Source organism: Arvicola amphibius, chromosome 6, assembly GCF_903992535.2.
Source record: "Arvicola amphibius chromosome 6, mArvAmp1.2, whole genome shotgun sequence".
In the NCBI taxonomy this organism is placed as follows: Eukaryota; Metazoa; Chordata; class Mammalia; order Rodentia; family Cricetidae; genus Arvicola; species Arvicola amphibius.
In genome coordinates this window covers 127435037-127579215 of record NC_052052.2, presented here as the reverse complement: position 1 = coordinate 127579215, position 144179 = coordinate 127435037, and the positions used below count along the sequence as shown (strand labels likewise).

Sequence of the window (144179 nt, the reverse complement as noted above, 5' to 3'; positions counted from 1 at the left end):
ATCACTTTTATATTAAAAATTCTCTCTCTCTCTCTCTCTCTCTCTCTCTCTCTCTCTCTTTCTCTCTCTCTCTCTCTCTCACACACACACACACACTCACACACACACACACACTCTTTCTGCTTCTTCTTCTTCTTCTTCTTCTTCTTCTTCTTCTTCTTCTTCTTCTTCTTCTTCTTCTTCTTCTTCTTCTTCTTCTTCTTCTTCTTCTTCTTCTCATCAATACCTGAGCCTTGAGGGGAGGAGTTTGATGCATACGTCACATTTAGAAGTGGGTGCTCCAAATTCTCCCACTCTCTGGACATTGTCTAGTTGTGTATCTCTGTGTTAATTCTCATCTACTGCAAAAAGAAGCTCCTCTGATGAGGGTTGACCAATGCACTTATTATGATCATAGTAAAATGTCACTAGGAATAATTTAATTGCTATGTTTCTTTATCAGAATAACAGTAGTATGTTTTCCTTTGGGCCCATGACTTATGAGTCTCAGGTTCTTTTCCACTTTAGGAATGTCAGACATGGGGTACATCTCATAAAATAGGCTTTCAACCCAGTATTTAAAAAAAAAAGATTGTTGACTCGTACTATATCTGTGACACTATTGCCCAAGTATATCTTGAAGGCAGGTCTCTGATTTAGGTCATATGATTTATAGCTGAGCGTTATTCATGATTGCTAATCTCATCTATTTGTATGAAGAATACCTTCAAATACCATAAATAAGAGTCAGCAGAGTTAACGTTACTAGGTGGGTAACAGCTCATCCACAGTAGATGTTGTTTTCAACAATTAGACTTTACCATCAGGTTATGGGTAAAAACGAATAAATAGCCTTGGCAATAGCTTGTAGTGCTTTGGGGTCAACAGGACCCTTTTGATCAATTGCTCAACAAAATGTAACCTGTTTCTGGCATTGGAAATTTTTTGCTGTCATAAGATGTCTAGTTGGGGCATTGTCTCCCTATTATATGATGATTCCTTTTAAATTCCTTTTATATGTGCATATATTTTAACTGTCTATAGCAGTGGGTTTCCATATACTTTTTTTTCCAGTTTATTTATTTTTTATTGAAAATTGCCATCTCCTCCCCTCCTCCTCCCTCTTCCCTCCCCTCCCCTCCACCCACACCCCCACTCCCTCCCTCTCCAGGCCAAAGAGCCATCAGGGTTCTCTACACTATGTTGAGTCCAAGGTCCTCCCAACTCCCCCCAGGTCCAGGAAGGTGAGCAACCAAACTGACAAGGCTCACACAGAGCCCGTCCATGTCGTAGAGACCAAGCCCATCGCCATTGTCCTTGGCTCCTCGGTCAGACTCCACCATCAGCCACCCTCAGAGAGTCCGTATACTTTTAAAAAATGCTTTAAGAGTCCACGTTAAAGCCATTCCAATTCTCTCCAAATAATTCCTTCTATGAACGATTTCCATAATCCTACTTTAATTACTCCATTTCAATTACTTCAGCACTTGACAAGCCCAATTGACATTCCTGTCACCGTTACTCTAATCCTTCTAGACCTATCTTGTTGGATGTGGTATTTCAGGCAAGAGAAATGACATTCTGACGAGAAATACAGGGGAACCTTCTTGTGCCTTTTATTCTATTACTGTGTTTGTACTAACAGAGTTAGCTTCTCTGCCTGCACTCTACAAGTAAGATATTATGTTTACCTGTGAAATGCAATAGCTTGCCCATCTCTTTTCAATAAAGAAATGAATCTAGAAAAAAAGAACAAGTCTTCCAGGAATATCTACAATTCTAATGAGGAGGCAAACATGACACAGACTCATTTTTCATACCACTAAAAAGTGTAATAGAGATATTCAAAATTTATTTTCATCTTTATCACAAAATAAAATTATAGAAAACATGATCCAATATTCAAGTCTCAGACTGATTTGATGATTTATCTACTCTCATCACTTATTGAAGACTCCTACAAATGACTCTAAATGTTTGTTGTACATGAAATGTGGAGATGAAGGTTAAAACAGAATCTGAACAAATGAATGCAAAATAGTCTATACAGAACAGCAGTAAAGTGAGTTCTCTGACAGGCAGTGTCTGAATGTGCCTGTCACATAACTGAACGACATTCAGCAAATATTGGGCTTTTCTTATATTTGGAACCCAGAATAAAATTTATTTATGTAATAAAGTTTGTAAGAAGCTTTCCAAACTATGTGTATTATAACTAAAATATTATACACAAGAAAGAAAATAAGCAATTAGAATTCTCTTTCCAAACTCAAAAGTTCATTTTCTCTTCTGCTTATTCAATATATATTTAGAGATATTCAATACCAAAGGAAAACTGAACTGTTAAAAAAATACCCTGACACACTAATTTCTTTCCACTACCAGACATCAAACAATTAATCCAATTTGTCTTCCTGACTACAATGATCTCATACTTCCGGGGCATGTAGTCCATAAACATATTGCTTCAGCTTTTCCTTACAACTGGGAATCAAAATGTTGAAGAAACTGGATTTAGTCATTTTAGGCTGTATAAAAATGTAGACACACAGAGAAAATTATCTAATTGACTTTATTTTTCAATATTTTGCCGTCTTATAATCTACCCAGAGGTACTGATATGGGCTATGTTGCTTATAGATGGGCATGGGAGAGAATATCTAGCATGCATTCTTAGGGGGAAAAACGACCAGTTACACATGTTGCCTCCATCCTCTATTACAAATACTTATTCTGAGAGATATCCTTTCCTTATCATTGCAAGACTTGGCAGATGTTGCTCTTGCTCATTCATTTCTTTGACAATTGAAGCTGGAAGATTATTTCACCATTTCCCCCTCAGTTCCTGCATGCCTGAAAAACCCAGTAATTCTTTTAGCATAAAGGGAATTGGCTGATAGGTGAATTAAGGGCTGCATTGTTTCATTATAGAGTATCTCCTCTCCATCCTGGGGTCTACAAAAAGAATCATATTTACAATGGAAAACATTTTTTGCCACATGTGACATGGACTGTCGTGAAACTTTGTTTTGTGAAGTGCTAAAGCAACCAGGAAGGATAAAAGCATCAGAAAGGGCAGACCCTTAAAGAAAAAAAAAAAAAACATCAGGACTTATGTTGACATCAGGTCAAAGTAAAAAAAAAAAAAAAAAATATTAATAGTACTCCTGACGCTGTGCTCCTGGTTTTTTGAGGTGGTTGTAAGGTCTGAATCAGAGATAATTGATTATGCTTCTGTATGAAAATTAAGATACTCTTCTCAGTTTCTTTTGAAAATTATGATGGATTTTTAAAATACTTTTTTGGGTTTATTCATTTACTTCTGAGTGAGAATTCTGACAGCATGTATATATGGGAACAACTAGTGTGTTTAGTGGCTGGACAGCAGAAGGAGGCATTACAATCCCTAGAACTGAAGTTATAGATGATTATGAACCATCATGTGTGTGAGAATTGACTAATAAATGTTCTTAACCACTAATTCATCTGCCTTTTCATTGGAATTTTGATGTAAATCATGGAACCTTGAATTGCTTTTAATAGAATGGCTATACCCACAATATTAATCCTAACTATTCATGACCATGGGATATTTCCATCTGCTGGTATCTCCTTCAAATTCTTAATTCAGTGTCCTAAGTTTTCATTGTGCAAGTGTGTTCCCTTAGTTAGATTTAACCCAAGATGTACTTTAGGTCATTTTGAGTGATTTCATTTGACTTTTTTCCCCTATATGTATTAGTTTTATTTTCTTTGCTATTCTTACTTATATAATTAAGAATTAAAGCAATATATTTAAAAGGAGGGAGAAGGGTAGACATCTTTCTCTTATTACTGATTATAGTGGAAGTGTATTGAGTTTTTTTATTTAGGGTTATGTTGGCTTTGAACTTGCTGTATATTAAGTTAGGAAGTGTCTCTTGTATCCATAGGATTTTCTGGACTTTTATTATGAATGAAGGCTGGATTTTCTCAAAATTCTCCTTCTGCCTCTAATTAGATTATTATGTGGTACCCACCCTTGAATCTCTTTATGTGATAGATTGTGTATATTTACATGTTTTGAACCATCCTTGTATCTACAAAGCAAAGTTGGCTTGGTTATCACTGCAAAATTCTCAATACAATACTTGCAAACTCAATTGAAAAGTACACCAAATGGATCATCTTCTATGACTAAGTCTCACTGTAGAACATTTTTAGGACTATTTGATTTGCTATGTGTTTTCGGATACAGTCTTGATCTTTTATATATTTTTTTTTTCAGTGAGAACAATAAAAGTTCATCAAAGAATTCAGGAGTTTAAAGAAGACAGAAGGAAACAGTGCACTTAAAAAGAATAAACTTAAAAAGAATAAACTCCTAAGTGATGACCAAAAAACATGAATATAAGCATGAATGAAATGGTGAAAAAAATCTAGGATTTGAAAACAGAATTCACTGAGGCAATATAAGTATCAGTGAGCACCAAATTTTAAAATAATACTGAAAAGGAAAACACAAAAACCAAACTAGAAAATGTAGGAACATGATAGAAGATAGAGTGGGAAGTAGCCTTGAACACATTGACACAGGACATTATTTCCTGAATATAACACCAGTAGCACTGACACTGAGATCAACAATTACTAATGGAACCCCCTGAAACTGAAAGGCTCTGTAAGACAAAGGACACTGTCAATAAAACTAAATGACAGCTTAGAGAATGGGAAAAGACCTTCACCAACCCCACATCTGACAGAGGAATGATCTTCAAAATATGTAGAGAACTCAAGAAGCACCACATTAAATTTCAAATAATTCAATTAAAAATGTGGTATAGATCTAAACAGAGAATTCTTAATTGAAGAATATCAAATGGCCAAAATAGACTTAAAAATTATTCAGCATTAGTCATCAGGATAATGCCTATCAAAACAATTCTGAGATACTATCTTATACCTGTCAGAATGGCTAAGATCAAAAACACAAGTTACAACTCACACTGGAAAGGAAGTGGAGCCAAGGGGAGCATGCCTTCACTGCTGGCAGGAGTGAAAACTTTTACAGTCACTTTGGAAATCAATGTGGCAGTTCTCAGACAATTGGGAATCAGTCCACCTCAATATCCAACTGTACCAATATTGGGCATATACCCAAAAGATGTACAATCACACCACAAGGACACTTGCTCAACTAAGTTTATAGCAGCATTATTCATAATAGCCAGAACCTGGAAACAACCTAGATGCTTCTCAACTGAAGAACAGATAAGAAACATGTGGTACATTTACACTGTGGAGTACTACTACTCAGCAGTAAAACAATGACCTCTTGAAATTTTCAGGCAAATTGATGGAACTAGAATAAAAAATCACTCTGAGTAAGGTAACCAAGACCAAGAAAGACAAACTTGGTGTGTACTTACTCGTAAGTGGATGTTAGGAGTAAAGTATAGGATAACCAACCTACAATTCACATCCCTAGAGAGACTGGATAACAAGAAGGACCAAAAAAGAGAGGCAAGGATTTACTTGGGAAGGGGAAATAGAAGAGATCTCCTGGGTAAGCTGTGGATGGTTGTGGAGGGAATGGGCTAAATGGGAACTTGAGGGAGTAGGTAGCGTGGTCTGGGTACAGGAGGTGGGTTGGGGGCAGGATGGATAGGGAGAGTAAGGAAAGAGATGTCTTGATGGGTGATGTATTTTCAGGTTAGGGAAAAAAAACTTGATGACAGGGAAACCCCCAGGAATCTACAAGAACTACCCTAGCTAAATCTTCTAGCAATAGTGAAGACTGTATCTGATATTAATCAGAATCAGCTTGGTGACTACTCAAATTGCCATCAGAAAGTCTAACCAGTAACTGAAGGAAGCAGATGCAGAGATCCATAGTCAAGCACTGACCCAAGCTCAGGGAGTTCTGCTGAAGGGAGGTAGGAAAGATTTATGAGCAGATGGGGGGGGGGTGGAGGGGTCAAAGCCACAAAGGGGCAATTCACAGAGATAGCTGACCTGAGATCTTGTGAGCGCGAGGACTCTGGGCCAAAGAAATAGCATGCCTACATGGGACTGACCTACAATGTCTGCAAGTGTTTGAGAGATATGTAGCTTGGTCTGTTTGTAAGGGTCCTAATAGTGAGATTGGGACATGTCCTTATCACTAACCTGGCTTTTGGGAACCTGTTCCCCATGCTGAATTACCTCACCCAACCTTGATACAGGGGGAGGAGCTCAACCCTGCCTTAACTTGATGTGCCATGCTTCATTCAAGCCCATGGAAGGACTGAGAAACCAAGGAAAATGGCGATGGGCTTAGACTCTACAGCATGGACGGGCTCACTGTGAGCCTTGTCAGTTTGGTTGCTCACCTTCCTGGACATAGGGGGAGCTGGGAGGACCTTGGACTTAACATAGTGAAGGGAACCCTGATGGCTCTTTGGCCTGGAGAGGGAAGGAGTGGGGGTATGGGTGGACGGGAGGGGAGGGAAGGGGGAGGAGGAGGGGAGGAGATGGAAATTTTTAATAAAAAATGAGGAAAAAAAGAAACAAAATCCATCTTTTTGTTGTCTACAACAAATGCATCTTAGTTTTAGAGATAGGCACAACCTTAAAGTGAAAGAATGAAAAAAAAGGTTTTCCAATTATTAGGACCAGAGTGGAAGCAGGTGTTGTTTAATTGATATCAGACAAAATAGGTTAAAAGTAAAATTAATCAGAATAGGTAAAGAAGGCAATTTATTATAATTGTGGGAACAATAAGAAATATGATATTAAAATCCTAACCCTTTATACACCAAAGTATGGCCCTTCCAATTTCATAAAGATGTGTATTAGTAAAATTAAAGACACATATTAATAATAATCCATAAATAGTAAATGATTTTATATGTCAATTTCTCCATAAGACATGTAAAGATTTCTCTGAGGAGAGTAAGAACTACCATTGTCCGCAGTGAACCAGTTGCTGTAATGACGGAGATGTCCTTTCATTTGCAGAATGGTCAGTGTTGCTAGCACATATGGACACAGAACACTACTCACAGGACTTCTCTGTTAAATTTAAATTATGGGTGTGTTGAGTCCCTATTAACACAACGAGTGTTGTTTAATTTTTTCCAAATTGAGCATAAATTCCTAATAGCTGCAGCAATTTTATAGAAGATATTTGCAGCAGTATATAGATGTCACAAGCAACATGAAAGTGAAACAGATTTAGTTTAAGCATAGAGTGAGTCTTTATGTGTACCCAACATATCATACACTATACAATTTAATGAAAGATGTTTAACTAGAGACAGGCATCCTGTTGGCATACCCAGTATGTACCAGTGTTGAAGAGAAACTGAAGATGTGAAATCAAGTTGGCCTTCCATAAAGAAAGGAAATGAGAATCATTGAGTTTGAACATTGTTCTCACACTTCTGGGAACTTCCAACGGATATGAATGGTTGATAAATAGGTTATGGCCACAGGGTCAGCCTTGAGCCTGTCAGATGGAAGAAGGCAGGTGATGTTGTAATGTTCTGCGTAAGAGAATTGGTCCCACCCCTCATTTACCTTGGTTCAGTCAACCAATGGGAGCTTACTACATACACTAGGGTGGCCTTACAGAAGTACCTCAAGATGATGAGAACTAATGTCTAACAGGCAATGACATTAGGACAAATTCCATTGTGCATTATCATGATGAATCTGATAAGGTAACTTTGATGACATAGAGTTTATTGTGCTCATATTGCAAGGGGAATTCTTGAATATGACAGGACAGGTGAGAGAGCTTGTCATACTACTTCCAAGAACAGGAAGCTACAGGGTACAATCCTATTGCTGCAATTTCCTTGTCCTAGTCATTGCATCTGAGACACAGCCCGTGGAGTGCTGCTACCCACATTTAAGATGCTTTTTGTGCTGCTAAAGTAGCCAGATATAGAATCTCTCTGATAACTATGCCCAGAAGTTTTTCTTCTAAGTCTTTTTATATCATATCATATCACAAAGTCATATTAGGCACCACAACTCTAACCCCTGAGATACACTATAAATTGAACTATAAAGCATCATAATCCAAATTTCAAGTAATGTACCTTCACAGGGAGAGGAAGAAGTAGCTACCAACCTGTGTAACAAGAATATTGGACAGTTTCATGAAATGTCCAATATTTGCTAAAATGTAATTATACTATGTATTTCTTCAATTTTTAACTTTTATTTTAATTTGTTATTATGATATAAATCTCTTTAAGACACAGCCAAGGAAATGCCTGACTTAAGTTTCTCTTTTCCTTCAACAAGTGGGCTAGTTTTGAATCCCATTTTTCACTTTAGATGTTGTTGATATTTAGTAAAGGGAAATTTATTGCATTGGCTTGCAAGTATTAAAGAGCATAAAAGACATTGAGGCCAAGGTAGGGAGAGATAATTAGCAAAAAAAAAAAAAAAAAGAGAAACTTCTCAGATTCTCAAATGTTATACATTATTTTTAAGCAGTTCAAAGATATGTCAGTTAATAAAAGGGAGGTATGGTATATACAGGGAAACAGGTTAGGATTTCATGATAAAGACACTTTGAAGACTGTATGTTACATATTTTAATCCAGCCATTCTCAACCAGTGGGTCATGACCCCCTTTCACAGGGGTGGTCCAAGACTGTCAGGAAACACAGATATTCACATTATAATTCATTAACAGTAGCTAAATAAAGTTCTGAAGTAGCATGAAAATAATTTTATGATTAGGACTCACCACAACATGAGAAACTATATTAAAAGAACTCAGTATTCGGAAGGTTGATAACCACTGTAAAACTCACAAATACTTTTAATTTCTGTACTCCTGCGGGGCTTGGGAGAAGCTGGTTCAATGCTTTCAAGTCAACCTTATTTCTATCGCTCATTTTAAATGTTATTGTTTCTATCATTCATATTTCTTTGCTTGTTTAAAATCATCCTAAAAATCTGTTCAACTATTTAGTATTTCTTCAATAATATATTCAAATAATAAGTATTATAAATAGTAAGGATATATACATGCAATCAATAAACAATTAAATACTGATTAACATGTAAATGGAAAGGATTTTTCTTATTTAATTGGATCATCTCAATATTTCTTAATATTTTAAGAATATTATGCACAGGAATTGAAACTTGTTTCATCACTTTCTTAGTTACTTTTCTGTGGCTATGACAAAACACTATGACATGCACACACACACACACACACACACACACACACACACACACACACACCAATTACAATAGAACCATCTAATTTGTCTCAATAATGTTAACTTGTATGTATGTTTTCAAGGCTGACCATTTGGTGTTGGATAACCAATTCATACTCTCCCCTTGGGAAGACTATTTCTCGTGCTCTCAATATCCCTTTGTTGCCTATAGTTCTTTGTGGAGGGCTGAGGACCCATGGTCATTCCCATCCATACTAGTATGTCTATTGCTGTTATCCTTGCTCATCTCATGTTTACCCAGTCATGTTGGTGATACTCTATTCATGTTCTCTTTGACATTCCTAGGAGACAGAATGCCACATCAAAGCCCCTGTTCAACCCACTCTTCAGCAATTATTTCTGAGCCTTAGGGGTGGGAGTTTCCCCGTAGATGTATTCTTGGGACTGAACTTCATAACTGGATTTTGACTGCTTGTGTGTTTGCCGTAATGGTCTTTTTCTGTTGTGAAGGGAAGTCCTAACTACATTGTCAATGTTGTCCTTATTCATACGGTCATTTGTTGTCCCATTCTTCATCAAGAAAATTTACATTCTCTTAAGTTTTTTGTTGTCTTGAAAATTCCATGCAGGTGTGCAATGTATATTGACCATTTCCAGCCCATTTCCCCTTGTTCCATCTACTCCCACATCCTGATAATATATTCTTTCCAAACTCATTATCCTTTATAATCCTTCCATCTTTCCTTTTTTTCCTTCCTCCCTTCCTTTTTTCCTCCCTCCCCTCCTTCATTCTGACTTCTTATAAACCATTAGTCCAACTAGTGTTACACACAGGTGCATAGGTGAAGGATCACTCCCAGAGACACGAGGGACCTATCTGTGCCTACATACTTAAAGAAACTGGACTTTTCCTTCTCCTGCAGACATCATCTCCTCAGCAAGGGCAGGGCGTTCTAGAGCTCTTTATCTTCCATGTTGGAAAATTAAGAGGCTTGACCTTGCATAGATCTTGTGTATATAACCACAGACTCTGTGAATTCATGGGCACAACAGTCTTGTTATGCCCATAGAATAGTGTCTCCTAGTACTCCATTCCATCTTCCATCTCTTATTTTTACCCGCTTCCCTCCTCCAGTGTTTTCCCTGACCAGTACATGGTGGTGGTGGGATCAATATCCTATAGATGACTGAGACTCACAGTTTGTTATTCTCAACACTTTTACAAGTAGTGTGTCTCCACATTACTCACTATACTCTGTAGTAAGATATTCTAGCTGAGGTTGGCACTACAGAAATCTATAGATGTAAGCATGGCAGTTTGAATACATGAATAGTTAGAGAAACAAAATTATTAGTAGTTCCCTGGCAAGTATGAGTTGCCTAGCCATTGACATATTTATTTACAAATCTGTGAATCACAGCTTTACTATAGACACAACAATTAATATATTGGATAAATGCCACAATTTTAATCTTCATTTTTATCGCTTCAGAATCTTGTACACTCATATAATGGATTTTGATCCAATTCACCTTCATTCACTCCCCTGAAAAGTCTTTCTTATTTCCTTCATGACTTTTCCATCCTAACTTTATGTGTTCTCTTTTTATACTCACTGAGTTCATACCCTGCTATACATGCATATCTGAAGAAACGTACTAGAGAATGAGTATCTATATATTAGCCTCATCTTTGAAGAAAACTAGCTTTTTCCTTCTGGTTTCCATCAACTTCCACGGGATACTCAGCTAAGTGGGAACATCTGTGAACTCTTCATTCTACTGTGTTAGGGATTTTTTTTCTGTCTTGATTGTGTGCAAATCTTGTGGTTAAAGTCACAGTTTCTGGAGCTCATGTGTACAATATTCATGTGTGTCTGTCACATAATAGTTCACAGCATACATACACTACCTCTCATTCTTAGATTGTTTCCATCCCCTCTCCCACAAGATCCCCTGAATTTTAGGGAGAAATTATGTGATATATATATATATATATATATATATATATATATGAGAGAGAGAGAGTTTAGAGATGAGCAAGCCACAATCTCATACTCTGCACATTTCTCAGTTATAGTATTTATGTAACAACCATTCCCTACAAAAAGATGTTTCTTTGACTAGTGAATAGAGATACACAAACCTATGGGTATAAAATACGAACTTATGGGACAACTTATACATGTACACTGACTGAAATAATAATATTAGAATCTCCCCGCTGTCCTATAGCATAACCAACCAGGGGTTTTGTACAGTATCAAGCATAAGTTCTGCCTTGTGCAGACGGCTTCCAATCCAAGCCGTGAATCGATTATCCACATATTATCAGTGTTGCTATTGTCTTCCCATGCCAGACATTTTCAGTGTTGCAGGGATTTTGGATCCCTTTCCCCTTTGCTAGGATGCAAAACCGCTTCAAGCATGTGAAAGCTAGACAGTATAAATTAAGCCTTCTGCTAGGAACCAGCTTGTTTCCCCTTTTTACTAAGACTCAAGTATATGGTATCTTCAGAAACTGGGCCTCACAATCTAATTTTGGAAGGTAACCAAGAATAACAATATTATCAATCTCTGGGGAATCTTAGGACCCCTCAGACCAGCAACTCAAAAAAAAAAAAAAACCTTATCTGGCTATGGGATTTTTCTTAGATACAATATAAGATCTAGGAGAAGCATTATCATTGCATAAAAGACTAAGTCCATTTTAATTCCTTTTACACACACACACACACACACACACACATATATATAAATATATATAGATATAGATATAGATATGGTCTTTTGAATGTGAATGGCCCCCTAGACTCATATATTTTAATTTTTGGTTCTCAGTTGGTGGAATATTCAAGAAAGATTAGGAGGTGTGGCTTGTGTCCCTGGGGGTAAGTTGTTTAGATGTTTTAAAGTTTAAGCAGGCACAGTCTCTTACTCTCACAGCCTCCTCTTAGTAGGTGGGATATAAACTTTCAGGTATTGCTCTAGTGCCGCATCTGTCTACCTTCTCCATGCTATTCAATATGATGGTTATGCACTCATCATCTAAAATTTCAAACAAGCCCCTAGTTAAATATTTTCTTTTATGAGTTACTTTGGTCATGATGTCTCTTTACAGCAATAGAATAGTAACTAAGTCAATATATATGCATTCTAAGAACCTAATGCAATAGTATATTTCCATAATAACTTTCCAAGTCTTTAGATAACCCTCTCCATACTCCCTTCTCTGTATTGTCCTTCCATCTCCCAGAGAGCTTATTTCTCCCTGTTTCAGTATTACTTTTGTACCATTCATGCAACTCACATTCTCTCCTTCTTCTCTTGAAATTGCACCAGACTTGTTCCGTGGTTTCTGTATGCACTCCACTTTAAAGCAGACAACTAAATATTCCAAGCTAGTATGCTCATTTGAAGAAGAATATATAGCACTAGTATTTCTGAATTTGACTTATCTCACTCATAATTATTATTTTATCTTAATTCATTTCCTGTGAGTTTCATATTTTACTTTTGCTATTTCTGAAATAAATCCATTTGTGTATTCTTTTTCTTTATTGAATCATTAGTTGGTAGTTGTGTACACAGATTCTGTCACTTGTCTTTTAAGAATGAAGATCATACCAAAGAATTGCAAGACTTATACAGTAAAAATTTTAAGACCCAAGAGAAAGAAAGAAAAAAGAAATCAAAAGACTGAGAGTCCTCCTATGCTCTTGGATTTATAATATAAATATTGTGAAATTAGCCTTTCAAAAATCAGTTTTTTGTACTCAATGAAATCCTCATCAAATTTTTAACTCAATTCTTCACAGTAACTTAAACAATAATCTAAAACTGTATAGGGAAACAAAAAAGACCAGGCATAGTCAATATACGTTGGAGAAACAATAGTATCATCAACAAATAAAAAGTTTGTTAAAAATAAAACTAGACCATTATCTCTTGGCCTGCACAATATTCAACCTCATATAGATCAAAAACCTCAAATAAGGTCTGTTACCAAAATATGTTAGAGGAGAAGGTAGGGAAACATTTTATTCTATAGGCACAGGAAAGGACTTTCAAAATAGGGACCTTGTATACCTGCATGAAGGTCAGCAATTGACAATTATGATTGCGTAAAGTTAAACAGCTTCTCCACATCAAAGGATACCACACTTTCAGGGAGAAGGATGTCTATAGACTAGGAAATTATCTTTACTAACTATACATCTCACAGAGCACTGGTGTCTAGAAAATAAAAAAAAAAAACAACTCAAAATCTTAAATACCAAGAACATAAGCAACCTAATTAAAAATAGGCATGTGAGACTAAAATGAATTCTTAAAAGAAGAAATGTAAATTGCAAAAATATTTTAAAAACTGAAAGACCTCCATAGTCTTCTGGAAAATGAAAATTAAAAATAAATTGAAGTTTCATCTTGGCACAGTCAAGATGGCCAATATGAAAGGAAGAAAAAAGAAAGGAAGGAATGAAAAAATGATGGAACAAAAGAAGGAAATAAAAAAGAAAAAAAGAAAAGATAAAATAAACTGACAAGAAATGCTGGAGTGGATTCAGGAAAAGTGGTACAATTATTTCCAGTGGGTGGAAGTTCAAACTGGCTCAGTCATTATGGATATTGGTGCAGAGAAATAGATCCAACCTGTGCTTCACCTATCCCATTCTGCGGCATATTTACAATGACTTTATATTGATCTACAACGATTCTTGGTCAGTCATAGGTTATAAATAAGTTTATATTTCCAGGAATAGAGTCTGTTTTGTGAAACAGCCCACAAAAGCAATCAAAATAGCACTTCCTCAATATTATAAACAATCTTGTTCCTATTACATTAGTGACTACACATGGCCTGGTAGTTCAAATTGTAGCAAGGTCTGTCTGGGACTGGATAGACCACCAATGTCTTTCCTGCCCTACCTGGTTTGAAAACCCATAGTTTCTCCAGGAGCATCTTCATGTATACCAACATTTTAATTAAGATTTCTTCTGGTCCCTTATCTATTCATTCCCAAGAGCCGGTTATGTGATTGAACCTTTCTACTCAAAGTACTCCAAATCTCTATTTCCGTGTCGCCTATATTTTAGGGTTCACTCCCCTAAATGTATCCCCTTGCTAATGGCCCACTTCCAGTTTCTTAAATTCCATGAGTGAACCATGTTAAACACATAAAACAGATGATTTAGTATTAGGTCCCCCACATGAGAGAAAAAAAAAATGGAGCTCATATCTTTGGTAGGGATGTGACCTGACAGTATAATTTTTTCTAGTTATGTTAATTGGTCTGTAAAAGTCGTTATTTCAGTTTCCTTTAGAACTGAGTAATTTTCCATTTGTTATATGTATGGCATTTTCATTACCTATTCATTAGTTGATAGGTAGCTAGTCTGATTCCATTTCCGGGTTATTGTGAATAGGTCAGTAAAAAGCAAGGACGGGAAAGATATAAAGTCTTTTGAGTATATGTCCAGATGTCATATAGCTTGGCCAGATGGTATCAATTTGTAGTTATGGCAGCTACTTCCATTCATGTGTACACACTATCGACAATATTTCTACATTGTTTCCTTTCTCTAAAACTCTTCTCATAATTCCACTCATTTCCAAGTTCATTTCTACTTTGACTTATTCTTCACTAAGCAGTGTCATTTTAATTTTCTTCAGTTTGTGTAAATTCTAGAGTTTCTTTTACAATTGATTTCAAGCATTTTTTTTTAAAAAATATGGTCAGATAAGATACATGGAGTCATTTCAGATTTTTCTTTTTGTTGAACTATGTTTTATAGTATAATGTTTTTCACACATAGTTTCATGGGTTGTTGACTATTATGTGCATATTTTTAGTGTATGGGTAGAATATCATGCAGCTATCCACTAGGCCCATTTGATTTAGGTGTTTTATTTTATATATTTCTCTGTATATATTTTGTACATATTATGTTTGTTAGAGAAAATGAAGTGCTTAAATCACCTCTTATTACTGAGTTGTCATTAATATGTGTCTTGAATTCCAGTAGTATGCTTTGTATGAAGTTGGGTGCTTTAGAGGTTGATTCATGTATGTTTAGAACTATAAATTCTTTTTGGTATTATTTCCCATTATCACAATAAAATGTCCTTCTTTGTGTTTTTAAAAATCATTTAGATGTTAATCCTATTATTCAGGTATTGGGATAGAGATGCCTGCTTAATTTCTTGTCCTGGTGGCTTAGAATGCTGTTCTGCATTTGGTTTCTATTGCTTTTATTGGTTAATAAATAAAGAACTGATTTGGCCTATAGCATGGGAGGATGAAGGCGAAGTCAGAGAGTCACCATGGAGCTGCTGCCAGAGTCAGATATGCTGAAACTTTGCTAGTAGGCCATGAGTTAGCCAATTATAAGCTAGAGCTAAGGGGCCAAATAGTTGTTTAATTAATACAGTTTCTGTGTGATTATTTCAGTTCTGGGCATCCAGGAGCAACAAGCAGCCCCCTGCAACAGATTGGTGTGCCAACATGGTAGATTAAATCCATGTAAAACCTGAGAGAGCTTGAAAAGAAATTCTGACACAAAAATACACAGCTTCTTGCTGTTTGCTCCTTTAAGAGAGGTCTTACTGATTCAGCAGTAACAGCCATGCAGTTTCAAAATGGCAGCTTCCCACTATGGGTCGTGCTCCAGCACAAACTCTGACTCTTTCAGGTAGAAGGTCTGGCTCCAGAGCATTTTAGTAGGATTGGTGAGCAGACTGCTGCAGCTTGCTTAATGTCAACAAGTACTGGCTGTCTGCTGGAGAGGGGGGCAGTTTGCCTGACTCTCAGACATGCTAGCAGCTCTGCCATGCTGGGTTGGAAGGGGCAAGCAGGCAGTGTCCTATAAACCTTAGTAATGGCACAGCTGAACTTTTAGACTTAGCACAAAGGCAGGAAATACAGTATTTACCATATTAATGGCACAACTTAAGTTTTTAAAAGGTGTTTAGCATTTTAAAAGGCACTCCTGGACAGTAAAGAATTACAGATAAGGAAGCTAGAAAACTACAAATGAGTCATTGGGAGAGGGATGCATTTAGGGAAGAGGATTGTAGAATAACAGTGAAATGAAAAGTAGGGAGTTAGAATACTTTGAGCAAGAAGATTTACCAAGGTAATATAACGTTGAAAGTGGAGAAATAAAGAACCAGGGACAACTTAATTAAAATGAAGCTCACATGAATATGCTTATTGAAAACATGTGATCTTTGTATTCAAATAAAAAGCTATGAAAGGGTAGTATAATATAACATGTGATGTGAGAAAAGAAGGGAGAATATCATGAACTATGGTTTAAATGAGGATGTAAAAAGATCATCTGGGAAAATGAGGAGCAAGGGCAAGTTAATTGGTACTAATGATGAATGAAAAAGTACGAGTGAAAGCCATCTAGTTTGTAAACTGATTAAAACATATTTAAATATGAGTTTGAACAAAAGCATGTCATATTATAGAACAATACTGCTCCCAGAAGGCAAAGATTTTTGATTGAAAATCTCCATACCTGAAACATGATACCTCCCTGTCAGAGAAGCACTAGAGGTTCCACCTCTAAAATAACTAAGTAGCAGGAATCGATTATTAAAACTATACACTTTGATTTCAGGACAGAGACAAATCACTCTTAAACTGACCATAAAACTCTCCCTACTAACTTTCATAGTAGTAGAAGGTCCAATATAGGTTTCTAGAGTGAGGTGAAATCTCAAAGTAGTTTTAATTTGCATTTCCCAGATGATGAATGATATCGAGCAGATTTGAAATACTTCTCAACCATTTGTATTAATTACTATAATTTACCTTTTCTCTTTCCTTTTCTTGAAAGTGAATTATTTTCTTATATAATATATCTGATTATAGTCTCCCCTCCTTCTAATCCTTCCAATTCTTACCTCTCTCCTCTCCTCTTCAGACCCACTCCATTCAGAAATACATACAGATATTTCATTACAAAAGAACAGGCATTGATAATACTAAATATGACCAAATAAAATCTAATAAAATGAGGCAAAAACTATCATATCAGAGTTGGCAGAGCCACCCAACAGGAGGAGAAGAGCCCCAAGAGCTGGCTTAAGACTCAGAATCACACTCATTCTAACATTCAGGAGTCCCATAAATATATTAAGCTAATAGCTGTAATATATATACACAGAGGGCCTGGTATAGATACATCTAGGCCCTGTGCTTGTTGCTTCAGTCTCTGTGAGCTCATATACTCCTTGCTTGGTTAATTCAGAAGACCTTGTTCTCTTGGTGTCCTTCAACCCCTCTGGGTCTTAAACTTTTCTACCCCTTTTTCTCTAGGATTCCGTAGGCGCTGAGGGAAGGGATTTGCTGGAGACCTTGCATTTAAACTCTTTTTCCACGTGATGTCTGGTTGTAGGTCTCTGTATCTGTTCCCATCTGCTGCTTGAGGAAGCCTCTCTGCTGATGAGATAATGTAGTCTCTGGATAAGGGAGTAATCCATGAGTATGACAAAATATTATGAGGATTCATTTTATTGATTCATTTTTTTAAATACAAGTAGTGTTTGGTTTTACTCTAGATCTGTGTACTACTAGTTACTGGTTCTTGGTTACCCATGTAGTGTTAGAAATAGGTTCCTTCTCATGAAGTGGACCTTATGTTAAATGAGACTGGTTGGCTACTGCTACAAGTTCTGTGCCAACACTGCCTTGGTGTATTTTGCAGGTAGAACAAATTGTAGGTAAAAGGTTTTGTGACTGTATGGCTATCCAAGTTTCTTTTTCAGAAATCTGAAGAGCACCTTCCCACACCAAAGGGACTGGAACATAGGAGTGAGGGTGGTGTGGGAGGTCCTTCTGTCTATGTGTTACTTTTATTGTTTAATGAATAAAAAAAACTGGCTTGGCCTATAGCATGGGAGGAGGAATGCGGAGTTAGAGAGAAGCCATGGAGCCACCAGAGACAGATGCTGAAAACTTTCCTGGAAAGCCATAACCATGTGATGATATACAGATTAATAGAAATGGGTTAAATTAATATGTAAGAGTCAGTCAATAAAAAGCTAGAACTAATGGGCCAAGCAGTTATTTAACTAATATGGTTTCTGTGTGATTATTTAGGTTCTGGGCAGCTGGGACAAACAAGCAGTCTGCCTCCAACATGAAGGCTCCGTGTAGACCCTAGTTCTTCTCCTACTTCTCTGTGTTCATTGAGTTGTGTGGGTATTGTGCTTGACAGTGGGGCCGCAATGGAGCATATTTGACTTACCAAGGGCTGAAATGATAGAGAAAGCTGACTCTATTTCTCTTAGCACTTATGTATTGTCAGTAGTCCATGACTAGCGGTGAGAATTTTGCCTTCTCTTCACCATTCTAGGATTTGGTTTTGTTTGAGTTGCATAATTTCACAACTTCTATAAATTCATATGTATCATTCTCTTGCTATGTCCAGAAATAGTCACTTCTGACTCATATTATTTATGGCATCTCTTCTGTAATGATTCCTGAGCCTTGTGAAGAGGGGATTTGATTAATATGTCTAACATAGGGCCAAGCATTCCATGAGCTCTCATTGTATTTACTTTGGCCAGTTGCTGGTCTCTGTATTAATCACCATCAATGGCAAAAGAAACTTTTCTGATGAGAATTGAGGTTTGTATTAGTCTATTGTTATAATAATAAATCATAAGTATTCCATTTAACACATTTACCATTTATCAGAATAAGTATAGACCCTCCCTTAGGATCTTTGACCTGACTTAGCATATGTTCCTGAGTCAAATAATGGTGCCAGATATATATTTCATAAAGTTAAATCCACTCAGAAGGCTACTGGTTACTCTTATGATACTAGGGCCACTATTGCATCACTTGGCATGTCTTAGAGGCTAGTTGTTACTGTAGCTGGCAGGGATCACAGCTAGATAAGATTGGTAATTTTCTCTTCCGACACTATGTGTAACACCTTCCAGTACTTTCATAGCTAGCTAGCAGGGAATAAGCTTCCAGTTCAGTGCCAGCTTGATTTCTCCATGTTCTTGACTCCAGTATGCACTGTCTTCAGCAATAAGGTCTTACAGAACAGTAAGTTCTGGAGGGTCGACAGTAGCATTGGCACAGACTGTAATGTTTAGGAGTGTATGAGATGTTATACTCCAATGTTGCCCTCCCATTTCGACCCCAGTTTAGCACTCCTGTTCCATTATTTCCCTTTAATCATCTATATCACTGTGTTCTAGCCTCCTTCCCTCAAAAGCCACCCTCAACAATGACCACTAGCTAACTTCTAGACATCTATGGGTATTTCAAATGAAACATACAAATCTGAAGATTCAAAGCTAAAATATATGAATGGAATAATACATGGGAAATTTGTCTTTGGGGGTCTGGATTCTCTCACTCAGAATGACATTTTTCTAGTTCCATACATTTTCCTACTAATTTTATTTTTTTAGCAGTTGAGTAATAGTCTGTTGTGTAAATATACCACACTTTCACTCTTTATACTTAGTTTGTGGACATCTAGGAGGTGTCCATTTCATGGCAATTGTGACTACAATAGCAATGAATACAGAAGTGCAGGCATTTCTTGAGCAGGCTGTAGGTTCTTTTATTATATACTCAGGGATACTATAGTTGGACCATATGGAAGATATATTGGTGTACAAAGTTCTTCTGTATATTGTGTTCTTCTGTGTTGATTTTATTGCTTGATAAATGAAGCTGTTTTGACCAATGGATTAACAGAGTAAAGATAGGCAAGAAATCCAAACAGAGATACATAGAGAGAGTAGGTAAAGTCAAAGAGGCACCATGTAGCTGCCAAAAGAGAAAGTCACCAGAAAGATTAATAGAAATGGGTTAATTTAAGATGTAAGAACTAGTTAGAAAGATACCTAAGTTATTGACCAAACAGTGTTGTAATTAATATAGTTTCTGCATAATTATTCGGGACTGGGAAGCCAAGAAACGAATTAGTCTTTGTTTACGATATATTTTCAACTCTTAGATGAACCTCCACCCTCCACATTGATTCTTAATGAGGTAAGTCAAACACAGAAAGAAAACACATGTGTGAACACTAGCTTTGAATTGTTAAGTGTGTGTTTAGAGTATCAATACATGTCAGAAAACTAGCAAGTTACTATGTGAGATAATTTAAGAGAAGTGGTATTTAATGTAAATAGTTTGAAGGTTAAAGGGAAATAATGAGACAGGAATATAGAAATAGATTGGTGAATAAAAGAACAAGGTAGAAGAGGGAGAATGGAAAGAGGTAATTAAAATAAAGACTTTGAACATGTCCTCTGGAAATTATTAACTGTAGAAACTTATTATAATATACACTGAGGATACCTAGGGAGAAGACTGGGTAAATAAAAGACCTAGAAAACTGACATGAATAATATATTATGGACATGGGAGAACTGATGTGTACATGAATTCAGACAGGCTGTCATTATATACACAACTTCTGCCCAAGATAAAAGCACCATATAGGATGGACAGACTTCAAAACGCCAACCTTTGCTGAGGAGTTATTGGGAAGTGATAGCTTTTGGGGAATGAGAGTCCTATTTCTTTAGGTCTGTGGCGATATGTAATTCGTCATACACCAGTGTATGTAATTCTACACTCTTGCCTTTATGGGTAGTACTAATACTGTACTCAGTGGCCAAAAATACACATAAATTATGATAGAAGAGGGGCATGAAGTTGCAACAAATGAGGATGTAATTATGGTGTCGTGAGGATTAGGAATGAATGAGTGTGGACCAGCTACATTACATATATGAATGAAAATATCAAAACACAAGCTAAATTTTTAAAAAGAATGTGAATTGCCATATTATAATCAGGTGATTATAAATGAAGAACCAAAGTGAGCCAAGGGATAGTCACGAAAGAAGTGGATGTGTGAACAAAATCTTTGTTCAGTGTTTCCTGGCTCTACTGCTTTGAATTGCAGATTTCTTTAATTTTAAATGGTTTCTATTTGATTATATAAGGGGATTTAAATGCAAGTGTGTTAATATACTTTGGATACATTTTGCCTCATTTCACAATATAATCTATTTTTTCTTTACTCCCTATCATGTTAGCTCACTTTGTTCCCAAAGAGAATATAATTTTGACTTATGTATCGTCTGATCCTCTAAACATACAGGAGTTTATTTATCTTTGTGAAATTTTAGACTCCCAAATGAAAGAACATATATTTGCCTATTTAGTACTATCTTAATTAATTTAATGTGATTATTTCCAATTGCATACATTTTCTTGCAAATGTTATCTCTACTTTCTTGCTATCAGTTTTAGAAAATTCCACATAGTATATAAACCACAAAATTGTTTATATCTATTTCCTGTGTTCATGGTCATGTATGGGAGGTTTATTCTTCAGTAGGAGACGATAGCCATAGTCAGCAATAAATTTAGTCATGCCATAATTCAGAGGTCATAATTGTTCAGTCTTCTAATCCTTTATGTAATTATCAAAAAAAGTATAGGGATGGAAATACAGAAAAATGAAAGGAAAAACCCCTAAGAATGTATAGCTTTCATTACTTGTTATGTAACTTTAGTCAGTAGAGGATGAAAGGAAAAAAAACTAACTAGTATGAAAAAGATGGTAAATTGGGTATCATCTAGAGAAGCCTTTAGGGATGCAGTATGAACAGAGCATACATAGTTGAGATGATGCTAAGACAACCAGAATTCAGAGGGGCTCTTTGAAGATAGTTGGAGAGAAATCAGGAACCATTTTATACTTTTATCCTAAGATACTTTAGGTTTTTCAAAATAGCCCACAATGCTAGGGAAATGTAGTCCCCTCACAATTGTGCTGTCTGGGAGAACTTTAAATGTTGCAATGCCAGGATTCTTTCCTTAAGAATCCAAAGAATTCCAAGCTTCAGAATAGGCTGAATAAAACTTTGTGAAAAATGTCTCCCCTAGATTTTAATAACTAAGTACACATCGATATTTCCTAATGGTTAACTTAATTGTGAAATATGTTATTTGCATGCCTAACTTCTATTATTTGTAAAATATTTGGTGGGAATATGTTAATGGTATAAATAGATCTTTTTTTAATTAAATGAAGTAGAACAGTTGTGACCAATTGGCTTCTCAGATGGTTGCATGAAAGGAGTCAGTTTTTATTTTAAAAGAAGATAGCCATCATACCCAGCCTGCACTTAAGAGAGGAAAAAAAGGAAGTTTCACAGCGACGTGTCTGCAGCATCATCTCGGAAACAGATGTGATGGAAAGGGCTTAACAGTCTTTTTGCTTTAATATTTTGCACTTCACAATCTTGAGAGATATTTCAACCTTTTGAGCATTTTTGCCTGCGCAGCGGATCAAGTTATAAAATGCAAAATGGCGATCCTCTTCCCTGTCTGACAGCAAGGATACCAGTCCAGACCAGGCGGGGTATTTCTCATTCTCTTCATCTTTATTTTGAACCTGATTATCAAAAGGAGAGTCAGCGATAAATTATATTTTAGTATTTTGGGGTGCATAACTTTTGAACATTTGAGGAGAGTATGGATTTTTAAACTCAGCCAAACCTATGGATTTTCATGAGAAATGAACCAAGGTATCTGAAATATAAAAATCAATGTATGCGATCTCTGCACGATAAAGTCTTGCAGAAGTTAAATGGACTGACAGGAAGTTACTGAATTTTGGACATGGATGTGAGAAAAGTACAGGGAAGATACAATGTTCATTCAATCTCTTAAGTAATGTCACATGTCCTCAACATACTTCCTGACTTGTCCTTTTTTTTTTCTTGATAGGTTATTATAGTGAAACATTGTCCTTTTTTCTTTTCTTTCTTTCTTCTTTTTAAATTTGTTTTTGTTTTTTGAAATAGAGTTTCTTGTAGCTTTGGAGAATGTCGTGAAACTCTGTAGACCAGGCTAGCCTCAAACTCACAGAGATCCATCTGTCTCTGACTCCCTAGTGCTGGGATTACAGGTGTGCCTCACCACCACCTGGCTAATCCTTTCTTATTTTCAACCAAATCGATGCTTCATATAATGTATACACCCATACCTGAGATTCAGTGACCCTTGCATCAAGGGATAACCATGATAAGAAATCTGCTCAAGTGTCTGAGTGACTGCCTTTCTTACTACAAAGGGTCCTGTCCCAATGTAAATGGTGAGCAGATGTTTTCTTTAGAGGTCCTTAGAATATGGAGTTCTGAGTGAAACACCCCTCACATAGTTGGAATTACCAGCTTCCTCATAAAAAGCGTCTCTATAGTTTCAATGCCTAACGTTTTCTTTTGTAAAGAGACATTTTTCAAAACTGAATTCTCCTTGCCCTGGTCACCTCTTTTATTTAGAAGAAATGTAAAGAAGTCTAAAAAGACAGCTCACCTGGCTGAGAATGCTCCTAACCCCCTCCAGGAGTCCAGCGTTCTTTTCCTCAATATCTCTGGCTTTGGAGACGATAGTAGCAGGGACATCTTTCAGAGTAGGCATTTCTTTTGCTAGATGGTACAGAGGGACTCTCCAGGCATCCAGTAAGTTTTCCACTAATTTCAGTAGAATGACTGGCTAAGTAACCATATTTGAACAATCACATTAAAATATGAAAACCAACAGCATTAGACACAAGACAATTTTTTTTTTTTTTGCTCAAAAGGGTGAAATAAGCTTTCCTTGTTATTGAGTGCATATTTAAGGTACTCTTTTGTAAGTTATATAAAGGTATGAAATATTTCCATTGACCTTGTGCTTTAAAACTTGAGTGAATTTAATTCAGAAATGCCAGTAGAGCATTTTAAAGCTGTTAGCAAAGAAAATAGAAAAAAAAAAACCCTTTTATTAAATGCATTCTCCTCTCATCTCCACTTCCCCATTTTCCTTCATTAATTCATCATTATTTTAGTAAGCGTTTTAGAGACACAGACTGTTTTAGCCATTAAGGAATACATGGAACATGCATTCTAAATGTAAGGCTATCCAATTGTGTAAGGATATAAAATAATGTGCAATTTAAATTTCGTTGAGATCGTTTATGGCAGGAAATCAGAAGTGAGAGAGGGTAAAGATTAAGAATTAAAGGAAACATGCATGATATGGAGCCTTGGCAGCAAGCAGTGGGGATGGCTATACAAGGTGAAGCAGCTTCTTATGCTCTCTGTATGCCTTTCTTTAGTTGACTTTCCGGTATGACACAGTACAGGCAGAACAATCCGTTAGGAATCAATACTTAGGACCAGAAACATAAGTAAAACCAGTAGGTGCCGAAAAGAAATCGTGAATGAGTTAGTAACGTAGAGCAGGCAACACAGGTCCATTACCAAGATATCAATACAGCCATATTGGCAATGTATAAGTTCACATTACTGCACTTAACAATGAATGTCAATAATTTAAAATTTCCTAAGAATATGTAGATCTTGAAGATTTGGCATTGAAAAAGGTCCCCTCCATAAAGGGTTTATAGATCTGTTAAATTTTACTTGGCTGATTTTCCTTACAATTTATAATCTATATAATAAAATTTATTTTTGTTTTCATTGCCTGCCCATTTCTTGCGGATATGATTCTCATTCTAAATATATTGACTATAATTGCTTATAGTATGGCAAAGCCAGTGTATGGATTGGTGAAAGAAATGTCAAAGGTAGGGGACTCACATGTGTCTTCAAGGCCTTACTCCTGGGTTTTGGAAGATCAAGCGAAGATGTGTGGCATTTTTTCAGGTTCTTGTTAATAAGCTGGTGGCTCTGGGCATACTGATTATCCTGGAAAAGATAAAATATGTGATTACTTGGTGACTCAAAAATTGTGTAAATGAATCAATGATCAACACACTAATGTACTTGATAGATGTTTCATTATTAAAATAAAATATTAATATAGTAAGGAAATGAGCCATTTAACTACATTTTACATTCAATCTATAGTCTTAATATCTACCCATAAAACTTTCAAATTTCCCAAACTTTTTACTATGTACTATTCTCAGCAGAATATTCCTTTTCAGCAAAATCCAGTAAGGCTACCAAGTACCAATTTTTAAACTATCATTTGTAACAAATGTCATGGTAAACAACTTTTCTTGCAAACACCTTGGCATCTGCACAAGTATCCCTCATTCAGTTCATTAGGAATAACAAAAAGCTTTGTATTGATTATGACAAAATAAGTCTTAAGCCCTATGCAGAATACATTAGGAAATACTATGCTGTGAACCAATTAAAATAGAAAATTAATTGATTTTGGTATGCTAATCAATATTTAATTATTTGTTATATACTTCTAAATCTTTATTGTGTAAAATATCTATTATTCAAAACTACTACTAATGACATACTTGGTAGTGTGAATGGATTTTTAGGATGATTCTGAATGTCCTAGGTGACCTATTAGGAAATGTAAATGGCAGAAACAATAATATGTGAAATAAAGGTTTGGAATATATGGGCTTTGCAAGCACTGAGCCAACTTCTCACAAGCCCATCAATGCACAGAAGACACCATCGTCACATCATTGGCTAGAACAGAACATCTACTATAAAGCCTTAAAGATGCTTTTGTCATGAATGTCTGGCCTATTTCTCTGAATCAGATCCCCTTGCTATTAAATCATTTATCTTGAATGCTTGAAATTGTTAATAACATTTGTTAATATGAAGATTGAATGTTAATTTCTTTTTTTCTTCCTTTCTTCCTTTCTTTCTTTCTTTCTTTCTTTCTTTCTTTCTTTCTTTCTTTCTTTCTTTCTTTCTTTCTTCTTTGCATGACTTGGCCTCAGTGACCTTAACTTTCTTTAACATTAGCAAGTCACCACAACTCATTCTTCTTTATTAGATAATACAGAATCCAAAGGTGAGTAACACAAACACTAGGCCACCAGATATAATGGGAAAGAACCAAATCTTTCCTCGGCCTGTCTTGTGTGTATTTATGTCACAATAATAAATCAAAATAGAAGCTTAAAACTAGAGAAAACTAAGATTATATCTTAGCAAATATTTGACAATCCATGATACTGCCCCATTTTCTGGTTCCACAACCTAGTAGAAAAACCTATTTTTTTTTCTATCTATGAAGCTATACTGTTAGAAGTTTGAACTACATTGCTTTCCACATTAGACTATACTATAAATTAACCATTTCAATTTAGGACAGTTTGGTAAGAAGCTGGAAGTCAGGGGTCGTACTTACGAATTCAGTGAACATTGCAAATGCTTGTTTGTTTATTTTCTCAGACAAGCTCACTGCTCGATCAATCATTTTTTCCAAAGGAGCAAGGCAACGCCCATTTCTCATTAAACACATGGGCACTGAGGCCACTTCTTCCCACAAAAGCAGGTTGGACATCAGTAGTACATGCAGTGCACCTAATAAAGGAGCATAATGACTCTGAGATCTAATCATCTGAGTTTGTCAAGAGTGGCATTATCAAACTGAGCTTTTGCTAATAGTGGCCTTCTTTGTACATATTTTTATGTTTTATTTTGTGAGAATAACAAACATTTTCTAAGGTTGACATTCAATTAATGGATTATACATGTTCATATTCATATTTTGTAATAGAAATGTCTCTTGGTGGTTCTTTATTACTCTTTGCATTGCTTCTGCAGTCTTCAAACTTTTGGAGTTCAATGTAAGTGTGCCAGTGTGTGTTCATGTCATTCTCTTCAGATAGGTCAAGGTCTCCTGGTTCTCTGGTGATTGTCAGTCACATCACTCAAAGAGTTTGTAATTCTTTTAATTGTTAATTTTATTTATTCATAGCAATTTTTATTTTATCTGTATGTGCATGACATGTAGGGCTGGCAACTACAGTGGCCAGAAGAGGGATTAGATTTCCAGGGATTAAAGATATACACAGTTCTGAGCAGCCATGTTGGTAGTAAGAACCAAGACCAGGTCCTATTCAAGAAAAGCAATTGTTCTGATTCACTGAGTTATCATTCTAGGCTCCAAATTTTTTATTTTAGCTCAGTATCCAATATTAGGACTTTGGACATTAGTGTAAGAAGAACAGTTCTGGTTCTGTGTTTATTTTCATGACAAATAAGAATAAACTTATAATTGTTTATTTACAAATAATTATGATAAAGAGAATGGCATTATTAAAATGAAGCCACATTGTGGAACTTCTAGCTCAGTGTTATAATGGCATGAGTTTCTTCTCTTATCAAAATGTTCCTACCTTTCTTCTGAATTTATGTTTTATACCAATCATGATGATAAAAATAGATTGCTTGCAGAAATTCTACTCTTCATCGTCCCTACTCTCAGTAGCTTGGATGAACCAACATACTAACAGTGGAGCTCTTACACAGCCCTTGAGGCTTTGTGGTTGTAGCAGGTTGTCAGCATTCTACACAACTACATATTGTCCTTATGATTTGATAATGCAGGCATTAAGAAGTTGCTTTTATCTTCTTTATGTTCTGTGTATTATAATTATAAAATGCTTTGTGATAAGCAGAATTGGTGTCCTAATCAATTCATTTTTTCATGAAAGGTCAATCAATAAAGGGCCATAACATATTGATAAGCTATAATGTTAATTCTATGAATCAATATCAATCTCTAAAAATGGAATATTTATACACCTTCAGTGATACCAGTCTGAAAAACTCCTGACACTAAGAAGCTTTGGTAAATGCAGTTGGAAAGGTACAACAGAAATTTAGAAACTTAATAATATTTATACATTAATAACATATAAACTGAATACTCAAAATAACTAAAACTATCAAAAACTCTGTGGTATACAAGAACCTTTTAAAATAAAATAAAAATAATTGTTTGGATAGTTTCTACTATGGAACAGAACAGTTCAAAAATCACAAGTTTTTCAAATTTATTTTATGTATGAAAGATATTTCTGTGTAAAATAAATAGAAACACATTTGTATAAGTTTATCATCTGAAAGATTTTCATAATCTAAGAGTAGTCAAATGTGCTAATTATTTTGCCTATACCTTAATAAAATTTAAAAGTTTGCTTTTGAAAAATTTTTGCATGTTAACAATTCGTTTAACTTGAAAATATAACCAATAAGATAAAGGTAAATATTAGCAAAGTGTCTTTTGTAGTAAAGGGTACTTTTCTTGACTGAAATTCAAAGCGTTTAGAGCTACATCTGCTAGTTTTATCTTCTATCTAAACAAAACTGAAAATATGACTAGTTCATTCAAGTAAAGCAAGACCTAGAAGACAGAATATGTTATATTCTTCCCACTGTAGTTGTAACAGATTGTACCCACTCTTGTTCCCTTATTCGGACTGAAAATGTTTGCAAGTTTGTCTTTATAAGGAGGATCAGTCCATGTTCTGGAACTCTCTTCAACATTCTTTGCTAAACAGACTCATGGCTGGTCTCTACCACTAGACACAGGTGCTATTCCTCCTTTTTACTGAGGTCAACCAAGACAATGTAAAATGTCTGTAGCCGTTGTTGAATGTCTCCAGGTGAGAAGATATCCCTTTGTTAAGTATTTTTCTCTTACCGACTAACCTCCCTGCCAACTCAATAATCCAAATCAAACCAGCTCAGACTGAATTATAAGATGCCCAATTTTAATGGATGGCAACACTCCCGAGTGGCTTTCTGGGAAAACACTGAAAGGGGAATAGAGAATTGAAAGACCACAAAAAAGAGGAAGACCACCAGAGAGGGAAAAGGGAGACCATGTGTTCTATCTCTGGAGGGCAGTTTAAATAGCTTCTGGGGGTGGTCTTGATCTTCCCTGGGGAGGGTTCACCAGTAGGTGGGCTTTCTTGGAGGTGGATCCGGACTGTGGCCACTCCCAGGGGAGGGGGCTTGGAATGGGGTTCTCCACCCAACATTTTAAGATGGTTGCCAAGGGGCTGTGATGAGGTCCTCCCAACTAAACACCCTTCAGAATCAATGATACAATGGTGCATTGTGTAGTTATTTCCTAGATAAATAGTTGGAAAAGTTTTCTCAGGCCCCTCTTACTTCCCTGTGTAAAGTATGAACACATTCCCATTCACTGAACATATGAGAAAACAACAACAACATACACACACATACATCCATACACACATAGACACAGACACACAGACACACACACACACACACACACACACACACACACACACACACACAGCAAAAACAAAAGGACCAAGCCCAGCAACAACAGCAAACCAGTTCTTACCAGTTTCATTTGAAGCAGGGAGGGGAGAGGCAGGGAGGGGAGGAGAGAAAAATGTAGAGCTCAATAAAAATCAACAATAAAAAAAGGCAATATTGAAGGTCAACTAGGGGAATTCCCCGAGAAGAGTTATTGACAAAAGCATAGTTGAATTAAGACAGCTATACCTCTAAAGAATCTCATTAAATTTTGGCAACCATAACACCATATACCATATAAGAACAATAACATCAGGAAGAAAGAAAGAAAGAGAGAGAGAGAGAGAGAGAGAGAGAACTACTGCTCAGTCCAGCTTTGTAAAACAAAGTAATTTGCAAGGTTGTCATTTGAAAGAACATTAGTTTAGTGACCCGTTACTTACGGAGGCACGGATGAGTTAAAGACAGCTGCATCTCTGAGGAGTTCTACAGCAGCACAGCAACTGAATCAAGAAATCCTCCCCACAACGAATGAACCTTAAGTTAATTTTTCCTCTTATATACTGTTTCACACCATCCCGAAGGCCATATATTGCCAGGGGGCAGGAGGAAGTAATATGTAAATCCAAGTTGAGGAGACCTTGACAGCCCTCAGGGGTTGTTTACAGCCTAATTGCCTTGATGATTAACCTATGTTTAACTCTTAGTTTACTTTATTCTAAGCATGTGATTAGAGCCCAAATTACATTGTAAGCCACAACAGTAAATTCTGCTTCATGAAGACATGAGTGTTTCTTACTGTACCCAAAGCATTCATTATTTTCTTCATGTTCTGAGATATTTTAGTTACTACTTCTGAAATTTTCATTGACTCTTGATTGTGTCAAAATATTGATTTCATTGTTTTTGGAGCATTGGAAGAAGGTCAAGAAAGAGTTGGAAATTTTGAGCAATTTAACCTTGTGAATCTTTTCCAATATCTATGGAACACTGTATACCATTTGCCTTAATGTAGTAGGAACATAAGATCATCGTGTAGGGCCAGATAAAAATGTTTAGAGGGGTTTTTGGTAGGAAATCACATTCATTATAGGAAAAAAAAAAAACCCAAACACATCCTAGCTGGAGCCTACAATATCCCCATTCACAGACTTTTAACCAAATATACAGGAAACAAACATGGTTTATATCCATGGAACTAGACTTAAATCCAAACACATTTGTCTGTGTTTATAATGGGTGTACCACTATGAGATGGATCTATACATCCTTCTTGGCTTGGAAATTTCATTAACTTTGTTTGAAGAGTTTCCTTAGTCACATTTCCTGGCAGTAAGCATCATACTTATATCTGGTCCTATGAAATCAAATTAGATCTTCTGTCTGTATTTCAGCTTGATTTATGCACTTCAAGCATCAGGACTTGTGACATCTCATTCTATAGTCTCTTATATTTAGTACTGTTTACCTATAATCCTCTGACAATTTATTATAGTCAATAGGGCATCATTGTTGTATAGTTTAAAAGTAGCTTGTAATTGGACCTTGGGATATATCAGTAACCTGTGGTTTTACTTACAGTCTAACCATAGCAAGTTCTGAATTAACTGTGGCTTTGCTTGCAGACAGCCTTTGAAATCTCTTCAGTACTATATTGTATCTTTATGCAGTCAAACCCTTGCTGATGGTTATCAGAGTCATCAAAGGTCTGGTATTCTCTGTCACAGAAAAGTGTAAGTTGAAATGATTTCAGCTTATACAAGGATCATTAAAAATAAAAAGTTATTACATTATAAAAATATAATGAAAGGTCTTATTTGTCTTGATTCCTTCAAAGAGTGAAATGTAGACAGCATGGTATACCCTAGGGAGTGCTTTATATGGCTGTAGATAATATACCATATTCCTTCTTTCTGCAAGGGAATGTTTCATTTTTGATATTGTGCTAATCCACCAATGAGCATCTCACAATCAAGAAATTGCCTTGAGTAGAGATAATGGATGACTGAGCCATATTGAAATGATTCACTATGGGAATTCATGGATGGGCCCAATGAGTCATGTGATATGACGAGGTATTAGCCGTGCGAAAAGGGACAGAAAACTATTGCATGAAATGTTAAAGTTATGTGTCATGTTGACAGGGGTTAGAACTGTGATTGTTAGTATAGATTGGCAGCTTGATAGGGTCTAGAATCCCCTAAGAGACAAATCTCTGGGTGTTTCTATGAGGAAGAGTCTGTATCTTGGTACTTTAGGTGAGAGGACCTATTTATGGATAGTACCACTCCATGGGTTGTGCCTCAGACTGAATGAAGAGGACAATGGCAGTGCAGAACCAGTGCTGTGTCTGCAGCTTCCTGATGGTGGGAGCAATATGTCCCAGCTGTGTCATCTGTCCTGTTATGATGCAATCCTACCGCAATATCAGCCACAATTAACTAGACCACATCAAAATTGCTTTTACCAGATCACCAAAAATAATGGAATTTGTTCAAATATAACCACCCACGAAGCATTAGTCTTCATCATCTTGAGGCTCTTTCCAGAACACCTGGGACTTTGGTATAGGCAGCTTGAATTACTTGTGTGCGCCAGGGGTATTACATGAGTTGGCCTTGAGGAAGTGGGAACCAGGCACATTCTTGTTTGCAGATCCTTGCCATTTCACCTGGCGACTTGTGTCAGACTGGCTTTAGGCTGGCCCTGTGGCCACATCCTGTTTATCAACCACACATGTCTGCTGAAAGGGCCCAGACCTGGGAAAGCTATGTTCACATCCAATAGCTCTTATTTTCCACGACTGCAAAACTCAACCTGATTTCAAGTCCTTAAATGATTCTGTTCAATGCTGGTACACACCATATTGTATCAGGACTCCTTTCCCCACGTCACAAATCTTTCATTATACATGTTACACTGTATGATATGCTTGGTAGAGATAACTATCTACTATTACCTTAAGCTAAATCCATTCCACCTTAATGTTACTATCTCTAGAGCTCTGTCTTGCTGATCACTGTTTGTTGAATCTTACGCTTGTCAATTTGTTAAGGATTTATGCTCAATTAGCTGGACATTCAGCAAAACAGTAGCTTTCATTGTGTTGGTGGGATTTCTATAAGTTAATGGGGGCTAATAGCAGTTAGCAGCACCCTGTCCCCGTATATGCCAGCAGCAATGACCATTCTGCAGATATAACGCTCAAATTGATTTCCGCCAATGGCATCGTCTTCACCACAGCGGCAGGGTCACTGCTGACACCTGTGCCTCCTCCTGTCTTCAGTGAACTGAACCCTCAGCATTCTCCTCCTCAGAAACAGTGTGGCATCTTGCCCTCAGTCATACCGTCCCTAGAAATGACGCTTTAAAGCCACTGCAGTCTCTCAACACGCTCTTCTTCATGCGTACCCTTACCACTCTTTCTCTTGTTCATGGCTCTCCATTCTCTCTAGCCCCTTACCAATGTGGTTTTCACTCTGGGCACCATTATTCCGATCTCCCTAAACCTCACTGTTCTGCTGTGGCCCAGGCCGGAGAGAAACACGGAAGTCCCTCCTTGTTTATATTACCATGTTTGTGCTCACAAATGCACTGTTATCAGACACACCATAGTTGGGAGCTGATGCCTATCTCCCAAACTCTGTTCAATAAGGAGATGGATTGAACAACAAAAGGCATCTGCCAGGAATAGAAATTAGCTAGAATTCTGACTAGAGAAACATAGCTTAGATTCAACCTTCCCTATACCACTACAAATTGCAATGGGGATTTTCAAAGCGTGTTTGAAATCCTTATTACACAATACTATAAAACAGAAAAATATCTACTATTCAAGGCTGAATTTAATAGCTTATCCAGTGTCGTCACTTATTGCATGCTACTGCAAGTGGCTGCATAAGCTTATTGTTCGTAAAATTTGAAGGCAAAAATTAAACCAAAATCCGAACAAGTAAAGCAAGAAATGATCTACACAGAGCAGTAAATAATGTGACTGCTCTGCCAAGCAAAATACAAATGATGCTGTCCCACACAGCTTTCGCAAAAACAGTCGTTACAAATGGGAAAAATAAGCAGAAACTCATCTACTCATCTTAAAAGAGCTCACCAGGGACTCTCCAACTCTTCAAATGAATTGTTTGACTATTATTGACAAGAAAGGAGCTAGATAACTAGAATGTTCTTTCCACACTGGAAAGGTGCTTTCTCTGCATAGTCTTTATGCGGGCTGGCAGGCAACCAACACCCGAGAGTGACTGAACTGGGAATAGCATAACACATGAAGTCCCCACACTCTATGTTCTGGAAACAGGTACTTAGTAAAATCTTCCCTCCCATGTGCGCTAAAGCTAAACTGCTCCTGAGGACGTAGGTCCATAAACCTGTTGCTTCAGTTCCTCATGTCCCCCCAAATTTTGGGAAACAATTTACTAAAAAAAAAATTATATTTGCTCATTTTGGCCTGCACAAACAAGTTGATAGGAAAATTTATCTAATAGAATAAACTCTTTAGTGCATGCTACTGTCTTCTAATTTATCTGGATATCGACTATATCACTTTCAGATATGAATGTGAGAGAATTCCAAGTGTGCATTCTTAGAGTAAAAGTAACCAGTTACCCACATTGCCTCCACACTCTATTAGAAACACAGATTCTACAGGGTATATGATCCGAGCCAACGGTAGCCCTAGCGGATGTTGCTGTTGCTGGGTCCATTCCTTTGATAGTCGGAGACAGAAGACTTTTCTACATTCTTCTTAGTTGCTCTTGATTTCAGAGTTGTGATTTGTACTTCCCTCATAGCTAAGGATGTTGAACATTTCCTTAAGTATCTTTTGGCCATTTGAGAGTCTTCTGTTGAGAGTTCTCTGTTTAGTGCAGAACCCCATTTTTTAATTGGGTTATTTAGAATTTTAATGTCTAATTTCTTGAGTTCATTATATATTTTGGAGATCAGTTCTTTGTCTGATGTGGGATTGGTGAAGATCTTTTCCCATTCAGTAGGCTGCTTTTTTGTCTTATTGACTGTGTCCTTGCTTTACAGAAGCTTCTCAGGATCAGGAGGTCCCATTTATTTATTGTTTCTCTCAGTATCTGTGCTACTGGGGTTATATTTAGGAAGTGGTCTCCTGTGTACATGCATTGAAGACTACTTCCCATATTCTCTTCTATCAGGTTTAGTGTGGTTGGATTTATTATTCTTGACTTCTTTTGAATTCCTTGAGTAAGTTTGCCTAGGAACGATGACTTTTGAGGCAGTCACACAGGTATTTATTAGTGTTATACTACTCCTGCTTCTACACCAATACAGATTTAAAAAACTTAATACTATATTTTTCAATCTGGAGTTATGAATGCTTCACAAGTTTAACTTGCCAATGATTTCTAAGCAACCTAAAATGTAAGGTCATCCACTATTAAGTCTCCATAGAGGAAGGTGAACTTCCAAGCTATCTTTCTAGAAAGCATCTTAAATAAACCAGGATTTTCCGATAACAAAATAAAAAACCCAGTTCTTCCAACATCTTGATAGATATAAAACTATAGAGATGGCACAAAGAAAATAAGGTTATAAGACAAGAAGCAAAGGAGGGAAAGACTGAAGTAAAGCGAACCAATGAAAGAAATTGTTAGATACCATGTTGTTAGGATGCCAAACCATGAAAACTGAAGACTAACACGTTTTAGACCTTGGTAGCAAATTCCATCCCACATTCTGCTTCCTATACCCCATTTCTTGGACTGTTAGAGCTCCATAGAAAAAAGAAAGTTAAACTCCTTTTCACATCAGAATTTAAGAGAAAAATTCTATCACATATAATCAAATTTTTGGTGCTTCTTGGATTGTTTTTCATAGAAACAAATCCTTTTCCTCATATCTGTTTTTATGTTTTTGTTTTTGTTTTGTTTTCCTATTTGTTTTTGGTCTGAATACCATCTCTTCTTCTAACCACAGTGACCTCAGTAGAAAACAGGACACAGTGCTCCAAAATAATACATCAACCCTTCTTTTTCCTTTGGAACGCAGGGAAAATATTAATTTTTTCTGATATGTTTCAACTCTTTTGCTCCAATATGCGGGAGAGTATGGTGAAATCTGTTGATGCTTTATAGCTAAGCCAGAGATTGTCAAGAGCACCATTCTTTCCCTCTAAACAATCTTCCCACCAATTTATACACATTTCAAATGAAGAAGATGGGAACTTATCAGGTTAGGACAATTTGAAAATAAAGACAATTCAACTTTTAAATAATTTCACTGCATGTACAAAACCACTCCTTTTAGACTTTTGGTAAGTCTTCCAGGTGTAATATTAGAAGATCTATGTTCCATGGAGTTGCATAAAAAAGATAATAGTTTTCAGAAAAGATTTATTAGAGCCTTGTGTGCTACATAAATGCAGCATATGGTAGTTAGAAGGATATTTCAGAATCTAAAAACACCATCTTCCTTATGTACATCTGTGTATGCCTTCATATGGATTTTAGTATAAGACAACATTTAAAGGAAACTCTTCCGTAGCTAAAATAACAGTCAGATCAAAACAAAGAAATCACCATATTGAATTGATTATTCAATATGTCTCAGGCTATGGGGCCTACGTAGAACAAAACAGATATTTAAAATCATCAGTCTCCTATGAGCTCTAGCTGACCTTGTAAGAGAAGGTTACATAAATGCAAACTACTATACTAATGTCAATGTTCCTGATACTGCTAAATGTAGAGAGGAATGAGTAAAAAAAATAAGGAAAAAAGGCAATTAAAAGTGAGTCCCAATTTTCCCCCAAAACTTCATAATCTTAATGGTTTAAGATACATATTTAAATTTTGATGAAATATTGATAGAAAAATAAAAAGACAACATATCTTTGGGCTCATGTACAATCTTTGTATGACAAGGTATACCTACATCATCTGTAAAAGAAACTGAGCTTTGCTATAAGACATTAATATGCAGTCAGTGATCTTTTTTTGCACACATTATTCTAGGGTAATGAAATGGAGACCCTGATCATGAGAATAACTCTTGCATGACAAATAATAATTTATGTCTATTTTGAGGACAAGAAGTAGACTATATTTTCTATGTGTGACATGGAAATGCACCTGTGAGAAACTCAACTCTACGGTTGTCTAGGCTTGAACAATGACAAGACCAACAGATCTGTTAATGTGGATAGAAGAACTCTCACGAGTCCCACCACAAGGTGAATTAATGACTGTCGAGAGAAGGAATTCATCTTCACCATAGAGGAGCCCTCTTATTGGCTTTCAGATACCATATGATTGTCCTCAAATACATATACACATAAGCAACACTAAATTTCTTAGGTATGTATGTGTTTGTAGTAATAATGATTTAAGAATAAGAGGTTATGAATTAGATATGGAGAAGTGAAAAGATTCAGCAAGTGTTCTATGGTGAGAAACTATGTAACTACAGTCCTCATATGAAATTCTTCAAAATAAATATAAATTAATAATATACAGGATATACAAAATATATTATACATTTTCTATAAGAATTTGTGAGCGTGCAGTGTTTCTATTCTTATGTAGAAATATTTTATCAAGCATTCGTAACACAATCTCAATGCCAAAGCAACCATAGTAGTTTGAGAAACTTTCTCATCTCATAAGCATTTTCTCCTTGTTGACTTGTGGTCATTTTGTTTTGTGCTTATCATTGCCTCTGAGCCTGGCCTTAGTATAAACACATTAGCAGATGTAGTTCCTTTAAAATCAATACATGGTTCCCACTTTCATACAAAGATGAGTTGATATTAGCATTCAACATCTGACACTTTTTTTAGAATTGACTACTAATAAAAAAGACAAGTTCCATGGTTTGTTTCAATTTTTTTTTTAAAAGATTCATGGTACAGAGTTCAGGGCTCATGTGCAAAAGGTAATAATATAACTTCTAACTTCATCCTAAATGTCTACATCCTTGTACCCACACACAAGTGTAATTCTCTCTCCTTAGGAAACTTGTCTTGGCTTCTGACAGAGATCACTACAGAAAACTACAACTGATCAAAACAATGAGTTGAGGAGCCCAGTCTCAACATCTATCTATAACACAATACTAATGCCTAAGGACCAGGGATCATTTTGGAAGAGAGCACAGAAACATTGTAAAAGTGAAAGGATCAGGACATTTTCTGCGAGTCTTTGTCCCCTAGGAACTTCAGAGAAGCCGCGTCCCTGCAGTCTTTCCAGCATAGCTATCTAAACAAGATCAAGACCTGAACTGTGTGAGACCCAGAGAAATAGTCTTCTCTAGAAAAGAACGCATGGATTTGTTATCCAATACCCAATATTCAGCCCTGAAAACATATGCACATGAGTAACATTATATGAACTGAGGGGTAGTGTGTGTGTGAGTGCATGTTTGCATGTGTGTGTGTGTGTGTGTGTGTGTGTGTGTGTGTGATATCTGTGTAACAAGAATTAAAGAAAACTATGAATTTCAGAAAAATCAAAGGATGGGTAGCAGTTGTATATGGGAGATTTTGGAAGGAGGAAAGAGAAGAAGTAGGAATCGTGTAATTATAGTATAATCTCCAAGAAATGGTTAAAAAAAATAAAGTGAACAGCAGCAAAAGTCCAAAGCAAGGATTTTATAGTTTGCTGAAATTATTTTCTTCAAAGATTTATGTTGATTAGGCAAGTTTCATGAAAATTACTTCCAATTTGTACCTCTTTATACTAAGCCCTCATTCTCAATGAGTTATTTTTATCTGAGGCTGCTTCCAATGGACAAGGAAATGGGTAATTTGATAGCAACTTTTATTTCTCTGTTCAGTCAGTGTTGAAGGGGATCTATCCCATTTTCACCTGGTGTCCCACTTCTTTTTCCAGAATGCTCTCTTGTTCTCATTGCCTCTAGGATGTCTGGCTGCCACTGCTTCTCTCCCAATATCCCTGCCTGTTGAAAGGTCCAAGGGTTGCACAAAAATTTTCCAGACCCAAGGGCTGTCATTTCCTTCCAAACAAATGTGTTCCCCTTATCCTTGTGCTATCAGACAAAACTCTCCAACTCTGGTGTACACCATGAGTCCCAGAAGCAAATCCACTGTTGGCATATATTCTTTCAACAGAGAAAAGTTCACAGTACAAGATGATTACCAAACTGGAGAAATGATAAAAATATTTTCATGGTTCTGTATCTAAATTCATCTAATACCACTCCATACTTCAAATGTATTTGAGGCTTATCATGGGTTGATTCTCATTGGTCTTGAGTTCACCAAAGATTAAGATTTCTACAAATTGGAAGAATATCATCACCTCTACCTTTCTACAATCAATGATTTCTTGTTGGGAACTCAGAGACTCTCCGGACACACTACTAAAATTTTTCAAGAAAATTTGCTTTGAGGTTAGCATAAATCTTGATCTATTTTTTTTGAACAGCTCTTCTTTAATGTTTTTCCCTTTTTCCCCAACTCATCTTGCCTGCTTTAAGACTTCTCAAAACCAGTTTACAGGAGAGTCTTTGTCCCTGAGATCCAGCAAAAAGTCCCAGGCTGTACATATGATCTATGCTGAATCCCTGGCTGGAGAGGAGGTACTCTAAAGAGAAACACTGTAGTCTCACTCTTTGCCCACAGTCCATTAGGTTTACTTACAAAATTAGTAGATTTGTCAGCCATGTGGGAATTTAGGGATCAATCGTAACTTCAAAAAAAAAATGCTGAAATCTTTCATGCCAACTAACAAAAAAAGGAACCAATCACTCTTATTTGCCAGTTCTACAATTTGTGAAGATCTCATATTCCTAAATATTTGTATCTATAACAGGGAAGGCAGACAACATGAGTCACTGCTTCCCTTGCTCCTAAGACTGCACTGGTGAATTTTTGCCACATCTCTGATTATAAATGACATGGTGCTTATCTATAGCTTTGGATAAATCCGAAGAGAGTAACAGGCTTTGTTGAGGGGATTAACTTGTAGAACTTTCTCCCTTCCTCCACATATTTTTGTCCAGGCTAAATCAAGTCAATCAATTTTCTTTGAAATTTTTTCCCCAAATCTTTGAAAGTCAAAAGTAGAGAGCAGGCTTATTACCAAGGTACCAAGAGTAACTCAATATTAATACAACCAGAAGTCTAAGTTGGATTAAGTGTTCACTGTTGTTATAATGCAGGGAACCCAATCTGGTGGGTTGTTTTTTCCCAGTTCAATAGCACTCAAGTCATGAGTTACACAAAGAAAAATTTGTAGAGAAAAGAGATTTTTGGAAGAAAATTCTAATTGTTCATTTTATTACATATTAGCAATAGTCTGGTCATCAAGTTTCATGCATTGGAAAGTTCTTACAGTCCAGATATATTGTTTTGTGTTCTTAGTGCACATTTGTAAAAAAAATAAAAATAAAAAGGACTTTTTGATGAATGTCTTTTCATTGTCTAGCAGGAACGTTCAGTTTGTTTGACAGAGCACTCACCTTATTTCCTATTTCCTATTCCATGTAGCTAAGTTTTGTATTCATTTGGGCAGGTCTTGGTTTGATCTCCTTTTCCACATTTCTATGACAGGCAAACATTGAGAGTCATCTTGGTAAACTATATAATAAATGGGAAAAGAAGGTAAAGCACCTGGTAAGTCTGAGGCCTGAACCATGGATGGAGCACAGTCTTTGATGGATTGCACAATAAAGATTCACATAGACATTTTAGAATTTCTGTAGTAACTTTATAGGGATGAGAAATGATCAATCTGTGGCCTCCTAGAATAAATGCATTCATGGCCAACTTTTTTACTGCCAGTCTATTCTGGGGTTAAGTAAAGATCGGAAGACTGCTCTCTGTTCAATCATCAAACAACATCAGTTCCAAATTTATCTGTCTGATAAAAAATAACCTTAATTTGGGAGCACTGAATCTGTACATACTATGAGTGGTGGAGTAGACAGTGGATGAACCCATGCATTTCTCTTAGAATCGATCTTCTCTTGTATTGGCTACATTATAAATAAGGACAAGATAACCTGAAGGAATCTGTGTAACAGTGACTGGGGTTTAAAATAGACATGCATGTGCCAGGTAGTGGTGGCACACACCTTTAATCCCAGCACTCGGGAGGCAGAGGCAGGCAGATCTCTGAGTTCGAGGCCAACCTGGTCTACAAGAGCTAGTTCCAGGACAGGCTCTAGAAACTACAGGGAAACCCTGTCTCGAAAAAAAAAAAACAAAACAAAACAAAAAAATAGACATGCATATGCCATGGCTTTTTGATATCCATGGGAGCCCTGCCCTTTTCAGAATAGCACCCGAAAAGTGAATTGAGGGGAGGAAGAAGAAAGGTGGGAGTAGGAACTGGGAGGAGAAAAGGGGGGAAACTGTGGTGAAGAAGTAAAATAAATAAGCAAACAGATAGACAGATAAAGCACAACTAATGAGGAATTAAGAAATAAAATAATATAGACCTGATAGTATGAAAACAATTGAAATGTGGTGACTCGCGAAAAAATGAAATGCACTAAGGTCTCAGAAAGAAGCATGTGGAGCCACTTACGATAGCTCAGAAGCAGAATTTCTGGAGAAAGTTTGATAAAGTCAGGTGAACACAAGTGTTTTTGGAAAACTTTAACGATGAGAGGATAGTTCACTGATGAGAATTCCAAATGCCGAGCCTGAACCTGTTAATGTGGTAGAGGATTTCTTATTCGAAGGGATCACTCCAAATTCAGGTGTTCAGAGTTAAACTCCCTTTAAGCTGTTGTTCCATGTGGTCCGAGAGCTCTCCCTTTAAAAAGTACACCCTATCTTCATCACACTTGGTTCCCCACAACAACGTGCTTGTAAGATCATGCATTGAGAAATCATGCCAGACTGGCTTAGATATGTCATCTCTTCTGCAAGCTTTCATAGTGCCAGAAGGTACTATGCATGGTACTGGGGGAAAAAAGTAATCAACAGCCTTTTCCTCTTGAGAACTCTTTAAGCTACAGTAAAACTGAACTACAAAGCTGAGATCATTTTTGCAATGATGTAACAAATGCCATAGGAATATCTGACTACTTTCTAATTGGATTGAAGGCCTGCCCCCACAAAACCAAACTAATGTAGATTTGTTGTAAGAACCATAAGTAGAGGAATACTGATATGAAATAGAATGTCATACTCATAATAGAGACTTTTCACAGTGATCACTGTATAAAAACTATCTGCACAAGATCATCTCAGCCAAAATCATAGCATGGATTGAATTGGGCCTTATAAACTCCTCTTTGTGGCTGAGAAGTTATTTTCAACCAATGCCTGCTTGGGGAGGACATTCAGGTTTCCCAAGGCATGTCACGCCATCCCTAAGAAATGTACATAGCCCATATTCCAGTGGATGTCCCTATACCACTGTGCATACTGGCAATGCTAAGTGTATTTATATCATTTATAAAAATGCACATGAAGTTGGGAAGAAAAAGTAGTGGAATGGAATGGATTTAATGAAAATATTATAGACATATATGAAATTCCAAACAGAAAATAACTAGTGTTATATTAAACCATTTTAACTCCATTCCAAAATCAACAGAAACATCAGAGTGTAGAAAAAGGTCTATCATCTCACATGTATTGATCTTTCTGTCCTATCGTCTCTCTAGTACTTCACTTGGTATTATCAAACACTCTTGAATGTGGGAATTTCACTAACCCCCTGCATTCAAATATGTCTTTTTCCTCTCCTTTCTAGGTGACTTTAGTTGTGTGCATCTATGAGATGGTAGATGTTAACATGGCATAGTGAACATTTGTACCAGATGGGCTACAGCATTAGGAGTCATTGATAAAACCTGCAAACAAATATGAACTAATATAGGAATTCAGCACCTGTGGCTTAAAAACTCAAAGCATTGCTTCCTGCGTGTTCACAATAGCCTGAAAATGTAAATAATCTAAGTGCCCTTAAATTGGTGAATAGATAATGAAAATATGTTATGTATATACAATATTCAACCATTAAGAAAATGAAAGCAAGATGTTTTCAGAGAAATGGATAGTCCTAGAAAAGATGCTATTGAATGGAGTAATCCAGATCCAGAAAATGTATGTATGTATGTATGTATGTATGTATGTATGTATGTATGTATCTGTCTGTCTATCTGTCTGTCTGTCTGTCTGTCTACCAAAAAATCGAACAGATTGTAGTGAGGAGCTGTGGGCCGGCTTCCCGCTGCCCGGCTCTTGGCCGCCCAGCTAGCTTTACCCAAAATAACGACACACAAATTGTATTCTTTTAAACACTGCCTGGCCCTTAGTTTCAGCCTCTTACTCACATCTTGACTAACCGATATCTAATAATCTGTGTAGCACCACAAAGTGGTGCCTTACCAGGTAGATTCTAACATACGTCCATCTTGGGCTGGAGCTTCATCGCGTCTGGCTTCTCTCTGAGGAGAGGCACGGTGGTCTGTCTAACTTAGGAGAGGCATAGCATCTGACTGAGCCATCTACCTCACTTCCTTCTTCCTGTTCTGTCTACTCCGCCCACCTAAAGGCTGGCCAATCAAATGGGCCAGGCAGTTTCTTTATTAGCCAATGGGTGTCCTCCATCAACAGATGAGAATGTAGGAAGACACTATTTATGAGAGAAAAGGGGCATATTCAAATGCAGGAGCTTATTGAAATTCTACATTCAAAAGTGTTTTTTTTTTTTTGTACTAAGATATATCTCATTGGTAATACAAAATGAAGTTCCAGAGGGACTATAGGACAGAAAGACAAAAATGCTGCATTTTCTCTCTCATTTGCAGCTCCTCAAATGTGAGTGTAAAGTATGGCGTAATCACAGAAGCCAGGACAGTATATAGAGACTGCAGGTGCAGATGACTGGGCGGGGGGGGGGGGGTAAGGCTTGGCAAAGAAACAAAAGGATGTAGATGACATGGGATGAGAAATGGAATAATTGGAACGTGGTTCCGACTAGCGAGGTGGAAGGAATCAACATAGGAAGAAAAGGAGGAATAAAAAACTCCCAAGGTTGTTTGATACAGCCTCAAAGTATCATTGAATATTTACCTAAATTAAGCACAATGCACTAAAGTGTATGTGTATATAAACATGCATCTACACACACACCCTCCCAACTGTTACATGAAACCACATGAGTCTGTTCAAGGGTCTCAAGAATTTATGTAGGTATAAAACAGGGATAAGCACTTACTGATACAGATTAGATCCAACTGCTGTGTCCTGCTATTCTGTCCAGGCGAGCTGGAGTCCAACCACCCCAGCAAGAAGGCAAGAGAGTGTGACCCAGCTTCCTCAGCTTTTAAGCAGTCATGTATGCAGACAGGACCATGCTCTAGGGCTTGCTGCCCTAAAGGTCATTGGTGAAATGGATCGAAATCCCACAACACCCAACACAAATACATCTTAAAGTAAATTAAAGCACTTGGGCTGACAATGCTCCCCACAACAACCATACCTTAACAAACTCCTAGGTACTAAATGTGAGATAACTTTTAAAGGGTTAGTCAGGGAAGACCAAGTGACTCCTAAAATTATATAGATTATCACTACAACCTTTGACTGCCTCTCAGAGTTTAAGGGAAGCTGGGAGGAAGAAGCTTTTGATGAAGACAAGACATTACACCTTTAGGGCACACAACTCAGACCATTCTAGGTAGATCCTAACTCAAAGCCTTGTTTCTGTCATCTAGCTTTCATGGTTCTAGAAAATACTGTGCAAGCTTCCAAGAGAGGAAAACAGTTAAACAGTCCTATGCAGCTGGAACGTCTCTGAACTATAACAACTACCCTCATGATAAGATATGCATAAAGGTATAATATGTGACATACCTATGTTGATGGTAAAAAAAATCCCAATAAACTGGACAGTGGTGGCACACACCTTTAATCCCAGATCAGAGAGGCAGAGGTGGGCAGATCTCTGTGAGTTTGAGGCTAGCTTGGTCTACAGAGTAAATTTCAGGACAGCTGAGACACATAGTGAAACCCTGTCTCAATAAACCAAAACAAAAAAAGGAAAAGAAGGAGGAGGAGGAGGAGGAGGAGGAGGAGGAGGAGGAGGAGAAAAGAAGAAGAAGAAACATTCTTCTAATTTTACTTAATGTTCACTCAAGAAAAGAAAAATCATTCCTCGTAGAGAATACCTAATCTCAGCGCTAGTAAGGTTGTTTGACCTCAGAAAAAAACTGCTTTCTTCACTTTCTTGACCAGGATAACTCTCCTTATTACATTTGAAATCTTATCCTTACACCCACAGATAAGTGTAGCTACTACCCTTCACCAAAGGTGCTTCTCTTATCAACAAAGGGAAAACCAACACTGAAAGCCAAAACTGGACACAGTGCAGAGATCAAAGGGTCACAAGAACCCCAACTCTAAGAGATAAATCTACATCAAAATTTCTGCATCGCTGGCTCAGGAAACATTTCAGAAGAGGAGAGAGAAAAATTGAAAGAACCATAAAGAATGTCTGCTGTCAACCAGTCAGTTCTAAAAATGGTTACATAACCAGGAGCAGTATAGCAATATCAATGGACATCTTAATACAGAAGGAGGAAATTCCAGAGGGCTCCACCCCCAGACAAAGAACCACAGGCAACCATTGACTGCTGGGAGGAGACTTACTTTTCCCAGGGATGAGGCCTCTTACTGGTTGTTTAATGAATAGTCAGGTTTAGAAAAGTCATCAGCTTTAAAACTCTATTCATACGAACAGCAAAACTAAACTTATATTTATATTTTTACATAATAGTACAAAAATAAATATATGTGTATGTAAACAAATAAAATAAGAGCCTATTAACTTGAGAATGAAGGCAAATAGGAGGAGTTTAAGGAAGGGTGCTTGCGAGGGGCTGGAGGGAGGAAATGGAGGAGGAGTGTATAATTCTATTTCAATAAAAACACTCATATATAAGTTAAATAGTTAAGAAATGAAAAAATCAAATGTAAGTAGGGGCTGAAGATATGGCTCAGTGTTTTAAGAGTACATATTGTGTAAGGAGGCTCACAACTGCCAATAGTCCCAGCTTCAGGAGAAAAGACACACTTTTCTGTCCTCTACATGTGCAAAAACCCAGACTCAGCTATATACACCCATGCATATAATAGCTAAAATAAAAATGAAATCATAGAAAAACCGGATAAGAAAGCATTTACAAATGAAATTCTCCATGACTTATTTCAGGGGATTCCTTTAAATATCAAGTTTGAACAGAGCAGGGTGAATTGGAGTCACTACCACCTGTGTGCCTTCAAAGGACATTGTCTTTCCTAGGAATGTTTTGCTTCTGTATTGTGTTATCTTTCAGTGGACAAAAGAATACAGATCTTGGGAGGAACTGAAACTGATAAGCGCAGTCCAGGTAAGTGGGGAAGAGGCTAATTTGCAGCTGGCAACCCAGCTACCTTGTTTAGAACACTCCTGGTTTGTTTGTTTCCAGACTCCTTTTAGCCATTACTTTTTCTCTGATCACATCTGTCTGTGGAAAGAGTTCAGGGTTAGATGAAAAATTTCCACCACAAATGCTTTGCTTTCCTCCAAAAAATAAGTTCAACTTACTTGTCTCCCTCCCAGGTAAGACTCTCTAATTCTGATATACACTGTGATCTCAAGCAGAGTTGTGTCTACAGTGAACAGTATTCCCTTTTATTTGAGGAAGTACACTGTATAATATCTGTGGCAGGATAATAACTAAACATAGGAGATGTGATATTATTGTTACCTTCATGGCCCTATTTATTTGTTTATCCAATAAAGCTCAGTGATCTAAATTGCCTTTCTTTGGTCTGGTAGTCACCAAAGCATTAGAATTCTATACACTAATGGGAAGCTACCAGCTGTACTCCTTCTTTTGATGAATGAACTCTTCCTCATAGCTTATTTTCCCATAGTCTTCCTATGTTCTGTGTGACAGTGTGGCTGCAGTGGTCACCTGAGTAATAAAACTGAGTGTTAGACGTAAGCAATACCAAAAGTAAGAGACTAGGGAATGAGAAGTCACATGCTCTGGTTTCATGATAAAAAGAAGTCTGACTAGATAGAAGATAACAGCATTCCTTGACTTCTATAGTGCTACATAACAGTTGGCAACTGTTGACAACTGCCACTTAATTAAGCCTAAATTAAGGTAATTACTGAGCCAAACCAGATGTATCAACTCATCCAATAGTGTCCCAACTTATATAGGTGTAGCCTAATACATCTAGAACACATTTAAACACAGTTCCATGGACAGAACCTAATTGTTACAGTAAGCCTTGCTCAAAGTCCAGAGGTCGTCTTAGGCACTAATGGGAAATTCCTTCATATTGTCTGAGCACATGAATTGATGGAGGAGGGTCATCTGTCATGTGTTACTTTCATTGGTTAATAAAGAAATTGCCTTGGCCCTTTAATAGGACAGAAAATTAGGCAGAGTAGACAGAACAGAATTGTGGGAGAAAGAAAGCAGACGACATAGCTCTCTTCTCCGAGATGGATGCAGGTTAAGAATCTTCCCGGTAAGACACCACCTCGTAGTGCTACACAGATTATTAGATATGGGTTAGTCAAGATGTGAGAATTAGCGAATAAGAGGCTGAAACTAATGGGCCACTGAATGTGACTTGACAATGCAAAAGCATCTGCATTTGCACCCTGTGTTACTCTTATGGGCCTAGAATATAATGGAAAACAGTTGCAGAGCCCCACGGATACCGGCAAAGACTCATTAAGGCTGAGCTGCTCAGCGTATGTGATTCACCCTGTGGCCTTGTGTTCCCATGCTCAGAAACAATGAAACAAACATGATATCTTAGCCAATATTCAGTAAATATTTCAGAAATGGTCACCGAAATAACTAAGAACTTAGCTTGTGAGATTCCCATCAATTTTCCTTAGGTAGAGATGACTCTGGTTGTTACAATTAAAATTGAAGCCTAGTCTTGACCCAGAAATAAGCTGAATGACGTAGATACAACCACTTCTGTCACAGTGGTTATGAAGCTGTTGACATCCTCTCAGGGGAAAGAAAGAGGGAGCCATCACTGAGATTGCAGGCGTGTCCTTCCGCCTGCCTCCTAGCAGTTTCTGGCCTTGGGCATGGAATACTGCAATATGTAGCGGTGGAAATTTAACTTAAAGCAGAGTTACTTGAAGCAGCTACCAGAATCAGCAGTTAAGTGGCCGGCCTTATCCAAGATGTTGCTGTCTTTGACTCAGCTATCCCGATGTAAGTAATTCTTTCCCAGTTTCTTCTAAGTGAGCTTAAGCATTGCATTATTTTGCAAAGCTGGTTTGGGCAAGTTGCTTCTTTGGTGTTTTTTCTCTTACACATGAAGTGAATTAACCTTTATTTATGCCTAACTCACAAAAGTGAAGCCAAATGGAACAGAGGAGTGCTCTCTAATCATTGCGCTGGAGAGCAACTTCACAGTATACCTTTGCATCAGTGGTTCCAACAGGGAAGCGTTCTTACCCTGGAGGTAGACAGCAATTGCTAAATGTTTTGCATAATCTTGGTTGATCTAATAGAAGAGAAGAATAGTACCTGGTCTAACAGCAAAGAATCTGCCCAGCTATGTACAGAATGTGGACGGATCCACCTCTAAGAGTCAAAACTGCATATTCTGAGACATTTGACTGTCTCAGATCACAGACTTCGATGAATTCCCTATGTGACTGCTGCAGAAGGAAGCAGCATATTCTTGTTCTTGGGTCGCTGGTATGAACTACATAAATTGTGTGAACTTTATCTTATCATCAGTTCTAGAGACATATTAGAGAAGCCTAGAAAATGTAGGTCTATACTGTTTCGTCAATTTTGTTCAATCAGAATGTCCTTTCCAAAACATGAATCACTGCTGCTATTTGCTTTTATTTTCTTGATAATATTTCCAAATAAGTAGATTAGGTAACAAAAAACAAATTGTATTTTATTAGGTGAAAAACCAAGTCAATGGTTTCCTTGTACTCTTCTTAAACTATAAAAATCCTTCCGATGATAAATGGCAGGAATGCCGATATATTTATCTAATACATAAATATCTACAAAGCAGAATTTAAATTTGAAGAAGCATCATGTTTTTTGAAACTCTATTTTCTAAAATAAGAATTTTCTAGGATTTTTACAAATTATAGGCTCGATGTCCTTTATTTATGGCTAGAACCCAATTATGAGTGAGTACATCCCATGTTCATCTTTTTGGGCCGCTCTGTGTGAGCCTTGTCAGTTTGGTTGCTCACCTTCCTGGACCTGGGGGGAGTTGGGAGGACCTTGGATTCAACATAGTGTAGAGAACCCTGATGGCTGTTTGGCCTCAAGAGGGAGGGAGTGGGGGTGTGGGTGGAGGGGAGGGGAGGGAAGGGGGAGGAGGAGGGGAGGAGATGGCAATTTTTAATAAAAAATAAATAAACTGGAAAAAAAGATGTAAAAAGATGTAAATGCAAGTTGTAAAGATATAAATAAATGAGTTAAGGTCTAAAAAAAAAAGAATTTTCTGAAGTGTGGTTTTTTGTGCATGCAAACGGATGCTTGTTAACTTGCACAGTGCAAAGATTTTGGTAGATTTAGTTATTTTTAGTATTTAAATTTAAACATTTTCCATGGAAAAAATTCTTACCAATGTCCTAGTTTTATGTTACACATTTCCAATTGCTTTCATTAAAACTTTATGGAACAGGGAATTTTTTTTTTTCAGATTTGTATCACTAAATGTGAATGGATTTTTCATGCTGAGACATATGCTGGTTCAGTCCTGCTGAGTGTGTAAATTACTGATATGTTGCAGTTCTGTTTCTGTCCATCTGTGAAATAATACCGGTGATAAAACCAACACCAATCACTGTAAGAAGAAGAGGCAGAATGTATGATAGAGCAATGGAAATAGTCAAAAAATCTAAACTACCAGGCATGTGATCAAATGTAAAGTTTGTACTTTAAAATAACAGTGCCTGGTGACATTGAATTGCAAGATTATGGGTGTTGTCTCTGCAACCCTAATCTATATGAAAGCCCAAGACATTTAAGACATGCCGGTATGGGGTGCAAAGTCTATAATGTTGGCATTTTGCTTTTCCATACTAGCTAAGAATAGGACTTAAGGAAAATCACTTAACCTCCTTTGTCAATAGAGTTTAATGATAATAGACTGGCCCAGTCTATTTACATAGTTGTTGTAAAGCTCAAATTCACAGAGAAAACAATCTGAACCTTTTGGTAGCATGGCAAACGAATGTGATTATTACTGTGGTTGAGCAAAGCCTACAGAATCCTTTTCATGACATGATTCTCTTCATCTTCAGTCCTGAGCAACAGCAATTTTGTGTTTATTTTTATCAGGCATGAAGGTGAAATGGTAGTATGTTAGCCATACTTGTTAGGAGGGAATATCACACAGTAATAAAACGTATAGGAGATGGCGTCTACTTAACATCCACATGAGCTCCCATACACTAACCTGTCATCCAGAGAATGACTTCAACACACTCACTCAATAGCTTAAAGTCCAAAGGTTTGAAAACTTCCTAATAATTTCTGATAACAATCAAAAAATAAGGAATATCACCAAGTTCAGAAAGTCTATATCTGTGCAAATGTAATTACTTAATTGAATTTTTTTTCATTACACGATAACTATTCACAACCACGGCTGTCCAGTGACAAACCAGACAGTGGGAGGCCCTGGAAGAGATAATACTTTTCTGAGAGTCACCGCTGATAACCACAGAAGGATAGGTCCAGAGTAGCTTGTGTTCTTTTCTGTAAGTAGGGATGCTCCTGCTGCTGTCGGTGTCAAACCTACTCCAGTGGGAGACTGTGACCTCTGCTCCCATCGATGACAATGAGATTGACTACGGTGAGGGGTCCCTCAAGGCCTTGTTTGACCACGCCATCACACTCTCGCAGACCTGCAACGATCTCACGATGGAGATGCGCAAGTTGTTTGTAAGAACCTCACTCACTTCTGGCTTCTCCGCCAAAAGAGCCCCACAACCAATGACTCTAGCGGATTCCAGTCTTCACATGAAAAATCACCTGAACCGTCTTTCTACTATTGCAGGTTTCATAGATAAGAGAAAGCAGGAGCTACTGAAAGTAGAACAAGGAGGGTGGGGCTGTTTGGTGACATCACAAAGATTTTCAAAGAATTCAGTGACTTACAAAATATGCCTCTAGTGCCATGCTATTTTTCTTCGATCCATTATTCTTAAATTTAAATTTTGATATAATAACTATTAGTCATATCTCAGGAGTATATTTGATTTCCTTACTTTGTTTGCAGAAGGCCAGTCTCCAGTGACATCTTCAATTATTCGCTGCAGACAGTAGAGGAGAAGTGCAGTATAGTGTCTTTCATAGAATGCATAGAACAAATCTCAACTCTTTTGATGCCTAATAGGGAAAAACTAGAATACTAAAAAGCTGTTATACTCTTAGAAACCCTAAAATGCCAGGAGTCATTGTATCAGAGATTTCCAATGCATGCTTACACAGTGGGAGGGAGGGCTTAGAAGGGACACAAGTTATCTCTTCCCAATGACTGTATGTTTACTGTTTGAGGTCAGAGAGTGTTAGTAGGAGATAATGGAGCCAGAGAATGCATGTTTGCATTTCCTGTATGCAAGTGCTCATTCTGTGCTTACTCACGAGTGTTTTCCTTTCGTCCCCTCGTGCTGTTTTAGTTCTCCGATGTCTTCTCCTCAAAAATGTTCAAAAAATTTGTAAGTACCGTACTGATTTTTATCTTCTTCAAAGACAAACATCAAAAATAATACCCCTAAGGGGTGAACAGGCAAACAAACAAAAAACAACTAAGAAACTTCATGCTAAGATTTGCAGTGTAATTTACATGACAAAGATCCCAAAGCAAATCTCAAGGATTTGCCTCCACTAGGTACAAAATGTCTCACCCTAAAAAGAAAAAGAATTGGTCAGGTTTGGGAAATTCCTGATTTGAAAATAAAATAAAAAAAAAAACAAAAATAATGTCTATATTTGAAGTAAATATGTGTTTATATTGTCTTCTTATTAATGAGATATTTTTATTTATTATTCTTTACTAATATCATTTAAGTTTTAACATTCTTGGCAATCCATTAAACTTTTACAAAATAACTTTTATTAGTTTTACATAAATGATATATTAAATTACTATAGTATTTAATTTTATATATTGATGAATATGTAAACATTAATTTCTATTTTGTTTTTAATTGATTTGTAATTTTGATTTCCTAAAAATGATCATGTTTCTTCTCAAGTTATTAATAGTATTAATAAATATAGAGTTAATAATATTAAGAAAATCGCATTCAAGGATTATGTTTTATTTTGAATAGTACAAGTTATATATGTTTAGTGGTACTGGAAAGAACATCTATAGTGCCTAGATGCATTTCAGTTTAGACAAACAGAAAATAAAGATTAATAAATAGAGGTTCAGAGGAACTACGGCTCAAATCATAAATACATATTATCTTTAAAACGCTTTGTATTCCATGATTGTAATACTTTTAGGGTTTCCTTTCAAGCAAAAATTTTAGGTCTGAGAACAGAAGAGCGTGGTAGAGAAGGAAAGAGTGAGAAGTTACAAATTATTGGGTGAAAACCAAATTGAGATTACAAATTTAATAGAAAAAAATCTAGGTAAAGGGATACCTTTTTAACTTCCTCATCCTAGATTTTATATAAATTCCATTTGTATGTTATACAAATGCTCATTTGTAAAGCTTATAGATCTACCGAACTAATTTATATGTGCCTCATGGATTCATTTACTCCATTCCCAAAACTGAACTAACACAGTTTCTATTTTACCATTTGTAGGTATTGGATTTCCTCAAGGATAAGAAGTACATGGTCAAGACTCTCAACAGCTGCCACACATTTTCTCTTAATACTCCAGAAACTGTGGAGGAAGCCAGACATATCTCAGTGAGTCCTTAGGCCGTGGTTTTCACGTAAATAGCTGAAGTAACACATTGCCTTTGCCATTTTGTAGATTCTTATAAACACCATAACTGCATCTGCAGGGAAATGGGGCAAGAGTGAGCGATTAAAGAGAAAAACCTTGTGAGATAGTTGGTAAATTAAGTTAGAGCAGATGTGAAATAGTATTGTGGAAGAGTCATAAACTCAAAGACCGCACAAAAATATCTTGTCACTAGATTTTATTCATTATCCTATAAGAACTTATTAACTGAATTAGATATCCCTGGATAATAATACATTTTATGTGCTCCTGAGATATGTAAAAACAATTGTCTTCATTATCTGTTACTAATATTTCCTTATTGGTACCATTTCTCATTACTGACCACCACAGTGACTCTTCTTGATTCTCATAACTCTCCTGGTTCTGCTTTTTATGTTTGTGTTATTTCATGACTTTTGCATTTTTTTCCTGAGACTTAATGGATGTATTTGTACAAACCAGTCATGTATATACTATGCAAAATTTCTTTGCCCTCTCAGTTATAATGAGGTCAATATATCACATCAACTGCATTTGTAATTGTTAGGACCTCTCCTTTCTGAGTTCCTGTCATAACTTATCTCCCAATGAATAAATCTGACATCATTCTGAAAATAATAGGAAAAAGCAAGGGAATAAGATTTAAAGGAAAAAAGAATGTAGATATTTTTAGAGATGCACTCCATCAATAGGTACTTCATAATGCAGTCTCTTAAAAAATTGCTAAAAATGGCTCTTATTATAACTAGCTGAGGAAACAAAAATGAGGATTTAAAAAGATTAATGTAATGCATCTTTTTTGTGACTAGTAAGAATTAGTGTTTAGTATTTACCAGATCAAGCCCTTATTCTTAGTTATATCCTGCCATACTCCCAGCAACATATACGTTATTACCATTTGACTTGCTTCAATCCTTCATTTTCTTTAAATATTTCTATTGCTATTCCCATTGATTTCTTTCTTCTTTTCGTTTTCATGACCACTAGGATAGCTAATGAACATTAACACAAGAGACATTCTAAACAGTTAACTTAAGGTAAGAGTCTACCAAGGAGCACACACTGGAGGGTCACAATTCCATTGCAATTTCCATCCCAGCTTCCATAAAGTCAACCTAGTGGTACCATTTTTCTCCCACTATACATGCCAAGAAAGAAATTGTTCTGCTAGAAGCTAGAGGCAAAGAATCAAGTTGACTCAGGAAATTATATTTTATCAATAGCCTGCTAGCTTCAAGGTATCTTTCTATTAATATTGTAAGATAACTTAAATATTATAAATTAGTATACTTTTGATCAATCTAGTTTATTAGAATGATGACTCTGAGCTAAATGTTTTATATTTGTTACTAGAGGCCTCTGTCTTTCCTAAATCATGTTCTGTAGGTGCCTACTAGGTTCCAAGCAGATCTTTGGTATCCATGGACAAGGAAAACAATCGAATATGTAAGATCTTGCATGGAGAGCAGGTAGTAGAATTTCAAATGGACAGCAAAATATGATCAACATAATGTTTCATTACAAAAAGTAATTTATATAAATTATACGAGTTTTTGTTATAAATTTATATTAAAAAGTTATTTATGTAAGTTGTTTCATTCTGGCAGAATGTAGGTGAGTGGCAGAAACTTACAGCTCTACAGCACTTTTATCTATGAGAGTGCTTGTGTTCTTCTTTCCAATTAAAACATACATGCAACTAATCCTTGTGCATTTCATTTGTCTGAATATCATTGTGCCTTTATGATGTATAGTTTGAAGACTTCCTGAAGATTATCCTCAGCCTAGTGCACGCCTGGAATAACCCTTTGCATCACCTCGTGACTGAACTCGGTACTATGAAAGGCGCCCCTGATGCGATTTTATCAAGAGCCAAAGGCATTGAGAGCCTAAACAGTGAGCTTCTAGAGAGCATCATGATGATACTGAGCATGGTGAGCTGTTTTCTTATTCACCACGTTTTTTTTCTCCTGATGACATGGTAAGGGATGGTAAATTTGGACACACCTCACTTCACAAGAACGCAATTTAGGCCTTCCTTCTTGCATGCGACTTCACTACAGTGTTGGGCATAAAATAAAGCTTTTCTTCATAATCCTTTGGAGAGTAGATTTCCTGAGCAAGGTGGCATGCTCCTGATTATTTCGTTCTCTCTTGTTGTGTTAACCCCTGGCCTACCTGCCTTCTAAGTGAGGTAACCGCCATCAGCTCTTCCACTGTACCTTGGCAAAACAGCAATGTACACCTAGGTGACAATTTCCTGGCCCTATATCAATTTAGTCACAAAATACCACACTTTAAAAGGAATCAATTTACTGTAGAAAAAGAATTACAAAAGTGGGTCTTCATCCTAGTTTTCAGACGACAGGTTTATAGTATTCTGTGCTAGATTTCTGAAAATCCACACAGCAGACCATCACTGTATGTTATTAATATTTCCCTAACTATAAGCCAATATTTAGAAGGAAAAAAGACAGAGAAATATAATCAGTGGTAATGATAAGTGCAATCAGTGGTAATATTACGTGTCTGACTACCCATTTGGTCAATTAGGTACATCCTGGACCGAAGCAAGATGCGAAATACCCTGTCTGGACGGATCTGGCATCCTTGCAGGCAGCCGATGAAGAACGTCACTTCTTTGCTCTCTATAAACTGTTATACTGCCTCCGTGTTGATACGTATACCATCGACCTTTATCTCAAGCACCTGAGGTGTGTTCTTGTTAATGGTGACATCTGCTACTCGGTAGAATTTTGAGAAGATCCTAGATACACCATCCTTTGGAAAAAGCTTCTTAAACCTTTATACTTTTTAAGGTATGCCTGAGTGTAATTGTTCTCCCTTATAAAATAAAAAGAGACATTCTGTCTATACCAAAGTGTAAAAATGTGTCAGTATCCTTGGTTCATTTAGTACTAAATGGATCCGTAGCACTGAGATCACCCTAACACAAGGAATAGCTGTTGGATAGAAAAATGAGAGGCCTCAGCACTTACTTTAGAATTACAGCTAGTTACTATGGATGAAGTTATTAAAAATAAAAGTGTGGCAGCAATGATAAAGTTATAGCTATAGCCATGCTACTTAGAAGTTGGAAATGATAGAACACTTTGAGGAATTGAACCATTTTCTTAGCTTTGTGAGAATTTTGCACAAAGTGTTTTTATAATATTTACTCCCAACTCTTTCTATCCCATTTCCTAAATATGCAACTTTGTATCCTTGTTTTTATTAAGCCTAAGAAAGTAATTATCAATGCTCATCTCCTCAGTTTCATCTCTTTATTTTGAACAAGTTTCCTTTAAGATTATTTCAACTTCATCACATATTGAAATTATATAATGCATCCACCTCCCCTCTTGTGGTCCAAGTCATATAATAGGAAATGTGGAGGTGGACATTTCCGATAACTTTTCATCTTTTCCTGCTTCTTGCTATCCGTTCCTTTGACTCTGTCAGAATTGCAAAAAGAGGATCAAGAAAAAGGAAACATACGCCCTATGGGCAATTTACAGGGTTCTTTCAAAGACTCCCTGCTGACAGTGCCACAAGATGAATTCCCTCAAGTTGAAGATGCCTCTCTTAGGGTCCCTGAGCCCATTAGCATTTTCCTAAATCCAGGTAGGGCACTTCATCAGGAGACATTCCTGGCTATTTCTTCCTATCTGCTCCAAATCACTGCCATTTCTATCATGGTATATTCTTCCCACATTGCCCCGATGCCAGTGAAGAAGAGTGGCTGAAAGTATGCTTTCCACCAACTGAGAGAGAACCATGCGTGAAAACTCCTCCATTATTGGAGTGCCAACAGCGAAGGATCACTACTGAATTCATCCTGTGGTCTCTACCTATTCTCCTCCTCATACAAATACATCTACAGCAGTATGTCAAATAAGCAGCAGCACACATCACAGGAAGAATCAGATGCTATTTTTCTCTTCTTTTTGCTCTCATATGTAATTTTATCTAGGAACAATCCTCTTGGAGTCAGTCACACAAACATTCCGTAGGAAGCCACTAATCCTAATAGGCCTTCGACATAATGTCACAACACTTAAATTTCATTTACTTAGTCTTGACTTTTTGGTCGATGGAAGCTCAGTTCATCAGCTGATTCTGAGTAAATTAGGAAATAGGCTTATCTCACTGTTGGGGCTCCTGAAAGGAAAGATTGCCAGGCTATCTATCCAGCAAGTATCAGATTATCAAGGAGGACTAGAAACTGGAAGATACTCCAACTGGCATCTTGAGAGACAAAAAAAATTGAAAAGACTGAAATGGAAACAACAGGATTATGAGGTAGGAATAAGAGAATATAATAATAAAGGAAAAATTAATAAAATACAGGGTATAAAGGGTAATATGCTGTCAAGATATCTAACTTCATAAACACTATAAGCTATCTTCCCTTTCGACTCACAGAACACACGGTGTCTCATGTTCTCTTTTCATACCTCTTTTGTTCCTTGCTTTCCTAGAAGTTTCATTTGCATTAGAACAATCTCTTCTTTCATCCACGGGATTTTTGCAGGTCTGAAGCAAAATGGGTCTAGATCTTTCTCTTTTTAGGAATTCTAGACAAATTTCTTCTTGATGCACATAGCACAAGTGTTTCATTTAAACCATTCTCGGCTCTTATACATAGCCTGGAGTGTTTTTTTTTCTGTTTTTTTTTTTTTAAATATAAACCTTGCTATTAAAACCTCTGTATTTCAGAATAGTAGAGAAGGTTGTGTGCCATGCTAAGCTGGCAACATCTCCATTACCTCTTGGATGTAGGCAAAATGCTAATTACTCTGATATAGTTCATCTTTCTTTTCATTCAAAAGTCAGGAGATTGTCATGAGACCCACAAATACTTTATATCGCAGTTATTGGTGGTCAAAACATCTCACACAGTTCTCTCTTAAATTTTTTCCCATTGATCTATGACTATTTCCCACGCAGGGGATGGCAATTTATTGAAGGGTGTTGGAAATAAATGACAATTCAATTTTGTGAAATTTTCAGTGTTATATAAGTTTATAACAAGATGGAGTTTCAGACTTTGGGAAAAATCTCTCTGATGTGACTGGAAAAGGCCTCAAAGTGGCATATAATTGAAATAAAAAAAAAATTCAGACAGATTTCTTGTGGCTACAGGTATTATATAGATTCAGCAAAAAGTGACTAGAAAGTATACTTAAAAGGCATTTGAAACAGTCCTTTAATGAGAGTGAGTGAGTACCCTTAACATGATGGGTTTCAATGTAAGATGGCATTTGAAGAAATGGTCTCTCTGCAACAAGAATAACAACAGTGGTTTTAGAAAGAGTTCAATTCTGGAAATTGGTATATATAATAAAATAGAAAATTATTATTCACCATGGGAGTGATACCAACCAAAAACAGAGGTTTTAAAATGTCCATTTTTCAGGAGCAAAGGACTCCAAAAATGAGTTGATGGACAACTAGGACATTAAAAGAAATTTAATAAGGGTGTTCCAATGATGAAGTATTTCAAGTGTCTAGGAAAAGTAGAGGCATAAGTAGGCGATGGTTCAGTGTGGGGATGTGACAGATGAAAACGACAAAAAGACTTTAAACACAAGATTAGATGAAAAGTTAATGAGGGAAAACCAAAGAGAAGAGCGGTAAAAATAATAAATGTTATAACCAATTTGAACATGGATTTGATTTTACCAAATGACACTGACTTTTTACCAGAACTTAACAAAAATGAGTAATTTTGGGGCAGTCACAAAAATGAACTGACTGAATCATACTAAGTATGAAAGGTTCGAGAACCAGAATGTCTATTGTTGGCAATGACACCTTGTAAGTCACTTGTCCTCTTTAAAGACTTTGCATAAGACAGATATATTCTCTGTCAATTTTTTACAAGTATTTTTTAAGTTTAAAATAATACCAACCCTAAAGTAACTTTCCAAACAATCAAAAATAGCTTACATAAAATTTACAACAAATATACTCAGCAAGCATCGGTGTGTGGAGTTTGATAATGTGGCTGTTTGCCTGTTAAAAACCACTGGACGTTGGTGCCAGACGTGGCCTGCTTGCTGAAGAATTTGTCTGCCTCTGTGTACGTAGTGTTTTCTGGGATAGATGTCATCTCTAGCATTGGTCCCAGCAGAGCTCCTGCTGTCCCTAGGTCAGTGGGGACAGATCTGAGTGCTTGCCTTTTGATCCAGTTTCCTTGTTTCAATCCACTCGGTCCCTGGCACACTCTAAACTGATTGCCCGCAGAACAGATGGACAGATTGTACTGCAATGACTTCCCCTGAGCGCCTACCATCCTCTGATGAACCTCCAGGCTCAGGGACTTATATGAGGAAAGACAGGAGTTTAAATCCTGTGCAGGCAGCATGGTGACGGGAGAGGGTGCTGGAGACTAAGAGATGTGTCAGGGTTGTTGCATCTGTGCATATTAGCCTAGGGTTACTGTCAGGATTGTACAAGTCTTCAGGTTTCTGACCGTGCTGGTCTACACTGTAATATCTGCAGTGACTCCACCGGTCCATGGATGTACGTATGTGTGTGTGTTTGTGTGTGTGTGTGTGTGTGTTTGTGTGTCCTGATGGAAAGGTGGCTGGTCAATGCTTTCGTGAGTCACTGCACAGTAGGTCTTGACAAGAAGGCAGCAAAGTGCCTATGGCCTTCCATGCTCCTCCTCTGGTTGCTGAGGAGACCCTGGTTCTGAGGCTGCTGGATCCCAAGCACGTAAGCCATCTGTTGCTGGTTAGGTGTCATGAGTTACAAAATAGGCCATTGAGAGAAGCAGCTGTACTGACCATGCTGGGAGCTATTGTGCGTGCGTAAGTGTATGTGCCAGAGGGAGCACGCGGCGGAGAGGGTGGACATTGCTGGGTTGATTTAGATGGTAAAAAAATTCTGAATCTGTTGAGGAGTCTGCAGGTAAGTAGCCTTGGAGGGACAGGATTTAGTGAGTAATTAGCATAAGGAGAAAGATTGCATAGTTGGACATAGGGAAGAACTATGAAGTCATGGTATAGCTCAGCGGCTGAAGATGCTGAGGGAATATTTGGGGCTGGAGGAGAGATGAGAACGGATCCACTGCTTTGGGAGAATGTCATTTGTCTGAAGGGGTTGCTGAGATCACTTGCCTGCTGTGAAGTCATGTGATTATTCCAGGGTAGCAGCTGATGAGTGAGTGCGAGAGAAGGGTGGTATCGCTGCTGCTGCTGGTATTCCTGCTGGGCAGTACAAGAGAGACAGTCCCAGATAGACTGGAGTGAGATGACCCGCTTGCTCAGGTTTAGCTCACCTAGTGCCACACCTGGCTTAGATACCCTTCCTACTACTGTCTTTATTACTACCGCTGCTCTTGAGTCTGGTGAGAATGGAAATTGCACTGAAGCTTCTAGATTTATTGACAGGATCTCAGGATCTGGACTGAGCCTGCAGAATCTGGCCTGCTCTGAGGTCATGACTCCAGGGATTTGAAGTCATCGTCTATACTACTGTGGCAGCTGCTTGAGATATGGCTCAGAGATTGTTTCCCCTTATGTCATTCTGATGTCCACTCTGGTCAGTCTCTTGGGAAAAAAAAAAATCCTCTCTTAGGCCCATTGATACCCTTTCTATCTTCTATTGATTTTCTCCTGCAATGGAACTCTGATAAAGGTACCGTATCCATTCATAGTGTCCTCATCTCTCTTGCAAATAAATCCCTGTTGATGTAGAGACCCAGAATCAAATGTCAGGTGGAAACTGGGTATTCTTGCAGAAGAGAGGGAGGAAGAATTGTAGGAGCCAGAGGAGTCAAGAACATCAGGACATGAACCACAGACTCAACTACACAGAGCTTATAGTGCTCATAGAGACTAAAGCTTCTATCACAGAGTCTACATGGGTTTGTCCTAGGTTCTCTGCATCCATGCTATGGCTGTTTAGCTTGGGGTGTTTGTAGGACTCCTAACAGTGGGAATGGGATATCTTTGACTCTCTTGCCTGATCTTGGGATTCTTTCCCTCCTACTGGGTTTCCTTGTACAGCCCTGATATGAGGCTTTGTCCCTATTGTTATGGCATCTTTTATGCCATGTTTGGATGATATCTCTGAAAGGCCTGTTCTTCTCTGAAGAGAAGCAGAGAAAAAGTGGGTATGTGGGAGAGGAGGAGTGGGGGGTGAGGACTTGGAGGAGAGAGGGAAGGGGAGTCTGCATTCAGGATGTATTATATGAAAAATAATAATAATAAAAAGGAATTCTTTTTTTCTTCTCATCTCTTATGCGTTCTGGAACCAATGTTCAAGGATTCTTCTATTATTGGTTTGCTTTTCCAGTATGATCAACATTTGTGCTCATCTCCAAATAAGTAGCTCCCTGTTGTAATAGCACTGTAATATTGATGTTGTCTGTGGGAACTTCTTAAACAGGTTTCTGTTGTCATTAATAAATTGAAGAATATTCCATTCTAATTTTAGCCGGATCATTTTTTCCCTTGAGTTATTTTTCAGTTTAGCTAAATTCACACAGGTCTAGTCCACTGGGGTCTGTAGATTCCTGGTAAGACTCTCTAGATACCATCTTCCTTGAGAAATTTTCTTTGTTTTTGACCTTGCCTTTCATTTCAAAGACATTCTCGTGGATTTTCTTCCTCCTTGTCAGGAGGGCAGTTGATATGAAATATATATCCTAGATTTCTAGAGAACCCTAACATATTGACAGGCTACATAACAACGTGAACTTGGAGATTAACTTGGTTCTTTTCCTGGTATAACCATGCCCATGTAATGATGTCCTGCTCTGTCTCCTGATACAAATCGGTATCTTCATTTTTCTCAGCTTCTTCCTTACTTGGAGTCTTAGATATAAACCTATGTTTGTTTACAGATTCATCCACCAGTTTTTGTTCTTCTGATTCTTTGATTATTTCCTGACGCTCTTGTGCAATTTGACATTTCTTCAGTACAATATAGTAGCTGCCATGGATTTCTGAGTAAATTTCTCTATGAGTCCAGTGTGGCTGTAGCATCTTATTTAGGAAGACGTTTAACCTGTTCTGTTGAGTATACATGTGGGCTCATCTGGGCAGGTGTTCAGAGTTGTATTTATCAAGAATAACTTTGAAAGATACCGAAGAACAACAGTGTAGAGAGCTTTTGGAAATTCACCTGGCTAGCAGGGCTGGAGCTGGTTAGGCACCTGATTCCCCATCTCCTCCCTTTGCTCACCTAGGCCCAAGCATCAAGCTGTAGGCTGTGGGTTTTTTTTGGGGGGGGGAGGGGATTCTCAATTGGAGTCTGGTGTGGGGAGTTAAGGTAACTGGGAAAAGGAAAAAGCAGGTGTTGAAAAGAAGGTAGAATAAGAAAGAAAGGGAAACAATTCAGGAAGGAAGAAAAGCAGGGAGGGTGAAGCCCACATTTTTTAAAGTCTCCTGATTGTCATGTTACAGTTTAGAGCCACCCAATCCCCAAAAGCTCATGCTTAAAGCTGAAGCTTTTATCAGGATTAAGTGGGGGGAGATTTAGGAGATGAAACCTGGTACAAGTAGATCTCAATGTGTGTATCTCTAAGGGGAGTCTCGTCTCCCCCTTCACTTGTGTGTTTGTGGTATGTGTGTGTCTTCCTCTTTTTCTCTGTGTATGTCTCTCTTCCTCTCTTTCTATCTGCCTACCTGTCTGTCTTTCTATTTACCCTCTCTCTCCCTCTCTGTCTCTCTGTCTCTCAGTCTCTCTCTCTCAGTCTCTCTGTGTCTCTCTCTGTCTCTCTTTGTCTCTGTCTCTCTCTCTTTCCCTCTCTCTCTCCCTCTCTCTCTCTCTCTCTGTGTGTGTGTGTGTGTGTGCGCACGCACACGCGCATGCGTTTACTTTATTTCTTTTCTTATTGATACAAAGTTGTGACTAAGCCTTCTCTACCATGTACTCCTACCACAATGCGCTCTGATGCCAGAGTTATGGAAAACACAAATAATGACCTAAATCACCCAAGAATTAAGAATGTCAAGGATGATGAATTAGTTCAAGAAAACAATACATTTGCTCATACATGGAACAAATGGATTAAACAAGCACAACTACTCCTGAGTGTGGCTCACAAGATAAACAAAAGTCCATAGGACAGAAAAGTGTCTGAAATAAAAATGGAAGGTATAGTGAATCTGCTCAGTTCAAATGCAGCAAAATGTTTCCCCAATTAGAGGAAGAAAATGAAAATACAAGCTTTTAGAACATGAAATAGACAAGATCAGAGAACAAACTTCCATGTTTATTATATTCAGATATCTTTTATGGAAAATATTCACTGTTAGCATGCCTGGACTAATAATCTAGGTACTGCATTGAAGGTATTGACAGACAGGATTAACAGAAGAGGTAAAGCCAACCCAAATGTAGGTGGGATGTAGCATAATATCATAAGCTGGAAACTCATTCCAAATGATAGAGAAAAAGAGAAATCTTAGTGCATGTTAGTATCCCACTCTTTCATCTAGGTACCTCAAAGTCTACGACATCATGCTGTTGCTGCAAAGGACAAGAGCTATTAGAGTCATTGAGCTTTCCTCCTTAATAGGTGGAATGTAATCTCAAACTATAAAACAATAATTAATTTAATTTGCTTTTGTCAATCATTTCTCACTAGGAGAGAGAGAGAGAGAGAGAGAGAGAGAGAGAGTAGAAAAAATGAAATAAAACAGACAGAAAGGTACAGATTGAGTAACACCCACAGATGGACAGACAGACAGACAGACAGACAGACAGACACACACACACACACACACACACACACACACAGAGTTATAGTGACATTAGAAATATGACAGGTTTCTCACCAAAACAATTGTGTTAGAATAAAACCAGACTTCTCACTATTAATCCTTAAAGTCAAAAAGTAGTGAAATATTAAATAATACATTTAAGAATTGAAATTACATAATTGACCACCAAGTTCTTTTTATTTGCAAAGTTATGTTCTGATTTTATCAATGCATTTGAACATTTTAAGAGAATCTTAAATTAAGACATTTTATAAGCTGGGTGGAGGGGGTACACAGCTTAAATCCCAGCACTTGGGAGGCAGAGTCAGGTGGATCTTTGTGAGTTTGATGCCAGCTTGATCTACAAGAGCCAGTACCAGGATAGGCTCCAAAGCTACATAGAAACCCTGTCTTGAAAATAATAAAAATGAAAGAAAGAAAGAAGTTTTCTTTGCTTTTGCCTCATTTTCAAGTAATGCTCTCTACCAGAGCAATATAGCAACAGAAAGAAATCAGAAGAATACTATGGAAAAGATAATTAACTGTTGATGCAGATACCATAGTACCTAAAAGGTATTAAAGATTTGACCAAGAAAATTTCTTACATGTGATAAGCTCTTTAAGCACAGTTGGGTCAAGTATAACTAATATGCAGTTCTTACCAATAATCTGATGCAAAGAAGATAGGAAAATAAAGCCTTTCACAATGGCTTCAAAAATGACAGACAATAACCAGAAATAAATGTCTCCAGAGGAATGAAAGACATAGAAGACAGAGAGATCACACATACATGTGACTTGGCATAATTAATATATTAAAATTAAAAGTGTTACTGAATGTGGTCAATAGCCTAAGTTGCTTAATGGGCAAAATCACAGTGACATTCTTTGGAGAATTTGAAAAAAATGACATTACATATGGAGAGAAAATGTTTCTAAAAATAGCAAGCAATGCAATGGAGAAAGAACAAGGCTAGAGTTATCAAATTTCCTGATATATATTTGTACTAGAGAGCAACAGTAACAGAAATGGCATGGTATCCGCACATGCCCAAGCATGTACACAAAAGAGAGAGAGTGGACAACCCAGAAAAAGGGCAGGTAAGATGGATTAGTGGGCATTAAGACTGGTGACCTGAGTAGATTCCTGGATCCAAAGGTGGAGAGGGAAGACTGGTCCTGCAAGTTGTCCTTTGGTGGTCACAAAAGTGCTTTGATGCACGCCATGGCAACTGCCAGCCAGGACACATTTATGACACATACACATAAAAATTACTTAAATAGATGCTGCTCTAAACCCATAGACTGACACTGATTTGACATTTTAGAAAGGTATATAAATTATAACATGAAAAATCCATTTTAAAAATATTACTGAAAAAAAATGTGTGCATATGCAGAACAATGAAACCAGGTCTGTATCTCTCAAAATGACAAAAATCAATTCAGAAACAGATAATAGATCATTTGAAAGACCTGAATTGACATGCTGTTATAATATTGAACATGCACATATTTTCCACAGGATCCTGGTAGCACCAAAAATGCTTCCAAGAATGAGTGACTGGGATTTCATGAAATTAAATGCCTACTGACAGCAATAAACCATAAAGCACATAAAGAGCATAAGGAATGGGAGAAAAAACAAATCTTGGTCAGCTACATATCTGACAGTAGTTATTGCTAATCATATCCTTTTCTATCCTGTGTTTAACCTTTCATGTGCCTATCTCTCTAGCTATTTATTCATCCTTCTAATTTAACTGGATTAATGAGAGTTGAACGGACTGTACTCCCGAAAATAAATACAAAGACTTAATAATACATATTTGAAAAATGTTCATTCAATATATTTTCTCGTCAGGAAAACACAAATTAAAATGGTTTCAAAGGATCATGTCACATGAATCAGAATGGATATATTCAAGAAAGCAATTTGTGGCAAGAAACAGAAGTAAAGAAATGCTTGTGCATTGCTGATGGGAATATAATAAGGTGCAACTATTAGAGAAATCAAAATTTACAAGATTCAGAAAATGAAAATGCAAACTTAAGATACAGTTCTACCAGTACAGAGCTTATTAACACAAGAATGAACAAATAAAGAAAAAAAAATAAGAGAATACACACACATGCACATCACACACAAACTTATAAACACACACACACACACACACACACACACACACACATACACACATGACTTTAACCACAAAGAAGAATAAATTATGCCCTGTCTTGGAAAAGATTAAACTTGATACTATTTTTGTTAAGTGAAATAATCCAGAACGAAAAAGACAGATGCCAGGTGTTCAGGTGTTTCCTCTTATATGAAATATATATATATATTGAACATATCAAACAAATGTGGTAAAGGGAGTGTGATGGCAAGAGCATTCCCAAAAGTGATCATAATGGGAAAATATAGATCAAAGGAATACAGAAATATATCATAATGTGTTTTTCATCATGTGTTAATTTGGATTACATCATATGAAATTATGCATTGTCCACTATGATGACAAGAAAAAAGCAGAGGGGATGAACAAATTTATGGGAGTGAATGAGAGTCAGGTACAATAAAATTTAGAGATGGAATGCTGCTCCTGAAAGCATGATTTTGTATGATAATTGAAATATATTGAAAAATAGAAATATCATGAAAATGTAAGAATAAAAAAATGTACCAAATACTTATTAGTATTTAAAGAAGCAAAATCAGCATAGTAATATGATAAAGATAGATATCAAAATAAAATTATTAGAAATGAAGAGACACATAAAGCCTTATACAAGGATAACTAAACCAATCAAACAGGAAGGCAAAATTACCCCAAATGTGTAGACACCAAACCAAAATGGCCTCAAATACTGTAAACTAAAACATTCAGAGCTTAAAGGACCAGAGACAAATCTAGAATTATTCTTCTATCCTAATTTTTCTGGATGTTTTACATGAAGAGAAGCTGACTTTTCCAGTTGTTTTGTGTCTGTTGACAAGATCATGCAATTTGTCTAGTCTGTTCACTTACCTACTACATTAATTAATTCAGAGACATGAAATAATCCATGGGATACTGGATCCAAACTCAGCTGATCATGGTCAGTGAACTTACAACTCTGCTGTCCATTTTAACTTGCCAGTTTCTAACTAAAATTACTAGTTTGAACAAAATTGTTCTACGCTGTTCTTTTATGATGTTGTATCCTTGTCAATTTAACATCAAGGTCATGGTGCTTTAAAAGTGTGTGTTTCATAGTGTTCTCTTGCTATGGAATGCCATTCATTTGAGTTAAATGTTAAGAAAGGTGACCGATATGGGACTTGTTATTTGGGGGCTGTAAAAGTTCAGGGAAATAAAACAATATGTAACATATGTATATTATAATGCTATTGTACAAGAATTGATAAATATGCTATCTTCCTATTTATCTCTGACAATATTTCAAACATTTAGAAGCCTGTGTCAAAACCAAGAGAACCATGCTAGTGTCCTTGCTGATATGTGGTTACTCTTGTGTTTTGCATATTGTCTCCTATGAATCCAAGCTTGGTATAATATAATGGCAAACACATTAGCATCATGAGTTTCTTCAACAAAGTCATACTTTTCTAATACAAGGTCTTATTCTACAAAACCTAGTCTGCTTTTTCTCTTTCAATGGATAGACTCACTACCTATAAAACAGCAGAGGTTAGTATAAGATAACGAGATCCTTTGCTACAAGTAAAATTGATATTGCCCTCAACATCTAAATAGATGTTTTAGAAGGTAACAGCCTTTCCTTCAAACAAGCATGTTTTCAGGTTTATTCAAAAAAAATTCCTAAAAGAAGAATATTGAGTAGGCTAGGGTAGATTTCAGTCACAAGCATATTTAGCTCTCTTTAATATACTGTCATCCTCAGAGATGCCTTTGGCTTCAGTCTCTAGGAACCTTTCCAGGGGGATTGTGGAAACATGGAGGACTGCTCAGAAAAGTCAGGCAACAAGAGGAATTTGGTCTCATCTCACCTACCACCCAGCTGCTTCCTCAGGATTCTGTTTCGTTGTGTCTTGGATGCCCTAGGGCCACTACATGCCTATCAGACAGACACATCTGCTGAGACGTCCCAGAGCTGCATTTTCTACCATAAAAGGCTCTGAGTTTTTCCTCAACAAATATGTTTACTACCTTCGTATCACCAAGCAACATTCTCAACTCTGGTATCCACCATGTCCCTTGGGAATAAATCCATCTCTAATGATTGTTCTTTACTGGAGAAAACTGCTCAGTGTAATATTTGGGGACAAGATAGGACCCAGCCTAAGAAATATTTAATTGTGTCACCTTCATGTCTATGTATCCAAATCCATCCAGAGCTGCTCAGTGCTCCGAAGCAATTCGAGGTAACCCTGGTTAGATTTTCATTTTCTTATATTTACCAAAGCTCCTCAGTTGTATAAATCAGCAGGAGACCACCACTTCCACATCTTACTCCACTCAACGAACTCCTGTTCAGACTTTATAGCCTTTCCAGAAGCACAAAAGCATAGCTGTTGACATATCATTTTTCTGAGGAACTCTGTGGGGGTGTCAGCATAACTCCTGCCTTATTTTCCTTTCAGTGGCCCCCTTTTCTGCCTTTTATCATCATACCTTGATTGCTTTAGCATTTCATAAACCCTATTGACAGAAAGTTTCTATACTGGGATACAGCAAAATGCCTGATGCTGTAAATGTGATCTATGCTAACTAGAAAGGAGATTCTCAATGGAGAAACACTTCAGTCCCAGCCTTTACGTATCATTATGCTAGGCTTACACTAACAAAAAAAGTGGATTTTTCAGTCATGTAAGAATTGGAAGGTCAATAATTCCAATAAAACAATGTTCATGGGTCTTCTACTCTCCAACTACCAAAGGAATGACCCAGCATTACAACTCCTATCCGGTGAGCAGTTGGTAAGGAATGTATAGCCAACAGTCTGTTTATGTGCTACCGAATGGAAACAACCTGGAAACCTAGTCGTGTTACACATGGAATGCACCATGGAATGTTCCCAACATTCTCTCTAACGTATCTATGACTCTGTATAAATTATAAAATTGAGGCAGGTATTGAAGAGAGTATATTCTTCCTTCAGAATTTTGTCTGGGGGTAAAGTCAATCAATATTTTCTTTCAACAATTTGTTTTCTAAATAATTGGGAGACATAGAAAATTGAAGTAACAGGTGTATGAATCTAGGTGCCCAGAAACCATTTTGACTTAATGTAGTCAGAAACTCAGCTTTGATTAAGTATTCCTAGTGACTGGAGTGTAGAGAATGTCTATTGGAATCTTCCTCTCCCACATTATGATACTGGATGGAAAATGGGCTTTAGTTAGAAAAAAATTCAATTTTTTTCTTGATAACAATAGTCTTGTTATTCAGTTTATTTTATTTTACTTTATTTATACAAATACACTCTGGTGAATTCCTCTAATCTAGACATGGACTGTGTTGTGTGCTGTTGGTACCCATCTATAAAGAGGATGCAATTGTTAGGTTTGGTTTGCCATGTGAAAGAAGCATTAACATTTTGCTTGGGAGAGCACTCACTTTGATGTTTTGAGTAGCCCAATTTTGCATTCATTTTTTCAGATTTTAGGTTAATTTCTCTTTTGTACATTAATTTTTATTACAGTAATATTCATAATAGCTACGTTTTAGCAAACACCTGAATCATTTTGGATAGTTTCTATCTCAACAGACACATGGAGTCATCTCGGTTAGTCATTTACTAGGTGTAGTTAGGAGAGAAATTCTCTGGATAGTCTGAGACTTGAGTTATGGTTACATCACTTCCTTTGTTGTATTGTGCAATAAATATTCAACTCACTTAGAATCTCTAAATCAATTTTTATAGGCACAGGAAACACTGCATCTGTGTTGATCATAGCCTTTAAACAGATTCTAGTTGAATGCCAAGCCTGGCAGAATTCTTTGTTATTAGACCATTCCTTTGGTAAGTAGATATTGGAAGAGTGTCATATATTCACTCAGAGATAAGTGTCACCTCCCAAATGTTCTGTGCCTAGGAAACAAACTCTTTGTGAGCATAAAGATGACACCAGCAACAGAGGTACTGTGGAGGAGATGCTAATTAAAGCATTCGTCTTTAGAATCTCTCCTTCTGTCTATGCTGCAGCATAAGAACAGAAAAGGCTTGGGTGGATCTAGCTTAGATTGGCTGGAGAGTAAATTGGGATTACAATGTACTAAAGCAATTGAGAAGCAATTAGTAAGTAAGAATCAGAAAAGGGTGTCGAAGAGGAAGCACTGGTGAAGATTTGGGTTAGCCACAAGTGAGAATTTCTTGGGAAAGTTTGGCAGAGTATTTGGTGTGATACTAGAGTGTTCCTGGAAGATTAGAACATAGAAACGGCAGCTTCATGACGAATCAGGAAATATTAATGTTTGCACTGAACTTGCTATGAGATAAGTTGGGTGGGAGTGAGATCCATTGGGTGGGAATCACTCCTAGGAGGTTCCTTAGGAATGACCACTGTTGCCCGCCTATGTGTGCACACAGTACGCGTGACAAGGCTCTTATTGTTAAATTATGGATATATTGAACCATATTAATTTTACCTGGTCTTGTCTGATCTCAAAAACGATGCAGCCTGGTTTTAATACTTGTGTGGGAGAAGCCCTAAAACCTTACTAATGTGCTGAATGCTAGTTGGGCATTAAGTGAATATAATCTTGAAACTCATTGGAGAATTTGAGTAGCGTGACATAGATAAGTAGAGGGAGAATGTGTCCATTCCTCTCTTTGCCCGCGGGCAGTATAAACAATATGAGATACTTACACTAAAGCAGCTCAGTGTTCTCGTGGGTGAGCCTCAAAATGATGAAGATTAATGACTCTTTGATAATGATATTTGTACAAATTCCTTTTTTAATTATGAAGATCAAATACTTAACAAAAGCAATTTGGGAGAGAAAGTTTATTGTTTATTTTATTATGAGAGGACACAGCTCCCAGAATGTGAGCCCGATGATCACATTGCTTCCAACATCAAGAAGTAAAGAATGATGGATGTTGGTGAACTGCTGGTTTTGTCCATTTTATTCAGTCTGAGATACAGCCCATGGAATGGTGCTGCCCCTTTTCTGTGGTCTTCATAACTATGATAGTCTGATATCAAGACAACAGTGCTCCAGCCATTCCGCAAATCAGTGTGGAGGTTCCTGACTCATCTAGAAACAGATTTACTGCTTGGCTCAGCTATGTGACTCTTGGGTATGTATATCAACAGGACTTTACATCTTATCACAGAGATAATTCTTCATCCATGTTCATCGCTTCGCTATTCACAGTAGTCGGGAATGGGAGCAGTCTAAATGTCCATCCACTTAGGAATGGGTAATTAGATGCGGTGCACATACATGATGGGATTTTAGTCACCTCTACAGAGAAATAAAATTATGAAACTTACTGTCCTATAGACATACTGATGAATTTCTTGCATATCACCATAGAACCTCCACCTGACGATAGATGAAGAAAATGACAGAGCCCCACATTGGAGCACCGGACTGAGCTCCCAAGGTCCTGATGAGGAGCAGAAGGAGAGAGAACATGAAAAAGAAAGTCAGGACCGTGAGGGAACCTCCAGCTGGCGACAGATGGGGAAGGTGACTGAGCCCCACATTGGAGCACTGGACTAAGCTCCCAAGGTCCTGATGAGGAGCAGAAGGAGCGAGAACTTGAGGGAGAAAGTCAGGAACGAGAGGGGTGCGTTCACTCATCGAGACGGTGGGACAGAACTAATGGGAGATCACCAACTCCAGTTGGAATGGGACTGATTGATCATGCGACCAAACCTGTCTCTCTGAATGTGGCCAACAGCGGGGGCTGACTGAGAAGCAAAGGACAATGGCGTTGGGCTCTGATTCTTCTGCATGGACGGGCTCTGTGGGAGCCTTCTCAGCTTGATCGATCACCTTCCTGGACCTGGGGGGAGTTGGGAGGACCTTGGTCTTAGCATAGAGTGGGGAACCCTGATGGCTCCTTGGCCTTGAGAAGGAGGGAGAGGAGGTATGGGTGGAGGGGAGGGGAGGGAAGGGGGAGAAGGAGGGGAGGGAAGGGGGAGGAGGAGGGGAGGGAGGGGGGAGGAGGAGGGAAGGAGATGGAAATTTTTAAATATAAAAAAAATAAACCATAAAAAAATAAATAAAATTATGAAACTTACTGGTAAATAGATAAAGTTGCTAATAATCAACCCAGATTAAGATCTCTCTCACATAGGAACCCTGACTTTGAATCTTTTGATTTGTGTGTTTAAGATGGAGCAACTAGAAGTCAGGAAACTAAAAAGGCTCTTGAGGTGGAAGAGCAGGATAAATACAACTAAGAACCTTTGAAAAAGCCTCATGAAAATCCACTGCTATAGAATATTCCCAAAATACACACATACAAAACTACTTAAATGGAATACACTCATATTGCAGGGTAATGCCTCTCCCAGATATCACAGGCAATCAAAAACGAGCACAGCGCCAGGTGTGGGTTACCTACCATTCAATTGTTTGTCAGCTTAGTCCACAGGTAATCCAAACAAATCTGCTTACTGTCATTGCAGTCAGTTACGCTCCAGAGCTTGATAGGAAGACCATATTGCTGAAGAGCCCCATTGCCTGAGTCATGGAACATAGGGAGATCAAACAGGCACTAAGCTTCATCCCTACCAGCAAGCTCCAAAGTGCTGCAAGATGTTATACATGCTACTGGGGAACAAAAGCAGTCAACAGAATCACTCAGATATGAACCCTGTGGACTACAATAATGAGCCACAATAGTGATGCAAGTGCCAAGATGTGCCCATTGATGCAACAGCAGCATCAGCATGAAGCGAGAACCAGGTACTTTCTGCTTGGATTGCTCCACAAAACAGAATTTTTTTTTCTGCTATTGTTAACTGGGCCAAGAACCTATCACAAGGCAGGTCCTAGGCCCTGTGAGAGAATCCAGTGCTATTGCTGTGCTAAATGGACACAATATTAAACAGTTTCCCCAGATACCTATCCTTACATGCATACATTAGTGGAGCACGCAACCCACACCACAGGAGGAACATTTTATAATAGATGGCAAGTAATATAAAGATTCACAAAGTGTTGAATACAAAAAATAAGGACATGGGAACTCCTAAACCACTAAGAGGACATCTATATTGCAACCTCTTCTCCAAATTCTCAAGTATTATAATGGAAGAGGGGTAGTGTGATGGTTTGGTTATTCTTGACTGTCAACTTGACTCCATCGTGAACTAACTAAAACCCAAACATCTGGGTGCATATGTGAGGGTTTTTTCTTTCTTTTTTGCATATTTTTTATTTAAAAATTTACTTTTCCTTTTACATGCTGACCCCAGTTCCTGCTTCCTCCCCTCCTCCCACTCCACCTCCTTCCTTCCAGTCCTCCATCCACTCTTCAGAGGGGGTGAGGTCATTCTTGGGAGTTAACATGGTTTGGTATACCAACTTAAGGCAGTACCAAGTCTTCCTCCCCTTCTCCCACCCCCACCTCCCTCCTTCCAATCCCCCATCCACTCCTCAGAGGGGTTGAAGCTTTCTTTGGGCAGAAACAAGTCACTCTAAAAAGCCAGTTCATGCACCTGGAATAGGTACTTTTTTTTTATTCTGTCTTAATACTAATCTGTTAGTTTTTACTCTTCAAAAATTTATTTTATCCTAAATTTTTTTTAATTTAAAATTTTTTTTTTATTAAAAATTTCCGCCTCCTCCCCACCTCTCAATTACCCTCCTCCCTCCTTCACTCCCCCTCCCTCTCCTGTCCAGAGAGCAGTAAGGGTTCCCTGCCCTATGGGAAGTCGAAGTTCCTCCCCCCCTCGATCCAGGTCTAGGAAGGTGAGCATCCAAACAGGCCAGGACCCCCAAAGCCAGTATGGGTAGTAGGGTCCAAATCCCATGTCATTGTCCTTGGCTTCTCAGCAGTCCTCATTGTCTGCCATGTTCAGGGAGACAGGTTTTATCTCATGCTTTTTCAGTCCCAGTCCAGCTGGGCTTGATAAGGTCCGAATGGATCAGCCCCACCATCTCAGTGGGTGGGAGCGCTCCTCGCAGTCCAGACTTCCTTGCTCATGCTTTCCTTCCGTCTGCTCCTCATTTGGACCTTGGGCACTCAGTTCGGTGCACCAATGTGTGGCTCTGTCTTTATCTCCATCCATCGCCAGATGAAGGTTCCCTCACGGTCTTTCTCATGTTCTCCCTCCTTCTGCTCCTCTTCAGGACCCTGGGAACTCAGTCTAGTTCCTGTGCGACTGCCAGGGGCCACCTCAACAGATCAAGTTACATAACAGTTACCCACATTCAGAGGGTCTAGTTTGATCTCACGCAGGTTTCCCAGCTGTCAGTCCAAAGTCTACGAGCTCCCACAAGCTCTGGTCAGCTGTCTGTGTGGCTTTGATCATCATGCTCTTGATTCCCCCTTGTTCATCTGATCCCACCTCCCTCTCCTCAACTCAACTCCAGGAGGTCAGTCCGACAGTGTTTGGCTTTGGGTCACTGCATCTGCTTCTATTAGTTACTGGATGTAGGTTCTATAATGACAATTAGGGTAGTCACTAATTTAATTCTAGGGGAAGGCCCTTTCAGAGACCCTCTCCTCTATTGCTAGTAGTCTAAGCTGGGGTCATCTTTATGGATTCCTGAGAATTTCTCTCACATCAGGTTTCTCCTTATCCCCATAATGGCTCCCTCTATCAAGATATGCCTCTTCTCTCTCTTTGACTGGATTCTCAGATTTTGGCCTGATGCTTGGTTTCGAATCTCTGAATCTGGTTCCATAAATTACTGGATTGAGGATGTAGATTCTCTGGAGCTGTGGATTTTAGCCTGGTTATCCTTTGGTTTATTTCCAATACCTCATGTAGCATCTGCAAAAATACATATCATGATAATAACAGCCCTGACAATAATCTAATGAAAATAACTTTCCATCTTATCTTGAAGGGACCCACGTAACAGTGTACATGCAGGAGAGCCAACCAAAATATACTTTACACACATTTTTATGTTAACAAGGTTAGTGATGACCTTCCCACCCCTACCTATAGTAATGTAAACTTTGTCAAATAATCCATTGCTCTTGTTCAGTTTGAATTGCTTGAAATCTTCTGTGTATTCTTAAGTACCTTGCAAATGATCCTTTTGATTTGAATTCAAACAGACAAGGTGAAACAGGGAAGGAGAGAGTTTGATAGGAACCCCCACTGATAATTGGAAAAGAGCACTATTACAAAGCTAAAAATATAAAATTTAATATTGTCAAGGGTAAAATTAACAAAGTTGCCTTGCATGAAGTTGTCAGCAAATGGCTCCAAGAAGGATTATATCAACCTCTAGGTATTTCAGAAAATCTGTTTGAAAGAATTATTTGGCTCTTAGATACTAGAGTTATAAAAGAAGGTGTCTAGGGGGACTTTTCCTTGCTAGATTATCAAAGAGAAAATGAAAAGCAAGCCTACCAGTATGAGACTTCAGCCATGCTATTTTGGGCTGAGGAGCCCCATTTGAAAACAAATCAAAAAGCAGTTCTGTCTCTGATGCCTCTCAAGTTTGGCTAAAAAAGTACTGACCATGAAATTCTGGACAGGTGAGGCCTCAAATTGATGCCATCAGGATGATGTCACCTTGGGTTGCAAGAAAGGATTTATGTTCCCCACCATCTAAAAGGATAAAACAGCATGAAAGACAAAGTATCACAAACAGAACAAAGCACGCAGAGACTCTCCAGGATGAGAAGGGGATCAGAAATGGTACTGAGTCTCAGGATTTTATCTGTGGGACTGAGATGAGTTATCTTTCTCCCTCATACTTGACCGATTGGGCTATCAAAGGGGATAACACAATCCAAACAAAAATGGTGAGCTGTTTGGTTCTCAATAGAGAATCCTTCTGATCAGTTTCTCTGGCATGCAAAAAAATTTCATTGAATCTTTGACTTAGAAGGAGTGAAGGCATTTAAAGTCAGTTGTCTTAAATATTTAAATAAAAAGTACTTTGTTTTACCGGGAGACTCTTCCTTGTCTTTCTGCCCAACAAGGATCTTTCTGATTCCTAGTTCCCTAGTAGCCTCCCACAGGTTTTCTATGACTGTTCAATAGGGAGACCCCATTGGCCATCCATGGACATAGACTATTGCCAGCATGTTGGATGCGAATGGTAGTAAATGTATGGAGTGAACAGCCTTATGTTCCCATTGACTGAAAAGGAGAGATCTTACTGGTACTGGTGTAGAAAATCCCATAATGACTCTTGACTTACACAGCTCCAGCTTGCTGGCTCCTGCTGTGCAGTTTCACTAAGGAGCAGGCTCAGTCCAAGTTAAGGCAATTCCCAAGCCAAGTAGCAAGTATAGACTCAGAGTGGCACAGCTGTAACAGCTGCAGTCATATATATATTTGGGTTAGATTTAATCCTGTGCCACAGTCAGAACCAATGTTTGTTACTGTATATCTTGCTTAAGATTTGTCGTAGGAATGTTCTATATGACATCAGGAAGGCCTTTGGTGTTTTTTGGTCAAATCAACTTGTTTGCTTAGAAATATGTTTTCCAATATGTGTATTTTCACTGTACATTACTATTCTTCTTTGTCTACTATGTAGAGTCAAACAATTTACAGTGTTTTGTGGGTATTGGCAAGACTACAAGTTAAATTGCTCCGAATGTGTAATGGCTGCTATGACATTGTCTTTGAATGCTCAGAAAATGCAATTAAATAATATGTGACCCCCTCCCCCCCATCTAAGACACAGAGAACATTTCAGAAGAGGGAAGGGAATGACGAAAGTGCCTCGAGGAAGTCAGGAATTCGGGGCCGCAGTTAATTTCTTAGGGGATGGAAGTGACGCCAGTCTCCATGGAGCAGAGGTTGTGGTGATTCACATTATCACAGTGACCCGTGTCAGGGGTTGTCCCTGTCCAAAACCATTCCAAAAATGACTAGGTGAGGTGTGCTGATAAGAGCCTCTGACACCATCTCCCGGAAAGAGTCAGAGATTTTCACGTCCTTCCCTGTTCCCCAACCCTTCCCTACAGCATGTGGCCCTGGGGATGGCGTGAGGGCTGGAGGTGAAAAGTTACCTGAAAGTAGGACTTCAGCAAGTTTCACCAGGCAGCTGCCAAGATGTGGTGGGACTCATCAGAAAAACAGCTGTCCTCAATTCAGCTGATCTAAGTTGATCGGTCTTCCCCTAAGTGCCTGCAAGTAACTTTGCTGCATTAGTGGCTAGTACTGATTTAAATCATTTCTTTTTTGAGTAGCATTGCTGTCCTAGCTACAGTCAATAGATATTTGTCTCATATGGATTAGTAAAGCCTGGTACAGCTGAGAAACTCTAATTAATGCTTTATAAAATTCTTATTTTATCTTTAACTAAAATTTTGTTGACCCTTCCTTCTCCATCCAACTCCTTCCACATTTCTGTCGAATTCACAACCTCCAGTCCTCACAGTTCGGATGCCCTCTCAAACTCATGACTTAGTTTTATTTAATTGTTATTGTTTTACACAAACTTATAAACATTTAATGACTAAATATATAAACAAACATAAAACATTTTAATTAAACAACAAAATGTATTCACAACAAAATTCTACCAGCCTTTCAAAGATCTACAACCAATATGTCTTAAATTATTTTTTTTTAAAAAAGAAACAGAAATAAAACCTCCCAAACTCCTATGAAGTCAGTATTGCTGGAAAACTAAAACCATTTACAGACACAGCAACAACAAAACAAAACTAGATGTCAGTATCTCTGGTGAATGTATATGCAAAAATCCTTAATGAAATACTTGCAAACTGAATGTAGGCACTGATCAAAAAGAACATCATCAAATTAGGTTCAGGGATAGCTCAACATGCTTAAGTCAATAAATGTAATAAAAATGGGCTTAAAGAAACAAAAATAAATGATCATCACCATGAATGTTGAGAAACTTTTGATAAAATCCAAGTTGCACTCATGATAAAAGTCCCAGGGTAAATGGGACTGGGGGAAATAAGTTTTAACATAGTAATGGATATATATGATCTACCCACTGTCAACATGATCTTAATACATTGTTTTGTAAACAAATTCCCATAATACACTATCAGATCAATGGTTCTCAAATACTGAATATGCGGGTTAATTTTTTCAACTTGACATAATCTAGAGACATCTGGGAGGAGGGAAGCTCAGGTGAGCAATTGCTTCCATCCAACCTTTGGGCACGTCTATAGGACATGTTCTTGAGTGATAACTGGTGGATGAGGACTCAGCCCACTATTGAAAGTGGCAACGCTGTGTGGATTGTCCTGAGTTGTATAGGAAAGGTAACTAAACGTTAGCCTTGAAGAAAGCAGTAAATAGCATTCCTTCACTCTCTTTGCTTTAGTTACTCCGTCGATATTTTTACTTTGAGTTTCTGCATTAGCTTCCTTGAATGCTACGAGCTAGAAGATGAAATACACTTTTTCTTCCTAAGTTGATTTTTTGGTTACAGTGTTTATCATAGTAAGATAAAGCAAATTAGGACAAGTGTCTTCTAGTCCTAGAAAAATTTAGTAATTTATTTAGAGAACTATTTTGCAATGTCTTAATTGGTCTGGGCTAGAAATGGAAATTTTAGATTGAATTACCATGAGATATTCATAACATGTATTAATCCCTGTCAAAAAAAAGTCAAAAGTAAAGAAATTGATAATTTAACTGGAATGAGGCTGCACAAGTTTATTGGCCAAATTTTTAAGAACTGAAAAAGGAATAAAAAGGTAACACTCTCTGGTTTGCAGTCTCCTCCATTGGCTTTTCTGTATTCAGTAAGTTCTGTAGATATTATCTTCAGTGATAGGACCCTACTGTCAGTTTATGCAGAGCCACTTATACCCTTAGAAATATCTTGGATTGGTTGGGAGTTCCTATGGGCTCCCTTTGGCTAAGAACTTTATTATATGTAACCTGTTCCTGGCACTAAAATCTTTATTTGATAATTATAAATTTCCAGTTTGGACTGTCTTCCCTGTTATTTGGCAATTTCACTTAAATCACCTTCATATGTGTATGTATTATGAAAAGTTTCTACAGTATTTGATTTCAATATAATTCTCCAAAAAGCTCTTAGTCTTAACTGTCCCTCTCCCATGTGTCTCTTTTCCCTCCCCTTCTCCGTTTGATCCTCCCATTCCAGCCCCTTTCCACTCTGTCCCATCCATCCATACTATTCCATTTCTTTTTCCCAGGGAGATCTATCTCTTCCTCCTGATCTCTTACTAGCTACTTAATTTATATGATTATATAGATTGTAGCTTGCTTATCAATGACTTAACTGCCACATACAATATTTGTCTTTCTAGCTCTGAGTTACTCATTCAGGATGACTTTTTTTCTACTTTCATTCTTATAACAGAAATCTCATGAGTTCATTTTTAATAGCTGAAGTCAGTCCAATGTATAAATATGCCACACTTTTATTTACTAATCCATTGAAGTACATTTAAATGTTTACTATTTGGGGCTATTATAAATAGAGTAAAAATGAACATGGTTAAGCAAGTGTCTCTCTAGGATGAAGATAGTAGGAGGAAGCATTCTTTGGGTAGATAAACATTTGACAAAAATTGTTGACAAAAATTTCCTCAAATTGAAATAATATTCATTACAAGATTTTTTAGCCTAATCTATGCAATATACTATGCAGAAACATTCAGAATTTAACGGAAGAACGTTAAGTGGAAAGCAGTACAAATGTTTGATGTTATTGAAACATTGATATCTTAGTAATAAGATATTATCTCATTTTATCATAGCCTCCTGATTTAGATGAGACAAGAACTTAATATATGAGAGTAAGTTAGCATTTTCATGAACTCATCATTCAAATGACAATTAAGGGACTAAGATATTTTTTTCATGTGTGATATTCTGACATAGTTTAAAGATTGAGATGATCACAGTAACAGCTAAGAACACTACTCAAATGAAATCATCCCTAGTCTTAAGGAACAGATCAAATTTCTGTAACAAGTTGCTATGTATATAGAGAATATTTTAAATGGTAGAACATTTCACCATTAGTCGATAATAAATCTTAAGTAATAGCTTATAAGTCTGTGAGGATTTTTTCCAATGTCTTCTAATCCTTAACCTAATTACCACAAAGACAAAGGAACAGAAGTCCAGGAAAAGTAAGAAGACTCAACTGTGGAGGTTTTATGGGTACAAGCCCCTGTCATATTTAATAGACACAATCTTAAGATTTCTTGTTCTTCCTTTTACAATCTTGCTGCTCCCTCCCCACTTCTACAATTTTCTTGAGTCTTAGGTGTAGGAGTTTTATTGAATATTTATCAGTTAAGATTGGGCAACTGATAGTCAGTTGTTCTCTGCATTTTGACCAGTTGAAGATTTCTTTGATGGTCATCATCTACTGCAGAAACATGCTTTGATGATCAGCGAAGCTACACTTATCTGTGGATGCAAGCTTAGGTTTTAGAATGCAGTTGGGAATTATACTAACTGAGGAATAGCACATTAGGAGGTTCTCCTCTATGGTCCATGACCTCACCAACCTAAGCAAGACAAGCACAGAGACAACACCGGGGGACATCTCACCATGACTGAGGGAAATACAAAGGTCTTTATAGGATGTCTGATCCTCTGTGATCAAGCCTAAACAGACATACATGTGAGGAAAAACTAAATGGACTCAGCAGCTTGTATTCATATATCTTTATGTAAATAAACATATAAGAACCATAGTCAAAGAAGGTGGGGTAATGAAGTTTGGAGGTAGTAAGGAACATTGGAAAAACTGGAGAGAAGAGACTAGAGTAGCAATTCCTTATTGTCAACTGGAAATTCTCTCACACTAGCAGGCTGGGCACCAGCAATAGATTTAGGGTCCCTGGAAAAGAAAAAGAGAAACTCTCTAGTTCTCGAACGTTATCAGAGTCACTATGTCACTGGTCACTCTCCAGTCAATGGCCCTTTTTTGCTTACTCAACTTTGCAGTTTTTAGATGTATGGAGTCATGAATATCTTTTATTGTATAAAATTAGTGAAGTTTTCACAGATTGATAGTTGGAGGTTTGCATGGCACCCTCCAATATTTGCCTTGCTCCTGACAGTGCTTCCGCATCTCCAAACATTTGGAGTCTAACTTAACTTGAGGCAGTGTTTATTCATGTCACTCCCTTCAGAGTTTAATGCCTTGATGCCTTCAAATGACTTTAAGAAGTAGGACACTATTTGTTTCTACTCATTGTCTAAGACGTAACAAAGACAGCTCACTTATTCCATTAACTTTATCTTCATTCCTGATGTGAATCAACACATGATTGCTTGTTTACTAATTCTGCAGATAAAGAACCCAGGATCTGGAAAAAAAGATGTTTTGCTATTGCTTCGAATTTCCAATTCATGACTACAACCTCAATAATTTGTACCTTTGCCTAGAGATTCAAGTGTGTTCTCTAACTCTTTTATGATCGCCTTGTGAATAGCCTTAATTTTCCTTATTGCTATGAAACTACAATGAAATGACATGAAGAATCATTTGATTTTCATGGTTCCATTAATAAGTTTGAGGAGACAAAAAGACCACATTAGGGACCTTTTACCTCACTTGAAGTTCCGTGTTGACACAAAAGAGCAATAGAATGTTAACATGATAACACGGGCTCCAGTAAGTTGATTTTGTTTACTCCCCTTGCTCTGAATAATAAATACTTTTTATTTTATGACAAACTTCAGTGTTGGTTTCAACAATTTCCTGTTCATTTCATGAAAAAAAATTTAACATGCCCATAATTTATACTCCTCAGAAGGCGAATTAAGTTGAAAGATCTATCTCTGTTAGTGACACTAATTTGAAACTAATTTTGTTATAATATAGGAGTGGAAGATGTAAGCTATATGCCTAGAAAACACTTAACCCACATTCTCAAAAGGGCTAAATATATCCAAAACACTTTCAAAGGCAACATTTAAAAACTGGTGCCATGTAATACGTATGATTGGTGTAAATTTTCAAAATAAAAGTGCTTTTCCAAAATTATCTTATGCATAATAGATACATAACTGTATGTAAAATATGCAAATATAATTACATCCGTTTATCTTCTGAAAGATTTTCATAGTGTAAGGTGATTGCAATTTGACTAGTCTCATTGGTTTCCTACTGCCTATAATATGATTTATGGTTGTTACTAATTGCTTTCTTGGAAATATTATTAAGTAAATAAAGGTACATACTAATACTTTGTGATTTTGTTGATACATTGTTTTAGTTGAAGTTAATTATCAAGGATTCATTAGACACACAGTTTCAAGCTTTGTCTATATTAGTCTTAAAGATGAAAATCGCATAGAGGAGGCCCTGGATCCTGAATATGTTACCTTCTTTGTGAGTTGAATAATTCCTTCCTCTTGACCAATCCAGTGAAGATAACATTTTGAGGACAAATCTCTGGCTTCTCTGGCTTGAAATTATTAAAGAGAGGCAACACACCCTTTTCTAAATCAGGTCTTTTTTTTTTTTTATATTGAAAAGGGTTTCTAGACATTGCTACATATTCCCAGCTAAAGAAAAATCCTTTTTGAGAATCTCTGATCCAAGAGTGTTGTTTTCTAGATTCGAGGCTGGAAAGGACAGACTCCTTAGCCCTCTCTGGTTTTGCTTCGTTGGGTTGGGTGTGAACAAACACCACTAATCTCATCTACAGCAATAATGACACTGTAGATGTCAACTGTCTATACCCAACTTGGAAGAATAATACAATGTTTAGGCTTATTTATAACATGAGTAAGAAGTGTCTTAAAGAAGCATGGTTGAAGCAGGGCAGTGTCATCTCTGGTAAGGCCTACTACAGCTTAGCTCGGGGAATCTGTTCCACTGCACTTCTGCTTTCAAGTAACTTTCCACCTTCTGTACAGTACAGCGCAGAATCTCCTAGGCTACGTTCTGCTAGAAGGCAGGGGAAGCAATGTCTGGAATTTCAGTTGCTAGTCCGTTTACTGCCCCCAGAGGTCATAAACAGCCTAATCACTGTGGCTAGTGACATAGTTATTTCTACATTGTTTAGCCTATATCCAGAGCAAGCATAGGGCTATGTGACTTTTTAGATGACCACAATCATTTCTGATCCATGAAGACCGAGGAGGATTTTAAGCATAGAAGAAAATAATCAGTAACTTTGCCTTTTATTTCAGGCAAGTAAGCTGGCACCTGTTTGGCAATGTTTAGGGAATCTTGGGTACATTGACATAAGTATTTCATTGTTTTCTATTTATTCAGCTAACCAACCCATAACAACAGACACTATTTCCAAGTGGGTTAACCCTTACCTGTCTTAGCCAATATCTATGGGCGCAGATAAGAGTTGAAATATATAGATGCAAAAACACATGCTTAGAAGGCTATTAGTAAGGACATCACATCCATTTAATTAAATAACTGCCAAGGCCTCTCTACTGGAGATCACATCCCTAGCTACAAGTTTTCAGCCTGACTGACAGTATCAAACAATGAATCCTGTCCTGGAGAGTTGAGCTTAAATTTACTAGGAAAGTAGAAAGTAGTTGTGGCTTTTTTTTGTACTAACAGCAGTTTTTCCACTATTGGATTGATGGATAAATCTTTTTTGGCTTGGTATTGATTTATATTTGACTGAGCATATCCCATATTGATACTCGACACAAGAAACAACTGTAAATGTATCTGGAGAGTACAAATGCCATTTAGCACTGTGGGAACTTGAATTTGATCCAGACTCTCTATATCGTGTAGGATGAACAAGTAGCATATTCTACATTCTAGTTATGACATTCACTGGCATCAATGCTTCTAGCAAGGAGGCTGGAGATGCATTACTGGCTGACAATTCAAACAAAAGTTTTGAAGGTAACATTAGGATTTTTCAATCATCCATTCTGGTGTTACCTGTTTCTACTATGCATGGTGTTCTTCAACTTCTCAACTTATATAATTTTACTTTCTTACATGCTTATCCAATATATAAGAAAGTGGATGCCCATTATAAATGAAACCATTGAATATGTTTGACAAGGTGTTTAGGGGTCCACTGTAGCTGCCCTATAATATAATTTTGATGGCACTAGGTCAGTGTCTAAACAATCCATAATAAAATTATAGTCTCTTATAAGAAATTTTGGAAAGTTCTCTTTGCTTGTTTAGCTTGCTTCTTACAAGGAAAAACTTTGGAAACAACTAAATATATAGGAGTTGATACCTTATTTAGTGTTTTGTAATGTATTAATTTTGGTTTCTATTCATTATCAAAGTGAACACATCTAGAATTACATATGAGAATATGATCCAAAGAGGGCCAGCCTTACTGGTTCAGCATGGTTGATTGGAAAACTTGTTTCATGGTTCTACTTTTACACTGAGAATAAGTGATGCAGAGCATAGTCAAGAGCCTCTAGAAGAATGTCCTCAAGTTGTGCAAGTGAGAGTCCAGGCACAAGTGTGTTGGAGATGCCAGGCCCAGGGGAGGTCAGCTGATGAGATAGCAGGCTTGCAGTAGAGCCGGCTCCAATCCAGGTTATGTAGACCATGGGCTTCAATATTTGGTAGAAATACTACCCTAATATTTTTGAGCTGAGATTCCAACAGAAGCCCTCAATTACAGATATGAAGCTTCAGGATATGTTAGTCATCCTGAAGGACTTCAGTCTTGCTTTTATCCTATGAATCCTGGTTAAATCTCCACTGTTTTCTTTTGGAGTGGTAATGTTACTTCTTGCCATTGAACACCAGTTTATATCTTTTTTAGATTTCTTAGGACCTCAGAGTTAAGATTGCTTCAAGATACTTCGGAATTTGAATATTGTTAGTGCTGTTAGAGTACTGAAAAAAATTTAATTTGTACTATTTTGTATCAATTTTTTTCACACAGTTTGTTTTAATCATATTTTCTCTTCCCCTAACTCCTTCCAGAATATCTCGATTTCTCTACCCACTCAACATGAATTTATTAATCTCTCACTCTAAAAAAATCATCATTAAGAACAAAAATATTTTGTTTGCGTTTTAACAGAGAAAGATTGCCTAAAGATCAGAGAGCAGAGTTAAGTCACTAGACGCTAGGGAATTGTGGCACACACCTTTAATGCCAGCACTTGGGAATAGGGAAGTGATGGCACATGCTTTTAACCCCAGCACTAGGGAGGCGGAGACAGGAGTGATATCACTGGGCAGAAAGAAGGATATAAGAAAGGAGAAGAGAGGAACTCGTTGCAGTCTGAAGTATGGAGGAGGCAGATGCAGTCTGAGCACAGGATCACCTCTTTGGTCTGAGCATTGGTAGAAGTAAAAGAACTCCCTAGTGGTGCCTGTCTGCTTCTCTGATTTATCAGCATTTACCCCTCTATCTGACTCTGGCTTTTTATTTTTAAGACCAACTAGAATTCATGCTACATAATCAAAACAAAACAAGACAAAAAAATGAAAATCAAAACAAATAAACTAAAGAAAATAAATTAGTCCAACAATGTCAAGTCAAATAAAACAAAATAAAACAAAATCCTGTTTAGTATATTTTGCTCTTACTGGCTTCTGAATGGCATGAGATCCGCCCTGGAGTTTATTTGATATATTAATTGATAAATTATAATTGATGAACTACAACTTTAGTTCCTCATGGTACTATACGTTCTTTTACCTTAGGACACTTCTGTCGGTTCATTTTGACAGCTAGATGGGAGGTATCTCGTTCTGATAAGACAGATCAGGGAAGTTGGGGGACAGGACTAATTACATATAAGCAGCTGTTTCACTTTAGATTGTCCTCTGTATTTTTTTTCCATGCTGGTTAATGATCACTCTCCTTCTTTACCAAATACATTTTTCTGTTGACATTGTCCAGAGATAAATAAAGAATGCCCACTACCAAATTTGATGCAAACCCTAAGTTTAACTTACATTTGCCACCCTGAGGTAAAAGTTAGTTATATTTACATCCTGTGTCGTGCCAGATCATCCATGCAACAGAGTTTGCTGCATTGGAAAACAGACTACATCTGCTGTGCTTGGGTTGTTTCCTCACCCCTACTCAAGTTCAATGTTTTTTTTTTTTGTTGTTGTTGTTGTTGTTTTTTGGTTTTTTTGAGACAGGGTTTCCCTGTAGTTTCTAGTGCCTGTCCTGGAACTAGCTCTTGTAGACCTGGCTGGCCTCGAACTCAGAGATCTGCCTGCCTCTGCCTCCCAAGTGCTGGGATTAAAGGCGTGCGCCACCACCGCCCGGCTCAATGTTTTTTTTTTTTTCCTTCATGTTTTTGTCTCCAGATCCATTCGCTACTGCCCACGGCATGTCAGTAATTCCATGAGTTAATATTCGCTTAGAAGATACAACTAAGTAGAAGATTCAGCAAGATACTGATAGAGTAACAAAACTACAACTTAATAATGGGTCTTTAGGATGTTCTGTGATCCTCACATACAGGCAACGCTGACCATTAGTAGCAAAACTATACTGAGTGATTCCCAACCAACCCTAAGTTCTGCTTCCACATTTGTGCCATATCCAAAATCTGTATTCTGTCTCTTTAGAGAACAATACTCTAAGCAATATACTCTTATACATGCACACAGGCACCATATTGGACTCTCTTTAAATATTTTCATATCAATTCTACCTTATCATATCACCAATCTTCTAAAATTCTTGTGGGTTTGACTATTTTCCTGATTTTTTTCTCATTCCATCTAGATTACTTTACTATTTTCCAAATGAGAGTCTGGATGAGGTTGTTTGTTTCTCTGAACCACCTAAACTTCTCCTGTAAGGCCATTAGATTCACCTGTCTGCACAGCACTTCTCTCCACTCAGGACCCTAGCCTAATATATGAAACCATCCACATTCAATAAAGCCAAATTGCATATGCCACATCAGCTTCCTTAGAATGTTCTCTAGACTGCCTTGTGACCACTGCATGTTCATTGGTCAGACCTATCTTCTATACAGAAACAGTGATAAATGAAAGTTTTCCACCCCCCCCCCCCTCCCAAGACTATCAATATTCCAAAAGTCTAAGTTAGACTTAGATTTTGTACCTTCCATCACGACTCTTCAGTTCTGGTATGCATCTATAGCACAGGAGTGATTCCACCAGGTGCGTATTTTTCTTCTCCTAGAAAAAAAAAAGGCATACCATATGATACCTGGGTCAGAACAATCACCCAATTTAGGAAATGCTAAATTATTTTCTTGTTTGTAACTCTATAGTTAAATCCACCCACTGCTATCAGTGATCCAAATGAAGTCAGGTATATTATAGATTGATTTTCTTTCACCAAACCCCAGCATTTTATAAATCAACAGGAGGCTACCATTTGCATCTCTTCCCCCATCAGTGAACGCTTGTTAAGACCTTGACCTACACAGGAACATAACACCTGACATGCTTTTAACTTTTCCAAAGAACATGGCTTTGAGGTCAGAATAATTCTTGTCTTATTATTCTTTGAGTGACCCCTTTTCTGCCTTTAATTTTTTCAGCCCATCTTGACTGCTTTACCACTTCACAAATCCAATTTACACGACATTCTCTGTCACCGAGAACCTGGGAAGTGTTTTCTCCTATAAATGTGATCTATGCTGACTCCCTGACTGGGGGAGAGATACTTTAAAGGGAAGCATCGCCGTCTCACCTTTAAATGTCTGTAACCTTTACACTTCAAAAATTTGTGAGTTTGTCAGCTGTGAGGAACTGGAAAATCAAGAATGCTTACAAAAAGGTGTTGAAAATCTTCTACACCTCAACAGTTAAACGGATGGACCTAACATCAACAACTGCCAGACCTACAATTGTTGAGGAGTTTATAACCCTTGAAATCTGTAAATAAAATAATAGCCCACAAAGTCTTCTAATACAAAATGTGTAATAGAAAATGGAGACAACCTGGCTTTCTGGTGACTTTGTCTCTAGGAATACACCGTGATTTTTTTTCCCTAATTCTTGTTTCAAAATTATGTAGCAAGAAAGACTTTATTGTGACTAACATTGATAGGGAACACAGTTAATCATGGCAGGGAAGATGAGATGGCTTGCTTCATTGCTTTTACAGTCAGTAATAAGGCTGAGATTGACAGGTTTTTTTGTTCGTTACTTCTTTTGTCCTTCAAAATTCAGTCTTTGCCACAGTGCATGGAGTGGTGATGTCCACAGTTATGGTGGATCAATGATAACCAAGTATAGAATCTCCCTTATTATCATCCCCAGAGGATTGTTTGCTAGATGACTCTTGTGCATATAAAGCTGACATTTGATATTAAGTGACACAAACGACTCTTATCAACATGACTCAAATCATGCCTCAAACTTGATGGCTTTATGCATCATTTCCTCATAAACTCATGAATGTGTCTTAAAGCAAACATATTGAGTACGTTTATATTAATTGTATTCTTTCACAATATGAATACTGTTTATAAGTCAAGTGCCTGTTTTGAGACTTGAAACAATCTCTCAATTGTGAGATCCTTTAAAATAAAATCCAAAATACAGTTTTAATTTATCACATAACCAAGGAATAATGACATTCCAAAATTGAGGAATGGGGAATATCAAGGATTACCTGCTTGGGAAAATACTGCAACCCATCAGAGCAGGCACCAGATTTGCTGTTTTGTCATGTCTGGTAGCAAATCTTATGATGGAGTCACTATCTCTAAAGAGCTTGAGTAGCCAATCTCCTCCAAACCTGTTGCCTATAACACACAGAATCTTCATTGTCTAGTTTTACCATGCCTTTAGGTTTTACTCAGTGGAGTGTATAATGGATTTTACATGTCTGATACTCTGATATCTCTATGGCAACTCTAGTGCCATCTTCATTGTCTCACACAATGGCCTTTCAAACTTCCTTACAGGGACTACAAACCTGTCCCACATTGCCTGGCTCCAGGGGATCTCAGCAACCTTGTGGTAAATGTAAAGGGTACTGTCATTCTTCTATCTTCCATTCCTGTAAAATTAGTGCCACTTGTGCAATGCTGCCAAGGTCTCAAGCAGGATGGGCTCCTTTTCACCATTTGGATCACTGATGGGCTAATAGCACAAAAGCTTAAAGTGAGAAGAAATCTTGATAGATGCCGTATACAGGATGCTAGGAGCCAGGAGGCTTCTGACAAGGGAGCCCAATAGATGGTGAGGACTCACACACTAAAGAACTTCCCATTTCCCATGTAGAACATCCACCTCTCATGATAAAGCCACACCAACCTCCAGTGGCAATTCCAACTTGAAGCTGCAGGAGAATAGATCTGTAGATAGAATCTTCCATGACAAGAATTTTCACTGCCCATAAAACCCTAAGTACCCTGTGTCACATGCCTACCACCCTTGATCAGTCCTAATCTAACAATCATAGTCTCCTTGGTGATCCTACCTCGAATAAATTGAGAGAGAATACTAGTTAAACAACTCCATATTTTCTCGATCAAAATAGGGCATTTCCTGAAAGAAACTTTATTGTAAGCAACATCATTTTATGGAAGAAACAAATGAAAGAAACAGATCATTTTATTATTTATTGTGAGGTGTTAACTTTTTGTCTTGTGGTTAGTGTTGTTTTGAAGGATTCCAATTGATGCTGAGTTCTATTAAAAAGTTCTATTGTATTTGTTGGCAGCAGGGAACACTGGGCCTTAAACAGTTTTGGTTATAATCTGTAATGGTTTCATTGGTAAGGATTGTTTAGAGATAAGATCTAATGTCCTACAGACTTGGAGAAACTTTTAGAAGAAAAGGAAAGACAGTCAAGAAGCTGAAAGAATGTACTGCACCAGGCAGGGTTGAAAAATGTACTTGGACAAACCACAGGGTTTCTAAAGAATCCCAAGGCCATGTTAGTTTGCTTCTTATGAGCTATTCAACAGTGAGTCCCTGGTGGCCATCTATGTAAAACTGGCTGTTGTTGGAGTATTGGATGGGAACTGAATCACAAACTAGAGATAATAAAGTGAGATAGTATATGTTCTGATTGCATAAGAAGAAGAAATTGAACTTGTAATGGGATGGAAGAGTAATATGAAATGTGAGGAAAGAACCCGGTGAGTACAAGTCAAGGTAATTAACAAACTAAGGCAGATGTTTTGACTAATTCTCTGCTGGTATGACTGTCACAGTAAATACGTTATAGTTTAGTTAAATAAGTTACAATTAGCTCTAATCCCAGTTCTGCACACTGAGCTAATGTTTGTAAACCTGGCTAAAAAGTCTGTGACTGGAGAGGTTCTCGGTTCCAAAAATGAAGGCTTTTGACATTGTTTGTTTAAATTAATTTAATTGCTCTACCAAAACAGCCTCCTTGACATCTGCATTTAAATATTAGACACCCTTATGTGCCTAATACGGAAAATCAAACATTTCACAACATACCTTGGATGTCGTCAAAGATTTATGTGGGTAAAACTGTTCAGTATGCCGTTGCCATGTGTTCAAATTCTACAAATCAGTGAATTATTTATGACCTCCATCCAAGATTCATTGAACATTTCAGGAGAAATGATCAATATATTTAAGAATCTGAAGGAGAATTCAGAAAGTCCATGAGATAGCTATTTACCTAGTGTCTGAAACTGCTATCAGTCTTTATGAGGAAGAGATGGCTGTGGTTACTCCTAACATAATTTGTATAATTTGTGTTTTCCTCCAAACCTAAAACTAAGATAAGCAGTGCACGTAGAACTAGAAGCCACGCTCATGGTAACGAAACTGTTTATACCCCTGAGGGGAACAAATAATGATAAATGATACGATGCTTCCTTTTCAGGCTACCTGTGTGCAGCCTCAGGAATGCTATGATAGACTATATAAAGAGATGGAGAGTTGGTCGGAGGCAGGACTCCAGTGAAGCGTCTTCCCCGAGTCAACAGCTAAGCCGTGGTGGGACTTAGCAGTGATGCCACTGACTTTGACTCAACCATGCTCCTGTAAGTAACTGTTTATTCTCCTCCTCCCAATGAGCTTAAGCAATGCATTATATTGCACAACTTGTTGGGAGAGTTTACTTCTCCGGTGTTGTACTTTTCTTACAAGGAATGAAGGACATTAATACTTAGCCAAGAAAAGTAAAGTCCAATGAATCTGAGAAATACTTTCTAATCGTTATTTTAGAAGTAAATGCAAAGTGTGTTTATGGATCTGTATTTCCCAAAGAGGAGTAATGTAGCCTGGAGTCATGTAGCAGCATCTAGAAACATTTTGCATTATTTTAGGTGACTGAAGTAAAGAATATGAATATTACTAACACTTTGTAGTAGAAATCATGATGTGTCTAAACAAGCTTGAATCGTCAGGAGAGACTAGAGAATGTAATGATCTATCTCAAAAAATCAAAATTCAGATATTGAGACATTTGATGGAACCACATGAGCCTGTGGGTTCAGTATATGGGACATGTAGAATGAAGAATGTATCATGTTCTAGCTTGAATAGAATGAATTAAATAATATTTTCTATTTGAGAACAGTGTATACAAGTTTAGGAGATGAATCTGTAAAGTTTTGAAAATTTAGTTTAAGTAAAATACCATTTTAAAAATGTAAAATTTGCTAATATTTGCACTTTTTCTTACTATTTTTAAGTAAATCATTTGCAATAGCATAAATTGGATTATATGAAATAAAACCTAAAGTTATTGGATCCTAGCACTCCTTTTAGACTGCTAAAATTCTGTAGATGATAAATTGAAAAGCAGTATGTGCACCTATTCTAAACATAAATATATGAGGTGCATAAAATTAATTGGGGGAAGCAGCATGAGTTTTTTGTATTTAATAGGAATTATCTATATAGAATTGTTTCTGTTTATCTTTGAAAATAAAAACATGGACTCAATACTTGTCATAGTTAAAACATCAAAATTGAAAGGTGGTTGTTTTATAGGTAAGGAAAGTAAATAAATGAAGATTAGTGGGGTTTTCTGGTCCATGTGCTCAAAGGCAAAACTTGTTATTTACAAATAACAGCTTCTGCTGATACTTGGCACCAAGACTTGCTTCCTTCCACATGAGATCCCAAAGTACATAGGATATGTACATAAGAAATATACACATATGACAGGATTTCAATAGTGTTGGCATTGAACCTTCTCTTTCAGGCAATATATTAAAATGAAAACCCTATGAAATATCAATTATACTTATAAGGCTTCCCTTTTTTCAAGATAGTTTGATGATATTACACAGGGTTTTCTATTCATAGGATTACTGTAAACAGCAAGTTCACAGAGAAACCAACTGCAAGCTTTGAGGAAATGTTGAATGAGTTTATTACCATGCATGAGTGAAAGTAAGCATACAAAATCCTTTTTATGACATGGTTCTCTTCCTCCTTAGGATTGAGCAACAGGCAGGCATGTGTTTATCCCTACGAAGCAGTAAGACACAGTAGAAGGTGTTGTGCTGTCCTTGTAAAAATAAAAGGTTTCTAAGGAGTGCAGGACAAGGTTTTTCAGAGAGTGACAGCTGAAAATCAACCTCCTAAAGAGAATGGTTTCCACTCACTCACAATTAATATAAGCTTTAAATGTTTGGAAATTTCGGAATCATATTTGATAGGAATCCAAAATGGTGAGAAGTCATCAAACTCTTAAACTGTATGTGTTAATTATTATTAGTTTCTCAGTTACGTTTTTACAGTGGAAGAAGTTTATTCCCTAGCACAGTTTTACAGTGCAGATCATACCAGGGAGGACGTCAGGCAGAGATATTGTCACTGTTGATAACCTCAAATGAAGAGTTCTCAGCAGAGCTTTGTTTCTGCATAGCAGGGACTTTCCCGATGCTGTTGCTGTCAAACCTCCTCCTGTGGGAGGGGATGGCCTCTGCGCCCATGAATATCAGTGACGCTGGCCTTAGTGAAGTGTCCCTCAAAGATCTGTTGGAAAATGCCATTATACTGGCTGAGAACATCAGTGATCTTGCTACAGACATGCGCCTAGAATTTGTAAGTACCTCACTAACCCCAACATTTTCTCAAAAGGAACCTCCCAGATGACGAATTCATTGCACTATAGTTTAATAGGAAACATAATGCAACCTGTTCCTAATATGCCTTTAAAATTTACAAGAAAGTCTACAGTACTTAAAGTGCAACAAGGAGAATGTTGCAGTTTCATGATATCTCAAAGACTTGTAAAAACTTTCAATAGTTTTAATTAAATTAAATAGTTTTATTTAAAACTGGAGTTGTAGCTCAGTGATTCAAAACACTCTTCCAGAGGACCCAGGTTTAATTCCTAACATCCACATGGAGGCTCACAGCTCTCTGTAAGTTCCTTAGGTCTGAGATACTCTCACACTGATACATACAGGCAGAACACCATTGCAAGAAAGAAAGGAAGGAAGGAAGGAAGGAAGGAAGGAAGGAAGGAAGGAAGGAAGGAAGGAAGGAAGGGAGGAAGGGAGGGAGGGAGGGAGGGAGGGAGGGAGGGAGGGAGGGAGGAAGGAAGGAAGGAAGGGAGGAAGGAAGGAAGGATTATTTGCCTCTATGTAACTTTTCGAAAAACACACATATAAGAATAACTTTTCCTAAATTTGCAGTCATGACCTAAAAACCTAGAAGATGTAACTGCTGAAGAACTTGGACTTGCTTATGTTATTTGCAGCAGGCCAGTATCCAAGGCATCTTCAGTTATAACACATTAAACATTATAGAGGAAAAAGGTGTATTATTGGGACCTGAATAGAATGAATAGAACTAATCTAAACTCAGAAGAGTCATGAAAGGAAATAGATATATTCTGTTCTCGAAAACCCCTCCATCTAGAAATCTTTTTTTTAAAGGTTTCCAGTGCATGAGTTTATTCAAGGGAGGACGGAGTTAGAGGTGAAAAGGGATTGTATTATCTGTGTAAAGGTCAATCAAGAAGGAGACAATTGACAAGGCTTCAATAACAGGGGTACCCAGAACATGCATCCCTACATTTGCAAGAAAATGTGTACGTGATGTTTACTCACACATTTTCTTTCATTGCTCCATTCTGTTTTAGTTCCACAACAAGTACTCTTCCGAAATATTCAATGAAATTGTAAGTATCTTGACTGACTTCTCTCTTCTCCAAAAAGCACCCATGCTAATGATTGCACTGTAACTTTCATAAGAAAGCAGCAAGAACCAATTCCAATAAAATACCTGCACAGGTCAAGGGTGAAGGAAGCCTCAGCCACTGTAAGCAGAATGAAAATGGGAGAACTTCTGGGATTATGTTTTGCAATGGATAAAATGACTGTTCAAGTTATTCTCAAATTTATGCTTTACTTTTTAATGTTTATATTTATGGAAAAATTGTAAAGATTTTAGAAAGAAAATAATTTTGATTATGTATTCAGTAATATTTAACCTTAATTAGTATCTTATTTTGAACTTCATCATTGCTTAGTATTTCCTAAAATGTTTTTTTATGTTTAATTTTGTTACAATTGATACAATTTCATTCATGATTTATGATAGTCCTTGAATGGTATAGGTGTATATATTCACTGGAAACAAAAAAATGGATAGTTTATATAATGCCTAGTTTTAAAAATGAGTTTGTACTAATACCAAACAAGAAATTAATTAATAATGATACATATTTACTATGACATGCTAAAATCACAATGAAAAATGCTGTTTAAAATGTTCCACGTTTTTACCTTTACCATATTTAGGGGTTATCTTTACATTATATAGTAAATTTTAGGACTAGTGACAGAACAATAAAATGCTAAATAGGAAAAAGGATGGGATATTAGAAACTTAGATGAAAAGTCAAATGAAGTTACTGACTTAAATGGAATATTAAGTAAAAGAGTTACTCTTTTAATTGTAGATTTCATGCAATGCTTATTTGTAAAAGTTACACATCTACTAAATATATTACTATTATGGTTGCTAGTTCATCTTTTTCAATTTTTAAGTATCAGTTAACTCTAATTTCCTCTTGAACATTTTCAGATGTTAAGTTTGCAAGGGGAGATGAAAATGAATAAAGTCTTAAAACACTGCCACACTCTTCCCATCGAATCTCCAAACACAGACGAGGACTTCAGGAAGACCTTGGTGCGTTCTTCAGCATTTCATCTAAACAGCTAAATTGCTCCCCTGACTTTGCCATGGTGTACCTTCCTATGAGCACTGCCAGGGGTGTGGTAATTAGAAAGTCAGGAATGCCAAGTGAAATAAAAACCACAGTATATACTTGATAAATTGCAAAGGAAATCAGATATTACATAATAGTGTATTAGATTGTTATAAACTGACCATTTAAAAAAATCTTAATTTTAATTAATTAATTAATTTTTTATAAAAGAAAATATTTTCATTTTAGATACCAATCCCAGTTTCCACTCCCTCCTCTCCTACCCTTCTCTCCACCTAACTCCCCACCTTACCCACATCCACTCCTCTGAGAGCGTAAGGCACATTGCTTTCGGGAAGGTCCAAGGCCTTCCCTACTACATCTAGACTGAGCAAGTTATCTGTCCAAAGAGAATAAGTTCCAAAATGCTAGTACAAGTAGTAGGGATAAATCCTGATGCCACTGCCATAGGCCCCACAGTCTGCCCCAGCCATACAACTGTCACATACATTCAGAGGGACTAGTTTGGACCTATGCTGTTCCCTCCCCTGTCCAGCTGGAGTTGGTGAGCTCCCTTTAGCTCAGGTAAACTGTTTCAGTGGGTGTACCCATGATGGTCTTGACCTCTTTATTCATATTCTCACTCCTCCCACTCTTCAACTGGACTTTGGAAGCTCAGTCCAGTGCTCTGATTCAGGCCTTTGCCTCTGTTTCCATCAGTTGTTGAACAAAAGTTCTATGTTAAGATAGTCATCAGCCGGACAAGACCAGTTCAGGCACCCTCTCTTCTATTGTTTAGGGTCTTAGCTGGGGTCACCCAAAGCCTCCCAACCAAAAAAAAAAAAGATCTTATTTTAATAATGTGTTGCCACTCAGAATTGACTTATTATTCTGTAGGAAACTTTGAACAAAACTGAGCACCTATTTTTTTTTTAAAAAAAAAAACACTGTATATGGTTAAGATATGCAAAGCCATTAGTCTTTATTATAAATTAATAATGTCTCCACATTGATATGCCTGTCATTATTGACCACTGAGCTAATTCTTCTATCCCAAATATCCTGGTTCTACATTTGCTTCTTACATTTGAATGCCAAAATCCTTGACTTTATAATTTCTTCCGTGTCTTAACCAGAAGTACTTGGACAAGGGAGTCTTATAAATACTGTCTACTGCTCCCCAACAGGAAATCATTTCCTCTGTTGTGATGAGAAGTCAAACAGTTCTGATTAAGTTTTGTTATGACTGCTTCTTTCTTACCCATGACCATAACTTACCCTCCAGTTTATTAACTTAAGCATCACTTATAATTAGTCAAGTAAAAGGAGGGTAAGGTGGGGACATGATGCTTCTGAAGACTTACTCTATTGTAGAAATGTCACAAAGTAGTTTATTGACATTGCTTCAAATCCTCCCAAATTGTAGCTTGGATAAGGAAATGAATGCTTTGAAATGTTTTGTGGAACTTGTATCATCAGCCAGCCCAGTCTTAATGAAATTGTGAACTTCATCAAATTCAAATCCTCTCTCTTATTCACACTCCCCCAGCTACCTCCACTGGTATAACTTTTCACCTGCTCCTTCCCTTCAAATACTCCCCACATTTCTGCCAGTGTCCATTGAACACTGTTCTACTCTTTGCTCTCCTTATCACTATATTAGTTAAAAGAAATTAACGTAGTTCGAATACAATCTTAACATATACTGAAGCGTTAAAATTGAACTGTTGTGTCCATGCATGCAACGAGCCCCATTGTTCTTCAGGATACTTGTTAGAGACAAGGGGAGGGAGTGTTGTAGACCAAAGAACCATATTTATTAATGCCAGATTGTCTACAAGGTACCTTTCTATTAATATCCTAAAGTTCATAATGAGCATTTTGCAAACATCCTCTCTAACTGATGTCATGAATATGATTTAAGTGATTTGCTGTTGAAACTGTTAATATCTATCTTCCTGATTCTAGTCTAGTGAGCACCTCTGCAGTTCAAGAAAGCCTTGGCGGTGGGGGGGGTCTGTCTCATGGATGAACAAAACAATCAAATATATAATGCCTTACCAGGAAGGCAGATGGTAGAATTTCAGACAGAAAACAGAACATGTTAAATAATATAGTTTATAGAAAATATTATTTAGATAAGCTGTTTCATTTTTTTAAACTACAGGTGAATATTTTGACTTTTACATTGCTACATCATTTTCCTCTCAAGAAAATCACACTTATCCATAAGAATTGCAGATGATGGGTTAGTTCCTGCTCCCTAATTAATAGTCATGTGTAACTAGTCCTATATTTCGCTTATTTTAATTATTGTTCAATAACTGTTACATAGTTTGAAGACCTTTTGAATATGATACTCCTTATACTGCGTGACTGGAAAGACCCTCTGAAACATCAAGTGACGCAACTCGGTGCTATGCCAGGAGTCCCTGATGTTATCCTATCAATGGCCAAGGCCATTGAGGACCAACACAAAATCTTTCTAGAGCACATCATGAAGATAGTACCTAAGGTGAGGAATCTTCTTGCCCTCTGATTTTCTGTTTTATGGATAATGTGATATTTGTAGTGAGTGATAAACTTTGAAACACTTAACACTGCAAGAACAAAGTTAGGCATCTAACCTTGTTTTCAGCTTCTTCATTAAAGGATAGACAAAAATACAGCAAGTCCTGGGCTGATAGGAATACCCTCAAGTACCGCATTAGATATTCTTAACATAATCAAGCTTGGCCAAAATGCTTTTTAAGTGAAAGAACGATCACAGTACTTCCATTGTCCATTGAACAGAGTTTATGCTCAGTTACAAGAGTCCTGATGTTCTATCTGTTTTATTACAATTAACTTTAAATTTAACTTTAAACAAAAAGATATATATATATATATATATATATATATATATATATTTATATGTCTTGCTTCTAGATGATAAAATAACTTATAGTGCCCTATTGTTTAACATGGAAATCCATGCCTGTAACTGAAATTTCACATTTATAGTATTTGTTTAAGTATGATTCAGCCTTCAGAAGGGCAAAGTTCAAATGAACACAAATAGTGATACTAAGTAACTGTCCTTTCTGGTCAATAGGTTAATCCTGCAATCCAAGAAAATGAAGACTCTCCAGTCTGGTCACCTCTGGGATCTTTGCAGACAACTGATGAAAGAATTCAAGTTTTTGCTCTTTATATGTTTTCGCTCTGCCTGCAACTTGACCTACAAATAGTTGAATATTATCTCCGTCTCCTGAAATGTCTGCATATAAATGGTGACATCTGCTTCTTTCAATCACGTGGTACACCTTGATGAAGCTTCTTTTAATTTTATGCCCTTTGAATGTATGCTTAAGTGTAATGTGTCTATTAATAAAAGGCACAAGATATGTCACAGCATAGCAAAAAAATTGGTGCTATCTTTTATTTATTTAGTAATAAACTTATCAATAGCAACGAGATCTCCCTATCCAAACCCAGTTCTTCAACTGGCAAAGGGAAAAATACAAAGCTTAGTTTAGAACCACACTAAACTAGTGTGGATATTGTTATTGGAATCAATGAATGAGATCATAATTAAAAGTACATTAATTCTATTACAGAATCAGAAATATTGGGGTACTTTAAGAAAGTTGGTCATGCCTCTAAATCAACTTTCATAGTAAAATGCCTGGACACAAAATTACCACGAAGCTTCACTATGACTAAGTGCTAAGAACGTTTTGAATTTAAGTGGCTACAGTACAAACATGGAATGGCTATTTCCTCATCTTACCATTTTCAAACATGTCTCACTGAATTTTGCCTCCTCAGCAACATCTTAGATATACTTCACCTATTATCTTCCCTTTGTGTCTCTGGAGTCTCATTTAGTGTAGTTTCAATTTTGTTATTCAAAGTAGTTGATATTCTGCTCCCATTCTCCTCTGATCAAGTCACACAGAGAAGAAGGTTGAGAAGTAGGAGTTGTAGACTTCCTACTTCTCTCTGTCTGTTCCTTTGCCTTTGTCAGGATAAGGTAAACAAGTAGGAAAGGGGAAAATCACTCATTGTCAACTTGTGTGGTCAAATCAGACAGACCACTGACAAGGACTTTTTAAAAATGTTTTCCTTCTATTGAAAATAGAACATTTCCCTCAAATAATATATCCTGATCACACATTATTCACCTCCTTATATTCCTCACTGCTTCCTCCCCACTGCCAGTTTCTTCCCACCTCCCTTCCCATCTGGATCCAGACCCTTTCTATCTCTTATGTGAAAACAAAATTAAGAAACAAACAGACTACTAAGGGAGAATGATTAATATAATCTACTTAATATAATAACATAAAACAAAACTAGCACACAAGCAAAAGCTTTCATCATATTGGATGAAGCAAACAGGAGGAAATGAGCCTAGCAGAGGTCACACGAAACAGAGGCCTCTGCATTTTCACACTTTAAACAGAATAAACACCCTAACTGTAAGGCAACACACACACACACACACACACACACACACACACACACACACACGGGACCTAGTACAGACCCATGGAGGCCTTGGGCCTCATGCATGCTGATTCGGTCTCTGAGGGTTCATGTGTGCTTTGGTTGCGTCCATTTATAGGACTTTGTTTTCTTGGTGTTCTCTGTACCCTCTCGCTCTTAAGCTCTGTCTGCTTCCTCTTCCACAGGCTCCCTGAGTCCTGAGGGAAAGGATTTTATGGAGACATCCATTTATGGCTAAGTGTTTTATTTTTTTTTTTTTTTTTTTTTTTTTTTTTTTTTTTGGTTTTTCGAGACAGGGTTTCTCTGCAGCTTTTTTAGAGCCTGTCCTGGAACTAGCTCTTGTAGACCAGGCTGGCCTCGAACTCACAGAGATCCGCCTGCCTCTGCCTCCCGAGTGCTGGGATTAAAGGCGTGCGCCACCACCGCCCGGCTGGCTAAGTGTTTTAAAGTCTCTCATTCTTTGCTCAATGTCTGGCCACAGGTCTCTGTACTTGTTCCCATCTGCTGAAGGAGGAAGCTTTTTTGAAGATGGTGGCTGAGCAGAGCCCTGATCAATGAGTATAAAAAACTGTCACTATAGGGGGCATTGCTAGGTTTTTTTGCTTTTTGCTTGTTTGGTTGGTTGGTTTGGTTTGGTTTCTCTTTTTAGAACATTAGTATTGGTCTTTCTCTAGATCACTAAGTCTCAGGTTCTTGATCCCCCTAAGTAATGTCAGATTCCATCTTGTGGAGGGAGTCTTCAGTCAAACCTCTATGGTGACTCCCACAAGATTTGTGCCACCATTGCTGTAGCATAGCCTTCAGGCAGGGCACCATTACGCATCATTGGGTTTTGACCAGCTTGGAGCTTCTGTTTCTATTTTGCTGGCATTCAGAGTACCTGCCTGTACCAAAGCTGCTAGAACATAGGGGCGAAGGTTCTCAGTAAGCAACAGCTCAAATTTTATATGAGTAAAAAAAGTTCAATGAGTTGTGTAGGTATTGTCTTCTGCAATGGGGCCTGACTGTTTGCTTGTGGAGAGCAACCTATAGTCTTGGCAGCCATATAACTTGTCTGGTTATTCACATGTAACTTCTTTGATCAACAAATCAATTTGATATAACTCAGTCCCAGGACTGGAATCTGATAAGGTCTTTTCCCCCCTCTCTCAAGGAACATAATAGTGTTTTCTTCACATATCTAGTGAATGGCATACTTATCCAGAGAGATTACCAAACTAGATTCTTAATCCACTAAAGAGCTCTACTGTGAGACTCCCGAAGGTCTTCTCATCATGAATGCATGCTACTGAAGAAAATTGGCTCAGAGTGTTTTTTATCCAACTGACACAGGAATCCCACACATTAGAATCCCATCAGCCCTGGAGTAGCAACAACATACAGTCACTGCTGACCTCTTCTTGGGTCCTGACAATTTTCTTTTCTTTTTTCTGTTCATATAGAAAATATAAGAAAATCACACAGGTATCTAGAAATGAGATGTCATCTCCTCTTAAAGTTCATGAATAAATTTATCTAGGAAGAATATTCTAAAAGTAACTCACCCAGACATCCTAAAACCCTGTCAATACTAATATGACCTCAATACAAAAGTAAGAAACTAAGAGTTCATCTTGTCAGTTACCTTTAAACAACCAAGGGTAAAGGCTCATCTGATTGTCGCATCTCTGTAAAGAAAAGTATATTGCCATGCTGTATTTCCAGCAAGTGCCAGGGATTTGCAAATAATTAAAGACTGCTCAGTCAACATCTTGACAGACATAAAAGAAAAAGACTTTGATGGACAGAAGAAAATTGGCAGTGTGGCAGAAAGCAAATAAAGGAAAAACCAAAACAGAAAATATGTAAAAACAAAACAAAACCAAACACGTTATGAAGAACAACATACTGTTACAAACTTGAACTCACAAGAATCTCAACGTATCTTGCATTTTAGACCCTCCTAACAAATATCATCTTCTCTTCTTCCCCATGCCTTTTGTCTTCTTTCTTGTTTTCCTGAAAGTTTCATTAGCATTAGAAGTATAGTTTCATAATCTACTTGATTCCTTGAGCCTTAAAGAAAAACAAAGTGAGGCCACTCTCCAGGTCAGAATTCATGAGAAATTTGTTCTACACAATAAACGTTCTTGGTGCTTTTTCATTCAGTTGTTCAGCCAAACAAATGGCTTTCACCATATTCAGGGGTTCTGTTATCTGAAACCTTCCTGTGTCTCCATCTAGAATAATTCCTATTATGTAGAAAGTCATTATCCAAAGTAAACTCTCAGCCCATCTCACCTCCTGAGTTCACACAATTAAAGACATGAATTTCACAGTGTTACGTAAGTTCATAACAAGATTGAATTTTAGACTCCTGTGTGTTGGCAAAAGGCCTCTGTTCAATAGTGACATATAACTGAAATCTAAATTTTAAGATAAGATTCATTATAACTATTGTTGTCAAACCTAATTATACAAAGAGTAGCTAGAAAATATATTTCAGAAAAAGATAGCAGCCATTCTTGCTTTCAGGAGGGTTAGTGTACAATCTATGGATTTCCAGTTAAGATGACAAGGGTTACCAGCAGAGGTATTAAAACAGAAACAAACCAGTGCTAGAAAGTGTTTGATCTGATAAAGTGAGAGATTAAATATCCTAAGCACATACCAAAAGAAAAGGTAAAAATTCCTTTTGTTAAATGTTGGTTGGCTTTTTTGCTTTGCAGTCTTTATTATTCTTTCTTGTGACTGACTTTGTTGACTCCCCGTGGGAGGCCTAACCCTCTCTGAGGAGTGGATGGAGAGGAAAGATACAGGGAGCAGACCAGAGCAGGGGAGCTGGGATTAGTATGTAATATAAAAGGAGTTTATTTTAAATAAAAAAAAATTAAAAATAACTGCTGTTGTCTTCAGTCGTCCCCCTGGGGGTTAAGTGACTCAAGCCTTCATCTGGAATATATTAAATACTAAAGCTTGTATGTGGAAGCTTCAGTGTATGAAGATGAAATAATCAACAAAATATGAAAAACTACCTTTCTGTCAGTAGTTTAACTGAACTTGTGGGGGATATATAAACATTTAAGTTATTGTACTGATGACAAGGTAAAGGATACTGCTAAAAAAAAAAAGCTACAAAATGAATCAGAAAATAGCGAGTGAAACCAAAGTATTGCCCGAGTTTCAGGAATGTGATGGTGTGATGTGAGGTTCTGAAGGTGTTACAGGGTCCTGGTTCATCTCAATGGGCAAACAATTCATCCACTCTCATTCTATAACATACCTTCATTGCCAGTGAGAAAGCTGAGTTTTATTATTATATGTCAATTGTATGCAACTGGTGTTACAGTGGATGGCATATCAATTTTGAGTTTGAGCTCAACCTACAGGCAACATATTTTACTGCAAGAAAGCAGCACTCCTAGAACTCGAAAACACAAATGTTTATTTGGTGAAGAGTTACAAGAATGTATGGGTAGCAGAAAATGAAAAACTAAGATGTCTGAAAACCTGTTGAAATCTGATGCTGACACGAATACAAATTTAGCAAAGGCTTGTCAATGAGGGATGAATCAAAGGACATAGGAGCCATAGAGGCATCAGCAGGCTGTGGCTGTAATGAGGAAGATACTGAGCAGATAAAAAGGAGGAAGAGACTCCATGAAAGTAATCATGATTGGAAACCAAGAGAGAGGATGAAGATAATTTTCTGATCAGTTTTACCTGAATCTATTTTGTATGTATGTCATTCACTTTGCACCAAAAATCACTAAAACTGTTCCAGCTTAGGTAAATCACACATATGACTAGAGTCAAAGGTAGTATATGCTATGCCACAGGAAAAGAGTTTCTATTGCTCAGTGAGTTTGAACTAGATGAAGGAATCTGATACCCTTCTGACTTCATTCAAGTTTCAAAGAGTTTGTGGTTCCTTATGATACAGGATAACTCAAAGCTCATGTTTAAAGCCTTGATAGCCAGACTTTGGAACTATACTGAGGTGCCAAAAATTTAAAAGATGTTTGAAGCAAGTTATTTTATTGCTGTGTGCATCAAAGAGGGTCTCTCTCTCTCTCTCTCTCTCTCTCTCTCTCTCTCTCTCTCTCTCTCTCTCTCTCTCTCTCTCCTCTCTGACTCATCAACTCATCGAGTCCAGTTTTTGTTAGCTGACCACACAGGCGTGGGGCCTGTCCCAGAGTGTGGTTGATATACTAAGTGTCACATCATTGAGCCAATCTGACCTTCTCTCTTCTGTTAGAACTTAAATACCAATAGTTCCTCAGCAAAGAGTCGGACTTGGTGCCTACTTCCCATTGCCTTGCTAGGATTATCTCTGGCTTGAATTCTTGTGGATCTTTTGCACATTCTCAGTTTCTGTGCTTCCGCATGCCTGGCTGGATCTGGAAAATACTTTTGCTTTGAAGTCATTCACCACCTCTGGCTTGGTCCTTCTCTCATGATGATCCCAGAACCTTAAGGGAAGGCAGATGAAATAAAGATATCCCATTTAAGGTCAAGCACTCGGAAGTCTCTTCTTTATTGAACATTGACAAGTTGTAAGCCATCGCCCATCTTTTAATTAACAACAGATCACCTGATGACAAGTTTTAATCTCATTATCACAACAGAAACACAGAAATGTAAACGGACAGACAACGTGATTGCTCCTCGAGCTCCCAAATCCTCAAATACTGAACTCAAAGATTACAATAGAGAAACTTTGCTCATGCCGAATATAAGTGACTAGACTACAAATCGGGGTTGTAACTTGCTAAAGCATTTAAGATGGGGTTAATAAGGAAAAAGTTAAAAAAATCATAGAGAGAAGATTTTTGGGAAGTTTGGTGTGGCATCGAAAGAGCATTTCTTGTGCAAGTTTGAAAGACGTTTGGAAGAGACACCTGTTTCTTAAATACTATAATGTGGAGATGACGGTTCTCTAAAATATTATTGCTAATTGAATACTGCTTCATGGCAATCTTAAAATTTATCAGACACGGGGAGCAAGAGAGCACAGGTATAGAGATAGTAGTATTAAAGTGAAATATATTAGCTTAGGTGGTAATGGGTAATTATGACTAAAAATATTATACCGTGTGCATTTTATGCTGACTGTCATTAAGCTTGTGGCCATTGGTATATGTTGCATGCCAGGTAGGATATCACCTAAAGACATGGAATAAAGTGGAACTTCTGTGTTCGTGGAAAATAGGATCCTTTGGTTCTTGGCCCTTTTAGAAGAAAATTGTGGATTTTAAGTAGTGGCTGATCAGACTGGATCCAGTCATATGCAGGTGTTATGACAATGTCCTGTGTGTAGGTGAAAAGATGTTCATCCTGCTATTAACTCTTGACCAGTACAGTGCGAACATTCTACATTAAGGCTTCTCACCTGATCTGTTAATGGTTCTCAAGATAATGAATCCTAATGACCCCTTGGTAAAAAGATTTGTACAAATTTTATTATGTTATTTATTTCACAGCTCCACTGTGGTTTCCTCTCCCTCCTCTCCTCCAAAGCCCTCCCTTCTAATTTCTTTCTGTTCCCAACCCCCATCCACCTCTCCTCTATTTCAATTCATAAAAGGGCAGGCTTCCTAGACATATTAACAAAACACAGCTTATCAATTTGCAATAAGATTAAGCACCTTACTTAGCATTAAGGTTAGGCAAGGCAACCCAGTATGAGGAGGAATAGGGCCCCCACACCAGGAAAAGAGTTAAAGATAGCACCTGTTTAATGCACAATTAATAAATGCTCAAAGACAAAAATTGGGGTTAACCTGAAGGTTAGAAAAGAAAAACAGTCACTGGCTCTTACCTCTATCTTAGAACAAAATGTCAATTCTGCCTCCAGGAATCTCAGAATGAGACTGAGATTGAGAGCTGTCTCCTCCCATTTTATAATCCTCTCTAGTGCTGGGATTAAAGGCATGCACCAGTAATGCCTGGTTTCTATGACAAGCTAGTGTGGCTACTGGGATTAAAGATGTGTGTCACTGATACTTGGTCTGTAAGGTTGGCCAGTGTGACTGTTTTACTTTTCTGATCTTCAGGCATGATTTGTTTATTAAAATAGAAATAAAATGCCACTACACCTGCTCCCACAATTATGAGTTCTACCAGAAGACTAAGCTACACAACTGCCCCATACGTGCCAAAGGTCTAGATTCATCCTATGTAGACATCCTGGTTGTCAGTTCAGTCTCTGTGAGCTCCTGTGATGTGCTTACTTGATTCTGTGGATTTTCTTGTCATGTCCTTGAAGCCTCTGGCTCCCTCCAATCCAGCTATATAACCTTTGACCTACGGTCTGTCCTGTCTATGGGATATGTTGAGGTAAAAGTGACCCAGAGATTGTGGGAGTAGCCAACCAATGACTGGTCTATCCTTAGACACATGCCATGAGAGTGATCCCACCCCTGGCACTACCTGCAGTTCCAGGACCCAATGGCTAGATGTCCCAGAGACCTAGAATAGAACAAAACATCACTGGGAACACAAAAATGTCAATGTAGTGATGCCTAACGATACTCTGCTATACTCATAAATTGGAGAGTAGTTCAATTGTCATCAGAGAGACTTCACCCAGCGGCTGACAGAAACATACAGGGACCCACAACCAAGCATTAGGCAGAGCTTAAAACATCCTGCTTGAGAGAGGGAGAAAGGACTATATAAATTAATTTTTTATTACTGTAATGAAACACCCAACAAAAGAAACTTTGGTGAGCAAAGGCTTATTGAGGCTTGATTATCAAGGGATATAGCTTATCATGGTATAAATGGTGAGATTACTGGGCACATTGTTTCTACAATCAAAGAAAAGAGTGAGGGGACCATCAGTGCTCTATTTCCTTTGTCATTTTTATTCAGGCTGAGACATAGTCAGTGAACTTGATGGGGCGTTCTACATCTTAGAGGAGTCACTAGCCCTTAAGGGATTCAGATGGTAGGAATGGAAGCTGTAGCAAGTGCCTCGGAAATTGGTGCGGAAGGAAGTTCCTTAACCATCATAGTATGGGTAAAATTACTTCATCTTGTCTAAAAGTATCTTGCTCTGCTATAATCACTTTGGTTCTTGACTTAGCATCAAGAATGATATCTAACATGACTAAAAGGTAAACATTCGTGAAAATTGTATTTCTCCAATAACTTGTATTTTGGGATGTGCTATGGTCCCAAAATGTGTGGTGCTGTTCCCTCTATTGTCCTCCACATTTACTGATTTTATAAATGGTTGCGGTTGTCTGCATCTGTGAAAGAGTAGATGGAGACGTGATTGAACAGACAATGTTTGCAAAATGGGCATTATCATTTAATGCTGACCATAACCACATTAAACAAATGTGAACTGATGTTGGCATTCAGATTCAGTATATAAGGTTTATTAGAAAGTTACTAATTTAGTACTAAAAAATGAAAAGTTCTATGGTTATATCAGTGTTTTCTGCAGGTACAAAAGTTGAGGATGGTTACTGGGAGTCACTTCTGTATTTAGGCCTCTGCAAGACAGTGCTATTCTCAATGAGGCATCTGGTTTCTTTGTTTGGAGTCCTTCTTAATTAGCAAAGGAATGGGTTGTTTGAGAAGAATTCACATGCTCAACTTAGTCAGTAGGTAACAAGTGCTTTCTTCCATGCTACACCAGCTGTCTCTTCAGAACACTTTCTGATCCTCGTGGCCTTTACACTGTTCTGTAGTCTATGTCTTTTCACTGATAGACTTGTCTACAGAAAGTTTCAATGACTGGGTGAAAATGTCTACCACAAATTCTCTCTTTTTTTATAATAATCTAATAAATTCAGCTTATATTTCAAACTTGAAATCAAGGCTCTCCAATTCTGGTATACATTATGGCCTCAGCAGAAAAGAATGCCTAACACTTTCACTAAAATGTGATGATTGATATCTGGGGCAAATATCACCCAATATAGAAAATGGCACATCATTTTTATTCTCTTTTTATAAGTCCAACAACTGTTGCTCAGCGCTCCAAAAGTATTTGGAGTTTTCATTGGTTACATGTTCTCCAAAGCACCATATTTTTTATTCAGTCAATAGCAGATCATAACTTGTACCCATTCCTCCAATCATTGAATCATTAGTCAGATATTATGACTTGGTGGCTTCTTGTTAGTTGTTCAGTAGTGAAGCCCAATTGACCATGAATGTAATAAAGAATATTGACAATGTATTTGATATACACTACATTCAATCTAAGAAATTTGTAATGATATGCCCCTTGCTATGTTTGCATATTAGAAGAAATCTTTTCAGGCCCAATGTGGAAAATCCTTTAGTGTTGCCTGAGTTTTGTAATTCCAGATGTCACTAAGAGACTTATTCAGTTCAGTTCAAGTGAAGGCAATTACCAAACCAGCCAGATGTATATGTTCAATCAACAGTCATTCAGCATCTGGTTTAAGTGCAGCTCAATATGCTGTATTAGATTTAAGACCAGCCCCATGCAGAGAATCTGTATTTATTTCTGTAGTCTGGATAATGCTAGACCAGGGATATTCTGAATCCATCAGGAGAGCCTTTGATATTTTGTTAAGTTAAAATGAGTTACTCACTTAAAAGACCCCCTTAAGCACCTGCATTGGCACTTTATATTACTCTTGTTATGTGCCCAGCATGTAGAAACAAACAAACAAGCCACAGACATTGGCTGGAATTTCAAAAGTTAAATTTCTCAATATGGGTGACTCTTACAGTGGCCTGTGTTCAAATGTTCAGAAAAACACTGAAAAACCTATGTCCTCTCATCTAAGATCCAGTGCACATTTAGAACAGGTGATGGGAATAGATAAGGAACTGGAGAAGAGAATGCGGGTCCAGGAATCACTGTTTTCTGATGGCTAGAGGTTGACTTTAGACTTCATGGAACAAAGAAAGCTCTGGTGCTTTGCAACTTAACTAACCCTCTAGACATGGCCCTCATATTCCCTAAATTATGCTCAAATGACTGCTTTAGTCATCATGGCAATGAGATGCTTATCCATAAGGAGGAAGTATCGTGGAATCCTCATCTAGATTCCAAAGTTTGCTTCCTTTTGTACCCAAGCAGTGTGTGGCCTTAGGGATGCTGTGCTGCGTTATATAGAAGGTAGGACTTCAGTAAATCAGCTGTCCTGGAGCAGCAGACAAGCTGTGTTGAAACTTGACAGCGATGCTGCTGCCTTCCACCAAATCATGCTTCTGTAAGTAACCTTTCTCTTAACCTTCTCTAAGTGCGTTCAAATAGTGTATTCTTTTACAACACTTGTTTGGACATTTTACATTTTGGTGTCATCTTTGTGCAGTCTAAGTGAATGGACATTTGTTCCTGCTTAGCCAATATGAAAAAGACAGACAGAACTAAGAAACACTTTCTAATCATTGCTCAAAAAATAAATGCAGTATATATCATTAGATTAGGGAGGGTTCTTAAAAGATAATCTTCTTTACCTATAGACATGGAGAAATGTCTAGAGGTTTTTTGCATTTTCTTTCTTTTTCTTTTTTTTTTCTTTTTTTGGTTTTTTGAGACAGGGTTTCTATGTAGCTTTAGAGCCTGTCCTGGAACTAGCTCTTGTAGACCAGGCTGGCCTTGAACTCACAGAGACCCGCCTGCCTCTGCCTCTTGAGTGCTGGAATTAAAGATTAATTGAGTTTAGGTAGAAAAGAAGAATATTGCCAGCATGTAATCATAGGAACAAGAGTTCTTTATACACAAAACTCAAATGTGCAAGAGAGATCCAGATAATGGGATGATAAATCTTCTAAAGTTAAAATTGCTTACATTTATTCATTTACTGGAATGAAATTGTCAGAATCATGGGCTGATTTCTAACAACTTCAGAAGGAAGAAAGTAACATTTTGTCATTTTTAAGTTTTTATGAGCTGTTTTACTGGAATGCATTTAATCACAGTGCCAATTATGGGGACATAATAGGTAAGGTTAGCAGATGTATACCTATACATCTTTGACAATGTAATTCAAGTAAAATACTCTTGCAAAATATGGAATTATACTATTATTTGCTTCTATTTTGATAATATTTCAAAGTAAAATGAATCACTAGCAAGCACATATATAATAAGATAGGGTCTGACTATGAAACTATGACTGGTCTAAAACTCACTATGTAAACCAGATTGACTTCTAAGTCAATGAGATCCATCTGCATTTGTCTTTTAAGTACTAAAGTTAAAACTGTGCTTTGCCATTCTTAGCCCTTAAATTATATTTTATGAAATGAAAAGCCAAAATCATTTATTGTTTTGTACTAATCTTAGACTTTAAGTTCTTCAAATGATAAATGGAAGGAATTTATACCTATATCTATTTAAAATATAAATATCTATCATACATAAGAATTTGGGGAAAGAACATGGATCATTGTAAATTTGTTTTCTACAATAGGAATTGTTTAAAAATAATATATACTTTGAATGTGAAATATTGATGGTTATTTTGTATGCTACATAGTTTTTTTTCAGTTATTTTGAGTATTTGAGTCTAGATGTTTTCCTTGAATAAAACTTACCAGTTCCCTAATTTTCTGTTGCACATTTCCAATTGGATTATCTAAGGTTCTGCGGATCAGAAGTGTTTTCAGTCTAATGCCACTAAAGGTAAGTGGCATTCATTTTGAAACATAACACTCTGTAACATTTTTGTTGGGCATGCAAATTATTGACACATTAGGATTCTGTGTTTATCCATCAGTAAAAGTCAAATTGGATAAATTGATGTTCAAACCATTTTGATCATTGCAGGAATGCTAATTTAAAGGATTTTCATTTACAAAGCAAGAGAAGTAGATACAGTCAATGTTACTAGGTCTACTTTGATCAAGTGATCAAGTGGAAAATCATTAAGCCTTTTACGTTGTCTCTTCATCAATACAGTTTGATGATATTGCATAGGATCAGTCTATCCACAGAGTTATTGTTAAACCTGTAAAAACTTATGACAAACTGCTAATGCATGAAAGCATTGTGGTGAGTTTAAAAGCAGACATTAGGTCCTTTAAATGATAGGATTTTCTTCAAAGTCAGTATTGGACAATTGACAATGATACACTTCTTCTTGTTAGGTACAATAATGAAGCAAAGCCAGCGGTGTTGACCTTGTCCTGATGTGAATACTGCCTACTAAATCCAACACAATCTTTGAGGGATTAACCAATGAAAATTATGACAAAATACCCAAGACATAAAATGATCTACAAAAATGATTTCAAAATATTCAGTTAACTTAGTTAACTTAGAGTATAAATGTTTGAAAGTTTCTGATATCAGTGCAAAATGTGGGAAATCCCTGTTTTCCCAAGCTATAGAAATGTGCAACTTATTTATTTAATTATATTTGCGCAGTGGAAGATACTGATTTACTCACAGCTGGACAGTACCAGACCATACAGTGGCAGGAACTGTGGACAGATAAAATTACTCTTGATAAGGAGGAAGTACCATTGTTAACCTCAGATAAATTGATCTCAATCTCCCATTTCTATAAAGCAGGAACACTCCTCTTGTTACTGGTCTTAAATTTGCATCTGTGTGAGAATGTTGCCTCTTTGCCTGTGAATGTCCGCGGAACTGGAAATAATCAAGTCTACCTCCAGGACCTGTTCAATCATGCCATCAGGCTGTCTTATAACATCAGTGAACTCAATAGGGAAATGCGCAAGATGTTTGTAAGTACCACACTTACTTATGGCTTCTTCCCAAAAGGAGCCTTCTTGTCAATAATTATACTGTAATGCATTTAAAATTATTGTAAACCAAATTTATAATTTAATAACCAACACAGATGTAAAAATAGCTACTGAGAAGTGGAATATGATGAGCAGGATAGTTTCATGAAAACTCGATGTTTTACAAAGCATTAAATGATTTTTGAAATTGTTTTTACTTAACGATTAAAAGAATATCAGCTTGAACCAAGAAAGAACATGAGGTTAAATAATGCAGTTGTATCATGATGGTGTTTGACTCAAATTATTCAGAAAGATTACTGGTAAAACACAATTGTCACATGAAAACCTAAAAGATGCAGCTTCGAAACAGCTCTGGTTTTCTCGTCTATTTTCACACAGCCTCCACAGACATCTTCCCTTTGGCATTGTGCATAGGCAATAGAGAATCAGTGCATTGCATTGAGCCCAGTGGAACTAAGAGATTGAATGATTCAAGAACAGAAAAGAAATATTAGCTTTCCAGAAACTCCTCAATGCCAGGAGTCACAATTTAAAGATTTCAGTGGATGAGTCATTCAGCGGGAGTGATGGGATAGAAGTAAAATAGGTTTAATCATTTTGATATCCGCATATTAAGTTACCTGCTCCAAATCAGTTATTGTTGGGGATGTGGTGATAGACATGACTTCAGTACAACAATGGCCACTTCATAAATGTGTCTCTGAAGCTATAATAAATTTGCATTCATGTTGCTTTTTACTTATAACTTATTTCCTTTCCCTGATTCTTTCTCAGTTCGTCAGTGACTTCTCTTCAAAAAAATACTTTAAATTTGTAAGTACCTCATTTATTTCTATCCCCCTTCCCTGTAAAACCTTCATAGTCATGGCTTCATTACAATTTAAGTAAGAAAATGTCATTAACCAAATACATTTCCGCAGGTAAAAGATGCCACTGTCATTATAAAGCAAACAGATTTTTTTTTTCCCCAGAAGAATGGGAAATCTCCAGGAAATCCCACTTGAAGAGAATGCTATGATTTCTCATTTTTCTTTAAATCCATGTATTTTAAAGTTTTATTTGTATTTGTACCTAAGATACCAAGCTGTAAGAATTGTGGCAGTGGAAGAAACATCATTTTTTGGTCTCGTTTAAATGGAGTTACAATTGTATTGTCGCTAGTGTGTGTAGGAAACAGAAGTACACTGAACTAAAACTATGTCAAGGAGATGCACTAGTTTTTTTTTTCTTCAGAAACCCCCAGTGCTATCAATGAATCCTTACTTAAAGATCTCCAGTGCTAGAGTTCATTCAGTAGGAGCACTGACTGGCAACTGATAATAGGCTCTCTCCCCACTGACTAGTGTAATCTGTTCAAGGTCAGCCAGTGTGAAGGAGAAAACAGAATAAGGTTTGAGTACATCAAGAGACTGTCCCTGACCTTGCAATACATACTTGTTCATATTGTCTTTTTATTCATGAGTTTCTCATTCCTCATTCTTGACTGACTCTCTTTCAAATTTTTAATATTCCTGATAATCCATTAAAAATTTGCACATTAGCTGAATATTAGTTTTAGATATTTATTTTTATAATATATTTAAGTAACTATATTTACATGATATATATATATAAGATAATAAGCAATAATTAATGATTTATGGCTTTCAATTTTTTTCATGTCTTATTTTCTGGAAATAGGCAGTTTGGTATGCTTATTTTTGTTAAATATGATGCAATTCCAGTCAAGATTCATGATTAAGTGTAAATGGTACATATGCGTATGTTCACTGGGAAGAGAGAGAAAATGTGTAAATTTACAATGCCTAGATAAAAGAAATACATTAATTTGTACTAGCAGGAAACAAATGCATACAGATAAACATTTACTGAAGCATTAGACTCAAATCAAAAGAAAAATTGTTCTTAAAACATGTTGTGTTTTGTGTTTTTGTCATTTCTAAGACCTTTTATAATTATAAAAAATTTGGAATTAGTGGCAGAATAAGAGAAAAGTAAATAGGAACGGATGGCAGATTAGAAAGTTAGATAAAAAAACTAAATTAGATGGCTTACTTTAAAAATGGAAAAAGTGGTTACAGTTTCCCTCTCTTCATGGTAGATTTTATGCAGTGTTTATTTATAAAATTTTCACATATAGTTAATAATATTCTGGTCACAAGTTCATTTACTCAATTTCCAAATTCTAGCGAACTTCATTTCTTTTTTATTATTTGCAGATGTTAGAGTTGAACAAGGATGAGAAGAATATGCTCAAGATGCTTGACAGCTGCCACTCTCCTCCCATCAACACCCCCAAGACAATACAGGAATCCCGAAAGTTATCAGTGAGTTCTCAGCTTTTCAGTTAAACGGCTGAAACAGTGCGCTAGCTTTGCCATGCTGTAGCTTTCTTTTTTTCTCATTTTTCTATTAAAAATTTCCATCTCCTCCCCTCCTCCCCCTTCCCTCCTCTCCTCTCCACCCATACCAACACTCCCTCTCTCTCCAGGCCAAAGAGCCATCAGGGTTCCCTACACTATGTTAAGTCCAAGGTCCTCCCACCTCCCCCCAGGTCTTAAGTACTACAGCAGATATGGTAATCACAGGAGCACAAGCAAGGAGTAAGAGTGAGCAGTGGAATAAAATCATGATACCCAGTTGTAAATTATAGGGAAATCAATTGTTAAATAATATTGTGGCATATCTCCATAAACTGACCTTTTAGAGGATCCAGTTTCACTGATGTTTAGTAAGTGTAAATTGACTTATTTTTCTATAGAAATCTTGAGTGAAGTAGGACATCCCTATATAAACAGATATTCAGTGAATACCTAAGATAAACACAAACATTTGTCTTCATTGTGTATCACTGGCACGTTTTTCATTCCTGACTACCATGGTAAGTCTTCTTTATCTCAAGACTGTCCTGATTCAACAGCTTCTTCTTATGTATGTGTTCAGTCTTTTCTGAGATCGTGCTTTCTTCTCTGTCTTAACTGAAGGCAGCTGAACAAGGGGTTCAGTAAATTCAATGTAGTTAATGTTCCCCAGAAGGAACTCAAGCCCCTAGTTGTGATGAGAAACTCTGTATAGTACAGATAATGTAACTTATAATTGTCATGACAAATGAGTTGGAATTTCCTAATATAATTTATCTTCTAATGAATTGACGTGAACATCATGTGAAAATAGTAAATGAAAGTATAGGAAGAAGAGGTAAATGAACAAAAATGTTTGTAGAGACCTACTCCATGACTAGACAGTCCCCAAAGTCCTTTATTGATATTGTTTCAGTTACCCTCCTAAAAGATGACTGAGACGAGGAGCTGGAGTTTGAAAACATTCAAAAAAATTAAAACACATGCATGTTTTCAGTGTGGACTATATGCTTTAATGTAGCTCAAGACCTTGCTCCAAATCACATAACACAATGCTTTCAACCACTGATTTTACATTACTATTTGAACTGTTCATTTGTTCCCCATCTTTTATGTCTTTCTGTTGTAATAGCAGTTGAATTCCTTTCTACTGTTCATAGAAGAACACCTAAAAGTATTCAAGACACCTAGCAAGCTTTTAAAATTATGAAATGAGTTTCATGTATGAACTTGGCAGTGACCATACACTGGAGCATCAAAATTCCATTGCCATTTGTATTAATGCTGTTATTAAAGGCACAGGATTGACTTTTTTTTTTTTTTACCTTCATTTACTATCTAAAGTATCAATTATATAAAGAGAAGGGAAGGAGAAGGGGAATCATTGAGACTGAGAGAAGCACATTTAATAATATCAGGTTGTTCTAATATTTTTACATTTATCCTAAAAGAGCAGTAAAATAAGTATGATTTCAAACAATATACCTTACGTGTTTTATAAATCTAGTTGAATGATACGTTATTGACAGTGATGGCATGTATCTTTCCTAAATCAAGTTCTTTGGGAATGTACTTCATTTTTTTACAAAGCCTTAGATTCTCACGACAAACAAACAATCTAACATATAAGAACTTAGAGGGGATTCAATATTTTAGGATTCAGATGAAAAACAAAACATAATCAATATGAAACTCATTTTATTTTATTTTATTTTATTTGGTTTTTCGAGACAGGGTTTCTCTGTGGCTTTGGAGCCTGTTGTCCTGGAACTAGCTCTTGTAGACCAGGCTGGTCTCGAACTCACAGAGATCCGCCTGCCTCTGCCTCCCGAGTGCTGGGATTAAAGGCCTGCGCCACCACTGTCTGCTCTGAAACTCATTTTAAAAGTAATTCTTTATATAGCATAACATTGCATTTTATTAAGATGTGGTTATAAATTTCGAAAGTTCAGAACTCTACCCCATTTTCATATATAAAAACTTCCATTAGATTTGCAAATGGGTATTTTAGTTCGGCCTTTCTGGTTACAAATCAAATGCAACCAGTCTTTCTGTATTTCATTTCTCTTAATGGAATTCGTCAATTATGGATGCATAGCTTGAAGACTTTCTGATAATAATTCTCAATCTAATGGGAAGCTGGAAAGAACCTCTACACTACCAAGTGACCAAACTCAGTGGTATGCAAGGAGCCAATGAAACTATCCTGTCCACAGCAAAAAATATTGAGGCCCAGAGCAAAGAACTTCTAGAACTCACCAAATGGATACTCAACATGGTAAACAATCTTCTTAAAAGTCCACTTTTCTCCTTCATGAAGCAGACTACTTTTGAATTATACATCTTGAAATGCCCCACTTTGGAAGAACAAAATTTAGTCAACTTATCTTGTATGTATCCTAGTCACTTAAGAGATTGTCTTGGTTGGGTTTCTAAAACTGTGGTTAAAAAAATTGACCAAAAAAAACTTGAGAAGGAAAGATATTTTTTCCACTTATACTTCTACATCACTGTCCGTTATCTGTGGAAGCTAGGGCAGGAACTCAAGGCATAAAGCTAGAAGTAGAAACTGTGGAGGAATGCTTATAAGCTGTCTCCACCTGTTTCTTTATACAACTCAGGATCACCTGCCCAGGAATGGCACACACCCTACCTCCAAAATACCCTATAGACTTGCCTACAGGCAATATGCTGGATTTAGTTTTTCAACTGTGGTTCCTCTTCCCAGACAAATCTTGCTTATGTCAAGTTGATAGAGATGGATCAACAGTCAAGAGCACTGAGTGATCTTACAGAGGACCCTGGATCAATATCCAGCACCCCATGTGACAGCTCAAAACTGTAATTTTAAGATCTGACACCTTTTCATAGACATATATGAAAGCAAACCACCAATGCACAAAAAATAAAATAAGTGAAAAACACAGTGATAGGAATTGACATAAAAGTTTAACTATTTCTCACAGCTGTTTGAACACTAATTTCCTAGGTGAAAGGAAATACACTAGATCTCCAGACAATAGCCCATGAGCATCTGTTGGTATTGTTGAAACACTAGGCTGTATTGAAATAATGCTTTCCTGCTATTTCATCTTCCTAGATTTAAAGAAAATAATTTATCACTCATCAATTTAATGTAATAAAATATGAACATGGATCTAAAATTTAGTTTGTGTATACCTAATGATGTCAGAGTACCCAGTACTGGACTTATGAAAGTCAATGTCTAAGAATGAAATTTCACATTATTAATGTTTCTCCAAATACAATTTACTATTCAAAAGTAAAAATGACTAACAAACACAAACAGTGTAAATAATAGATGACTGACTATCATTTTGTTACTAGGTTCATCCTGGCATTGAACATGACTATGCTGAATGGTCAGATTTGAAGTCTTTGCAAGCAGCTGATGAAGAAACTTGCCTCTCTTCATTATTTAAATTGTCCTTCTGCTTGGCAATTGACACATACATGGTTGACCTTAATCTTAAATACCTGATATGTGTGTTTGTTGGTGGCAACACCTGCTCATTCTCAAGGTTTAAATATGATCCATATGATCCATTCTTTTGATAATTTTTTTATTTTGTACATTTGAAAACATATATTTGCACAGAGTGTATCTTATATATAAAATAAAATTGTATATTAAATAAAATATATTTACCAAAGCACAAGAAAATTTGTCTTCAACTTTTTCCCCCTTTTAGAACTAAATGTAATAATAACATTGAAACACTGAACACAAATGACACATGTTGATTGGGAAATTCAATCAATTTATAACCTAGAGTCATAGTAAAATAATGTTGGTAGAGTTGTAAAATCAAAATATGAGATCTAATTAAGATTCCAGCTAAGCTACTTATAATATGGACATATTGGGATACCTTAAGAAGACCAGGCATGTCTTTAAACCAACTGTCAGTGACATGACAGAAAACACTATTCCCACATGATTATAGTATGGTGGAGTTCGAAGAATTTTCTGAAATGAAAGTGGCAGTTTTTAAAGATAGGATGGTACAAGATTTCTCTAATAACTGTCTTCAGTCATGCTGATTTCAACAATCTCTCCTCTGATCCTCACCTGTGTGTTGTGTCCAGAAATAAATTATAGACAAGCAAATGTATGCATAAACAAACAAACAAACAGACAGATAAATAAACCATAACTGCTTTTTCTAAAGTTTGGGGTTTAATTTCCTGGACCAACACAGCATCTCACAGCCACTTGGAACAACTCCATTTCCAAGGAATCAAATGCTTTCTGCTGAAGCTAGGCACAAACATAATACATAGAAATGTATGCAAGATAAAGCACATACACATAAAAGAAATAAAAATAAGATTAAGTAAATTAATAAAAACCAAAATACCCAGACATATATCCACAGAAATTATTCATCTAATGTGTCATAAGACAACAAAATATATATAGTGGAGAAAATATAGGTTTGGCAATAAATGCTATGGAAGAAACTCTGATGTACATGTGGCACAATGAACCTAAATCTATATTTCTCAATCTTTACAAAAAATAATTCCAAAATCCAATAGTAGATAATGATGCATTATGTAAGTGCTGGATATTTAAAGTCCAGACAAAAGGATGACACTGAATGTAGATGAAGTAAGAACTACATAAAAAGGGACTCAGTAACCAAAATTAGTCCCAAGAATGCCCATGATATTAAATACTCTTCTACAGAAATAAAGGCAATCAGTGAAGTGAAGAAAGAGCATATAAAATCTTAGAATTCACCAAAGAATAACAGACTATAGATAATAAAGATAGAGAATTACATCATTGCCACGTCCCTAACCTCTATTGACCCTTCCCTTCTTCATCTGCAAAATCCTTCTCAAATTTATGGTCTTTTGTTCTTCAGCTAACATTGTTACAAACACATGTATGAATATTACACACACACACAAACACACATATTGCTAAACTGAATTTTGTTAAAGTTAGATCATGTCTACTAAACATATTTGCCAGTGTACATTTTGTACTGAAAGATAATAGATTTGAGGTAGTTTGTCATAATTGAAAACATGATATGCACCACAAAGAAAAATATCACCTAAAGACAGGAAAGTAAATTCAACTTAAGTTTTTATGTGAAATTAGAGCCTTTTATTTCTTAACATTGTTCACGAATCCCTGAGTCTTTTTAGCAGACAGATATGGGTGATAAACAGGATGTAGCTATAATACTAGTCTGGAGCTCGTCATACACCAGAAGCCAAATTCTGCAGATAAGGATGGAATCATTCCCCAATTTACTCCTGGCAATACAGACAATGTTAACTTCCTGTACTAAGAGAGTTCTGTGGAAATGCTTCCAGACAGGAAGACTAATGACACCTGACTAACGACTTCTTTACAAATTCCCAGATTCTCTATGGTGATCAAAGACCTAACAAGGGTGACTTTTCTCAGGAAGTTTCTGGTGGCTTATCTTTCATACACACACAGTTAACTGTGTTGGGGATTGTGAAATGGCTTTTTACATTGATTCCACTATCAATACACACAGAGAGATAAATATTGTTGTTTTATTTCTTCTTTCTTTTTACTCAGATTGAGTCACAGTACATGAAATTGTGTCTCCAACATTAATGAAAATATAATATAGTGTAGCCATTATGGAAATTGATGTAGAGGTTCATCAAAAATATAGAAATCAATCTACCTTATGACCCAGATATACAACTCCTGAGTATTTACCCAAAAGGTCATATGCCCTACTCCATAGATACTTCTTTAGCCATATTAGTTGCCATTGTATTCACAAACAAGAAGTTGAAATAGCTTAGTCCTATCAGCTCATGAAAGCATAATGAAAATATAGTATATATACACAATGAGTTTTCAGTCAACTCTAAAGATAACAACATTGACAGGAAAATGGATGTAGCTGGAAATAATCATTTTAACTGGGTAATCCAGACTCTCAAAGATAAATGCCAAAATATTCTTTCTTATATATGGATCCTAGCTTTGAATTTTTATATTCATTCTTATTATTTATTAATTACGTATACATGTGTGGGGTATAGGTATATACATGTGTGTGAGGGTTCACACAGAGGTCAGAGGAGTTTGATCCTCTAGATCTGGAGTCACAGACTGTTTTCCGCTGCCAGAAGTGGGTGCTGAGTATCAACCCAGGACCTCTGGAAGAACACTACATGCTACATCTTCCTACCTTTGAATCTTTAAATATGTATTTTTAAATTGAAGTAGCTTTAGATTTTAAGAAACTGTTCTAGGTTTATGGCATGAATGGCAAGATTTCAAGACTGGAAAAATAGAAAAAATATAGATGTGTTAAGAAGAAAGAAGAACAATGAAGATAAGGTATATCAAATGATGTGAGGATGGGAAGGCAGAAGAAAAGATGGTTAAAAGAGCACATAAACTAAATCTAAAGACTTTTAATGTCCATATAGAAACCTAGTATTGTAGAAGATAGTTGATTTTGGAATTTGGAAATTACAAATATTAATAAAATATTAACAAGCTGTTACTAAAACAATAAAAGAATCTATCACTCTGTTCAGTTGATCCCTTTGAAAAAGAATGACCCAGGTTAAATGGGAAATGATGAGTACATTTAACTCTTTATATGCTACTCTCTTTCTCAATGAGACATCTGACTTCACTATTTGGGGGCCCTTCATGTACTCCATGGAAGGGGCTGCTGTGTGACATGGTCTGGTACCCTGTAAAGATTTGTTTCTTGTATTTTAATAAAACACTGATTGGCCAGTGCCCAGGCAGGAAGTATAGGTGGGACAATGAGAATAAGAGAATACTGGGAAGAGGAAATGGTCAATTTGCAGTTGTAAGAGAAAACCAGAATGGAGTGAGCACATGTTTTACAGCTACACTTATAGTATAAGAGACCAAGCCCAAATGGGGTGGTATCTTAAAAGGTATTGACTTAAAGAGCTGAAGGAATTCCCACAGCAAGGGGCAATCAAGATCGTTCCAGTCATGGCTGAATGGGACTAGGTCTATTCCTTTTTACCACTTTTTTATTTCATAAAAAAAAAAAAAACAGAAAGCAAATGATCTTTTTTCGTTTTACATACCAATCCGAGTTCTCACTCCCTTCCCTCCTCCCATTCTATCTACCATTCCCCATCCACCTCATCCACTCCCCAGAGAGGGCAAGTCACATTTCTCTGAGGAAGAACCAAGGCCTTTCCAACTATAAGCAGGCTGATCTTCAAAATAAATAAAGAATTCAAAAAATTAGACATCAAAATTCTAAATAATGCAATTAAAATATGGGGTTCAGATCTAAACAGAATTCTCAACAGAAGAATCTTAAATGATCATAATTCACTTAAGGAAATGTTCAACATCCTTAGCATTCAGGGAAATGAAAATCAAAACGACTCTCAGATACCATCTTACACACGTCAGAATGGCTAAGACCAAAAATACCAATGATAGCTGGAGAGGATGAGGAGTAAGGGGAATATTCCTCCATTGCTGATGGGAATGTAAACTTGTACAACCACTCTGGCAATCAGTATGGTGATATCTCAGGAAATTGGGAATCAACCTACCTCAGGACCCAGCAATACTACTCTTGGGTATATACCAAAAGGATGCTGAGTCATGCTACAAGGACATTTGTTCAACTATGTTCATAGCACCATTTTTTGTAATATACAGAACCTGAAAACAACCTAGATGCTAATCAAATGAAGAATGAATAATGAAAATGTGGTAATTTTACACAATGGAGTATTACTCAGGGTAAAAATAAAAGAACATCTTGAAATTTGCATGCAAGTGGATGGGACAGGTCTATTTTTAAGAGCATCATTTCTCAGAAGGGGGAAATTGGGTGAGAGATTAGATTAGTTTGAATTTACGCACACTAATAAAAATAGTGAGTAATACAATAAATACTTGTGAGCTATTATTCATAGGCAATTTACATTGGTATAGATTCTTGTATATTGATACAAACCTTAATTATATTGAATATGTTCCTATTTTCATCTACAATATTTGTATACCTGGGCAAAATTATTTTGTCATATTGTATGCATTCTTAAAACATTTTTGTATATTGATACAATTTTAGGATATATTTATCATATTGCAGTGTACATTTCTACCTCTGTTTAAGATACTTACATATTGTTTACATTTTGAGGTAATTGTCATCCTTTGTTGCACTTGTTTAGTGTATAATATTCTAATATGAAGTCTTAGTCTTTAAGTTATATAGGTATTAAGAATTATAGATCAATAGTAATCTATGATTCTCATACTTATAGTTAGAATAATCAGGTTCTTTAGATACATAAAGAATGTATTTTGCATAGATATGTAAATTTCAACCATTACAAAGAGTTGCAGAATATGGCATTTAAATAATTTAGGGTTCTGTTGAAGTGGGACATGATTGCTCGGGGCAGCTCCGATCTGTTCCTGAGAGAATGTTGAGTACCAAAGACACTCCACTTGGAGTTAATTTTCTTCTTGGCAAAACTGGTCTTTGGGCAAGGAACTGCCCATGCATCGACCACTGACAAAATGCACAATGTCCAGACAGGACAAGCAGGACACAAGAAAAAAAGATTGTCGAATCTTGACAAAACAGGGTAAGACAGTTTTGAAAAATTTCTTGCCTCTGAAAATGGTCTGTCAGTTACTCTAGGCCTTAGCCAAAGTTGGTTGCTACAACACTGAAGATGAGACTTTGGGTAATTCCCCAGGTCGCTAGTTGTCTCTGTCATTTGTTGCACATTTAAAAATTTCTTTAATTACACTTTCTGCTTACTCAAGTAATATTTCTTTTCTCGCATCTTCAATGGGGTTAAAGACCAGATAGTTGTTGTTACTTTCCTCTCATGACTTGGCCAAGTTATTTATTATGCAAGACTTAAACTCATTAGGATAGGATAATTATTAAAACATTTATCACATGTTTCTTGCTTGATATATTTGTTCTTATGGTATATAATTTTGAATTAGGCTTAGAACTCTCTTATTTGAACAAAAGGGGGAGGTGCTGTTGGAATTCCTACCACCAGTAGTCTTTATGTTACCCAGCCACTTGGGTGTGGCCTCTTATACTATTTATGCTGATGTAAAGATGTAAAGCATGACAGGCCTCTTTTCTGGCTGCGGGATTCGGTTTCTGTCCCCCATTCCAGCAGAGGATTGTAATCTGTGAGTCTACCCCTAAATAAATGACCCTCTATTATTCTCAATTCTGAGCTAATGTGGGATTTTCTTTCAAGTGTCCTCCTTCGGCAGCATTATTTGTAATAGCCAGAAACTGAAAACTACCTAGATGCTCCTCAACCAAAGAATCAATAAAGAAAATATGATACATTTACATAATCATGGAATACTACTCAGTGGAAAAAAAAACAAGAATATCTGAAATTTGCATGCAAATAGATGGGACCAGCTCTATTTGTAAGAGCATCATTCCTCAGACTAATCCTTGGGTCTCATGACCTCTTGACTGCCCTTTGGTCAAATATTCTTTGTTGGTTAGATCAGTGTTAAGAAAGGACCCAGTAACAAAACAACAATGTCCATCCCCAAAGGCTTTCCTGTCCTCTAAAAAGGAAGTTTAACTTACACTTCTTATCTCAGGCATTATCTTCCTGATACCGGTATACAATGTGAACTCCAGAAGAAAGGTGTTCCTTGCTTATTTTCTTTTACTAGAGAAAAGCATACTATATATTATCTGGGCAAACAGTTTCCAACAAAAAAGATTCTAAATCATTTTCACACTTGTTTCTCTATGTCCACATTTACCCACTGCTCCTCATGCTCCCTGAATTTTTTTTTTTTTTATTTTCACTGACCTGTTCTTCACCAAAGAACTAGTTTTTACACAGCAGCAGCAGGTCGTCAATTGTATCTCCTCCTCTATTCAGAGCAATCCAGTTCTGACCAGACCCTGCTGATGATTTCTGGGGAAATGTTTATCCATGAAATATAGACAATTGACAATGTGTTGGATGCAAACAATAGTAATTTTTTAGCAGACTAGAGAATGATATAGCACATGCTTTTATTGCACTATAAGGAAATATCTAACTGTGACTATAATGAAGAATCCACTCTCTTGCTTGACACACACAGATGACATTGCTCTGGGCACTTCTATGAAGTGTTATAAAAAAGACCTTCTTAGAACAAATAAATGTCACTCCCCATCTAATTCTGACATTTGTACTCAGTCAGTTATATACCACTGCCATAGGTCTAGCCAAATATATTCTTTTTTTGTTTTTTTAATTTATTTTTTATTTATTTTATTATTAAAAATTTCATCTTCCTCCACACCTCCCATTTCTCTCCACCTCCCTTAACTCCCCTCCCCCTCCCTTGCCAGTCCAAGGAGCAGTCAGGGTTCCCTGCCCTGCAGAAAGTCCAAGGCCCAACCCACACCATCTAGGACCAGGAAGGTGCACTTCTAAACAGACTAGGCTCCCCAAAAGCCAGCACATGCGGTAGGATCAAAACCCAGTGCCATTGTTCTTGGCTTCTCAGTCAACCTTCATTGTCACATTCAGAGAGTCCAGTTTGATCCCATGTATTTTCAGTCCAGGTTGCGCTGCCCTTGGTGAGCTCCCATTAGACCAGCCAGGCAGTCTCAGTGGGTGGGGGCACTCCTCGCGGTCCTGACTTCCTTGCTCAAGTTCTCCCTCCTTCAGCTCTTCATTTGGGCCTTGGGAGCTCAGTACTGCACTCCAGTGTGGGTCTCTGTCTCTATCTCCCTCCATCGCCAGATGAAGCTTCTATGGTGATATGCAAGATATTCATCAGTATGGCTATAGGAAAGGGCCATTTCAGGCTCCCTCTCCTCAGCTGCCCAAGGAACTAGCTGTGGACATCTCCATGGATACCTGGGACCCCCACTAGAGTGAAGAATCTTGCTAACCCTAAAATGGCTTCCTTAATTAAGATATCTTCTTCCCTGCACCCCTATCCACCCTTCCTCCATCCCAACCATCCCATTCTGCCAGGGTCTCCCCATCCTCCCCTTCTCACTTTTCTATCCACATCTCCCCATCACCCCTTACCGCCACCCCACCCCCACCCCCAAGATCCCAATTTTTGCCTGGCAATCTAGTCTACTTCCAATATCCAGGAGGATAACTATATGTTTTCCTTTGGGTTCACCTTCTTATTTAACTTCTCTAGGATCTGGAATTATAGGCGCATTGACCTTTATTCATGTCTAGAATCCACTGATGAGTGAGTACATACCAAATTCATCCTTTTGGGTCTGGGTTACCTCACTCAGAATGGTGTTTTCTATTTCCATCCATTTGCATGCAAAGTTCAAGATGTCATTGTTTTTTACCACTGAGTAGTACTCTAATGTGTATATATTCCACACTTTCTGTATCCATTCTTCCATTGAAGGACATCTAGGTGGTTTCCAGGTTCCAGCTATTAAAAATAATGCTGCTATGAACATAGTTGAACAATTGCTTTTGTAGTATGATAGGGCATCTCTTGGGTATATTCCCAGGAGAGGTATTGTTGCGTTCTGGGGTAGGTTGATTCCGAATTTCCTGAGAAACCACCACACTGATTTCCAAAGCAGTTGCACAGGTCTATTAGATTGTTCACCTGATCTTGGTTCAACTTTGGTATATGGTACTTATCTAAAAAAATGTCCATTTCTTTTACATTTTCCAATTTTGTGGCATACAGGCTTTTGTAGTAAGATCTAATGATTCTCTGAATTTCCTCTGTGTCTGTGGTTATGTCCCCCTTTTCATTTCTGATCTTATTAATTTGCGTGTTCTCTCTCTGCCGTTTGATTAGTTTGGCTAGGGGTTTGTCAATCTTGTTGATTTTCTCCAAGAACCAGCTTTTTGTTTCATTGATTCTTTGGATTGTTCTCTGTGTTTCCATTTTGTTGATTTCAGCCCTCAGTTTGATTATCTTCAGTCTTCTACTCCTCCTAGATGAGTCTGCTTCTTTTTTTTTTTTCTAGCACTTTCAGGTGTGCTGTTAAGTCTCCAATGTGTGCTTTCTCCGTTTTCTTTAAGTGGGCACTTAGTGCTATGAACTTTCCTCATCACTGGGTCCCAGCCCCAATACGGGCCAAGCAGGGCAGTTTTGTGGCCCTTAAGGAGTGGAGCGGTGCCTTAGGGACACTGGGACGGGATAGAAAGAGAAGAGCAGAAGGCGTGGGGAAAAACCCCTGCAGAATGACCCAAATATATTCTGATTAAATTTAAGATCAGTTCATGACAGAACCTGTGTATGTGTAGGTAAGACTGGCAGAAAATCTGTGGCTTAGGATATTCCAAGATTCAACATGAAGTCTTGTATGATATTTGGCTAATAAACATACTTTGACTACCAAAAAAAACCCTCACAAAACCAAAACAAAATGAACAAACAAACAAGTCCTCTACATGTCTAGAGTTGCACCTTAATTACTAACCTATTGTGCCTAGTGTGTAGAAATAAACACTTTACTGTGTTCTCTGGATTCTGGCAAAAAAGATTCATAAATGTTAAACTGCTTGGAATGCAGGACTGTTCCTGTGGTGTTGTGTTGCAATTTCCAGAAACAGTGAAATAAGTATGTTACCTCAACCAAGATTCAGTGACAGAAACGCATAAGTAACTGAAGAAAAAAGGGAAGCCTGGGACACAGGTATTTTGCTAGGGCATGGAATTCATACTAACCTTTGTGAAGCAGAGATAGTTATTTGCAACTTATTTGGATCCTAAAAAATATTCTTGAAATAAGCTAAATGGGTCATATTGACTACTTGAATCATTGTGGTCATGAGGTTGTTAAATCCTGCCTGAAGTCGAAGAGTCATATGATTTTCACCTTTATTCCTGATGTTACTTCTTCTTGCCTCCTAGCATTGTGTGGCCTTCGGGATGTTTCAACAGTCTATATAGGAGGTGGACTATTTACTGGAGTTAAGACTGTGCTGAGACAGCCAAGGTGTGCCTGGACTCCTCAGAGATGCCACTGTCTTTCTTTCACCCAGGCTCCTGTAAGTAACTCTTTCCTTGTGTTCTTTTAAGTAAGCTAAGACATCCCATTGACTTACAAGATCCCTTAGAGAATTTACATTTTTATATCCTTTTTTGCCCCTTTTGGAATGAACAAACTACCATTCATGCCTATTGAGGACAAGTAAAATTAGATAAAGTTGAGAGGCTTTCTAATCATTACGGTAGGAATAAATATACCACACACTCTTGCATTAGTGGTCATTAAAAAGAGCCTTCATTCTAGGGGACATGTAGAAATATCTAGAGACTTTGTGGATTTTCTTAACCTACCTAGATAGATTTTTCAAAATCTAGTGATGAGTGTTACACAACCTCAAATGACCAGGACATGAAATGATCAACATCAAAAAGTCAAATTGCAGAAATTGAGATATTTGATTAGAATGAGTTAAAAGGAGATTATACTGAATTTTCAGTAACTGTACAAGTTAGACTGTACAGTATTCTGGTTTCTGACTCTCTGCTATGAGATGCTTTATTTGAATGAACTTAATTTTCTGCTGTGAGGACTTGGTGTTCAAGGGTTGCAGATGAGTATCCTTCCACCTAGCAGTAAAATGGTCAATCCAGAAAATATGTTTCAAAAAGTATACTATGTAATATTTACCTTCTATTCTTGATAAAATTTCTAAGAATTAGGTTTTCTAAAACAAAATCCAATATCTTTAGCTCCTTGTGCTCAACTTAAACTGTGAATATCTTTCAGTTAATGAATGGAAGAACTATAGATGTATTTATAGATGTACAATTATCATGCATAAGATAAATTAGGGAAAGCATTATGATTTTTTGAAAATTTAGCTTTACAGTAAGAAATAGTCTTCCATAAGACAGTGTCCCAATTTAGATCAATATCAAAGAGTCAACCCTAAAAATGTACATATAATTTATATTCTACTGGCTGAGCACATTATACATACACACACACATGCATATATATATATAATTTGAAGACATGTGTGTGTATATATATATATATATATATATATATATATATAATGGAAGCGACTAGAGAAATGTTCATGAATTTAAAAGAGAAAAGAGTTTTTGGAGTCAAGAAAGGAAAGAAGTAAAGGATATAATTATCATGAGCTCAAAAAATAATAAAAAAATGATTTATCTTAAGTATTTTTATTTTGCTTAGAAATAGTTGATGGTTTTAATATGTAGTACACAATCCTTTTGATGCTCTAATTGTTTACCATATGTGTAATTTGGGTTATTTTTAATATAAGTAAATCTTTCCAGTACTTTAATTTTATTTAGAATATATATAGTTGCATTTATCAGATATATATTTGTTCACTAAAAAAACAAATTAAATATTCATTTTGATATCTACATGGTGTTTCATGTCTTGGAAAATATTAATTATCAATATGTAGAGCTTTTTTCCACCTATAAAATATAATTTGATGATGAAACCAACACTCCTCATTGTCAAAAAGAAACACATTGAAAACAGATTGTTTTATAGAGCAAGGCAAGTAAATAAAACAAAGATTACTGGGGCTTCTGCAGTCAAGGGCTAAAAGATAAAACTTGATATCTATAAGAAACAAATTCTTCTGACACTGAGTCTCAAGACTGTAGATGTGTTCACTGAAATTCAGTTATAGCTGAGAGAGCATGGATGTGCACTGAATCACAATGCATAAGGGAGAGCCTATAGTGTTGACAATCTAGCCTACCACAGCTGATACCAGGATATAGGAAAAAAAAACAATTAATTCTAGCAGCCTTCCCTTTCCACAATACAGTTTGATAACATTATACAGGATCAGTCTACCTGAAGGGTTATTGGAAAGTTCAACTTTATAGAAAAGACATTCTAAAACTTGTTGTAGAATGGCAAACTCAGAATTATTACTGTAAGATAAGAGAGCCAGTCCAGAGGTTCCTTTACATACAGGGATCTTGCCATCCTTTGTATTACACAACAGCCACTTGTGTGTTTACTCTTTTCAAGACAGAAGATAAAATAAAAACCACCATGCTGAACTCTTAAATGCACACGCTGCAAGCTTAGTTTGGAAAGTTCATATTTCTCCTCCTCGTCTTACACAATGACTTCTGGGCTTATGTGAAGAGGAACAGGGAGTTTGCTCTGAGATTGTATCTTCTAGGAATCTCAGAAGCTACACCTAGGAAGTCTCACCAGCATGATTGCCTAATCATGAGCTGAATAAATTAAAAAATCGATAAGTAATCTAACAAGGATTAGGTAAAGTCCAAGAGACCCAACCTAACACCAAGAACTACAGGCAGGTATGGCACAGCATGATGACAGTAGGAGAAATAGTCTTCCCCAGGGAAGAGCACACCCATTGGCTATCTAATACTAAACGATCCTTCCTGGAAATCTTATAATATTATAATCTTAAAAGTTTATAAAGATTACACATATATGTTTAAGAATATACGTACATATATAACTATGTATGTATAAATGCACATACTCATATGTTCATAGCAACAATTAAAGAGGCCATGAGATTTTTAAAAAAGCAAGGAGTCATATATGAAGTTATTGGGTGGAGGAAAGGAAAGGGGTAAATGATGTGACTTTATTAATCTCAAAAATTAAAGGACAAATGATGTCTTAGAGGAAGGATAACCTGAAAACCAGCATAAAATCTTCATAAATTCTTATGACACTGAATTAAAGACAATTAATTTAATCATCTAATGATGAAAATTCCACAATTATTTCTGATATCAATCCCAAACTGTAGGAAGTCAATAAGTTCTGATACCATATACCTGTCCAAATGTAACAGTAATTACATTTTCATTTTAAAAGACTATTTTCACTACTACCGCTATACAGTATACAGATCACACAGGGGAAGGCAATGAGCAAAGATGATGCAATTTCTTTTGATAATTTTGGATAAATGAATCTGAATGACTCATGTTTCTTTTAGCAGGGGCACTTCTGCTGCTGGTGGTGCCAAACCTCCTTTTATGGGAGAACGTGGCCTCTGTGCCTTTGAGTACTAATGAGACTGATGATGATAACCTATACCTCGAAGAATTATTTGATCATGCCATGATCCTCTTGCACAATATCAGTAAGCTCAACATTGAAATGCGTAAAATATATGTAAGTACTTCACTTATCTCTAGCAGCCCCTTGCCAAAGATTGTTCTGTATCCTATTTACAGTTATGGTGAACCAAATTTATAATAATTCATGTTTCTATTTATAAGGTATTAGCTATTGAAAAATTTAAGTGAGGAGAATGGGGTATGTTCCTAAAATCTCAAAGATATTTGAAGACTTCAATGAGAATTGGAATTTTCCCTACTTACCTTCAAATTTTCTTTTTTTTTTTTTTTTGGTATTTTTTTCAAGACAGGGTTTCTCTGTAGCTTTAGTGCCTGTCCTGGAACTAGCTCTTGTAGATCAGGCTGGCCTCGAACTCAGAGATCTGCCTGCCTCTGCCTCCCGAGTGCTGGGATTAAAGGCGTGCGCCACCACCGCCAGGCTTTCTTCAAATTTTCTTAAATTTTTATTTGTGGCATAAAAATCTAATAGACACAGCTGGGGAAGAGGCCTGACTTCCTTAGTTTGTTTGCTAGAGGCCAATCTCTGTTAGCATCTTTGCTTAGCACACAACAGACATCCATTAGAAAAGATGTGCATTGCAGGGAGTCACATGGAATGAATGAAGCTAATCTAAATAGTGATGTTAAGTCAAGAGGAAAAAAACCAAACAACCAAAATACACACACCACACACACATCCACACACACATCCACACAAATCACACACACAAGTATTAGCTTCTTAAACTTTTAAAGACTGGGAATCCATGTTTAAAGAGTACAACGCATGAGTTGATTCACTTAGAAGGCTGATTTAGAAGACGAACAGATTCTCAGTTCCAGTGAGCTGTATGTTTTCTGTTCAAGGTCAGTGAATTTCAAGGAAGATACAGTAGACAAGATTTCTGTATAGAAATGGGCATGGGAAGACTGAGTCTGTTTTTGTAATAACTATGAATTGATGTTGTCTTTTAACTAACTAGTTTTTCTCATTCTCTTCATCCGGTCTTAGATTGAAAGTGAGTTCTCTGAAAAATTTCACCATAAATTTGTAAGTACCTCCCTTGTTTCCATCTCCTCTCTCCCCCAAAATCTTCAGGTTAATGATTTGATTGAACTAAGCATGAGATAGGATCCAAGTTTTGTGTAATGAACCTCCAGGAGCGAAAGTAAGTTCCAGCTACTTTAAAGCAGAATCTGAATGGGACAACTTCTGGAAGTTTTTGGTTTATAAGAAATAGAGTGTTTTTTTAAGGTTCATCTCCCTTGATCATTGTTGTTTCCTGAAAAAAATCTTTGCACTTGCCACATAATGCTTTAATAGTTGTATTTAAAATCTATGATCTTGCATCTACAACCCAGTTTCTCTTGACATCTTTCCTTAGCACACTGGAGACATCCAATGCAGGAAAACTACATTGTACTGTGCCACAAGAAATGGATAGAATGAGTCTAAAGTGGGATAACTCAAGTAGGGAAAAAGGCAAAAAACAACAATGTATTAGATTCGCATAAACTCCTAAATTCTGGGAATAATATGAAAGGTTTCTGGAGTACAAATTTATCCACTGGGAAAGCTGGATTACAAAAGAAACTGGCTCTGTCTTCCTGAGGGTTAAATAGTACCTGGTCAAGGTCAGTCAAGGTCATGGACCTGGCTTCAGTACAAATATGCACACCCAGAGAATCTCTCTTTTTTGCAATAAATATGCGTTCATGTTGTGTCTTTACTAAAACTTTTATTTTTATTTATTTTTATTTTTGCCATACCTCACTCTGGACACAGCTAGCCTCAGCATCAGAGTCATATGACAAATTCGTAAGTACTTTATTTATTTCCACCTTCTCCTCAAAAAAGCCTTCATGCTGATGACATTACCTGAACTTACAAGAGAAAGCATTAAATATCAAGTGTCAAGTAACACACATCTACAGGTAGATCATGAAACAGCATTCATGGAGTATTATACAAGAAAGCCTCTGGTAGTAGAAGAAAAATGGGAATGGGAAAGCTTTGGGGGAAATGATCGGATAAATAAAATGAAACGATTTGGTAAAGATTTTCTCTAAATTCATTTACTTTTTAATTTAAAAAATCATATTTGTGGCATAAAACTAAAATCACTGTGCCTAGAGAAGAATTCTGATATCCAGATCTAGCTTTTAAGGAGCAAGAAATACTGACGTGTTTTTACTTAGTTCATTGGAGATATCCAAAAGGTTGACCTACATTGTCGTCAGTTAGGTGGAGGAAAGAGAAGCAATCTAAATGGAGACAATGCCAAAAGGCAGGAAAAACACTACTTGCTTTTCGGGAACTCCCAGTGTTAGAAATTCTGTTAGAGAACTAGCGTTAGAGTTCACCCAGTAAGGGGCTGTTTGACAGGAAAAAATAGTTTTTCTCCTCCTGATGACTGCTTGTTATCTGTTCAAGGTCAGCTAACATAAAGGAGAAAAACATTAGGCTTCAGTAAAACAATGGGTATCAAGAGAATGTATCCTTTCATTTTCAATAATTGTGTTATGATGGTGTTTTTACTCATAATTTTCTCATTCCTCATTCTTTGCTGATTCTCTTTCAAATTTTTAACATTCCTGGTAATCCATTAAACTTTTGTGCAGTTTCTGATGGTCAAATTTAAATAAATTATTAATAGTATATTGAAAATATAATATTTAAGGTTATATGTTAATCAATATGCAAATAAAAAGTTTGTTGCTTTTTTATTTCATTGCTTACTCATTCCTAAAAATGGTCAGTTTGTTATATCTACTTTTGTAAACTTTACACAATTTTGGTCAGGATTTATGATGAATATTTTATGGTACCAGTATATATTTTCACTTATAATAGAAAAAATATACAATTCATACAATTTTTAAATGCCTAGATAATAATAAAGAGAAGGTTCAGTGGTTAATGCCTAGTTAAAAGACACATATCAATTTGGATAAACAGGAAGCAAGAAATTGATGAATTTAGAAACAATATGCTGACACTGGGCCCAGATTCTACAGGAAAAAATGATGTCTAAGACACTTTGAATTTACTAGTTTTGTTACTTTTAAAAGGCTTCCCATCAATAAAGAAACATTTAGGGAGAATAACAAAATAAATTAGGAGAGGAATGAATAGGAGAAAGGGTTGGAGCTTTGGACATTTAGATGAAGAACAAAAATCAGGGGAAAGGTATCAAAACGTTCACATTATTAAATCGTTAATCTTTGCTTTCATGCAGATTTCATTGAGTGCATTAATACTCTTGTTATGGATTTAATGACTTATTTTCCAGACTCCAGTTAACTGAATATTAATTTTGACATATACAGATGCTTGAGTATTTTGAGGATCAGGAGTTTCTGGTCAAGACTCTTACTTGCTGCCACAATTACACCATCAAAACACCAAAAAACATGGATGCAATCCAAAAGATCTCTGTGAGTCTTTAGTTTGATTTTTTTTATATTTATTTGTTTGTTTGTTTGTTTGTTTGTTTATGGAAGAGCTGAAGCTGTAGACTAACGTTGCTTCATCATGCCCACAGGAAATAGAGAGTGAACAAAGCAAAATCATTTTAGATACTACGTAAAACAAAACAAGCAATTGTTAAGGAATATTACAGCAGGTTCATAAATTCTCCATTAAGAAGGTTTTAGTTTAGTGACATCTCACCACTAGAGCTTGTTTAATAAATGCATGCACAGTTGTGTTTTCTGTATGTTCCCAATGAATGGCTCCCTCGTGAGAACTCTTACCCCATTGACCACCATACTCAGTCTTCTTGATTTTCAAGACTCAAACTGATTTACTTCTGCTTCTTACTTTCCTATTCATTTTCTCACAATTTCAATGGTTTTTTTCCCCTTGTCTTAACTGTAAGAACCTGAACAAGGGAGGACTATAAACACCGTCTGATGTTCCTCAGAACAACCACCACTACAACTCTAATTTAAAACTGTTTGATTCTTTCCTAATGAGTCTTTTCGATAACTTATTTTCAAATGAACTGACGTAGGTATCATGCGAACACAATAAGGCCAAATGAAGGAAGAAAAAGGTTTCTAGATAGGTACTCCACGGCTAAGCACTCCACAACATGCTTTGTTGACTTTGCTGCTATTAACATTCACAAAAGATAACTGATGTAAGTAGACTGAGACACTGAAAATTTCATGGAACTTGGACCAGCAGTCTTCTATATCAGAATGGGTGTCAGCTTCCATCCGACTCAAGTCTTCGCTCTTTCTTCATATGCAGCTATGGTCCCAGGAGACTGCATTACCAACACCTTTGAGTCTCTTCCTTTCCTTCATATATTTTTCCTATTTCCATAACAATGTTCACTGAATACCTCTCTACTTCTTTTTATTGTCAGTACAATAGCTAAACATAATCAGCACAAGAAACATTTTAAACCAGGAACGAATGTTATGTGAGATCCTAGAACACACTGGAAAGTCAAATTTCTGTTATTTCTATTCATACTGTTACACTGTTAAAGACGATGATACCTCATTGTTCCATTGTTCTTCACTTAGGTGTTCCACTACATATTTTGTTGTACTAGTGGGTACAAGAGGGAGTGTTCTAGACTGGGAAACCACACTTATTAATGCTATGTTTTTATTAATATCCCAATAAAGCCTAAAAAATTATGATTGTGAACAATCTACTTTTTTGTGTGATGAATATAAGTTAAATTTCTTGCCCTTTACACTGTGTGGGGTCTATTTTTTCTCAATCAATATACCAACTAAGCCCCAGCAAATTATGGGGTTCCACTGAAATGTGTAAGTACTAACAGGGAGGTCAGAGGGCAAAATTTCATATGGAAAACAAAACATGATCAATAAAATGGGTAATTGGAAATAAGAGATACATATATAAATTTTTAGATGACTGGTTAATAATCTTTACTTTGTTAATTTATATTATTTTTATTCCCCAAACCATTCTACCTGCTCATAAAAATAACAAATAGATATTTAAATTGTTTGTCTCACTGAAAACAGAAAGTAACTAGCCCTTCTTTACTTCCTTTATCTTCATGCAATTGCTGAAACATGTCTGCTTAGGTAGAAGATTTTCCAAAACTGATACTCAGTAGAGTACAGGCTTGGAATGACACTCTTCACAACCTCCTGACCATACTTGAAAGTACTCCGGGAACACACGATGCTGTCCTATCAATAGCCAGAGACATTAGGACAAAAAATGCAGAACTTTTTGAGGCCAGCAAGAAAATACTCAACAAGGTGAGTAGTTTTCTTACCTTTACTTCCTCATTTGTGAACGATATGACTTCTGCATCGGATATTAAATGTTGAAACACCTCACATTGCAAGAACACATTTTTTGGCACCCAGTCTTGTAACTGTCTCAGAACTAATGGATAGAGATTAAAATATAACTTTTCCCCTGTAATTTGGACAGTATCTATTGCCCTGGAGAAATTTGAATACCTCTGACTATTGCATTGGAGGTTCCCATTAAATCACCACTAGCCAATCAGTATTCATTACCAAAACCAAACACAAGTCTATGTTCAAGTTTGAAATACTGGTCCTCCATCATCAGAAAAATAAAAAAGGACAGATTTCATTTGAAACCAATTTAATGAAAGAAAATGTGTACATGGATCGTGCTCTTACTTTTAGATGACTGACAGACTTATAGTAACAAGCTATTGACATGTGAAAAATCCATGCCTGTGATGGAACTTTTATATTCTTATATTTTTCTTTGTGATAACAGATATTCTTTTCCTAATTTTTATATGAAATACTTCTTATACAATATATTTTCATCACATTCTTTACCCTCCCAACTCCTACAGATGTTCTCTACCACATTATGTACCTAATTTTGGGTTCTTTCTTTCACTACCTCCCTCTCTCATAAACCAAAATAAACAACAAAAGACAAAAAACAGAAATCAAAAAAGACAATAAAATTATGAAAAGGAGAATAAATAAGACAAAAATACTCACACCAAATAAAAAGTTCACCCCCTAAAAAAGTAAAAATCTCTTTGAGTATGTTATGTGTTGGTCAGTTACTCCTGGGCATGGATCCTGACCTAGAATATGGTCGATATGCCCAAAGACACTATTTTGGAAGAACTGATTTATCCTCTTTTCAGCACATATCAATTGCAAATAACTTTCTGGTTCGCGATAGGACTCTGTGTTTAGTTCCCTTTCTCAGTGCTGGGATTTTGTCTGGTTTGAAGCTGTACATGTCTTGTGCATTCTGTCAGAGTCTCAGAGTTTCTTAATCAGTCCTGTGGTGTCTGGAAGACGCTTTTTCTTTCCACCTACCACCATCTATGTCTCTTACATTTTTTTTCATCTCCTCATTCATGTAAATAGTAGATCTTTGAGGGAGGAGTTTGATAAAGAGCTGAGTTGTCCAAAATCTCTTTCATTCTCTGCACATTGTCCAGTAGTGGATGTCTTTGTTACTTACTATCGACTGTCGGAAGAATCATCTCTGATGAGGCTTGAAAGATGCTCTTACTTATCACAATGTTTTATTGTTATGTTAGCTTACAAAATAATAGTAGTATTTTTCCTAAATTCTTAACATTTCATTAAATTCAAATTGATATCCATAAAGAAAAGGAAAAGCAAACACAAACTGTATAAATAAATACTGACTGATTATGAAATGTCACTTTGGTCATTAGATTTATGGAAAAATAGAAATTGTAGATCATGCTGTCCTGACGGGTCTTGAAGACTTCCAATCATCTGATGAAGACTTTCGGCTATTTGCTCTGTGTAAATTATCTTATTGCTTACGTCAAGACATGAATATGGTTAACATTTATCTTCAGCTCTTGAGTTGTGTGATGCTTGTTAAAAGTGACGTGTGCTTATACCCCCAAATTAGAGATAACTCATGATGCTGTGCCCTTTTAAATAGTCTTAATTTTATACATTTTGAAAGTATGCTTTAATGTAATGAAATGTAAAAGAAAAATAAACATTGTTTATATGACAAAACTTAAAAAGAAAACTTGTAACTTTTATTCATTTAGTAGTTAATGTTGTTAATATTTTTAAGAGGTTTAAACTGCAAATGGAACAATCGACTACTTACTTTAGAATCACAGTAAACATTAGTGTTGAAAAATTCATTAGAGACAGAGAATAAATTTACCATTAAAAGTATTTCAATGTTAATAAGCAATGGGAATATTGGAATACCTCAAGAAAGTCAGTTTGCCAGAACCTATCCTTTAGTCCCATGCCATAGCTACCCGACTGGTTCTTCCAGGCCAGGACACTCTGCACTCTGATGCTTTGCTATGTCTTTTCTCTTACGGGTGAGTCAACTGTGCTCACTACACTCCTCATAGAAGACATGATACCACACTCCGCAGTCCAGTCTAGTCTCAGGAGTCAAATCTATTCCTTTCTAATCTCCAGGTTTGGGACAGGATTCATATTCTGCACCTAAATTTCCTGTACTCACCTGAAGCCACCACTTTAATAGGCCAGCATAATTCCTAACTGCATTCTAAATTCATTCATATGGTCACAGTTAAATATAGCTTTACCTCTTGTCAAATAAACTGCTCAATCTTAAATTTAATTCTAAAAATTTGACCTCTGTACTCAGAGACTAGCTGAAGCTCTTGGGCCTTATTAGAGAATTTCCTTTTCACAGTTCATGCAATTAACAAAGAGATTCGTTTTTTTTTTTTATTTTTTAAAAAGAAAAAAAACTTTTTTTTCACTTTTAAATACCAATCCCACTTCCCATTTCCTTCCCTCCTCCCATTCCCTCCACCATTCCCCCCACCCAAGACCTACCTCCATTCCTCAGAAAGGGTAAGGTAAATTGCTTAGAAGAAGGTCTAAAGCCCTTCCTTCTATATCTAGGCTGAGCAAAGTATCCATCCAAAGAGAATGGGTTTCAAAAAGCCACTACAAACAGTAGCAATAAATCCTGGTGCCACTGCCAGTGGCCCCACAGTTTGCCCCAGCCATTCAGAGGCTCTAGTTTGGTCCTATGCTGATTCCTTCCCTATCTGGCTCCCATTAACTCAGATAAAACTGTTTCAGTGGATGTCCCCATCATGCTCTTGATCTCTTTGCTCTTATTCTCACTCCTCCCACTCTTCAACTGCACTTTGGGAGCTCAGCCCAGTGCTCCGCTGTGGGTCTCTGCCTCTGTTTTTATCAGTTACTAGATGAAGGTTCTATGGTGACATTTAAGATATTCATAAATGTGACTATAGTGCCAAACCAGTTTGGGAACCTTCTCCTCTATTGCTTAAGGTCTTAGCTGGGGTCATCCTTGTGAATTTCTGGGAATGTCTCTACTGTCAAGTTTTTTGCTAGTCTCATAATGACTTCTTCAATCAAAATATTGCTTTCTTTGCTCTCATCTCTATCCTTCCTCCATCTCCCAACTATCCCGTTGTCTCAAGTTCTCATCTTCTTTCCCTTCTGCCTTCCCTTCTCCTCCCATCCCCATGCTCCCAATTTTGTCAGGAAATCGTGTCTATTTCTCCTTTCCAGGTGGATTTATATATGTTTTCCTTAGAGTTCACTTTGTTACTTAGCTTATCTAAGGTCTTGGAATGTAGACTTGTTATCCTTTGCTTTACAGCCAGTATCCACTTATGAGTGAGTAGATACCATGTTCATCTTTCTGGGTCTGAGTTACCTCACACAGGATGTTTTTTCTAGTTCCATCCATTTGCATGCAAATTTCAAGACATCAGTGTTTTTTACCACTGAGTATTACTCCATTGTGTAAATGTACTACATTTTCCTTATTAATTTTTTGATTGAGGGGCATCTAGGTTGTTTCAAGGTTCTGGCAATTATGAATAATGCTGCTATGAACATAGTTCACCAATCCCATATCTGACAGAGGACTGATCTCCAAAATATATAAAGAACTCAAGAAATTAAACATCAAAATTCCAAATAATTCAATTTAATATGGGGTACAGAACTAAACAGAATTCTCAACAGAAGAATCCCAAATAGCCTAAAGACACTTAAAATAATGTTTAACATCCTTAGCTATCAGGCAAATGCAAATCAAAATGACTCTGAGATACCATCTTACACCAGTCATAATGGCTAAGACCAAAAACACCAATGATACCCTATGCTGGAGAGGAGTAAGGGGAACTGATTTAGGAGTATTTCTATCTATCTGCTTGGCCTGATAGGTTAGAACATAGGTGGGTGGAGTAGACAGAACAGGATGCTGGGAGTGAGGCAGACACCTCGGGCAATTGTCATGCCTCCCCGTCTCTGGGACAGTCGCCATGACTCTCCTCTCCGAGATGGATGCAGGGTAGAATCTTCCCAGAAAGCCACCCCTCATGGTGCTACACAGATTACTAAAATTGGGTTAATCAAGATGTGAGAATTAGACAATAAGAGGCTGGAACTAATGGGCCAGGCAGTGTTTAAATGAATACAATTTGTGTGTTGTTATTTCGTTGTAAAGCAAGCCCTGTGGGATCCGGGCGGGATGAAAAGCAGGCCTGCTTGCCTCATCACTACAGGGAACACTCCTCCATTGCTGGTGAAAATGCAAACTTGTACATCCACTTTGGAAATCAGTATGGCAGTTTCTCAATTAATTGGGAATCAAGCTACCTCAGGACCCAGCAATACCACTGTTGGGCATATACCCAAAGGATGCTCAATCATACAACAAAGCAATTCTTAAATTATAAAAGTCCAGAGAACAAGTCTTAGTGTGATGCTTTCCTAGCAGTGGGATAGCTATATCATGAAAATCCCAAGTTCCAGATACCACTTTGGAAGAGTGGGGCAGAAAAATGATTAAGAGACAGAGTGTGTCAAGGACCAGAGCAAATCATTGTCTTTTGGAAGTTGTAGGACTCATTGACTCACTGTAGCTGTGACTGCTTGTATAAGAACTACCTGTGCAAGAACAAGATCGTAAGCATTCATACACATAGTGGGGAAGTGACAGGAGGTCCACCCCCTAACTTAGGAATTATAGATGGTTAATGGCTTCAGGGAAGAAGGAGAATGGCCAGTTTTATGGTGTCCAATAAGTGACACCATAACTATGTCAGCACAAATTCTGCTCGATGAGTCATTTGGAAAAAAAAGTTGGGAATGAGTGGGGAGAAGGAAGCAATTAAAGAAAATCACATTATATGGTAGATACATTATAACTAAATTTACAGTCCAAATAACATTGTAGCAGATCCATAAATTCCCAATGCAGAGAATCTGTTTGACTAGTATCTATATCTTAGAATGTACTCATTATCGCATAGGATGTTTTGGACTGAATTGCATACACATGGTTAAATGTACTCATATGTGCATAAGAAATGTAAACACAATTTTATCCATTAAGCAGATCATTGAAATATTTTCAAGATTTCTTTCTCACAGCATCATTTTCATCAGAGATGGGTTTCGTATATGATGTTAGTAGTGAACACACTCTGTGTAGTCATGTTCTATTGAGTTTGCCATCAATTCCCTTCTGTTAAAATTTGTTTTATTTTAAACTATATTTATGAATGTTTTGTCTGCATTGTGTGCTTGGTGACTGCAAAGACTAGAAGAGGTTATCAGACTCCCTACAACATGAGTTACAGACTGTTGTAAGCTATCATATGGGTACTAGGGATCAAACCCCAGTCTTATAGAAGAATATCCAGTGTTCCTAACAACTGTGAAATCTCTACAGTTACTTTATTTTTCTGTTATTAAATGCAATGCTATGCCACTGTTTGACACTTGTATATTATTATAGACTACTTATCTAGAGGCAAGGGGTTGGGTTTGGTGTAGACTGGATGAAAACCACATATCAAGGTCTGGATGTCTTAATTGGATCTTTTTTTAAAAAATATTTTTTTAAATAGTCTAAAAATCACAAATAAGTACAACAATGAAAAACGGACTTTCTAATACAGGAACATTTCTATGGAAAAGGTATTTGGACCTTTGCTACTGAAGTACTGGTGTCAATTTATCTGAAAAAGTTACTTTGGCAACCTATTGAGTTCCAGCATATTGTACCTCCTCATGAACAAGAAAAGATTTGTCACTTGTATTGGTTTAATAAAATGCTGATTGGCAGTGGTTTGAAAGAAAATGACTTTCAAAGGCAATGGCAGTATTAAGAGATGTGCCCTGCTGGGGTAGGTATGGACTTATTGGAGGAAGTGTGTTGCTGAGGAAGTTGAATTTGAGGTCTCATATATGCTTAAAGCTTGCCCAGTGAGACAGCTTACTTCCTGTTGTTTTAGGATTAAAATGGAGAATTCTTTAACACCATGTTCATGCCTCCATACTCCCAGCTGCCATGCTCTCTTTAACAGTGATAATGGATTAAACTTCTGAAACTGTAAGCCATTCCCTCAGTTAAATGTTTTCCTTTCTAAGACTTGCCATGGTCACGGTGGCTCTTCACAGCAATAGAAACCCTAACTAAGACACCATCAAGTATTCATTCAAGCTTTTGGATATAAAATGACCAGTAAATACTAACAAATACTGAACGATTGTCTGTTGTGATTAGATTCATCCCTGGTTATGAGATAATGAGAAGTATCCTTTTTAAAATGTACTGACATCTTTGCAAAAGCCCAATGAGTAAAATAAAAGGAATGAAGAGTAATATATATTAGTAATAAAATCCCTATCCTATAACATTTAATATTAAAGTCTATAGAATAATGTGATTTACATATATAAATAAATATACACTTAATTTATTTATAAAATAATTTAATTCAAATTTAAGCTCCTCTGATGCTATAAACATAAAATTATGTTTCATTATTTAAATACATAAACTTTGCAAAATCAATGATTAGTAGTCCTTTAATCTTATATTATTTAATTCAAAGTTCATATGCTGATAAAATTATCATCAAATTTCAAAATAGAACCCTTTATGGAAGAGTGTGAAACCCCATACAATCTGAAAATCAGCTCATGAACTAAGTACAGAACTAAACTTACTATGGATGTCATTGTACATCTCCATTTGTGTAGAAACCAGTGCAAAAATGAAAATTGCTCACATTTGGAAGAAACAGTAATTTTATTACTTACAATGTGATTATCATCCAAATTACATACCTTGTTCAAGAACTAATAGAACTGTATGATAAAATGAAGAAGACTTGTGGTTGGAGAGATGAACATGTATGTGTGGTAGATGAGTAAATAGCACTAGAGTATAATAATCCATAAATACTAAAATCTTGCAGTAAAAAACTGCTCGTTCGTCTCCCAGATGCCCAGACCCGAAATAATCAAACAGAAACTATATTTATTGCAACACTGCTTGGCCAATGACTCTACCACATTCTTATGTACAATTTTGTCCTAAATATAGTAATGTTGCTGGAGGATGTGCAACACAAGATATCCACTGAAAACAATATTTAGAATGTATGAGATCAGTTAGGCAATCTTTTGTTTCCATGAAAATTAGTTTGTAGGGAGGAAATGACCTCTCTAGCTCCACTCTGTTTTAGAAAGCACTCATTGAGAGTAGTTGCTCCTGAACACAGGCCCAACCAAGAGCAATTCTAGAGACTTCTTTCTTACAGGTGTTAATGTGTCTACTGCTTCTTAGTTCCTGGTTAGTCCACATAGTCAATTGACTTAACTCCACCAACCTTGGTTGAGGCTCACTAACAGAAACTGAAACAGTTCATGAAGAATAATTGTGGATTGTAGATAGATAAAAAAGTAAGACCTAACAATACTGAACTAAGATCTTTAGAGGGAGAAATTGATATAAGAATGAGAAATATTCATGCATACTCAACCTTCATAAAATTTTTTGTTAGGTTCTAGATGTAGGAAAAATTCAGAATCCATTCTACAACTTCATGAGACAGAAAGTACTAGGCCTTCAAAGAGTCTGCAGACCCTCCCAAAGCTATCATTTAAAATCAAAATCTACATTTCTTATTCATTTAGTAAACCACCAGGAGAAAACAAAACTGATAGATTAAAAGTTGATGACATCATGAAGGATTTATTTGTGAAATGTTACACATATATCCAGGAAAAAGCACTCCTGGCAGCTATAAAGTTATTGACTGAAATGTCACTGTTTGGAGTATATTACATCATTATCATTTAGTGGAAGGCAGTAGTCTCTAAGAACCTTTGTAACATTCAGTTGACATTACTGTTGTAAATATTTCAGAAAAAACGCATTGGACTTCACTATCTTGTTCCATGGAATGAACAAAAATCATGTTATGTAATTTGAGTTGAACTGGAATATTCCTCTATGGTAACTGGCTTTCATGGTTCTAAAGACACAAAGGAATCTGCTCAAGAACTAACATCAATGGGGGTATTCAGGTTTATGCTAATCCTGAAAGCAAGTACAGCAAGGAATGTCTGCCAATGTAATTCTGACATGATAGTTCTTGCAACCAACAACTTCTTTACTTAACTTAGGTTCAACCATACCTGAGGCAATACATAAATTTGGTATGATAAAACAAGAGAAAGCATACACCTTATGAGATTCCAGAAAACAAAAGACGTTTTTTCTTAAATAGGTAAGATGTGCCTGTCAATCCTCCTTATAGAGCTCTTCTTATGCCTAGGTTGTAGAGAAGAACCCTTCACAGTAGTCACAGGTTAGAGACCAAGGGTAAATGGTCAGCTAAGCTTTTGAGAATAACTGACTAATGATATGATATGGTGGCCCAATGATCATGAAAATGTCGCATACATATCTTTACCAACCAAATAGGAAGGAAATATGACTTTATTATTGTGATCTATCAAAGCCAGGCCTTTTTATTGTTCTCATTACCTTATCTACCACATTGTCCCTATTAGGCAAGGGAAATCACGTGTTTATTGCAAGAAGGCATGAAGATAAAAGTGAGAGATTAAGTATGTTGTCCTTGTCAAAATGTAAATATTTCACACTAAGAATCAAATTGTTAAAGAGCACAGCCACTGAAAAACCAATTTTTGGAGGATATGATGACTGAGAATCAGGATCAATTTCAAAGACATTAAACTTTCCACATTGGATGACTTTAAAAGACCACTCAAAGTTAAACTAAAAATGCTCGAAACTTTCAAATCTTCTGATAACAATCTGAAATATAGGAAATTGTCTACCTCTAAAGCTGTATATCTGTTCACTGTGCAATACAGTTAATTACCATCGCAGAAGCACAGAGGGAAACCCTACAGTGGAGGATGCTGGCAGAGGTATTATTACTCTCTCCAACCTCAGATGAATGAATCTCAGCATAGCTCTGTTACTCTACAGCAGGGAAACTCCTAATGCTGTTGATGTCAACCCCCACCCCCCACCCCATAGAAGAGTTCAGGTGCCATGGGGATCTGGTTTTGATAAGCTTTTGCTCAAGGATCTTTTTGATCATACATCATACTATCTCAGGACATATACCCAGTGGCCTTAGTATAGAAATTTACAGAATATCTTTACGCACCTCAGTTGCCTCTGGCATCTTTTCAGAAAGGTCATCCCAGTCACCAGGAACCAAACCGCACATACTGTGCCTTCATGTAAGAAACAAAGCAGCAGCCTCTGAGAAGCAGAACAAGGTAAATAGGGAATCTCCACTCATTCTTAGAGATTTACAAACATAAATTGAAAGAAAAAATACTTTTCTTAGAGTTACAGTGGTTTTATAGGATGAGTGGAAGATCGCTGATTTCCTGATCTTGCTTTCAGGAGGTCAGTGTTTGCCGGCACTAAGGCACTATGATTGTTAATTGGAGAAGTTCGTAGCTGTGAATCAGGTGAATGAGATAGAACTAAATTAAACTGCAGTAGATGCAACATAGGGGAAAAGTGTAGTTTTTCAGAAACCCTACAGTGTTTGGAAATGGTTTAAAAATTTGTAGCGCATGCCTATAGATGATGTTTAGAGGATAGAAGGACTGCACAAACAAGTACTCTGTTGTTGATAATTAGACTTTATGTGGTCAAATCAATCAAAAATCAATCAACATCAAGGAGAGTAAAAACGAGATAAGAACTGAGTGTCACAATGGGCATCCCATAAACTGTTTCTATATTTACATTAAGTATGCCTTCGTGTTGCGTTTTACTCATGAGCTTCTCTTTTGTTCCTCTTACCTTATTTCAGTAACCCAAATTTTTCTTGTCTGACATTAAAATGTTCAGAACCTCTCCTATTTCCAGTTTTTTTCAAAAGGAGCCTTTGTGCTGATGATTGCACTCATTGCACTGCAATGGAGATGAGGAAGCACCATGAGCCAAATTCCCAACAGGACATCTCATAGGTAAAGGAAACCTCAGCCAAGAACCACACAATAGGGTAAGTCAGCTAAGGAACCTCAGCTTTGTAATGAATGCAGAGACTTCATAGTTTTTTCTTAATTTGTTTTAATAAAATGCTTCTGAAATATAAATATACTGTGACAGAATGCTCCGAAAGTTGTCAGAGGGGAAAACTCTGCTGTCCTGACCATGCTTGTAG

The 144179-nt window shown here is 36.9% G+C and overlaps 4 protein-coding genes and 1 pseudogene across 5 annotated transcripts; 3 read left to right on the top strand and 2 right to left on the bottom strand.

Annotated features, from left to right (window-relative positions):
• Positions 1-22418: 22418 nt before the first annotated feature.
• LOC119816050 (prolactin-2A1-like) lies at positions 22419-29700 on the bottom strand. The gene is made up of 5 exons (XM_038332309.1): positions 29670-29700; positions 26336-26511; positions 24802-24909; positions 23534-23713; positions 22419-22610 (listed from the first exon to the last, which is right to left on the bottom strand). The coding sequence occupies exons 1-5, from the start codon at positions 29698-29700 to the stop codon at positions 22419-22421; spliced, it is 687 nt and encodes a 228-aa protein (XP_038188237.1).
• Positions 29701-47396: 17696 nt separating this feature from the next.
• Positions 47397-54931, top strand: LOC119818000 (prolactin-7C1-like). 2 transcript variants are annotated; one of them, XM_038335504.1, is made up of 6 exons: positions 47397-47427; positions 49964-50142; positions 50880-50918; positions 52024-52131; positions 53926-54105; positions 54725-54931. In XM_038335504.1, the coding sequence occupies exons 1-6, from the start codon at positions 47397-47399 to the stop codon at positions 54929-54931; spliced, it is 744 nt and encodes a 247-aa protein (XP_038191432.1). The 2 variants fall into 2 exon arrangements, with proteins under 2 accessions (XP_038191432.1, XP_038191433.1); XM_038335505.1 differs by lacking the exon at positions 50880-50918.
• Positions 54932-58145: 3214 nt separating this feature from the next.
• On the bottom strand, positions 58146-61170 carry LOC119817114 (annotated as a pseudogene).
• A 10539-nt stretch (positions 61171-71709) lies between these two features.
• Positions 71710-97336, top strand: LOC119817113 (prolactin-7D1-like). The gene is made up of 4 exons (XM_042055329.1): positions 71710-71786; positions 91604-91910; positions 96362-96541; positions 97121-97336. The coding sequence occupies exons 1-4, from the start codon at positions 71710-71712 to the stop codon at positions 97334-97336; spliced, it is 780 nt and encodes a 259-aa protein (XP_041911263.1).
• A 4720-nt stretch (positions 97337-102056) lies between these two features.
• Positions 102057-135593, top strand: LOC119817112 (prolactin-7A1-like). Its single transcript, XM_042055328.1, has 8 exons — positions 102057-102162; positions 109865-110187; positions 112431-112538; positions 115920-116076; positions 128562-128740; positions 132016-132123; positions 133762-133941; positions 135375-135593. The coding sequence occupies exons 1-8, from the start codon at positions 102057-102059 to the stop codon at positions 135591-135593; spliced, it is 1380 nt and encodes a 459-aa protein (XP_041911262.1).
• The last annotated feature ends 8586 nt before the right edge of the window (positions 135594-144179 follow it).

What these genes read in the sequence shown, in the direction of transcription:
- LOC119818000 (XM_038335504.1), top strand. Translation starts at nt 47,397, where the DNA reads ATGTTGCTGTCTTTGACTCAGCTATCCCGAT. An exon ending in CAAAAATGTTCAAAAAATTT is followed by an intron (nt 50,919 to 52,023) that starts GTAAGTACCGTA and finishes TACCATTTGTAG; the next exon opens with GTATTGGATTTCCTCAAGGA. An exon ending in AGGAAGCCAGACATATCTCA is followed by an intron (nt 52,132 to 53,925) that starts GTGAGTCCTTAG and finishes TATGATGTATAG; the next exon opens with TTTGAAGACTTCCTGAAGAT.
- LOC119816050 (XM_038332309.1), bottom strand. Translation starts at nt 29,700, where the DNA reads ATGCAGCTGTCTTTAACTCATCCGTGCCTCC. An exon ending in TTTAACTCATCCGTGCCTCC is followed by an intron (nt 26,512 to 29,669) that starts GTAAGTAACGGG and finishes CTCCTTTATTAG; the next exon opens with GTGCACTGCATGTACTACTG. An exon ending in TTGCAATGTTCACTGAATTC is followed by an intron (nt 24,910 to 26,335) that starts GTAAGTACGACC and finishes TATCTTTTCCAG; the next exon opens with GATAATCAGTATGCCCAGAG.
- LOC119817112 (XM_042055328.1), top strand. Translation starts at nt 102,057, where the DNA reads ATGAGGGATGAATCAAAGGACATAGGAGCCATAGAGGCATCAGCAGGC. An exon ending in GGGAAATGCGCAAGATGTTT is followed by an intron (nt 110,188 to 112,430) that starts GTAAGTACCACA and finishes TATTATTTGCAG; the next exon opens with ATGTTAGAGTTGAACAAGGA. An exon ending in TAATCTTAAATACCTGATAT is followed by an intron (nt 116,077 to 128,561) that starts GTGTGTTTGTTG and finishes TGTTTCTTTTAG; the next exon opens with CAGGGGCACTTCTGCTGCTG.
- LOC119817113 (XM_042055329.1), top strand. Translation starts at nt 71,710, where the DNA reads ATGAGCCACAATAGTGATGCAAGTGCCAAGATGTGCCCATTGATGCAA. An exon ending in CAGCATGAAGCGAGAACCAG is followed by an intron (nt 71,787 to 91,603) that starts GTACTTTCTGCT and finishes ACGTTTTTACAG; the next exon opens with TGGAAGAAGTTTATTCCCTA. An exon ending in TCATGAAGATAGTACCTAAG is followed by an intron (nt 96,542 to 97,120) that starts GTGAGGAATCTT and finishes TCTGGTCAATAG; the next exon opens with GTTAATCCTGCAATCCAAGA.